The following is a 100,986-nucleotide window of genomic DNA, read 5'->3' on the forward strand; positions in this document are numbered from 1 at the left end:
AAATCCCAGGGTTGATCTCCTTCAGAATGGACTGGTTGGATCTCCTTGCAGTCCAAGGGACTCTCAAGAGTCTTCTCCAATACCACAGTTCAAAAGCATCAAAATACAGTGGACTCTTGAATAGCACAGATCTGAACTGTGAGGGTCCACTTATTCACAGATATTTTTTCAGTAGTGAATACTACAATACCACTCGGCCCAGAGTTGGTTGAATCCACAGATGCAGAGGAACCTCGGGTATGGCGAGGGGTGGGGGGCGGGGTCCAACAATAAATTATACATAAATTAACCCCTGAGTTGCTCTAGGGTCAAGTGCAGCTGAAGTCAGAGGATACCTCTAGTAGGGGTAAGGGAGGGGGAAGAAAAGGCTTTCATGGGCTTTGGGGAAAAGGAAAAGAGTTTCTAGGAGCGCAATCAAGAGATCAAGTCTGCGATAGTATTTGTCTATACAAGTGTGAGCCTGGAGGTCCATGGGGTCAAAAAAGTTGGACACGACTGAGCACCACCACAGCCCAAGTGTGAGTAAACTTTCCATCTCCTCCAAGGCCACAAAGCCCCCCTAAGGGAGGGATTTGGTGTGGGTTTTACTCGAGTTCTCCCTTCCGCGGGGTAAATCTGCCCTTTAGAAGGAACTTATAGCAGCCTTATTTCCCAGAATTTTTTGCTTCTAATCAGATGAGGAAAGCAGCCCCAGAGGGTTTCTTTCTCCATCTTTTGATTCTTCATTGCCTTCCGCTCAAAATAATCTTTATGCCGAAGTGGATATTTTTGGAGGGCGGTGCGTTCTGATCTCCTCATGACTGAGAGGGGGCAGTCGTCAGTGACCACCCCAGGATGAAGCCACCGAGCGGAGCTGTCCCTCTGGGCTTGCACCAGGGGCACCTTCTCCCTCATCCCCAGAGCACCCTCCACCTGCCTGTCATCCCCTCCCTCGCCCGCGGCTCCCAGCTCCCTTCCCCTGGGTGTTGGGGGCGAGTGGGGAAAAAACAAGAAATAATGACCACGATGAAAGGAACCACAGTTTCTGCCTTTACTGCTGCTGTGTTCCCACGGAGCCTGGGAGGAGTGGGGTAGCTGTCAGCTATGAAGGAATATTAAGCAAATTTAATCAGGGCTTTGAAATGCAAACCTCACACACTGAGCAGAGAGGTTAATAGTTTGAAATAGGGGGAGGAGGTGGATTATTTTTAGATCTCTCAAAAAGCTAAGAACTTGCTGAAAAATACCCACAGAACCAGCGTCAAATGTGAGGGGTGGTGTGGGGGGAGTTAAGGAAGAGAGTCCAGTTAAGAGTAAGTGAAAGGTCCAGTTAAGGGTCGGGGCCAGGGGAGGGCCTCCCTGTGCTGAGGCAGATGTGAGGACAGAAGTAGGGGAGCTGGCTGAGTCAGAGCCGTGCTCTGGGCAGCGTGTGTGAAATTGAACGGCCGAGGAAGGAAAGCAGGACTTGGGCTGTGAGGTTTGGGACTAGGCTACAAAGGTGAGGTGAGGTGAGGTGAAGTCGCTCAGTCGTGTCCGACTCTTTGCAACACCATGGACTGTAGCCTACTAGGCTCCTCCGTCCATGGGATTCTCCAGGCAAGAATACTGGAGTGGGTTGCCATTTCCTTCTCCAGGGGATCTTCCCGACCCAGGGATCGAACCCAGGTCTCCCGCATTGGAGGCAGACGCTTTAACCTCTGAGCTACCAGGAGGAAAGCCCGGGTTTAAACCTGGTGAGGCCAGTAGACAGAGGGCAGAGAATGGATTCACCTCCCGTGAAGTGGACTGCAGGGAAGCAGAAATGTCAAGAAGGCTGAGGGCACATGTATGTATGGTAGCGAGAAGACCTTGGGGCCAGGAGAGAGGAGTCCTGGGTTCCTCACCTGCCCAACTTGGGGTGTGAACCCTGTCCTGTGTTCACCACACATGTGATGAGTCCAGAAGTGCATCCTCTTACATAGTCCTGCACACACGCATCGTGGGAAAGATGACTACTTCATAAGACAGAGCTAAGGTAGACACACACCTGGGTGGACGGCTCTAGGGCCACAAGAGGTTTGCTCTGCGCAAGTCTCCGTGGCAAGAGCCCCAGGCAGGAGGGGACAGGGTTAAACACAGCAGATGAAGCACCCCTGCGGTGCTCAGAGCTGAGCTGCAGGATGCACAAAACTCCCACCCTGAAGGACCTCTGGGCCAGGCACAGGAAGCTGGAAACTGACCCGCCATGGCTGCTCCTAGGCTTCGAGCAGCTCCAGCGGACTCTGGTGCCTTCCATCTGCCACTCCTGGGAGGCTGTGCTCCCCAAATTGGATCAAACGCCTGGTGATGGAATTACTCGGAAGGGCAAGGAGGACAGGGGGTGCTGGCGGGGTGGGGGGAGGGGGAGGGAGAAGCATGGGCAGCAGGCAGGGAGCGGAAAATCGCTGCAAAAAAGCAGCCAGCAGCTGCTGCGAAGGCCTGGAGGAGAGGCAAATGAGGTCTGACCGGACCGAGCCAAGGCAAAGGAACAGACAGAACCGGGCTCCTGTCCGGGGTCTGCTGACCACCTGCTCCAGGCAGAAGGGGCGGTGGGCAGCCCTACAGAGAGTTAGCCAGAAGGAAGCATCCCTTCCTTTCCCACCTCCCCAAATGCTTCTACTCAGCTGAAGCGTGAATTTGCCAGCCTCGTGGGCAGGGTCTATAGGACTATAGCATGGCAAGGACTCCAAAATAAACCCAAACACAGAAAGCAACCCCCATTCCTAGGGGAGGGAAGGAAGTTCCACTATCAGAGACCCCTTCTCCTCTGGGGAGGAGGCTCCGAGATGTTTGTCATCTGTCAAAAGGCCAATTTAGCACCCTCGGAAGTCGGAAATCAACAGATTTCATACTATCAGTCGCTGGTACCTCCCTGTTACGGAGTTTATCTGAAAGGAAAGGAAATATTCCACATGGGTCTTGTCAGAAGGGCCCTGAAGAAGGCGATAAGATGCCCCCAAGAGTGGTGAAGAGAGAGCAAGGACAGGAATTTACCCCGAGATTAAAAGAGTGGGAGAAGAAAGGAGGCAACAAGAGGCGACGGAAAGAGACGCAGAGGAGAGGGAGGGCATGGGGCGCCAAGGAGAGAGAAAGACTTCTGCCGGAAGAATGACGTCATGTTTTCCACTTATCTCATCTGGCATCAGCCACCCAGGGGCTTGTTTTCATATGAATGAGAATGTTACTCAGCTTGGTCTTTGTGTATTTCCCCCCAAAAGCTATTTGTTCTAATCAGCATCTCTAACAGCCCTCTTTCCACAAGCCCCCTTGGTTCACAACCAGCCCTTCTGGAGGCTGAGAACAGACATCTATCTGGATACATGCGGAACACCTGCACCAAGCAGGGAAACTAGAAGACACGAGAAAGAGGCGGGACGGAGTCTCTGCTGCCCTCGGAGGGTCACCCCGGCAAGAGGCATCCACAGCAATCTCCTCTCATGCCCAGGAGGTGGGTCTCTGCTTTTCTCTGCACGATTTGCCCAGGAATGTCCTCTCTGCCTCCAAAAGCCTGACTCGCAGACCTGGCATGCATGTGCGTGTGGGTTAAGTTGCTCCAGTCATGTCTGACTCTGTGCGACCCCATGGACCATAAACTGCCAGGCTCCTCTGTCCATGGGATTCTCCAGGCAAGAATACTGGAGTGGGTTGCCATGCCCTCCTCCAGAGGATCTTCCCAACCCAGGGATCGAACCCAGGTCTCACGGTTCCTGCACTGACAGGCAGATTCTTTACCACTAGCGCCACCTGGGAAGCCCGGCAGACCTGGCACCTGGAGCCAACATCCATCAGAATCAGGGAAGAAATGAAGTGAGAAGGAACTGGCTGAGTTGAGGAGAAAGAGATGCTGAGTTTAGGAAGCCTCAGTGCTCTTGCAGCTGAGGTTTGAATATGATCCTCGAGCCTCATTGTTCCAACCAACCCAGGCAATAAATGTGAAAGTAAAAGTCGCTCAGTCGTTCCGACTCCTTGCAACCCCATGGACTATACAGTCCATGGAATTCTCCAGGCCAGAATACCTGAGTGGGTAGCCTTTCCCTCCTCCAGGGGATCTTCCCAACCCAGGGAGCGAACCCAGGACTCCCACATTGCAGGCGGATTCTTTACCAGCTGAGCCACAAGGGAAGCCCAGGAATACTGGAGTGGGTAGCCTATCCCTTCTGCAGCAGATTTTCCTGACCCAGGAGTCAAACTGGGGTCTCCTGCATTGCACGTGGATGCTTTACCAACTGAGCTAGGAGGGAAGCCAGACAATAAAAGCAGCAGACATCTGGAGGTGGAGATAACAGGTGATAAGCAAGTGTCCATCTGGAGCATCACCTGTCCCTCAGCTCAGGTCAGACCTCTCCTCCTTCAGTGTCTGTTTCCTGGCCTGCAAAACCAGGACAATGTTAAATCACTTCACTTATTCCCTCAATTAATGAGCATAGAGTCAGGATCTACTGTATCCCAGAGATTGGGGCCAAGAGCTGGGAAAATGAAATACTACAGCCCCTCAACTAAAAGCACCTATGCCTCCCTATTGAGCCATCTTTTGAGCTTGCAGAGGACCTTCACGTCTGACCCCACACAGCCCGGGAGGGAGGAAACCTCCAGATGAAAATTCCAAGGATGAGGGGCTTCAGTGCTCTGTCCACAGCTCCATAACTGCTCATGGCTGGACTGGGCTATGAAATTGGGTCTCCAAGGTTGGAGGCCCACCCACGTGGCCCAAAGGTTTGAGGGTAGCCTGTAATGGGGGGAGGTCTTGGGGGGGAAGGTGGGTGCTATAGGCTGGAGGTTTGTGCCCCCCCCTCAAAATTCATTTTGAAATTTTAACCCCCAAGGTGATGGTATTAGGAGGTGGGGCCTTTGGGAGGTGATACTTTCATGAGAGTGGAGCCATGAGTGGTTTCAGTGCTCCTATTAGAGGGGTTTAAGAAAGCCCCCTTGCCCCTCCAGCTGTGTAGTTACAGTGACAAGATGGCCATCTGTGAGGAAGTGGGTTCTCACCAGACACCCAACCTGCGGCACCTTGATCTTGGACTTCCATCCTGCTCATTGGAACCTGTGTCCTTAGAGAACTGAGCTTCCATGCGTGAAATCCCACTCTCCTAAGATGATATCCCCGAGAAACCACGTGGCGAGCTCTGGATGGCAGTGCCAACCACGCCCATGCTTCAGAGAGACACCTGGTAGGTGAGCCAAGAAGACTTCTGGCCTCCAGAGCCCAGCCATGGACGTCTCCCCAGGCACCGCAGAGCCGAGGAGGGCCTGTCCCCTGTGCCCGTCTGCATCGCTGGCCTGTTTCCGTGACATCACATGGTCATTGCTTTACATCCTACAGTGTCAACAGAGTTGTTCTGCAGCAGTGAATCAATCCTGGCAAAGTCGGGCCTGCGCTAAGGACACTGGCCACACTGGTCTGGCCCCAGGTGCTGAGGATGACTCTCCAGGGCAAGGTGGGAGAAAGTGGCTTGAGCACCAGTCATCCCAGCAGCAGGAGAGAGCTGCAGGGAACTTGGGAGGCTCGAGGCTACGGGGGAGAAGGGACAGCTCAGAGGACCCTCCGAGTCCTGGCAGTGGCAAAATTAGTGCTCCCTTGGCAGGCAAGGCTTCTGATGGTGATCTACAGCCCACTCCTCTGGCCTGTCCACTGATCTTGGAAGCACGCTGCCCCCAGCATGAAATCCTTTTTTTTTTCTGTAGATGAAAGCCAGAGCAGTGTCTGATACCTGCAACTGAATCTGCCTGGGACAGAGTCCACTCACCCTGCTTAGATTACCAATCAAACCTGATGCTGATCCATTTCAGAGACCGCATCCCAGCTTTTTCACTGATTCTCTGCACTCCCCAGAACTCTTCCAGTAAATCCCCTTTGCTTTGCCAAAATTGCTTTCTGTTGCTTGCAACCAGAAAACCCCAACAGAAAACAAAAGTTAAGTTGCAAATTACACGGATATGTTCTATTTGATCCCATGTTTGAAGAACTCACTTTTCAGATGAACAACAGTGTAGAAAAGAATGATGATTTCCATAGGGTGGAAAAATGTAATCATGATTTTTTTTTAGTCTTTAGGAGTGGCTCTTTTGTACAGAAAAGAACATTCAGGAGCTACTTCGGTATTTAAAGTTAATACTCAAATCATTCAAAGCCTTGGTTTTCTTTAAGTTTTTAAATTCAATTTAGAAATAAGTTCTATTTTTAAATCTTTCAAATTTTCACAAATGATTTTAAGACTTTCATAATTTAATTGAATTCCTTTAAATATTTTTAGCTGTACTGATAAAGCCAGCACACTCAATTTTCTTTTTAAAGTTAAGTCAGTGGCTGGCAAACCGAACAACTTTTCCAAGTACCTAAGAAATTCTTACAAATCTAATAAAATGTATCAAGATGATGATTAAACTCTTCTACATATTCTATGCTGTTTAAAGACTAAAGCTCTCTTGGACATTTCAGCTTAAAATCTAGATGAATGCACATTCCTCTAATAAGCCGAATTCTCCAGGTCCTTTGCACTAGTCACTGCTGGGGCCCAGCTTTGCACAGACAAGGCCTGAAAGCATCTCCACCTGCAGTCCCTTTTCCCCCTTGTCTTGCTTCTCAGTTCCAAGGCCAAGGACCCCCTGTGAGCCGCTATTCCTGAACACACGCACAGACCCGGAAGCATAAGGGAGTTGAGGTCATACAGGAGAATCCAGAAGCACTGGTTTCTTCCTGTGGTCTCCCCTACTGTCCCTTGAGCAGACCATTCTCTGGTGTATTCCACACGGTTCCTCAGAGGTGCTGGAAGGATGGGGCCTCAGTGACCCACTGCAATGACCAACTCAGTTGAGAGCGAGTGAATGGAAGTCGCTGTCATGTCTGACTCTTTGTGACCCCAAGGACTGCAGCCCGTCAGGCACCCCTGTCCCTGGGATTCTCCAGGCAAGAATACTGCACTGGGTTGCCATGCCCTCCTCCAGGGGATCTGCCCTGACCCAGGGATCAAACCCGAATCTCCCGTGTTGCAGGCAGATTCTTTACCATCTGATGCACCCTGTTCTATTGTGTTACTCCTATTCCCTGGCTTTCCTTATGAAAACAAATTACCTGCCCAAATCCCATCACAGCAACTCTGCTTCCTGGGGTGAGGTGGTGGGTGGGATGGGGCTGTGTGGGCTAAGACAAATACTGGTACGTACAAATTATTACCAGATTTCACATAATAGTGACACCATGGATCTGGTTTGCCTCATAATCTCTGTTGTCAATTCTAAGTCACTCCCAGGTTAAAGGTTCCACTAACTGGGTGGTTTAAAACCACTGAAATTTATTCTCTCATAGTTCTGGAGGCTGGAAGTCTGAGATTAAGGTGATTTCAGGACTGTCCTCCCTGTGAGCCTCTGGGTAGAATGCGTCCTTACCTGTCCCAGCTTCCGACGGCGGGGGGCAATCCTTAGAGTCCTTCAGCTTACAGCTTCGTCGGTCAGGTCCACTCTGCCTCCGTTTTCATATGGCGTTCTCTCCATATTTCTTCACATTGTCTTCCCTCTGTGTGTGTCTGAGTCCAATTTTCCCCCTTCTATAAGGATACCACTCACAGAATTAGGGCCCACTCTAATGACCTTATCTTAACTTGGATAAAGCTGCAAAGACCCTTTTCCCAAATAAGATCACATTCTTTTTTTTTTTTTTTTTTTTTTTGGACTATGCTGGGTCTTAGTTGCAGCGCTCAGAATCTTTGCTGTGACAATGAGGGCTCTTAGCGGCATTGCGGATCTTTTTCCCCGACCAAGGATCGAACCCAGGGCCCCCCTGTATTGAGCTCAAAGTCTTAACCACAGGACCAGCAGGGAAATTCAAGATTACATTCTGAGATACTGGAAATTAGAGCTTCAATTTATCTTTCAATTCAATTTATAACACCCACGGAGGGAACAATTAAGTAATTCTAATCATCTAGAGGGTTTCCAAGAAAACTTTGAGGTTCCCCTTCAGCTGACCATTTTGCAAACTGACCAGAGATTCTGGCAGGAAGTAAGAACAGAAACTGTAGGTCTCCAGGATGTGAAGAAACTGAGTCATCTTCCATAGTCATTGTGCCAGTGTGAGTCTAAGAGCCCACGCCTTATAAATGGGATTATGGAAACAGAGATCACAACCTACATATCCTTTCATTCAGCTTCAGCTAGAAAATGGGAGAGGAAGCAGATCCCCAAGAATCAGCCGTTGTTAAAGAATCCTGAGAAAATGGGAGATTGTTGATACAGGTGCTCTCTAGACATAAGTCCTGGGGTAGCCGTTAAATCTTATTAGGTAGAACAGGAAATAGTAGTGAATATTTACACACCTGTGAACAAATAACATAAGCTTATTCTGTTCACATTCTGTATCTTGTCATCAGAGTTGAAATTCTGTCTAGTTTGTTAGAAAGTGCAAAGATATTTGCTATCATATTAAAAGTTATATTCTTGTACTTCCAAGGATTTTGACTTATAATCTTAAGAGTAATATGTTTGTTTTTTGTAACTACATTTGAGAGGATGTTTACTGTAGAAAATGGTGTTTGTTCACTTGGAGGTGTAAGCTACACTTGTCAGAGGAGGTTGCTCTTTCCCAGCAATCCTGGTGACAAATTAATTCACTATGACAGCGCTTGTCTGGCTCAGATGAACTCACCTCATAGGAAAGGCCTGAACTATTTTTCTTATTATTGGACACCTAGCTGAAGGGACATGTCTATGTGTAACGCGCATTTATTAGTAGAGTGATGCTAATGATTGCCTTCACCACAGTCTAACAGGACGATCCTACTGGCTAAGTTGCTTGAATTCATCACACCTTTCCTCATTCTTGAGTTTGAACAATCATGTTCCTAAGTTACTGGCAGCCGCTTGATGGGCTGTTACTATTTACTTTTTTGTCTCATGAATTCTTGCCATAGTCTCCCTACAATCCACAAATCCATTTGAATGCAACAAAATGCCATTTGATTGAATTCTTCAGATCTCTCTGACTTTATCTAGCTTAACAGTCATGACCTCCAAGGTCATACAAATGACAGGAGGTCAGCTTCTCAAAGAACAATCATCCAACGGGCACCCACTTTCCCAGTTGCATAAGGAATTTCCAGATGAAAAGTAAGTAAAAACTGAGAAGTCTGATCCTTACAATGAATAGTTAAAACCCCTTATAGAAAATGAGTGGATCTTTGGCAAACACTATTCATTCATTTGTTCAGTTGCTAAGTCCTGTCCTACGCTTTTGTGAATCCATGGACTGTAGCCCACCAGGCTCCTCTGTCCATGGGTTTTCCCAGGCAAGAATACTGGAGCGGCTTACCATTTTCTTATCCAGGGGATCTTCCTGAGCCAGCGATCAAACCCATGTCTCCTGCACTGGCAGGTGGATTCTTCATTGCTGAGCCACCAGGGAAGCCTTTAGTGTGTATATATATACATATATACATACACACACACGTATACAATGGACTATTACTCAGCCATAAAAATAATGAAATTCTGACATTTGCAACAACATGCATGGATCTAGAGGATATTATGCTTGGGAGAAAAGCCAGACAGAGAAAGGTAAATACCATATATTATCATTTATATGTAGACTCTGAAAAATGAAACAGATAAGTGAACACCACAAAACAGAAACAGACTCACAGATATTGAGAACAAACTAGTGGCTACCAGTGGGGAAGGGCAAGATAAAGGCAGAGTATTCACAAGTACAAACTACATCTATAAAATAAATAAGCTCCAAGAACATATTGTACAACACAGGGAATTCAGCCAATATTTTAGAATGACTTTAAATCTCGTATAATCTCTAAAAACATTGAATCACTATGTTCTACACTTGACACCAATATAATATTGCAAATTAACTACACTTCAATTAAAATAAAGTTGAAAACAAGAAGAAATTCAGGAAAGATGACACGCAATAGTAAAACCCTTCCACGGCAAAACAAAACAATAAGTGCTCCACCCACAAAGCATGTGTCCCAAAGGTGGGAGGCATGTGCCCACAAAGCCACATGCCCCAGGTCCTGCCTCTCTATGTCTGTGTCTTGACCTGCCCACATGGCCCCTTGAGGCATGCCATGCACTTCCGCCAGGACCTGTGAGTATGCACGCCTCTATTTCAGTTTCTCGAGTGGTTTGTTGAACTGGGGGATTCACGACCAGCATCCTGAGCTCCACTTAACAACCGTTCATTTCACAGTATCATAACAACACTAAACTTGGATGAACCTTAAAACACTAAACAAAAGAAGACAGATTCAAAAGATCATATATTGTACAACTGCATTTATAAGAAATACCTAGAAAGTAGAGTGCAAGGATTTGGGGTGGGGGCGGGGAGGCGGGGTGAGAAGTAGAAGTGTTTAAAGGGTACAGGGTTTTCCTTTGGGGTGATAAGAAAGCTCTGGAACTGTAGAGTGGTGATGAATGCGAGACAGTGAATACACTTCATATTCAATATGCCATTGAATAGTATACTTAAAATTATTTAAATAGTGAGATTTCTGTTATAGAAGTATCATCACCAAAAAAATTTAAAAAGTGAAACAAATCAAAAAACATATGGAGAAGGAGCTGGCATGGAGTGAGGGGAATTAGCCAGTCCCAGGAAACAGGGGGAGGTGCTTCTGTCGGGGCAGCCCCCAGCCAAGGCGAGCCGCAGGGCAGGATCATCTCCAAAGCCCAGACGTGCACCTGCAGTCTTCAGGTAACAAGGTAGGCTAATCCTTACTCAGTTGCCAACCAAGCACAAAAGGCTTCAACAAACTCTATCGAAGAGCTGGAAACGAAACTTTCTGCCTTTGTGGTGAAGCATGGTAGGTACCTTCCCCTCCCACCTGCCCCTGCAGCAGCAGAAGAAAAGCCTTTCCAGCCCTGAGAGCTCCCGGTATGCCCTGGAAATCCTGCACCACCCTTTTCCCTGGAGAATGACTCTGAGCGGAAGAAAGGCAGGGCGTTGGCGCCCTCCTCTGGTCACGGAGCGGCTTTGCTTTTCTCCCCCTGATTAAGGTGAGTCTCACCGGCTGGCTGAAAGGGACCGCAGTTTGCACTCGCTCCATTCCTCGAGGTGTTGGGGAAGCTGAGAAACCAGGGTCGTGAAGGCAGCAAGACCTTTATCTATATAATTAAACTTACCATTTAAGCCATTTTACATGAAAGCTTCAGTAGTGTGCTGTGCTTAGTCGCTCAGTCGTGTCTGACTCTTTGTGACCACACGAACTATAGCCCACCAGGCTCCTCTCTCCATGGGATTCTCCCCAGGCAAGAATACTGGAGTGGGTTGCCATGCCCTCTTCCAGGGGATCGTTCCAGCCCAGGAACTGAACTCGGATCTCCTGCATTGTAGGTGTATTCCTAAGTTTATTCACATTGTTGAGAAATACCACCACCATCCATCATCAGGATATTTTCATTTTCCCAAACAGAAACTCCATATGCATTAAACACTAACTCTCCATTTCCCTCTTCCCCAGAGCCTGGCAACCCCTAGGAATGTGACTATTCTAGGTACCTCAATTTCAAATGAAATGGTTTATTAGGTTTATATCTGGTAATATATATATAATATATAACATGATATATTGGTATAAAAGTAATTGCAGTTTTGCATTGTTGAACACTGCCATTTAATATTGGAATTCATTCTTAAACAAATGTGGTTATGTTACACATCATTTTAATCAGCATTTCTCACTATGTTTTTTTGCTAATGACTTATTACTGTTTTTTGTATTTATTTTAGACTACAGAAATTATATTGACAAAAAGCAAATTCGAGCTACTTTTTTTATTCCAATTCAAAATGGGTCGTACAGCAGTGGGGACAACTCCCAACACAACAACCTGAGGAACTGCCAGTGAACATACAGTGTAGTAGTGGTTGAATAAGTTTTCAAAGGAGATGAGAGCTTGGAAGATGAGGAATGCAGGCCAGCCATCAGAAGTGGACAACAACCAATTCAGAGCAATCATCGACGCTGACCCTCTTACAACTGCACGAGAAGTTGCTGTAGAACTCAACATCAACCATTCTACAGTCATTCAGCATTTGAAGCAAATTGGAAAGATGAAAATAAGCGGGTGCCTCATGAACTGACTGAAAATCAAAAAGATCATCCTTTTGAAGTGTCATCTTCTCTTATTCTATGCAACAACAATAAACCATTTCTCATTTAGAGTGTGACATGTGACAAAAAGTGGATTTTCTACGACAGCTGGTGATGACCAGCTCAGTTGGTGGACCAAGAAGAAGTTCCAAAGCACTTGCCAAAGCCACACTTACACCAAAAAAAAAAAGGTCAGGTCACTGTCTGGTGGTCTGCTGCCCGTCTGACCCACTACAGCTTTCTGAATACTGGCGAAACCGCTACATCTGAGAAGTACGCTCAACAAATTGATGAGCTCCACCGAAAACTGCAATGCCTGCAGCCGGCATAAGTCAACAGAGAAGGCCCAATTCTTCTCCATGACAAAGCCCGACAGCATGTCGCACAACCAATACTTCAAAAGTTGAACAAATGGGCCTATGAGGTTTCGCCTCATCCGTCACATTTACGTGACTTCTCACCAACTGACTACCACTTCTTCAAGCATCTATCTAGACAAACTTTTGCAGGGAAGATGCTTCCACAAACAGCAGGAGGCAGAAAATGCTTTCCAAGAGTTCTCAAAGCATGGATTTTTACATTACAGGAATAAACACACTTATTTCTCATTGGCAAAAATGTGTTGATTGTAATGGTTCCTATTTTGATTAATAAAGATGTGTTTGAGTCTAGTTAAAAAATGATTTGAAATTCACAATCTGAAACCACAGTTACTTTTGTACCAACCCAATAGTATTTGTCCTTTGGCTTCTTACACTTTGCATAAGGTCTTTATCAATATTTTTTTCTTTCTTCCTTTCTTTTTTCCCGTCTCTCCTTCCTTTCCTCTTTCTTTCTTTTCTGCCACCAAGCATGTGGGAGTCTTACTTCCCCAACCAGGGACTGAACCTACAACCCCTGCATTGAAAGCGTTGAGTCTTAACTAACCACTGGACCACCAGGGAAGTGCCTTCATCAATATTCTACCTTTGAAAGCAGCAGAGGACTTTTTAAAAAATTACTGATACCTGGGTCATAGCCCTAGAAAGTCTGATGTCATAGGTCTGTGGTACAACTAGGCACCTAGGTTTTTAAGACCCTTCAGGTGATTTCAATGTTCAGCCAGGTGGAGCGCTATCCCCAAACCAGGCTGCACATCAGATTCACCCAAGGTGCTCCCAGCCTCGCATGTCCCACCTCTGACCAACTCGTTCAGAATGTTCAGGAACAGACCATCTTAAGCAACACCCTGAGTGACTGCTCAACACCCAGGAAACCCTTTGACAGAGCCCACCCTGGCGGTGACGCTGGGAACCCATCATGCAGACTGCCCCCAGCTGCAGCGTTGACCTGAAGAGGGCGCTGTCCCCACCAGTTGCTGGAAACAAGATAGGAAATACTGCTATTAATATTTAAGAAGAGAAAGCTGAGTTTCAGAAAAAAAAATAATAGTGATAATGACCATTTCCACACTTAGCTATGATAGTCTAGATTCTAGCATAATCCTACTTAGGGAGGGAGGTTACAGGGCAGACATGCAGTTTCTTGTACTGTCCTCATACAGAATGAGGGGTGAGGCTGTGGGAACCTCTGACAGATTCATGCAGCCCTGATGAGGACCTTAGCCCTGCCTGGGCCCCAAACAGCCCTGACAGCTATGAGCGGCACGTGGATAAATGCACAGGAATAGGGCCCTTATGAAATAGAATATGGAATTATTGATTATCAATTGCGGCAGAAAAAAAAAGTCAGGGCCAGGCCAAGAAGGGATGTTCACCTGGGGCTCCTGCCACCTGCATCTGAGCAGAAGTTCCCCCCAGAGAACTTCCCCCCAGAAGTTCTCTGCCTGGACCCGTGGTCTAAGATAGCAGGCTTTGGGGCTATTACACCCAGAGCTCAGGGCCCCTGGTGATGACTTTCAGAAGAGGAGGTGAGAAGGGGTCTCGCGAGGCTACAGAGAGAAATGAGGAGGGCCTCATACCCGCCTCCACTCCATCCAGCTAGGCTGCCTCTGCCTGACATCACTGTTAGCTGTTACCCACTCAGAGCGCCTCTCTTCCCAGGAATATTCCATGCAGCCCAGACGAAGACCTTAGCTCATTCCAGGCCAGCCACGTGGGCAGAATCCTGCAGGCAGCACTTCCCAATGGGGTCCCAGGGAAAGATCAGCAGTTCTTAATATAGAAGGCTTCTCCAAGAAGTGCCAAGGTCCTGGTTGGTCTCCAAGAGCCCTGAACTTTTAAGAATGTAATGATGGATGGGAGAAGGGATTTACCCTTAGAGCCCGAAAGCTGGCTGTCGAATCCTAAGGGCCTCAGGGGAAAAAAAAAAAAAAGAAAGAAGAGAAAAATGCGAGCCTGGTGAGATTGGGCTATTTACTACAGTGGATGGAGGTGGTTTTAAAGCAACTCCACTGAGTTTTCCAGCACTCTTTGAAATACAGGTTCTTCCATAAGTAGTGTATATTTGGGAAAGTTTCTCTCCCTGCAGTTACCCAAACATATATCTTGTACACACACACACACACACACACACACACACACACACACACACACAATGCCCTACTGAGTTCTGGAAGTTATACCATTAAAGGAATAGGCTTAAATTTGGTGAGAAATAGCAGGCTAATGATAGGAGGCGAGTGGACAGCAGTCCTAATGGACCACGCTTGCCTTCCCTGTAGATTCTGTGTGGTTAGTTCAGCTTGTGCTGTTAAATAGTCCTAGAGAGGGCAGGGCAGAGTGGGGTACTTGGAGATCTCCAGGGCAGACTGGGGCACTGGGGTATCTCCAGGCAACCTTCAAACCTGCAGTAACAGTGAATAAACCAGCAGAAGAGTAGGAAGCCCAAACTGAGTATCAAGTGGTCACTCAGGGAGCTGACCCAGAAGTAAAAGGGCTGTGCTCAAAAAAACAAGGAAAAGGGCCTGCTGGGCCCTTGGGGGGTGGCTCTGTTCGCCACAGGGCAGGCAGAGCTGGTGAGTGGGCGGGGGTGGTTTGTTTCTTTTCTTCTTTGTTCATACAGCAACCTGGATCTCAGTTCCCCAGCCAGGAATCACAGGGATCAAACCCAAACCCCAACCCCAACCCCAACCCCACCCCACCCCCGTGGCAGGGGAAGTCCCAGGAATTGAGTTTTGAGGCCAGAAATTATTTCCACCCCCTCACCCCGCACACCCAGCAGGCAAATCCCATCCCAGCCGGAAACTTCCAGTGAGCACCTTGTATTTTGTCCAGCACCTCTTCATGCAAAACATTGCGTGCGCAGCACAGAAAATGCATTTATTCAGCCCAGGGGAGCCAGGGGAGGGTCAGAGAGAGAAGGGAGGAGCGAGCGGGGAAAAAGACAAGGCGGCTGCCAGTTGGGTTTCTATTTTGAGTGGCTGTTTCATGCCCGCTCGTGGAGGAAAACTCATTGGTGCCTTCACTGCCTGAGAGATCACCATTCACTGCTCTTACTAAGTGAAAGTGAAAGTGTTAGTTGCCAAGTTGTGTCCAGCTCTTCGCAACCCCATGGACTGTAACCCTCCAGGCTCGTCTGTCCATGGCATTCTCCAGGCAAGAACACTGGAGTGGGTTACCATTCCCTTCTCCAGGGGATCTTCCCAGCCCAGGGATCAAATGTGAGTCGCCTTCATTGCAGGCAGATTCTTTACCATCTGAGCTACCAGGAAAGCTCTTACTAAAAAACACTGTAAGTGAAAAAACCCTGAGGTTCAGTCCACTCCCATGGACTTAGGCCGCCTGCCACACCACAGGCTCCAACTCTAGGAATACTTAGAAGCACACAGGGTTAGATCTGGACGCTTCCTTAGAAGAGGTATAAACCCACATTCCCCCTCCATCACCTCCCCACGCTACAGTCTGAGACATGCCTTCCTGGGAGGCAGTTGGGAACAGCTTTGCATCAATACAAGGGAAGCCAGAAGTTACAGGCTTTGATCCCTCAGGCAGACTTCATTTATTAACATATAAGTTTAAATCATATTTAATAAAAAGCCTTGTGACGTCCAAAATGCTAGGCCAGCCATCACTTTTCCTGGGAAAAGTAGCGCAAGGAGGTTCATCCATAGTTAAGTCTAGAAATCAACACAGATCCAAGTAAGCAAATGTTGTATTGCAGGTCTAAACCACTGCAATAAAGCACATACTGTAATAAAGTAAGTCACATGATTTTTTTTTGTTTCCCAGTTTGTATGGAAGTTATGTTTCCATTATACTGTAGTTTATTAAGCGTGCAATAGCACTTGTCAAAAAGCAACGTACAACGTACATCACTTAATTTTAAAATACTTTATTCCTAAAAAATGCTAACCATCATCTGAGCCTTCAGTGGGTCATAATTTTTTGCTGGTGGAATTCTTGTCTTGATATCGATGACTGCTGACTGATCGAGGTGGTGGTTCCTTGGGGCGGCTACGGCAATTTCTTAAAATAAGACAATAGAGTTTGCCACTAATTGCCTCTTCCATTCATGAGTTATTTCTCTGTAGCATACGATCTGCTTGAAAGCATTTTACCCACAGTAGAACTTCTTTAAAAGCAGAGTCAATTCTCTCAAACTTTGCCACTGCTGTATCAACTAAGATTAGGGAATACTCTAAATCCTTGGCTTCCCTGATGCCTCAGTTGGTAAAGAATACGCCTGCAATGAGGAGTTCGATTCCTGGGTCAGGAAGATCCCCTGGAGAAGGGAACGGCTACCCATTCCAGTATTCTAGCCTGGAGAATTCCATGGACTCATTAGTCCATGGGGTCACAAAGAGTTGGACACGACGGAGCGACTTTCCCTTTACTTTTACTAAATCTTTTGCTGCCATTTCAGCAGTCTTCACAGTGTCTTCACCAGGAGTCGCTTCCATCTCGAGAAACCTCTTTATTTACCCATCTGTAAGACGCCACCTCTCCTCCGTTAAAGTTTTATCATGAGGTTGCAGCAATTCAGTCACATCTTCAGGCTCCACTTCTAGTCCTAGCTCTCCTGTTATTTCCACCGCCTCTGCAGTTACTTCCTCCCATTAACTATCTCACCTGCATTTTCTGGATAATTTGCTGTGGCTTCTACATCAGCACTTGTTGCTTCACCTTGTACTTTGACATAATGGAAATGGCTTCTTTCCTTAAACCTCATTGACCAAGCTCTCCTGGCTCCAAGCTTTTCTTTTGCGGCTTTCTCTCCTCTCTCAGACTTCTTAGAATTGAGAGATAAGGGCCTTGCTCTGGATTTGGCCTTGGATTAAAGGAATGCTGGGACTGGTTTGATCTCTCATCCAGACCACTAAAACTTTCTCTGTGTCAGCAGCAGGCTCTTTCACTCTCCTGTGATTCGTTTGTTCACTAACTGCTTGGCACAAGAGGTCTAGCTTTTGGCCTGTCTGCACTTTTGACATGCATGCGTGCTAAGTCACTTCAGTCGTGGCTGACTCTTTGCAATCCATGGACTGTAACTTGCCAGGCTCCTCTGTCCATGGGGATTCTCCAGGCAAGAATACTGGAGGGGGTTGCCATGCCCTCCTGCAGGGGATCTTCCCAACCCAGGGATCGAAACTTCATCTCTTAAGTCTTCTGCACTGGTGGGCAGGTTCTTTGCCACTAGTGCCATTTGAGATGCCCTGCTTTTGACATGCCTTCCTCACTAAAACAAAAGTTAGAAATGACTAGGCTTAAAATGAGAGATGGGCTTCTCTTCCTTTCACTTGAACACTGAGCAGCCACTGTAGGGTTATTAACTGAACTAATTTCAATGTTGTTGCATCTCAGGGCACAGAGAGGCCCGACTAGAGGGAAAGATGAGGGGACAGCTGGATGATGGAGCGGTCAGCACACACACAACATTTATGGATTAGGTCTGCTTTCTTACATGGGCATGTTTGTGGCCCCCAAAACAATTACAAAAGTAACATCAAAGATCACCGATCACAGATCACCTTAACAAACAGAATCATGCCAAAGTCTGAAATATTGCAAGAATTAGCAACATGTGACACAGGGACAATACGTGAGCAGACGCTGATGGAAAAACGGCACCCTTAGCGTGCTCAACGCAGGCTTGCCACAAACCTTCGATTTGTAAAACACGCAGTATGTGGGAAAGGCAATACAGTGAAGCTCAATAAACCGAAGACTGACTGTAAACAGACTTACTGTGTATATTCCATTGTCAAGATAATATCCTTTCTTTGTTTACCGAGCATTAATAAGAAACAACACTTACAAATAAAACCAGTTAACCATCTAAACAAGTACACTGTGTTTAATACAGGAAATTGGATTTGTTCCCTTAAGTCATAAAATTCTGTTTAGGGAATTGAATTTGTTTGCTATGGTTGTAAAATGAGCTCACTAGTGAATTAATTTAATCCAGCATTCTGCACATGGTGTTGATTTTCCTGCTGGTCAGAAAATCTCCAATTCCTTGGATTGTTCTTCTCAAGCTTATAAGGGTCTAGAAAAATAAACTGCCACTCTAACAGCTCTAAATCCAAACAGATTGCAACTTTTATTTTTCCCTAACAGAGTCATAACTGTTTTGAGTTAAACTTGATCCCAATATTCGAGGGATCTAAAAGAAAAGTGCCATGATTTCTGAACACAGCTCCTCCCATCATAGAGAAAAGGTTTGGGTGTAACTAAGTTGTACAAAATAGATCCACGTTGAACTTGTAAACGGAATCCTATTTCACAGAGTAACAGGGGGATGTGTTATCTGGCAAAGCATCTTGATGTAAAACCATGTACCATAGCTAATTTTACTGTTTTTAAGATTTGTGTATATTGACTCCTTTTAAATAGAAGCCTGTGTTAATACTGTAGTTCATTCTGTCCATCACTTTCCCTTGGATAAATAGGCTACAATACTGCGTGATTACTATGTAAATAACACCTCATCTTGGAATAACAACTTGCAATTCACCTAGACTGCTTCATCTGATCATCAGAATATCTTGTGTGGGGAGTTTCCCATTTCACAGGTGAAGGAACTGAGGCTCTGAGAGGTTATATGACTTGCTGAAGGTAGCCAGCCAGTAGGTGACAGGGTGTGGGTCTTCAGATGCTGAGTCCTGTGTCCTTCCAGCGCACACAATGTCACACTCGGGAGTCAAGCTTCTCCCCTTCTCCAGGGAGGCTGTATCTGCCGACGTAGTCGGTGCGAGTGAGCGCGTGGAAAGCTTTAGACTTCTGTCCACATATTTTGCTATGGCAGAGCCCTGTGTCTCTACTAGCAAGGCTTAACAAACAATTTTAACTCTCTGATCTACACTTCTGAAAAACATTTCTTCTTGAAGGGAGACATTCGGGCCATTTCCTGGTTAACATTTGCAAAGCGCTGCAGGAAACTCATTAGCTTGGAAGGAACACGATCACGGCAGTCGCATTTGGAAACAGAAGGTGAGGCGTTAATTATTAACATGATATCACCCCAAAGATTCACGCAGAATGATTAACGGTGCTGTTGGGAATGTTAGGATGGAATGAACAGAGCCCTTGAAGCCATTCCCGGAGCAAGAAAAGGCCTGGCTCCTGCTCTGAGTGTTCACAGCAAGGACCCAGCGGGAAAGAACAACTTGTTATTCTTATTCAGTTATGGTTCTTCCTTATTAAAATGCATTAAGCCATTTCAACGCCTACAAGGTGACAGATTCAGGCTTTGTTGAGGCACCAGCATTTGCAATTCTATAAACTCAGCCATCTTTGTTAGGCCAAGGCTCAAAGTTAGTCTTGGGTGCCTGCTGAGGGGCATGGTGCACAGCTGGTCCAGGGATTCCAGTCATTCACTGGGGAGGATCAGGATCAGACTCACATCCCAATGCTGCAGGCCGGAATGGACCTCGCTGAACACCTGGGTGCCTCCAGGAAGAGAAGGAACAATATCTGGAGAGTGGGTTGCGGGTAAGGAGCAAAATTAACTGGTGTTTGCAGGGCACCATCTATGAGCCAAGCACGGGGTGAAGTGCTTCCTGTTATCTAACTGAATCCTTGTTCAGAGAACAGCAACTCTACGCTATCGTTTCCATTTTAGAGATCTACACACTGAGGCGTGGTGCACTGACTTACAGGGTCACGCAGGTGAGTGGCCGAGCCAGATTCACACTTGTGGGGCCTAATTCCAGGCCCCATTCTCCCAACTGCTCTGCCCTCCCTCGGAAGAAGAAGGGCAGCTGGAATTGACCCAGAGAATGGTAGGTGGAAGCAAGGACATGCAGGATGAAGCATTCAGGAGGTAGGAATTTAAGAAGTGCCAAGGGAAATTAGAGGTTGGTGTCTGTGAAGAATCTTATGCGTCAGGCTTAGAGGTCTGTGCTTAACTTGGTAAATAATAGGAGCCTTTGAATACCGAACCATCTCTCCTCAGTAAATTGGGATGTATTGGCTTTATCTAGGACCCAAGTTTTTTCTAAGAATATTTAACACATACATAAATACAGAAAACACTTACTATACTAAGGTCAGACTGGAAGAATGTAAATTCTGTAATATAAATACACCGATAGTCAACCATAAGCAGTTTCACTTATCAACAGGTTATGTCATCGACAAGTTAAAACAAAAATGCCACCAAAGAACAAAGGCAAACACATATTTACTGAGAGTGAACAATGGCCATCCCAGGCTTTTCAAAGCATATCACTTTCTACACTGATAGGCATTTAATTTTTACCTTAAAAGACTATTTTGGTATGTGTTTTATGATTATAAAAGTAATATAGGCTTACTGCAGAAAACTTGGAAAACGCAGAAAAGCACCAATACATGTCTGCCTGGTTTATAGCACTACCTGCTGGCTCTCCTATCGGCTGCCATTTCTTTTAACAGAACACACTCTAGTGTGTGAAGCATTCTCTCAATTACTCCCCAGGATTCGGTTCACACCGATGACCAGTACTGACCACACTTATTAGGTCCTCAACTTCCTTCTGTGTCTTTTTCTCTCCCTTCTCCTCTCCCTTTAAGAAAGCCCCGTCTCATGAGTGACCTAAAGCAGGGGCCAAGCTTCATGCCCATCCTCACCCCGACGGCTTAGCCTGGCAGCGCTTGAACTTTCCTTTCGCTCTCATTCATTCGACAGTCCTATGTCTAGGGTTTAAAAGTAAGAAATGTCAAATCATGGCCGTAGGCTAGCATTCAGATTAACAAGCACTGCCTGGGGAAACAAAAAGTTTAAATACATAAGCATAAAAGTAACCTGTAGATGGGTTATAAGGAGAGAAAGGATCACTTTCATTTGTCCAAGCAGGCTCCTCCCGAGGAGTGATAACTTCAGATGACTTTCAGACTCTTCCTCCCCTCAGTCCACATTAATTTTCTAATTATTTATTGAGCACCTATGAGGTCATACAAGAGATAAAAGGGTTTCCCCAATGGCTCAGTGGTAAACAGTCTGCCTGTAATACGGGAGACACAGAAGTTGCGGGTTCAGTCCCTGGGTCAGGGAAGATCCCCTGGAGAAGGGCATGGCACCCCACTCTAGTGTTCTTGCCTGGAGAATCCCATGGGCAGAGGAGCCTGGTGGGCTACAGTCCATGGGGTCTCAAAGAGTCAGGCACGACTGAAGCACCTGAGCACAGTACCGCGCTGGAGACATAGAAATATGCAAGGTAGGGTGTGGCCTTTAGCAGTTTCAGGCCTATAGGTTAAAAAAGTTTTCAATGAAGTAAAACATGTTAAGTGGCCTAAGGTGGCTGGAATGCCCTGGGCATTCAGAGAGGGGAATTCTCCCCCTGAGAGAGGGGATCAGACATCTGACTCAGGTCTTGGAGTACAGACAAGAGACACACGTGAGACGTGCATGGGTGTGCATGTGAGTGTGCCCGGGTGAGTGGGGGAGGGGATCCGAAGCAGGAAGAACAGACAGGGCAAAGGCAGGGAGCCCTAGAGACCAGGCAGCCTGCAGGGAAGAGAGGAGCCAAACTGAGCGGAAGCAGAGAGAGGAACAGAAGAGGCTGGAAAGAAAGTGCGCAAGCCCCTGGCTGCGAGCCCAGGATGGCAGAGTTTGGACTCCATTCCCACTAGCCTGGAACTACTCCGTCATTCACCAAATGTTTCCTTATCATGATGTGAAGTGAAGTGAAAGTCGCTCATTCGTGTCTGACTCTTTGCGACCCCATGGACTCATCCATGGAATTCTCCAGGCCAGAATACTGGAGTGGGCAGCCTTTCCCTTCTCCAGGGGATCTTCCCAGCCCAGGGATCGAAGCCAGGTCTTCTGCATTGCAGGTGGATGGATTCTTTACCAGCTGAACCACAAGGGAAGCCTGTTTCCTTATCATAGACACCATCAGATAGAGACAGAGAAATAACTCATGGGTTCTCACTCTCACCACGGAATTCCATGATGATTTAACTTTCTAGAAGGATAGTTTAAACTCAAAGACAACTTATCTAGAGCAGAACAAAACCAGCCAAAATGCAACACTAGTGACAAGAATTTTTCTTTTTTTTGCTGAGTGACAAGCTGTCCCAAAAGTTAGTTACTAAGAACAACACTCACTTGATTGCATACTAAAGTGATTCAGTCATATCCGACTCTTTGCGACCCCATGGACTGTAGCCTGCCAGGCTCCTCTGCCCATGGGATTCTCCAGGCAAGAATACTGGAGTGGGTTGCCATGCCCTCCTCCAGGAGATCTTCCTGACCCAGGGATCAAACTCATCTCACTTACATCTCCTGCCTTGGTAGATGGGTTTTTTGTTTTGTTTTTTACCACTACAACCACCTGGGAACCCTACTCTCTTGATTTCTTACTCATAATTCTGCAGTTTGGGATGGTCTTGATGGACACAGCTTATCTCTTCCACGTGGTGCTAGCTGGGGTAGCTTGATCAACAGGGTCTGGCTAGAACAGCCAACTTGTGTCATACATCTGGGTCTCAGAACTCACCATGGGCTGGTGTGGCCTGCACCCTGAAAGCCTGTGAGCTTTGCAGTTGCCCAGCTTTGAGGCCAGAGACAGCAAAGAAAGACCCGAGAGATGGCAATGGGACATTGATGGTTTCTTAGACAAGGGATCTTACACAAAGGCTCCTGGAGCAACAACTCACCGTGTGCAGCAGAGGGCAGGTGGGACATGCCAGCAGCCTCCTCCTCCACTCCAGGAAGGAGGCTGCTACCATTTATAGGGGGTAATTGGTGTCAGGTGGCCTTATCAGTTACCAGGGAATAATTAAGCCTTATAATTAAGAGGATTATAGTCATGTGAGTGAAGCGGGGACTGGCCAAGCAGGACATATCCGGAGAGCAAGAGAACAATCTTCTTGAGAGGGGGAGCCCCATAATAGGGGTCCTCAGTTCTCCTCCACGTGGCATCTCCGTGTAGTTACCTTGGTCTTCCTTCCAAAACGGAGACTTCAGCCATTCTCCTTCCTTCCTGGTAGTCTGGCAGTTGATGCGGCAGCTGGCTCCACCCAGACTGCAAACCAGGAAGCTGCTGGGGCTCTTAAAGCAAGGCTAGAACCTGCACGTGGCCCTGCCAGCGCGTGCTAGCGGTTACAGCAGGTCCCAAAGCCAGCCCCGATCTGAGCGTGGAGAGTCTCCCAAGGACAGGAGGCCCGATCCACTGGAGGACACCAAAGTAACGATATACCACAAGTCTTAAGGCATTCCACAGCATCTTCCACAACTTTAATCAACCGAGGGGCCTTAAGTGCACAGATGTTTGTGCTTCCGGGTGGGTGACCTGCCTGTCCCCCTCCACCCCCACCTGTTTGAATGCAGTCATTTCTCACGCACTGATCACTGACTAGAACCGCAGCAGATTCTGAACCAACCTTGCAGCTAAGTTTCGAACAGGCCACCATCTGAGAAGGAAGAGGGCTCAGCTCAGAATCATCTCACCAGCTCAGTCCCGAGTCTGGATGACTGCCTAGAGCTCCTGTTGTCAAGTATCCCAGCGTCAAGACAGGAAGAAAGAAAGCCCACTGGTGCCTGGCTCCAGCCGCCCCTTCTGCCCCCTCCCACAGCCTGTCTCTCCCAGGACACATCGCACGCCCTTGACTGTGTTATGTGGTCCTGTCTTTGGAGAGCTAGGACAGAAAACTGAGCCCCTGCTGCTCAGACTGGCGTTGCGATCCCTCTGCAGCATCTGTGGCCTTCTGTGTTTTCCCGTTTCAAGGCTGGACATAGTCGGTCCAGGTATGGCCCAAACGCCAAGATCAGCAGTAGGTACCAGGATTTCCAGAAGACTGAGAAGTCATCTGGCTGGAGGCAAGGTGGGAGGGACTGTGAGATTAAACTCATTATAAGATTAATGTGACCCCACTTATAACTAGGATTGATCACCAAAAAACTGACATAGTAGCCAAAAGATTATTAATAAAAATGTATACTTAGTACACATAAAAGCAAAAGTTAACTGAGTCAAACAGAAGAGCAGAAGTGGCAGTTTTTTAAAATTAGTTTTATTTTTTTACATTTCTAACCATCCATCAGTTATTCCATAACAAGGCAGTGTGCTGACTGAATGTCAGCTCTCGTAGTCAGGGTTTGAATTCCACTTCGATTAATTACTGGGTAATCTGGGGCAAGTTAATTTCTCTGTGCCTTAGTTTTCTTGGGCTTCCCTGGTGGCTCAGATGGTAGAAATCCACCTGCAATGTGGGAGACCTGGGTTGGGTCCCCAGATTGGGAAGATCTCCTAGAGAAGGAAACGGCTACCCACTCCAGTATTCTGGCATGGAAAATTCCATGAACAGAGGAGCCTGGCAGGCTATAGTCCATGCGGTTGCAAAGAGAGTGACTTTCAGTTTAGTTTTCTTACCTATAAAATGAGGGTACTAATGGTATCTTTCTCACAGCTTGTTGTGAATATTAAATAATACTTGCAAAGTGCTTAGTACCCAGTGAACTATAAACATGCGCAATACACATTATCCATTATTAATATTCCACACATTACCATTAGCTCAAGGTTTTTCAACACATGCTTCATCGATTTTTTTTCTCTTTATTAACTCTTGTTTGGAATATCTTGGAGACACTGGCTGTTGACAATGATGAGCAGCTAGACACTGCCCTCCACACTAACTTCTTGGTACCTTGGCCAACTCTAAATAGGTCTCACCAGAAAAAGGTATTAATAGCAAATGACAAAGGCTCAATAGCAGATTTTTTTAGAAAAACAAAAAACTTCAGGTAATATTCTCCTAAACCTTAAAAATTAAAAAGAAAGGTTAGTGACAGAGATATCCTTAAGAAGAAAAATGCTGAGAAAGAAGCACCGAATCCACATATACTTTAAATGTTCTAAAGAAAGGACGAACCTTATCGTCAAACTTGTGTGGAAGAAAATGAGACATTCGCTATTTAGAATTTACTTTCGATGCAACTATACAATTCCACAGTCTTAAGTTTGCCATCAATTGCTCTCCCAACATCCCATTTTCTATCGCAATCACCAGAGGCAACAGAGCATCCGAAGGATTAAAAGAGGGGGACTACCAGCCCCCAGCCATGCGCTCACTGGACCCACCTCCCTGCCGCTCTGTGTCTACAGGATTTTATTTGCATAGAAGAACTGCAGGAGCTCGGGATGGTAGTGGCTCTGAAAGAAATTGGCAAAGGGACACATGAGGGAAGGATCCAGTAAACCTCCTCGACTCTAGAACGAGTAGACGGTCATCAAAGGCTGAGCTTGAGGATAAACAACTTTCAGGTTCTCAGAGGAGGAGGCATCATCACTGGCATTCACCCAGAGTTCTAAGACAGGTGGTGCCAGTGGTAAAGAACCCGCCTGCCACTGCAGGGGATGCAACGCGGGCTCCATCCCTGGCTCAGGACGGCCCCCTGGAGGCGGGCACGGCAGCCCACTCCAGTGTTCTCGCCTGGAGAATCCCATGGATAGAGGAGCCTGGCAGGCTACAGTCCACAGGGTCACAAGGAGTTGGACACAACTTAAGCAGCCTGATAAACACACACACACAGATCTAAACAGGAACTGCCAATGCATTTTGTGCACAGTCCTCTGGGCATTTTGCCATTTACATTGCGTTGTGGGTCAATTACAGTTGTCTTATGGGGGCAACTCCCTGGTGTGCCGACCACCTTCAGCCTTAACACCGGCATCGACTGCGCAGGGACTGGAAGAACGTCTCCTGCCCTCGCTCACTCACCAGCTGCCGGCAGAGTTTAGAGTTCCTTTGATCCTCCTCATTCTGGAAGCTGTAGTCCTTGCTTTGTCTCAGATACGGAGAACAAGCTCGAAAAGTTGTTTTGCAGGCCTGAGAGAAATAATATTACTACCTTATGGTCACAAACGTGAGAGTTTTATAATCCCAAGCAAGGAGGAGGAATGCACCGATCTGTGATCTGGGGACCACTGAGAGTGTGAACATCACTTCCAGAAAGTTTGAAAATTTGAATCTTAAAGGATTTCTGCTTATGTTTTTTTATTTTTTCAAACTTTAAGGTTTTTATTTTGTATTGGGGGGTAACTGATGAACAATGTTGTGATAGTTTCAAATGAACGGAGAAGGGACTCAGCCATGCGTATACATGTATGCATTCTCCCCCAGATTCCTCTCATCCAGGATGGCACATAGCTTTGAGAAGATTTATGCTTATGCAATGACCATGTCTATAACTTGGGCCTGCAGGGGAGGGCAAAGCTTGAGTTTACCACAACCCTTCCTGTCTCATCAAAAGTAGTGCTGGGTTGCTACATTTAAATGGGTAACCAACAAGGACCTACTGCAGAGCCCAGGGAACTCTGCTCCATGTTATGCGGCAGCCTGGATGGGAGGGGAGTTTGGAGGAGAAGGGATACACGTATGTGTATGGCTGAGTCCCTTCGCTGTTCACCTGAAACCATCACAACATTGTTTGTTAATCGGCGATACCCTAACACAAAATAAAAAGTTAAAAAAAAAAAACTTTTAAAAAGTCGTGCTAGATTCCTAAATTCAATCTCAATCTCTCTCTCCCCCTCTCCCTCCCTCATGCACCGCCTTAAAGAAGATCTGTGAACCCTTTGCTGGGCTTCCCTGATAGCTCAGTTGGTAAAGAATCCACCCGCAATGCGGGAGACCTGGGCTCGAGCCCTGGGTTGGGAAGATCCCCTGGAGAAGGGATAGGCTACCCACTCCAGTATTCTGGCCTGGAGAATTCCATGGACTGTGTAGTCTATGGGGTCCGACAAAAAGTCAGACACAATTGAGCGACTTTCACTTTCACTTGCTCCTGATGGTTTTGAAACTCTCACTTGCTCTAAATCAGCCCTGAGGTCCAGCCAATCCCATTAGGACACATTTTCTCCAACAATGAAACAAAAGTTTCGTGGCTCAGACAGTAAAGAATCAGCCTGCAATGCAGGAGACTCGGGTTCAATCCCTGGGTCGGGAAGATTCCCTGGAGAATGGAAAGGCTACCCACTCCAATATTCTTGCCTGGAGAATCTCTTGGACAGAGGAGCCTGGCAGGCTACAGTGCAGGGGGTCACAAAGAGTCCCACACAACTGAGCGATTAACACCCTTCTCACTTTTCATAGGAAGCTAAGAAGCCAAATCTGAACCAGGTGGGAAATCTGAACCAAGTGCGGTGACAAAATCTAGCTGGGCATGAACGAATCTCCTCTGAGAAGAGCTGCTGCCCCAGAGAGTCAGCCAGCCCCTCCCTGCCCGCTCTCTATTAACCTGATTGTATCTGGTATTGACAGGGGCCGGAACCAGGCAGGCAGGGCAGGAGCAGATGGAAAAGAACACTCCTGCTCAGAGAGGAATCAGGTAGCCATCAGACAGGCACTTTCTCCAGGACTCACATGGATGCTCCTCTGAGCTTCCTAGATGGAACTGGCCGCAGTGGAGGGCGTGGCATCCCGACTCAGCAGGGCTGCCTCCCTGCTCCCTCCACAGACAGTACCGCAGTTCCAGGCGGTTGCCCAGAGAGGCTCAAACTTACCTTGGCCACCTGGGGATTCCTGTCCTGTAAGTGGGTCAGGAGGGAGTCCTGAGTCTGCTTCACCTGACGGGTGAAGAATCTCCTCCACTTCCGTCCAGCAAGGGCAGCCAATTGCCCAAACAAGACAAAGGCCGAGTATCTCAGGCTGTCATTCTCCTGTGGGTCCCCCGTGAACAGAACAACAAACCCCAGTCAGTACCACAAAGAGCTGCATCACGGGACAGCGCGGCCCTGTTCCCTGCACGTTCCAGGTGGGCCCTGACCTCCCGTCTCAGCACTCGCTGGCTGGGCTGGGGGATGGACAGGAGACCCCCTGAGTCTGCACTGAGGCTCTCCTCCAGCAGACACGGGCATCACTGTGGCTACTCCCAGCTCCCCAGATTTTTTCTTCATTATTTAATGTTTTGAAGATTGACGATGCTTACAAGGTTCAAAATAACCAAGTATTATGGGCTTCCCTGGTGGCTCAGATGGTAAAGAATCTGCCTGCAATGCAGAAGACCCAGGTTTGATCAATTCAAAATAAACCAAAAGGGTTTATTTAAAAAAAAAAAAAAAAGTAAGTCTCCTTCCTACACTTCTCCACCTGCCACCAAAGTGCCCTCTCCACAAAGTCATATATTTTGTATGTAGCCCTTCAGAAAATTAAGAAGGAAAAAATAAAATATATATATTATTATATAGCCCTTTCCCACATTTTTACACAAATGGACATGGACCATTCCACGGTTAGGCACCTTGATTTTTCGTCAGTCTCTCTGGGAGCTCTTTCCCATGTCAATCCAAACAGAGGTTTTGGGCGGGGCGAGGGGTGGGGTGATGGTGCTGTGTCATAATTCATTTGACCCACTCCTTGTTACCACTCCCAGCATTTTTGCCAGGCCATCTCTCTCTACTTTGGTCTGAATTCTCCCATATGCAGCAGAAATCATTGTTTCTTTCCTGACATTCTGCCAGCTCTCCAGCTCTGATATGATTGCCTGGTGTGTCCCTGACTGCAGGTCAGCAGCTTCAGGCCTTTCTCTGTCTCCCCAGGGAGCTGTCTAGTCCAAGCATTTCCCTGCCCAGGTTGGGAGACAGCAGGGATTTGCCCAGAATCACAGGATGAGGGAACAGAGAACCAGAGTGGTAACCCAGTCTCCTGACTCATGGTGAAGGAATTTTTATATCAGTGTTTCCTGATCCTCACCAGCTCCAGGTGAACCAGAGGGAACCAGACTGGGACGGGCCTCCTCACCTAGAACTGGGGTGAGGGGGGGGCACAGACATTCAGCAAGACTGGACACCACTGACCTCTTGTGAAACAATGTTTAGCAAGTGTGACACACACACAAATTGCCTTAGTGTTGCACTTTCTCCACTGTTCTCCCAGTGTGTGTGTGTTTAATTCAAGTCAGCTAGATCCCAGGGATGGGGAAGCCTGGTGGGCTGCCATCTATGGGGTCGAACTGAGTCAGACATGACTGAAGTGACTTAGCAGTAGCAGCAGTACTCACTGAGTCCTGACTCTATCTGAAGCACTACCCTAATGCTATGAGATGCACAGAGGTGGGTAAGGGGCTGTCTGTCCCCCGGGGAGTCTGACAGTCATCTGAAGGGGACATAGCACAGGCAGGCAGGGAAGAATGCTCAGACAGAGTTACAAACTGTCAGAAAGAGCTCTGCACAAGTATCCCCAAGTTTCACCTTGACAAGGGCTCTCTGATCAAAAATCACAGTCTACCTGGCTTTAAAAAATGATTGCATGAGAAAATGGGTTACCTCTTTACTCATTAAAGCCAGACCTGGGGCAAGTTCCTTGACCCCTGCGGCTCGGTCTCCTTGGTCACAATATGGACCTGATAAAAAGAGCTCATAGTCCATTAACCAAGAAACATGGGGCCAGAAACTTCTTGGAATTCCATTTTTCACCTCTCAGATTCGGTGTCCTTAAGCGTTTGTTTTATGTATTACACAACATCCCCACGGAAGGGTCTGCAGCAGTACCCTCGAAGCAAATGCGCTTGGAAAGGGGACTCAGGAGTTTCCCCTGAGGCCCTCAAAGCCCTCGTCCTCCCCAGTTCCTCCTGGTTGAAGTCCTCGTCCTCCCGAGCTACTCCCCCTTGAAGTCCTCGACCTCCTCGGCTCCTCCTCCTCGAAGTCCTCGTGCTCCCCAGTTACTCCTCGAAGTCCTCATCCTCCCTGGCTACTCCTCCTCGAAGTCTACGTCCTTCCTAGCTCCTCCTCCTCCTGCGCCGCCCCCCACCCCCCCGGCCACCCCCAACCCGGCACACAGGACCTTAACGCATAACTGCTCCTATCCTCTGGAGGAAATCCAGTTTGCTGGAACCATGGTTGCTGATGTGCACAAAGAATCCTCCCTCTTTCAAGACCCATCTTTGACCACCATGTACACACACATAGGATTCCATCACCTGCCCGCCCCCCACCCGCCCCACCCAGGAGGATTCACTGTAATGGAGCCATGAGTATATACACACTGATGACATTGATGCCCACATGTGTTCAATGACATTCCCAAGACCTGATAAATTAGGATTGATGCCCCAAAGCCTGGTCCTATTTAAAAAATCCCTCCCTTCTTCCCTAAGAGTTCTTTCAGGGACTCTCATGCCTGGAATTCTAGAACAGAGGCCCTCCTGCCCCCACCCCTCAAGATAGCTTGGCAAACAAGCCCTGGCGATTAAGATGGCACCTCCAGAGAGACGTAGAGACACCTCCCTGGAGATACCTGCGTAATACTCCAGGGAGGTGGAGTGGAGACCTCCCTCCCCACCCCAGAGAGCCCTGGTTCACATCGAGCACAGGCCTCTCCGTCTCCCAGAGCAGGAGGGGAGGGAAATGTCCCAGCAGCTACTCATAAGCTTCAAGCTCCATACTTTGCGGGTTTCTCTTCCTCCTGTGGGGTGCAGGCACCCGGCTCCCACGGGTTACTCCTGAGGAATCAGGTGTGCGGATCATGCAAGATGCTCTCTGAGTAAATGCAAGGTCTGCTCCCTGCTCTACAGGTCTTGCAAGTGTGTGTGTGTGTGTGTGTGTGTGTGTGTGTGAGAGAGAGAGAACTGCTAACTGATCAGCTGTGTGTGTATGTGAACTATGGTAAACTAACTGATCAGCTGTGTGTGTGTCTGTGAGTGTGTGTATGTGTAACTATGGTAAGCTAACTGATCAGCTGTGTGTGTGTCTGTGTGTGTGTGTGTATATGTGTAACTATGGTAAGCTAACTGATCAGCTGTGTGTGTGTGTAACCACAGTAAGCTAACTGATCAGCCGTGTGTGTGAGAGTGTGTGTGTGTGTGTAACTACAATAAGCTAACTGATCAGCTGTGTGTGTGTGTGTGTATGTGTGTAACTACGGTAAGCTAACTGATCAGCTGTGTGTGTGCGCATGTGTGTGTAACTGCAGTAAGCTAACTGATCAGCTCTGTGTGTGTGTGTGTGTGTGTAACTACAGTAAGCTAACTGATCAGCTATGTGTGTCTGTGTGTGAACTACGGTAAGCTAACTGATCAGCTATGTGTGTGTGTGCATGTGTGTGTAACTACAGTAAGCTAACTGATCAGCTCTGTGTGTGTGTGTGTGTGTGTGTGTGTGTGTGTTTAACTACGGTAAGCTAACTGATCAGCTCTGTGTGTGTGTGTGTGTGTGTGTGTGTGTGTAACTACAGTAAGCTAACTGATCACCTCCTGAGCCCTCACATTCTGTGTCCATGTACTTTTTGTTCAGCCTGCCTTGTCACCCAGCAGTTAAGAGGGCAGGCTCTGATTGTAAAGCAAGTATCTGCCAATTAAAAATCAATTTTAAAAATTAAAATAATAAAATAGATAAGCAACAAGGATATATTGTACCAAGAATTACAACCATTATCTTGTAGCAACTTTTAATGGAGTATGAACTATAAAAATACTGAATCACTATGCTGTGTACCTGAAACTAGTATTGTAAATAACTATACCTCAATAAAAACAGAATTCAACTAAAAAAAATTGTTTTTTAAACAGAAAAAAAAAAGTGCAGGCCCTGGGCAGAGGGCCTAGTTTCATACCCACTGACTCACTCCATGATCCCTGGGCAAGCTACCTAACCTTTTGAGGCCTTGGTTTCCTCCTCTATAAAGTGGAGATAACAGTGCCTGCCTCACTGGGTTATCGTGAAGGTGAGACAATCCATGTAAACTGCCTGGAGACATGCCTGCACACAGTAAGAGCTCACTAAACATTGACTACGCTGATCATCACATTTGTAAGAAACCATTGAACACACGTGGGCATCATCATCATTAAGTGTGTATATATGCAACGGGTCTATTACGATGAACACTCCTTGAGGGGTGGTGATGAAATCCTGCGCATCTTTATATAGCTTCTGTAACCCCCAGCACAGTACCAGTCTCTCAACAAGAAAGTTGAAAGTGAAATGTCTGACTCTTTGCAATCCCACGGACTATACAGTCCATGGAATTCTCCAGGCTGGAATACTGGAGTGAGTAGCCTTTCCCTTCTCCAGGGGATCTTCCCAGCCCAGGGTTGAACCCAGGTCTCCAGCATGGCAGGCAGATTCTTTACCAGCTGAGCCACAATTTCTTAATAACTAGCGAATAACAACAGCTTTGTTTCCTGAGCAACGCGTCACCCAGGGCTCACATTTGACTTTAAGAACCTGGAATTTTCCCGTGTCGTGTCACTTACGTCATCAAGCAGAGTCCGGGTCTGAAGGGTGATGTCTATGAAGAAGGAGCCCAGGGCTTTCCCCCGAATCTTGTCCAGGATGATGGTCAGGGTTTTCATGCTTTCATGGATGACTTCCGAACTCACCGGGTCATACAGACCGTTCACCAGCAGGTCTAGGATAATCTTCTTATACTTTCTCACCTGTTAGCAAGGTTTGGAAAGCATTAGCAGCACAGCAGTCGCTCCGCATGGGTTGGAAAGCAACTCCACTTCTAATCATCCGATAACCTGGGGCTTGGACTAAGAGGTCATGGCTTTCTTCAGCAGAAGATGCAATAACTCTCGGCAAAATAACAAACGCTTTCGCTAACCTGACCCAAGAACCCAGCTCGGTCTTGGAAGAATGGAGAGAACAGTCTGCAACCTGGCCTGTGGGTGGGTGAGGCTGGGGAGGACACGTTAAGGAGAGTGGTGGGTTGGGTGACCTAGGGACCTGTGGCCTACTGGGGACTTTGACAGGGGATGAGACGAAATGGTCGCTGAAGTGGACAGATGCTGAAGGAAGAAGTGGGGAAAACATCTTTTCCTAAACAAACATAAATTCTTAGAAAAATTAAATTATTATACTAAACATAAATTCATAGAAAAACTAAATTCACCGGAGGGTGATGTCCAGCCGTGTGTTAACCTTGCCTGCGGTTCTGTATCCCAAGGCTGATGATACTGAGTAATGATGACCCTGAGCTGACCCCAACGGAGTCACATGAGCCTCTGTAAGTCTCCTGCCCTCGAGGGTGGAAGGAGCCAGTGACTTTGAGAGCTTCTGACCTCTCAAACGTCACGGTGGTGATGGATATCGATCCCACGGTTCCCTTAGATCCCGTGGCAGACAGGAGCGGGAGACGCTCTCCTGCTGACCGTGAAGAACTGAAGCTGCCGTGCTGTGTGAGGGCGGCCTCCAGGAGCCGGGGATGGCCAGTCGGCAAGGAAAGAGGGACGTTAGTGCTACCACCGGAAAGAACAGAATTCTTCCAACAGCTCCCAAAGCTTGGAAGATGACCCTGAGCTTCAGAAAGGAATGCAGTCTGGCCCACACCTTGCTGGCAGCCTTGCGGGCCCCTGGGCAGAGGACCCAGCTGAACTGTACCTGGACTCCTGCCCCAAGGAAACGGCGAGATATGAAGGCCAGGCCATGGAAATCCATTACACAGCAGTGGACCCCCAGGCCTGGGCACTCCAGGCCACGAGGGCTGGCCGAGCGCCCCCTGCCCTACCTACCTTGTCCGGGGTCTCACAGGCCATGGTTCCCAGGCCGCTCATCACCATATGACGCTTTTTAACACTGGGGTCCCGGGCTGTCTCTGCCAAGATGAAAAACACATTCTTCAGAGGTTCCTGCTTCTGGAGCCTCAGATTCCAAGAGACCTAGGTGGTGGGTCAAAAATACATTGATTTGGGAGTGTTCAGTGTGACACCCTACCCATCACCAACCCTAATCCCTTCCTGTAAGAAAAACCTGTTTTGCTGCTCGATTTGACTCCTTCTTTCTCCACCTAAAGACACCTGGCTTTTGCTAGGAATATATTGTTTAATCTACATATTGGAAAAAAGAATGGAGGAAGGGAAAAAGGGGTGGAGAAAAAATGATGCAGAGCTTATGTTGAGGTAGGTTAGGGGGGATTACAGAGAGGGGTGCCTGGGCAGCTGTGGCTGTGACAAAACTGAGACAACAGGGCTTTAGGAGCGTTCATGCGATCTGAGAAACCCAGTCTCTTTTACAGGACAGGGGACCTGTGTTCCCCAAGTCCCAAAGAAGGGTTTCCTTGACCTTCTTCCTTCTATAGCCTTCCCTGTTTTTCTGCTCGACCTTGTAGCTAAACCTTGAAAAACATGTCTATACTCACTTTCTCTAGCTGCTGCATTCTCTCTTGAACCTTCTCCCATCAGGCTGATGGCACCCATACCCCCTCCCCAACTCTCTGTACCCAGTATGACTAAATCCCAGGGTCAATTCTCAGTGTTCATTTCACTCAACCTCTCAAGAGCCTTTGACACAATTAGCAAAGCACATTGACAAGCATTTCAGGGCACCTGAAAGGTGTCCTACCCCAGAATGTGAGCATCTGAGCAATGAAGATTAGGAAAAGAAATGTATAAATAATGTATATTGGGAAGTACTATGTGGCTGATGCAGAAATGTGGACTTCAAGGTCTAAACTGTAACTGTGGGGCAAGAGACAGGATATTAGAGCTTTGAGCCCTGACACCAAGAAGGGCGTGTTGTCCTGGGCATCACAGAATGTGGCAACATGTTGGAGTCAGAACCAAGACAATGCAAGATGCAGGCAAGATCCAGACAAGATCCAGACAAGATCCTAATTATCCTTAGTAGAGGGTGTGGGATGGGGCTGGAGACGAGACCCACAGCCCTATTTGGTGTTTGTGTGATTACCAAGACTCATCAGTATTTCTGAATATTCACTGCAGTTCATTCTATATTATTATCATTCAGTTCACAGCAAGCTAAATTCTTCCCAACTCATCTTCTTGTTATCCTATAAACATTTCATTCGTGTTAAGAGCTGCCATCAAACTTTTTTTCAGAAGAGGCACCTCAGTAGAAGGAATGGAAGGAACCCACAAGCACAAAGTGGCTGCTGAGACAGGCCATTTGCTCATAATAATTTGTCTCAGACCTTGGAAAAGAAAGACATCACTGATGTGCTTTTCTTCTTGGGCTGGGTGGTGGGGCTGGAAGGGGGCTGGCCCAGCATTCTTCTCGGTGTTTGGTCCATGGAACTGAAAAAAGAACAAATCATCATATGAGCACAGACACTCAAAGCCCTGCGCCAGGGTAGGGCTATAACGAAGCAGCATCCTTGAGGTTTGTCCTGGGGAAGCTGTCACCAAGGAGATGGACCAGTCACATCCAAAGATAAAGAGCAACATCGGCATCACAAATCCTCAGGGAAATACAGATCAAAACCACGATGAGATACCACCTCTGGGAGTGCACCCTCAGTCAGAGCCTGCAGTGGGTTAGGGCTTATTCCTTGAAGAACCTGGTGGTAAGCCAAGCTCTTTGTTCTTCTTTGTTTATATACAGCTTGCAATTTTATCACATGTATATATTATTAAAATATATCGAGTTGGCCAAAAACCCGAACTTTTTGGCCAACCCAATACATTGTAAATAAATACAGCTTGCCAAGTGATTCTGATCTGCAACATGGTTTGAGGCCCACTGGTGTAAACCAGTGCTTCTCAGACGTGAGTTATCAGAGGAACTTGTTATAATGCAGATTCGGACTCAGTGGGTCTGCCGTGGGGTTTCCTGCCTTTCTTATAAGCTCCCAGGTAATATCAAGGCTGCCAATCCCGAGTACTGCGCTTTGAGGGCAAGGATGCAAAGTTGGAAGCTATAGGAGATAAGACTGTGCTTTGGAAGTGCTGATAGAGACGCCCCACTGCGCGTGAGAGGGCTTTAAAGGAGAGGTTGGAGCACGCTGCGCACGCTGCGCACGTCGAGACTCCAGTGCGATTCCATGTCCTAAGTTACATGGGAGAGGCGATAATAACAATTAAAACAGGGAAGTGGTAGAAGATATGGCAACAGGAAGTAGTTAAAGGCCAGCCATGAAGGACTGACTAGAGAGTTTAGTTTTAATTGTAATATTAAATTAAATTTGATTAGCTTAATTATGTAATTGAATTTAATTTAGTTTTAATTTGTATATGAGTGAACCATTGATTTTTTTTTAGATGAAATCCATGTACCAGACAATTAACTATTTTAATAACATTGTACAACCACCACCTTTATCTGGTCCTAACCTAAAATGCATTCATCAAAGAAAATCCCATACCCATTGAGAAATTACCATTCTGCCCTCCCTGACCAGTCCCTGGCAGCCATTAATTGGATTACTGACTCTACAAATTTACCTATTCCGGATATTTAATATAAACAGAATCAAACAATACTGGGGCCTTTTGGGTCTGGCTTCTTTCTCTTGGCATGATGTTTTTGAGGTTTCTCCACGTTGTTGCACATACTCGTCCTTCATTCCTGTTCATATCTAGGTAATATTTCATGGTATGGATAGGCCACATTTGCTTAGCCATTCATCTTTTGATGGACAGTGGGTTGTCTTCACCTTCTGGGTACTTCGAATAGCGCTTCTATGAGCAATGGTGTGCAAGTGTTTGAATGTTTGCTTTCAATTCTTTGGGTATATACCTAGGGGTGGAATTGCTGAGTCATTATGGGCTTCCCTCATAGCTCAATTGATAAAGAATCTACCAGCAATGTGGGAGACCCGGGTTTGACTCCTGGGTCGGGGAGATCCCCCGGAGAAGGAAATGGCAACCTACTCCAGTATTCTTGCCTGGAGAACCCCATCAACAGTAGAGTCTGGCGTGCTGCAGTCCATGGGGGTCACGAGAGTTAGACATGACTTAGCAACTAAACCATCACCACAGCGATTGATTCTATGTTTAACTTTTTGAGGAACTGCCAAACTGTTTTCCACAATGGCTGTAATATGCAAAAGTTTCAATCTTCCCACATCACCAAAAGCTTAGTTTCCAGTTTTTTAAAATTATTATTACATTCGTCCTAGTGGGTGTGAAGTGGTTTGCCCTTCTGGGCAAATCAAATCCCTTCTGGGTTTGATTAGCACTTTTTAAATGACTACTGGTATCTTTCAGTATGTTTATTTGTGGTTTGTATACCTTTTTCAGGGCCATGTCTATTAAATCCTTCGCCTGTTTTTTTAATTGAATTGGTCTTTCTTTTTGTTTTTCAGTTGTAGAGTTCTTCACACATTCTGGATGTGTGTGTGTGTGCTTAGTGGCTCAGTCGTGTCTGACTCTTTGTGACCCCATGGACTGTAACCTGCCAGGCGCCTCTGTCCATGGGGATTCTCCAGGCAAGCATACTGGAGTGGATTGCCATGTCCTCCTCCAGGGGATCTTTGCAACCCAGGGATCGAACCCAGGTCTCCCACATTGCAGGCGGATTCTTTGCCATCTGAGCCACCAGCGGGGCGGGGGGCCCATACTCTGGATACTAGACCCTTATCAAGGGCTTGGTCATGTATGGATGTAAGAGTTGGACTGTGAAGAAGGCTGAGCGCCGAAGAATTGATGCGTTTGAACTGTGGTGTTGGAGAAGACTCTTGAGAGTCCCTTGGACTGCAAGGAGATCCAACCAGTCCATTCTGAAGGAGATCAACCCTGGGATTTCTTTGGAAGGAATGATGCTAAAGCTGAAGCTCCAGTCCTTTGGACACCTCATGAGAAGAGTTGACTCACTGGAAAAGACTCTGATGCTGGGAGGGATTGGGGGCAGGAGGAGAAGGGGACGACCCAGGATGAGATGGCTGGATGGCATCACGGACTTGATGGACGTGAGTCTGAGTGCACTCTGGGAGTTAGTGATGGACAGGGAGGCCTGGTGTGCTGTGATTCATGGGGTCGCAAAGAGTCCACGACTGAGCGACTGAACTGAACTGATCAAGGGCTTTCCAGATGGTGCTAGTGGTAAAGAACCTGCCCGCCAAAGTAGGAGACCTAAGAAATGTGGGTTTGGTCCCTGGGTTGGGAAGATCCTCTAGTGAAGGGCATGGGAACCCCCTCCAGTATTCTTGCCTGGAGAATCCCATGGACAGAGAAGCCTGGTGGGGCTACAGTCCCTGGGGTCATAGTGTCACACACGACTGAAGCGACTTGGCACAGCACAGACCCTTATTGGACATTTGATTCACAAATACTTTTTCCCACTCGGTACGCTGTCTTTTTATTTCCTTGACAATGTTTTTTATGCACAATACTTTTTAGTTTTAACAAAGTCTATCCATTTTTATTGTTCTCATTGTCTTTCAGGCTTTCAGTGTTATATCTAAGAATTCACTATCAAATCCAGTCACAAATATTTACCCCTATGTTTTCTAAGATTTTTATGGTTTTAACTCTTAGGTTGTTCATCCATTTTGAGTCAATTTTTGGGTATAGTGTGCAGTAGGGGTTCAGCTTCGCCAAAACCATTAACCTTTCTTTTGGTTTTTTAAAAAATTTTTAGTAGAAGAAATGACAGGTATGTAGCTACAGTGGTTCTCAACCCTACTTGTGTTGGAATCACCTAAGGAACTTTGAAACATTTAACTCCCTGTCTACACCCCAGACCAAGTCTACCATCACCTCTGGAGGCGGGCCTGGGAACCAGTATTTTTTTAAAACTCACCAAGTAATTCCAATATGCAGTTACTGAATAGACTAGTGACCAAACATCTTGTTTTGCCCTGGTGATATTGTGATTAATAAGAAGAAACATATATTTGGTCTTGTCCCCATTCCTGGCACAGAGGTCCTAAAACCCTTGGAATTCCCTAAGTGATTGGAACCATAAAAGCAACTTCTCTTATGCTAATGAGGTGGCCCTAAGTCATCTGAAGGTGGGGGCTGGTTGTCAGGGGAACCAATCCAGTGATCAGAGGGCTGGAATTTTCAGTTTCACCTCTTCTTCTCTTGTGAGGAGAGAAGGGCTAGAGATTGAGTTCAGTAACCAAGGGTGAATGATTTGATCAACTGTGTGTAGGTAAAGAGGCCTCCACAAAACCCCCCAAAGGATGGAGAGCTTCCAGATCAGTGACCACAAGGAGCTTTAGGGCGGGTTCTGTACTTGGAGAAGCAGGGAAGCTCCTTGCCCTTTCTCCACGTCTTGCCCTGTGCATCTCTTCCATCTGGCTCTTTCTTAGTTATATCCTTTTATAATAAACCCGTGATTTAGGAAGTAAAATGTTCCTCTGAGTTTTATGAGCTGCTCTAGCAAATTAATCGAACCCAAGGAGTGGGCTGTGGGAACCTTCAGTCTACAGCTGGCTGGCCACATGTGCTGGTGACAACCTGAACTTGGGATTGGCCTCTGAAGTATGGGGCCTGAGCCCTTAACCTGCGGGATCTGTTGCTATCTCCACGTTGATAGTGTCTGAGTTGAACTGAACTGAACTGAACTAAATGGAAGTGAATTGTGGGGCGCCCAGTCAGTGCCCACCGAGGAGCTGGAGAATAGATTGGTGGTGTGCAAAAGTAATCACACTGGGGCTTGCCCCTGATGGGTCTCCTGGGACATGGGACTTTCAGAGCTAAGAGCCAAAAAGTCCTGGGCAAGCCAGGACAAGTTGGCCCTGCTGATTTTGCTGGAGTTTTGAATTTGAATTTATTTAATGCAGGTGACTGCTAGAACCCAGTCCTGTTAAACAGCCATGCTTCAGAAAATTTGACTCTATGACCTGGAGGTACATGAGGATTTGGCTTCTTCATCATCTTTGCCCAACCCAAGCTGGTTTCAGAAATGCTCTCTTAGTCAGAAGACACTCAGGAGACCCATGAAAACACCTCTTCACCCTGTAACCCTGTCTCTGTTGCTTCTTCATCCCTGGACAGCACACCTCCCCTCACCACAGCAATGAGGGACCCCCAAACTCCCCAGAACACTGCACTCCCACCAACTAGCAAGATTTTTTTTTTTTTTTACTGCAATGTGGCATGTGGGATCTTAGTTCCCCGACCAGGGATCAAACCCACACCCCTTGCATTGGAAGAGTGGAGTCTTAACCACTGGACCAGCAGGGAAGTCCCCTAGCAAGATGGTTTTTGTTGCTTGAATAAAGGTGTTCCCATACACTTCACACTGAGCCAGTGGTTCTCACACCCAAGTGCACATTCGAATCACCTGGAGAATCTGTTAAAACACAGATTTCCAGAGCCCATCCCCAGGGTTCCGATGCTGTACGCCTGAAACAGGACCCATCAGTCTGCATTTGTAATGAGCTCTCAAGCGATGCTGGAATGTTCCCAGTCCAGGCACCACCACACTTTGAGATCCAGGGCCTTTTAAAAAAAGAAACCACAGTATTACTATGTCATCCCCTTCCAGAATGAAGGGATTTAAAACTTTACACTGAGGCAAAAAAAAAACCAACCCAAACACACTTGATTGTTCCTTTCTGGGGAATTCCTGGACACAACCCTTTGTATCAAAGGAACCTGCCACTCCTCAGGCTGAATGCTCTGGATCAGAGCTGGCGGGCGCTGAGCCGTGGGTATGCAGAGCTTAGAAGAAGAAAGTTCCCTCGATGGTCACTCCCCAAGGGGGGCACAGGCCTCAGTAATAAACAGCTGGTGTCCCTGATCTGCGGCATAAGAAAATCATGCCTGAAGCTTCTCCCCATCATGCCTGAAGGAAGGAAAGCCAACCCGCTTCCCAGGTCTCCATTCTGGCCTCTCTTGCAGGATTAGCACAGCACAGCCGAGGGCTTTAACCACTCAGGCCGCTTCCCCAGGCCTCAGAAGGGAAAGGCCTCACCTCTTTTTAAAAATTTTATTTATTTATTTCTGGCTACACTGGGTCTTTGTTGTTGCAGGCAGGTTTTCTCCAGTTGCAGCAAGCAGAGCCTACTCTCCAGTTGTGGCTCGAGGGCCCTAGGGTGCATGGGCTTCAGTAGTTTTGATTCCCAGGCTTTAGAGCGCAGCGCACAAGCTCAATAGTTGTGGCACACAGGCTTAGTTGCCCCATGGTACGTGGGATTCTCCCGGATGAGGGATCGAACACATTTCCCCTGCACTGGAAGGCAGACTCTTAGCCACTGGACCACCAGGGAAGTCCCAGCCTTGTCATTTCTTAAGAGTCACATCTAATAGAATTTAAGGCCATGGAAGGCTCTCAAGCAGAGCAAAGTACATGAGGTTGAGCACCCTGCTTGGAGGATTCAGTTGTGTTTAGAAAAACACAGGGCCCCGCAGTAGCTCACCAATGCCCACCTCCCCAGCACAAGAGTAAAACTGTGATCTCGTTTAGTCTCGAGGGTCAGTTCAGTTCAGTTCATTTCAGTCGCTCAGTCGTGTCCGACTCTTTGTGACTTCATGAATCGCAGCACGCCAGGCCTCCCTGTTCATCACCAACTCCTGGAGTTCACTCAGACTCACGTCCATCGAGTCAGTGATGCCATCCAGCCATCTCATCCTCGGTCGTCCCTTTCTCCTCCTGCCCCCAATCCCTCCCAGCATCAGAGTCTTTTCCAATGAGTCAACTCTTCGCATGAGGTGGCCAAAGTACTGGAGCTTCAGCTTTAGCATCATTCCTTCCAAAGAAATCCCAGGGTTGATCTCCTTCAAATGGACTGGTTGGATCTCCTAGCAGTCCAAGGGACTCTCAAGAGTCTTCTCCAACACCACAGTTCAAACGCATCAATTCTTCGGCGCTCAGCCTTCTTCACAGTCCAACTCTCACATCCATACATGACCACAGGAAAAACCATAGCCTTGACTAGACGGACCTTAGTCGGCAAAGTAATGTCTCTGCTTTTGAATATACTGTCTAGGTTGGTCATAACTTTTCTTCCAAGGAGTAAGCATCTTTTAATTTCATGCCTGCAATCACCATCTGTAGTGATTTTGGAGCCCAAAAAAATAAAGTCTGACACTGTTTCCACTGTTTCCCCATCTATTTCCCATGAAGTGATGGGACTGGATACCATGATTTTCGTTTTCTGAATGTTGAGCTTTAAGCCAACTGTTTCGCTCTCCTCTTTCACTTTCATCAAGAGGCTTTTAGCTCCTCTTCACTTTCTGCCATAAGGGTGGTGTCATCTGCATATCTGAGGTTATTGATATTTCTCCCGGCAATCTTGATTCCAGCTTGTGTTTCTTCCAGTCCAGCGTTTCTCATGATGTACTCTGCATATAAGTTAAATAAGCAAGGTGACAATATACAGCCTTGACGTACTCCTTTTCCTATTTGGAACCAGTCTGTTGTTCCATGTCCAGTTCTAACTGTTGCTTCCTGACCTGCACACAGTCTCAAGGTATCAGGGCTCATCTTCATCTTTGGGGCTGGGAAAGCAAAGCATTTCTCACCGTGTTGGCTGGGCCTCCTATGTCGGAATGCCCCAGAGTGCTTGTTAGAAGTGCCAGGCCCGCTCCATAATTACAGGATCCGAGTCCCAGGGAGCGGAGGGCCTGATGGCATTTACAGGATGCCTGGTGACGGGACCACACAGCTGGCATAGAACCTCCAGAATATTCAGGAGGAAATTAACCACCTCCAGAAGTGGCAAACTCCATTCACCTAAGGCTGTACACTGAATTTCTCTTTCAAAATAAAATTAAAATCAGGCCAAGCTGTACAGGCTATGATTTGGGCACACTCTTCGATACTATTCTTAAATTAAAGGTTTGCTTTAAAATATACAACAAATCTAAAAATTACTTTGAGGCTGCTGGGTCCTTCACCTGAGTTTTGTCTCCCAAGCTTGTGGCCTCTCAAAGGCTTGCCTCCACCCACCTGCCTCGCTGCCTGCCTCCCTCCCTCCTCCCCCCCGAAAATTAAGTCCTTCCAACCCAAACTAATCAAACAAAAGGATTAACTCCACCTGCTGCAAGACAGGATCTCCAAGAGGAATGTTATAAACAAACTGTGAAGCAACAGTGTGTGGATTTGAAGACTTAGGTGTCCATAAACCCACCCATAAGCTCACTGGCCCCCAAACAGCCATTCTTCACTATGAGTTGGGCTCTTCTGCTGGGTGACTTGACGCCTGGTCTAGCATGACTGAGTCCGCTCAGCCTGGAGGACACCTGGACGCCTTAAGCCTAAGGCCAGGCTCTGCTTGCAGTTTTGATCACCCCTGTGCATGTTCTTCAACGAATTCTTCCCCCTCTGGAAAGTCCTTCCCTCTGTGCTGATGACCTGCCCCCGATGGGGACAGTTTCACCATCACAGCGACCCTGAAGCTTGTCTTCATGGCCCCGTTGTGTTCTTACCTGGTTTTCCTGAACAGACATGGATTTGGGGTGACTTAGATGAATTTTGCCCTTTAGGCTGACTCCCAAATGCCTTTGGAAGTTTAATTCCTTCTGACTGAAAATGTTAGGTTTATAATCGATAATCTTTTAACTCACTAAAACTAACAGCTATATTATGAAGACCAAAATTCTTATCTGTTAAATGAGGGAAAGAAACTGTTAGGTTTGCAACAATCCTTCCAACAGTGAAGTTATTAATGATAACAATAATAGTAGTAGCTACCACTACTGGACACTTATTATGCTAGGCACTGTAGTTAGCACTTTGTATACACTGCAGGTGAGGCTGTTTAGCTGACCTCTACTGAACCAGCCTGCCAGGCTAACCACATTCTGCAGGCCCTCTGCGAATGGCACCTACCAGTGCTTGCGGCTCATCGTGCTCACTGTTAATTTCTGCTGCGTTAGTCCTCATATGCTTACCAAGAATCAGTTTATAACAGCTGTACTTGTTACTGTAACTGTGAATTTTAACTATGATAGAAACTGATGAAATATGAGAAAGGGAGTTGTTTCTGCGAAAGCAAAATGGAATATTTTGGGAGGTTTCAACAATGGGGAAGCGGCTAAAAAAAAAAGCTGTCCAATTAAGATTTATGTGGGTGGACAGAAGTTTGAAAACAGTGTTAATAATCTGGAGTGATTTACTGGAATTGGGATGTTAGTACAGAAAGTGGTTTTACCTGAGTCTTCCCAGATGTCTTCAAGTTCTCACTACACTGAAAGAAACCCAACCTAGACCTCACAGATGCAGTGTTACGCATGTGGCTTATGCAAAAAAGCTCAAAAAACACCCCCTGGAGGATTCTATGTTCAAAGAAAAGGCCATGGCCCCACATTAAAAACTGGGAAATTCTACCTTTTAAGGTAAAATATTTGATGTCATGTTTTATATCAATAATTCACTCCTTCAACCATAAGCTCTCTAAAATCCTTTCCCAATCTCTCAAATAAGAAGCCTTTGTTTTATTTCATTTAACCTTTACAATAATCTTGACAGGTTTACTTACACCCACTTTAGAGGCGAAACTGAGGTTTAGAGTAATATGAACAACCTATGTCTATGTGTTCTGGCTTAGTCACTTCAGTCATGTCGGACTCTGCAACCCTATGGACTATAGCCCGCCAGGCTCCTCTGTTAATGGGATTCTCCAGGAAAGGATACTGGAATGGGTTGCTATTTCCTCCTCCAGAGGATCTTCCCCACCCAGGGATCGAACCCACGTCTCCTGCACCTCCTGCATGGCGGGTGGATTCTTGACCACTAAGCCACCGGGGAAGACCATAAACAATTCAAAGTAAAATAGCTCCCAGCAGAGAGGAGTTTAAGACGCCAAAACTACACTTCCCATGACTGTGTTCTAAGCCTGCATCCCACTCCTAGACGAGGTTCTGAGTGCTGGTCAGGAAAGGACACACCACAGGGACACTTGAGTTTGAAGCATCAATATCTTTTCAGCCCCACCCCCATCTAAAGCTCTTAATACAATGATCTTAATATAATCATCTATAGTCTATTGGTCATAGATAGATTGGCATAGTTTGTGAAAAGAAAAGAAAAAAGTCTTCATCAAATCGCCTACTACCGTTTTAGGGAATATCAACTCTCTGATACGGTGACCCAAGTGACATTCCAGAAAGGTCTGGGGATGCAAGCACACGGTGGCCTCTTCCAGCCGCCGCCCAGGTGGTCCCAGCCCGCAGCCGGCCCTTACCTGCGGTCACGTGGCGATGCGGCAGGTGCGGCCGGAGCCCGGGTCACCGCGCAGAGCTGCCGTTCCGGGGTAGCCGCCAGATAGGATGACTCGGCTCAATTTTCCCAGCCCTGAATTCCTAACATAGAAGAAAGGAAACGAGAAGCAGGGTCTGTTCAGGATAACTGGTCAGTGCAGAGTGCTGGAAAGTGAGACTCGTACGAGGAAAACCAAAACAAATCGAAGTTTAGATGGGATTGAAGTGGGGGAGGGGACCGACCTCTGATAACCACAACGTTGTCCTAGGTGGACACAAGCCCCCTTGTACCCTTTCCTTCCCCAGACTGGGATGAGGTGTTTTCCCACCTCTCTGTGCTGTGTTCGCCCCTTATTCGCTCCTCACTCCGAGTCCCACCCCCCGTTTCTAAAGAGAGGACTGCAATTCTGAGGCTCCTTCGCCTGCGCGGAGAGGGCCCTGCCCAGCCGCGATCCCGAGGGCGGTCACTAGATGGCGGCATCGCTCAGTGGACCGGTTCCAGGGAGCCCTTGCTCACGGCCGCCGCCGCGGCTCTTCCCTCCCTAACCCAGTTGGAGCAGTTTTGAATCTCAGGACGGGACACTGTGTTCCCGGCCAAGCGGCTTCATTGTGACTGATTGCTGAACCACCAGCCGGAGCGTTGACCGTTGATGCCCCTTCCTGCCCAGCAAACAGGTCCTGAAAGGACTGATTTGAACTTTCAATAATGTAAATGATTTATTGGGAAAACCAAGCCAAACAAAAAAGCCTGTGTATAAAAAGTACTCGAGTAATTAAAGAGCCTCCCTTCCATCATTCTTTTTTCCCTGGACTCTCCACCCAAGTGCGTAAATCTATTTGTTGATAGTTATTGACTGTCTGGGTGTGTGTTGGGGTAACTTGGGCAATGTGTGAAAAAAGGAAAGAGTTCTATTTTTTTTTTAAGGTCTAGGAGCTTATGGTTATGCTAATAGGTAATATTTATTGAATATTTCTGAGTGCCAAACATTGGGGTAGATAGTGCGTAGGCTATCTTGTTTGATTCTTAGGTTAGTACTCTTAATTATGATCCTCATTTTCATAATGGGGAAATTGAGGCACAGAGATGACCTTGCTCAAGGTCACATGGTTAATTAGTGGCAGACTTATAATTCAACCACAGGTGGGCTCATGTCAGAGCTTAGACGGTTAGCCACGATAACTGGGCAGTGGGCAAGTTTGGGAGATCTAACTGGGAGACAGGTGGACAAATATAAACTGAAGTATATCAGAGTGGAAGTTTGGAAGACGAAGCAGAGGGAGAGAAAACGGATGCCTTGAGAAAATAAGAATGAGGCTAAAATAAAACCCTCTTTGGGCATACACGGGCACCCAGGTGACCTCTGAAAATGCAATTTCAACAGGGGAAAGAAGCTAGACTACAGAGCTGGGGAACTATGTGGAGAGAGAGAATGAAGGCATCTTACTGCAAAAGGAAGGCAATAAAGAGACTAGAGGAGACAGCAAGGTCAAGAAAGGCACTCCGGTGTTGCTGTGTGATTTTAAAATAGAATACAGCTTGGAAGTGTTTCAAAACAGTTGCAAAGGAGACTTAAGAGGTAGGTGGTGCCAGCAGTGAATAGTAAGTAGGGGCTGCTGAAGGAAGGGATCAAGGGAACAGGCGAGAGAGTTAGCTTGGGGGGGAGGGAGAGAGGACCCCTCTGAGCCCCACTCCTCATTTTTTTATCTGAAACTGGGAGACAACCGCAGAGATGGAGATACATCAACGTCAAAATGAGAAGAATGAGCAAGTTAAATTCATCCAAATCAGCCTCTCTCTTCTCAGGAAGACCAGAGTTGGATTATCTGCCAAGAGTGGGAATAAGATTGGGGAGGTCATATCCTTGCACTTAACTAATCTATGCAGTGCTTAGGATGACCAAAAAGCAGATAAAATTAAACCGGGCCACAGAAGCAGCTGAAGAAATAAAATCTATGCGGCAAGTGTCAGGAGTCTCTGCCAAGTCTCATGGGTGACTCAGGACTGAAATATACCTGCCCCCCCCAACCCCCATGGACAGAAATACAACAGATAGACTATTAATAACCCCTCAGGTCTAAAGTTTCTTTGTATTCAGGTGTTGAGACATTTGGCAGAGAACTAACGTGTTCCTCATTTGCCAAAGGGGAAAACAAAAGGGCAGACAAGTGTCCCTGTTTGGCTTCAAGTCACAGAGAAAATCTGGGCACAACCAGAATTGGTACTCAGGAGCCTTGCTGATCCAAATTCTGCTCCGTTCAATACTTCCCGCAAAGAGCATGGACACAGCTAATGACCCCAGAGAGTGCCAGACACAGCACACAGCTGGGAAGCATCCAGACCGGGACATAAGGCCCAAGGAACAAAGGTTCACCTAACATGGCCTGGGGACACAGCGCAGCTCTTCTGGGAATGAGAAGCCTCTTTGATAATTCGATTGCAACAGAGTTAATGTACTTATGACACAGCATCCTTCACATACTGTAATTATTTCATTTTATTGTTTAACAACTCTATGTTCACTCTCTCAATTAATATTTCCTTATTGTCGGAAGTTCAGGGGCTGATGCCTCTGGAAAAATCAAAGAGGGTAATTACTGAGTCTGCTGTTAACTGATGAAAACAACAACAGGCAAAACTAAATTGGTCAGCAATTCACTGCCGACTTAGACTTGGCACATGAGGACAAATGCCTGGCAGCGATCAACACGGTTTCCTCTTTAGGGTCAGGATGTTCAGAAGACCCTCCTTCTGTACTTGTGTGTGGTCTCAGCAGGAAACTTGCCTAAAAGGGATGGCAAGTTTTGAGTTTCTTCCCTCTCATCTTCTTACAAGAAATACCTCCAGGTGAGGCCAAACTCTCCCTTGATTTTCACTTCGAAAAAGAAATCTAATCAGCTGCCTGCTCAGCCACAAATTAGGAATGCCAGTTCCTCATTCATTCTTTCCTTGCTCTTCAGTTGCTTATGGAGCTCCTAGTTTCAACAAGGCAGAGTGCTCCCAGGGGGCACTGTGCCCTCTGGAGAGCGTAGAGGGCAGAGGGAAGACAGGGTCTTCTGTGTCTGTACAGAACAAAGAGCAGTTCCCTCAGGCTAGCCTTCATAAAGAAATGCACCTCAGCACCTGGGCTTACAGGAAGCAGTTTAGCAGGGAAAGGCACAGAAGAAAGGCTAAGGTGCTCCAGGGTGCGGGGTCCCAGCTGGAGGACCCTGGATGAGTCAGGGAACCTTGTGCTCCCCAGACTCTTCCACAAGACCCCCCCACCCCCACCCCGCACCCGTGGAAGCCCAGAGCTGCCACAACAAGCAGTAATCCCTTGGGGAAACTCTTCTCAACCATCACCCTCCACCATGTGCCTCCCATTGGCTTCCCTTGTGGCTCAGCTGGTAAAGAATCTGCCCACAATGTGGGCGACCTGGGTTTGATCCCTGGGTTGGGAAGATCCCCTGGAGAAGGGAAAGGCTACCCACTCTAGTATACTGGCCTGGAGAATTCCACGGACTGTGGAGTCCATGAGGTCACAAAGTGTTGGACACAACTGAGCGATTTTCACTTTTCACTTTCTCCTACATATCTGGTTTATTTTAATATAAAAGCAACAGTCTTTTCGTTTCAAATCTTTGAATACAATAGACAGCACAAGGAGAAGCACAGGGTATATCCCTCTTCAAATACCCTCAGGCACAGGGAGGCAGGAGCCTACCTACAAAGTCTCTCCAGTTCTATGAGCAAGAAGCTGCTCTCAGCTGTTTCCTTGTGCAGCCCGCCATCTGGCTGCCCTGAGGTCTGTTTTCCTGACTATATCACTTGACAGTCATTGTCAATACTGAAAGCAAGAATATGTTCCAACTTTTCTGTTAAGGAGCCTGAGATGATCTCAGGAAACAGTTTGCTACCCAACCCAGAAAAGCCACAAAGTCATGCAAATCGAGAGGTTCAAATCTTCATGTTCACTGCCCAGACCATTGAAGTGTGTGTATCTGAAAAGCTGGCAAGTCTCTGAAAGATGTCACTTTGCAGAAGCAATGTGTGCTTCTGCACACATTGTCCCCTCCGTTGTCCCAGTGGCTGAACGCCCAGGCCGAGAGGGCTGGCAAAGCGTTGGTGGACCCTAAAGAGTGCTGCGTGTTTGTCACAAGTGCTTTAACGTGCAGAGAGCGCTCCTGAACTAATCTGATGTCACTTCTCACTGGGCATTGAGCTCATCCAGGTGAGCAAAGCCCCAGGGTGTGCCTCTGGGTTTACAGAACTCATGGTTGGATTAACCCCCACGAACTGCTGCCACTGTTCAGTGAGCCTTACTGAAAAAGGGCAGATGGCTGCACAGAGGAAAACGATGCCCCAGAAGAAACTGAAGAAGCAAAACCTTATGACGCAGGAATAAATTCAGCATAAAGTAAGTGCAAATAAAAGTAAAAAAAGAAGAAGTTCAAGTTTTTGTTTGTTTGTTTATGACCCCATGGACAGACTCCTGTGTCTATGCATGGGATTTTCCAGGCAAGAATACTGGAACGGGTTGCCATTTCCTTCTTTAGGGGATCTTCCAGACCCAGCGATTGAACCTGAGTCTTCTGCATTAGCAGGCTGATTCTTCTTTTTTTCTTTTTTAAGAAGTTCAAGTTTAAACATCTTTCCTATGTGAGACATTAATTACCTACACCATCACCAGTACCCCCACAGCATCATGACAACCCCTACTGCTTGCAAAAATAATCATAAAAACATGTAAACATTTCCCAGCCCAACTGGTTCAATCTATAGCAACCAGTGAACTGTGTTGAGCAACAGTGTTGAATAGAATCGGTTGAATCCAGAAAATATTCCGTGCTGTCTTACCTGAGCTGGGTGATGAGGCCTCCTCCTCGGAACTCATCCTGGTGAAAGACGAAGTGATTACTCCCAGGAACATCGCACTCCTTTAAACAAGTTGGGGCTGGCCGTCAGTTGCATTTTTGTCCTTGAAGATGAAACATAGGGCAGATTGGCATTTTATCACGGGTGGGAAATGCATAATAAGGCCTTTTTAGGCTATCTGTCCCTGATAGTTGCTAGAGATTCATTACAGGCCATGCTATTTTGCAAACTTTGAACTTTTTGTGTTTGTTTCCTGTTTCTGCAAGGGCCCAGGGAGAGAGCCCCAGGAGCCTCACTGCGGCAGAGAATTGAAACAATAGAGAGCGCTAGATCAGATCAAGCCCGCCAGCAGGACCACAGGTCACACTCTCCCTGCTCTTTGCATCCTCAGGCGTTCTCATGCTCTTTGCCGTGTAGTCTCCCTCAGTCCTAGGAAGGGGCTCATTCTCAGGCCTCTTCAACAGCAGGGAGGCTGAGGGGCTGGCAAGACCCCAAGCTGGTTGGTGGGACCGGGCTTCCTCTCCTGCTTGAGCAGCCGCAGCTGTTGGAGGGTTTGGCCACTCACCTCTACAGGCCATTCCCACTCTCTGAGGTCTTCCTCCTCTCACCCTTGACCTTCCCCACCTTGGTCTCTCCTCCCCTCCCCACCTCTCTTGTCCTTGTCTTCAGTTTGCTGTGGGCATTGCTTCACAGGCTCCTTGGAAGCTTCAATGACTTGGTTTTTGGATTGTGTTTACTTTCCCCTCAATGTTGCATTTACAGTAGAATCTGGTAGATTTCCCAACTGACAAATGTGTAGGCATTTGATGACAATAAGAAAGACCTCAGTCACAGTTTGACCATCAGAACAATACATCCACATTCAGAAAGAAAGTGAAGTCGCTCAGTCGTGTCCGACTCTTTGCGACCCCATGGCCTGTAGCCTACCAGGCTCCTCTGTGTGATTTTCCAGGCAATAGTCCTGGAGTGGATTGCCGCTCCCTTCTTCAGGGGATCTTCCCAACCCAGGGCTCGAACCCAGGTCTCCCACATTGTAGACAGACGCTTTACAGTCTGAGCCACCAGGGAAGAAGTGCTCTGCAATGTGGGCTGGATTAGAAACCCAGGCTGTGGGACTTTCCCGGCAGCCCAGGGGTTAAGACTCTGCCTGCCGCTGCAAGTTCAATACTGGTGATACTGGTCAGGGGAATGAAGAGCCCACGTGTCATGGGATGGAGTAAAAAATTAAAAAAAAAAAAAAAAAAGGCAGAAAGAAAGCGATCCAGGCTATGACCGGGATGGTTGACCCTTCCTTGAGAGACTGGAGAAAATTACAGCAGTAGAGCGCTGTTTGTAATAGGCCGCAACAGATGCATTTCAACAACTCCATCTTTGATCCCACAACACCGACCTCCCACCATAGCTCCATCACAGTATTCCTGCACCTTTCCTGATATTGTTCATTTAATCCCTCCAGAAAAGAACAAAAGAAGTCAATTTGATCAACGCACATCTGTTTAGGAATCAAGTCTGTAGGCTTTAGGTTCTAGAGCAGCTGCTTCTCTTTCCTACTGGTCTCTGTTCCTTTGAGAAACGATACATTAGATGGTCCCCTGGAAGGAAGGGAAAAGGAGGTAACGAGCAAATCACCCAGTTTCACCCATTAGGATTTTTTTTTTTTTTGGTAGCTCTTAAGTTTGGGAGGGAAAGTTGACAATATCAACTAAAAGTCCATGTGCCCAGCTTTTTTTTTTTGGCTGTGCTGGGTCTTCACTGCTGCACTCGGGCCTTCTCTAGTTGTGGGGAGCAGGGGCTACTCCCTAGTTAGCGGTCCATGGGCTTCTCATTGCTGTGGCTTCTCTTGTTGCGGAGCACGGGCCCTAGGGCACGCGGGCTTCAGTAGTCGCAGCTCACGGCCTCTAGAGTGCAGGCTCAGCTGTTACGGCCCACAGTCTTAGTTGCTCCGAGGCATGGGAGATTCTTCCCTGTACTGGCAGGCAGATTCTTTACCACTGAGCCACCAGGGAAGCCCCCATGTGCCCTTTGATTTAGCAATTCTGTTGATCGTTGTTCACCCAGGGAAGAGATGATTTTTTGTAAATTAGAAAAAAAGAATTTCTTCCTCAAGTCGTTTTATGTTTATCTGCCAGAAAATTATAATAATAAGTATTTACAGTTGTGACATCCACCTGAAACTAACACAACCTTGTAAATCAACTATATGCCAATAAAAATTTTTAAATAAAATGAAAAATTAAAAAACTAAAGTTATGATGTCTACAAAGTGATTGGTGCCCATACAAAGGAATCACTTTGTGTAGAGTACAAGCTATACAGCTGTATACGGTAGCCCTTCCTGCGCGCATGCTCGGTGGCTTCAGTCATGTCCGACTCTTTGTGATTCCATGGACTGTAGCCTGTCAGGTTCCTCTGTCCATGGGGATTCTCCAAGCAAGAATACTGGAGTGGGTTGCTATGCCCTCCTCCAGGGGATCTTCCTGATCCTTGGATCAAACCAGGAAGGTTCTTTACCACTAGCGCCACCTGGAAGCTCACATTAACCCTGCTTATCTTATACATACATGCAAAGAACAACATCAGGATATATGTTAAAAAATGTTGATAGAAATTGTTTTTGTAATAACAAAAGGATTGTTGCGATGTCTATCAGTAGGGAACAGTTTAAATAAAAATTTGGGGCACATTTATATAATGGAATTCTAGGGAACCTTACAGAGGAAAAAAAGAGATTTATCAGTTCAGTTCAGTCGATCAGTCGTGTCTGACCCTTTGCAACCCCATGGACTGCAGCACACCAGGCCTCCCTGTCTATCACCAACTCTCGGAGTTTACTAAAACTCATGTCCATTGAGTCGGCGATGCCATCCAACCATCTCATCCTCTGTCGTCCCCTTCTCCTCCCACCTTCAGTCTTCCCCAGCATCAGGGTCTTTTCCAATGAGTCAGTTCTATGTGTGAGGTGGCCAAAGTATTGGAGTTTCAGCTTCAGCATCATTCCCTCCAAAGAAATCCCATGGCTGATCTCCTTCAGAATGGACTGATTGGATCTCCTTGCAGTCCAAGGAACTCTCAAGAGTCTTCTCCAACACCACAGTTCAAACGCATTAATTCTTCGGCGCTCAGCCTTCTTCACAGTCCAACTCTCACATCCATACATGACCACTGGAAAAGACATAGCTTTGACTAGACGGATCTTTGTTGGCAAAGTAATGTCTTTGCTTTTCAATGTCTCTGCCCTTCAAGATATATTACTAAGTAAAAAAAAAAGCAAGGTTCAGAGGAGAATATATTATATCTCAATGTTATAAAATTTTTAAAAGAAATCTGATATAGCCCTTTTTTTCTTCCAAGACACTCAAGAAATCATTAACCAGAGTCTCTTTGGATGAGAGTAACTGGGGGAAGAAGGAAGCTTTTAGTTCAAATGTATACCTTTATGTGTAGTTTGAATTTTTCTTACCAAATGTATTTATTGCTTTCAATTTTAAAAAAATCAACAGGGGTAATCAGAACAGAAAGTTATAGGTCCTTTAAATTTTTTATTTATTTTTTAAAAAGTTTGTTTATTTATTTGGCTACACTGGGTCTTAGTTGCATACATGGGATCCTCAGCTGCAGCTCCGTGAGTCCTCACTCCCTGACCAGGGATGTGACCGGAGCCCCCAGCACTGGGCGCTGGAGTCTTCGTCACTGGAACACCAGGGAAGTCCTTACAGATCTTTTTTAATTCTTGCGCTTTTGAGCATAAAAATATCTAAGAAACTTTTTTTAATTGCTGTGCACATCCTCCCATAGAATACATGTAAAAAATAAACTATGGGTTTTTTTAGTTTGTAAATATTGTTGTTAAATTTTTTTTTAGTAAAAGAAGTTCAATTTATAAATATTTAAGGTAACTTGAGAAATACATAGTAAAAAAGAGCACAAAGCCCAGTACAAAGATTTAGCTAATATGCAAACTCCATCTAAATTTGGCATATTCAATCTACTTAACTGATTTGCTTCACGTGGTAAATGTTTTTTGATAAAATTCAGCATTCCACCCCGGTTATCTTTGTCAAGGGCATAGATGTACCCCTCTGCCTCCAGTGATTTGTGTTGTCTCTTGTAGCAGTGGGGCTGAGGAGCAGGCGTGGGTAGGAAGCTGGTGGAGGAAAGGGAAGACAGAACCCTCTGCACCTCTTGCAGGGCATTTTCACCTCTCGCTTCGTGCCTCTGAAAACACAGACTAAACTCATGTATCTGTTAGACCACAAATACCTTTAATCATAGAACAAGAGCATCATTAATCTCGCTTTATTAATTCAGTTCTTGTTGGGTGTAAATTCAGCACTTCCTGAGTTGCCTGTCATTTAAAACCAAGGGACCTGGTAGAAAGCCGATAATTGTATGTCATTTCACTTTATAGTACAAAGTGGGCCTAGAAGAATCAGACGAGCTGTCTTTCTCCCTTTGATCTCTGGAAAAAAGAGAATTCTAATTGTTCCTCTCTATTTGTCCTTGAATTTAAAACTTTCTTAGAAGGGGAAAAAAAAAACAAACCTGAATTCATTATTACAAATTTTGTGCTAAGAGTTCACTCTTCCCAAATGAATATTTATTTAGGCTTCAGATACATAATTCCAAAAAGAAAAAGAGAAGGAAAAGAATGATTGTTCTTGGGTGAGCAGAAGTGACATTGAATATCATTAAGTAACATAGCAACCCCAACTCTAACAATGAAGTGACATTTCTTTTTTTTTTTTTTTAAGAAAGAACGATTTGTATTTCTTTTAAAAGTCTCTCCAGGGTGTAGGAGGAGAGCACACTGAATGCAATAATTTTTACAGAACATTTTTCTACTTTGGAGTTTTGTATCGTGAATCACCCATTTGTTCCAGCGTTAAGGGTATCAGACCTCAATTTTGATTACAAGTTACACACATTCTACGCATTGGAAAGTAAGTTTTGAATACTGAACTCCAGGGCAAGGTCTTCCCTCAACCCATTAATGTAACAAATACTCTTTCTACTTTGCTGAATTTCTGTTTGGAGACATTATTTAGAGCCCACTATTTATTTGCTGACCACGTTTGCCCTGTGTGTCCCCCGACTGTGTCATTAAACAAATATTTGTTCACTCAATAAACATTTATTGAGAGTCTCCTCTGTGCCAGACTGTCTGCTTAACACGAGGGTATAGGGAAGATGAAGATAAATATATAAATAAAAAGACATGATCCCCACCCGCTAAGAGGTCACAGGCTGGCAGGCTACGGGCTCTTCCATCCAACGCCCGTGTGGATGTTTTTTCCTGTGCATTTCGGGCCAGGACTGAAGTAAGGCCAACTTACACAGTAGGACAAAATTCTAGGAGCCGCTCACTCCCAGGGGTGAGCGAAGGCAGAGGGCACCCCCTGGCTGCCTGAGCTCCCTACGTGGCCTTTCCTCCTGTCCGCTGCCCTTCTCTCAGTTCACTGACACACCCATGCTTATCTCAGTCACTCCCCCCAAGCGTCTACACTCGGTGTCTGTTTGTCACGCCCAGGTTACCCTCCCAGTAACCATCCTTTGTTGAACCACTTCTTCCAGGCCTTGTTCAATCCCCACCTTGAACGTCCTTCCCAGGCCTAAGAGCCTGGTCAGTTTCTCCCCACTCATTTGCATTCCTGCAATGGCCTTTATCACCAGCCAACTTTTAAAAAAATAATTTTAATTGTTTTGGAGACACTGCCTTGGGAGAGACCCCTGGTCTTCTCCTTACTTATTGTTGTTCAGTTGCTCAGTCGTGTCTGACTCTCTGTGCCCCCGTGGACTGCAGCACCGCACGCTTGCCTGTCCTTCACCATCTCCTGGAGTTTGTTCACATTCATGTCCATTGGGTCGATGATGCTATCTAACCATCTCATGTTCTGCCACCCCCTTCTCTTTTTGCCTTCAATCTTTCCCAGCTTCAGTCTTGTTGTAAGTAATAAGTCTTTCATTTTCCCTGACAAAAAAAATTATTTTTAATTGAAGTATAGGGTTTTGTTTGTTTGGGGTTCTTTTTTATTTTGGCCATGCCACAGCTTGCGAGATCTGAGTTCTATACTGTATATATGGGCTTTCCAGGGGGTGCTAGTGGTAAAGAAACCAAACTGCCAATGCAGAAGACAGAAGACGGGAGACAGGTTCAGTCCCTGGGTTGGGAAGATCCCCTGGAGGAGGGCATGGCAACCCACTCCAGTATTCTTGCCTGGAGAATCCCATGGACGGAGAAGCCTGGTGGGCTACTGTCCACAGAGTCGCAGAGAGTTGGACACGACAATATATATAGTATATGTATAGTATATATATAAAGAGAGAATCTGAAAAAGAATATTCTTTTTCAGATTTTTTTTCATTATAGGTTATTGCAAGACTAACAGCAGCCTATTTGTATCCAAATTATTACCTAGGAAACTCTCTCCGCAACCTGGGGTCAGGTGCCCATGGAAAGCAAGGCTTGTGTTCCAGTCTTTGCAGACCTCACTCCAAACCTTCGGGACCCAGTGCACTGCTTTCCACAGGTGTGTGTCTTAGTCCACTCAGGCTGCTATAACAGATACCACTGACCAGGTGGCTTAATGACAGACACTTGTACTTCTCACGGTTCTCACAGTTCACAGGAGGCAGTGAAGCCCAAGGTGCCAGCAGCAGCAGCGGCTGGTGAGGGCTGGCCTCCTGGTTGGCAGACGGCTGGCTGTCTTCTTGCTGTGTTTTCACACAGAAGCAAGTTCTCTCTGAGCTCTCCTTCTTAAGCACACCAACCCCTTTCCTGAGGGCTCTGCTCTCTTGACCCAGTCACCTCGCAAAGGCCACACCTCCAAATACCATCACACTGGGAACTAAGTTTCAACATAAGGATTTAGCTGCTGCTAAGTCACTTCAGTCGGATCTGACTCTGTGCAACCCCATAGACGGCAGCCCACCAGGCTCCCCCGTCCCTGGGATTCTCCAGGCAAGAACACTGGAGTGGGTTGCCATTTCCTTCTCCAATGCATGAAAGTGAAAAGTGAAAGTGAAGTCGTTCAGTCATGTCAGACCCTCAGCGACCCCATGGACTGCAGCCTTCCAGGCTCCTCTCTCCATGGGATTTTCCAGGCAAGAGTACTGGAATGGGGTACCATTGCCTTCCCCTAAGGATTTACGGAGAAGCCCAAATAGTCAGTCCTATAAACCAGAGTTTTAGCAAATGACTCCTTTATTTATCTGATTCTTTACAATCTTCAGCACATTTTTAGGGTTTCTTTTTGCTTTAACGAAAGCAAACATTGATCTAAGGCATTCCCAGCACTTGAATTTAATTCTACAGAAGCAAGAAAGGAATTTTAAGAAGTTAGCTTGCTAGAAAAGAAAAAAATGTGTTTTTTTTTTTTTCCCTAGCAGCTAAATAAATGCAACAACAGATTAAGTAAATGAACATTTTGTTCAGCACTAATTTCCTCTGTGTGGCAGGGAGGGAGTAAATTGGTTAGGACAAAATAGGCTTTCTATTTATGGTGTAAGAGATGGCTACTGGGTGAAGGTCTAGGGGCTACTATTGAATGGCTTCTAATAAAGAATCACCCTGGTGACCCTCTTCAAATTGGGCAACAATCACAAGATCTTCTCTTTCCTGGTGATGATAATGTGTTGTGGAAGAGAACTGGATGCAGCCAATTTTGTAAGCAGCGTTTTCTATGTATTGCTAAGGCACACCACTCCCTTATTGTAGGAAACACCACACACATGCACAGATGGTCATCTAAGCACATGAGCTAAAGTGCTTCTCAAGATGGTGCCCTTCATGTGCTATGTTTAAAGTGGATAGCGACCGTAGACCTACTATATAGCAGAGGGAACTCTGCTGAATGTTATATGGCAGCCTGAATGGGAGGGGAGTTTGGGGAATAAAGGACACATGCATATGTAGGGCTGAGTCCCTTTGCTGTCCACCTGAAACTGTCACATTATTAATCAGCTGTACTCCAATATAAAATAAAAAGTTTAAAAAAAGAGATGATGTCCTGGGAGGAGTTAGTGGGCTGGGGCCCTTGGCATAGTTTTTACTAATGGCATTCGCTCTATCCAGGGGCATTTGATCTATCACAGTCCCACCTGAGCTTTTGTGAAATCCATCCTGAATCTGCCCAATCACTGGCCTCAAGAGTAGTCCTTCCCTCTTCTTGCTGTTGCCGTACACCAAGGGCCTGCCGGAGGAGATGTTTGTCTTCATGCGGTGACCATATAATGCAGTTTAATTTTGCTAATATAGTTCAGGCCGGCAAATTCAGAATACTGAATGGGAACGCCTATCTTTCTTGGAAGATCTTAGCTAACGCTTTCTATGGTCTGTGTTTCCTCCTTCCTCCCTCCCCATCCAGGCATCAATCCTCTTCCACCTTAGAGACGCAAAACTCAAAAGCAGCACCACTTGCTGAATGTAGAACAGAGCAGGGTGTCTCTAATCCACAATGACTTTACAACTGCCATCAGTATAGGTTTTGTCAACCAGGAGCGGTTCCAAATGCGGAAGCCCCAGGGCACATGCAGGAGACGTGCTCTGAAACGTGGGAACTTTGTAGCCGGAGGGTAAATAAAGGGAGACTCACACTCCTCCGTATATGTGTTTCTGAAATCAAGGAGATTTTTAAATTAGTTAATTGGAAATTTTAAAGGAAATAGGAATGAAGAATTGTCTATTTTTATCTACTTGAAAATTTTGACTTTAGGGCTTCCAAAAAGTATGGAGGGTCCTCAAAAAATTAAAACTATAACTACCAAACATATCTGTGAAACGGAAGCAGACTCACAGATAAAGAGAACAAATTTGTGATTGCCAAGGGGGACGTGGGATGGGAAGGGAAGGATTAGGAGTTTGGGATTAGTAGATGCAAACTATTATATACAGGATGGATAAACAACAAGGTCCTACTATAGAGCACAGGGAACTATATTCAATACTGTGTGATAAACCGTAATGGAAAAGAATAGAAAAAGGAGATCTATATATATAAATAATTGAACCATTTTGCTCTATAGCAAAAATTAACACAACATTGGAAATCAGCTATACTTGATAAGTTGTTTTAAATAAATAAAATCATTTTCATAAAGTTTACTTTTTCTTTTTTGTGGCTTTTATTTTTCCTGGATAAGTTAACTGTCTGTACTTTTCCTATTAATACCGTTCAAACCAGTTTGAACCAGTATCATTTAATCTTTCTAGAAACATATTGACAAAGCTCTTATTTTGTGTCTCATTCTGGGAATATAAAAATGGAGAAGAAACCATGTTTTTGGTCTACAAGCAGTTTATAATGTAGAAGAGACAGATTTATAAGCCAATAAGAAATTGGGTATCATACGTCTACCAGAGAATTATAAGGGTGGAGGACAGAAAGGCCAGAGTCATCAGTTCCTGATGAAATAGAGTCAGAATTTAAGAATCTGAGTCATTAACCTCAGAGACCTTTTCCAGAACTAGCATTTTCTGAATGGATTGTATCTTCAAGGACTCCTCAGATGCGCCTTCCCTTAATTAACAATGGCATATGTCAAAAGTCCTTTTTTTTTGTTTTGGTTGTATCGTGTCTTAGTTGAAGCACACAGGATTTTTTAGTTGAAGCATGAGAGATCTTGTTCCCTAACCAGGGATCAAACCTGGGCCTCCTGTACTGATCCAGCCCTCTTAACCACAGGATCATCAGGGAAATCCCTGTCATAAGCTCTTTAATAAAGTCTTATTAGTTGGGGAAACTCTTTGTGTTTTCAGTGATGACAGATTCATTTTTCATTGCCTATCTTGACGATCTCTGGTTTATAGAAAGATAGCCAAAGGGAAAATTTGAATTTCCAGTTTCCTTCAAGGTCAATGGGAAATCACTCACTTTTTTCCCTCCAGTCACTTGGCTCTCCTGACATACAACAGTACACAGCACTAGCAAGTGAGCCGGGATCTACTTGTGATCTCCAGCTTCTGAATTCGTTCCCTCAGCTTTTAGCTAAATATGGATGAAATTTAAAATTCACTGACTTCTTATATCAACCAGTGTTTTTAACCTGCAGATTGTGACTCATTAACAGGTCATGAAATCAGTTCAGTGGGTCTTAATCAGCTTTTATAGAAAGAAGCAGGATAGAAGAAAGCAAGATAGAAAACAGCAGGATGCATTTCATCATCAAGTAAGATAAAAATTGGTGAAACTTTTTATTCCCACTTGTGTGTGTGTGTGGCCACAACATAAAATGTATTTCTTACTGTCACAGGGAGAAAATTAAGCCACTAGACTCTAATCGAGACTCTAATCCTCATAAAGGCACTTACAACCATCTAGCAGATATCTGTTGAATCGACCTGATTTCTACGTGTGTTTGCAGATTTACTCAACAAACACTAAGTCTGTATGTGTATACGACATTGACCATCGAAACCCCTCATTTAAATTTTGTGAAAATGAAGGATGAGAGCAGGCTTTCAAAGATTAATCAGCTTCAGTAAATGCTCTTTTTTTTAAAGAATAAATCATTCTGTTTGCCAGGACTACTTGATAACCTTTAATCTGGCTGATATAAAATAGACCCTAAGGTCTCTAAACCATATATCCAGAACAGATCCTACAAAGCAGGAGCCCCTGAGAAAGAAAGAAAATAAAGTCGTTCAGTTGTGTCCAACTCTTTGAGACCCCAAGGACTGTAGCCTACCAGGTTCCTCCGTCCATGGAACTTTCCAGGCAAGAGTACTGGAGTGGGTTGCCATTTCCTTCTCCAGGGGATATTCCTGACCCTGGGATCGAACCTGGGTCTCCCTCATTGCAGGCAGACACTTTACCATCTGAGCCACCAGGGAAGCCCCTGGGTCATAAGCAAACAGAGCTTTCAGATCCTAATCTGTTCTGTGCTGGCCCAAACTGCTGCCTAACAGCCAATCCGAGCTGCTCAGCACACATTCCCCCAGCGTAGATGCTGTCTCAGGTACCGGTCCCTGGTGTTCTCTTTCACACCGTGATGCTGAGCACTGATTTTTTCTGGCTATGATGACCGCCCACCCCCATCGGCACTGCCACCATAGGCATCGCTCTTCCCGGGAGCCATAACCTCCTTGTCCCTTGGTGGGTGGAGCCACCACTATCCAGAATTCCCAGTGCCCACAACGGTCACAGGCTATACCCAGCTTGCAGATCTGGGCCAAGCCTGCAGGGGCCTGCACCATCCTATCTGCCCTTTTGTGCTTCCATCTCCCTGCTATGTGGGCTAGATCATCCTACAAATTCTTCAGTTCTCTGCCTGCTGGTCCAGGGGAGTGGGATAGGGTGCTGGGAGGAGACTGGGGGGAGGGGAGTTGTGGCAGGGGTATCTGGTGATGAATGCAGTCAGTAAGACTCAGCCTCTGACCTGCTTGCAGCCCAGTGGAGGGCATCGGACTGTGATGGTCCACAGATAATCTGAGCAACTTGGGGAGGTAGCAGGGGAGGATCGCAGAGGCCCCCTTGCCATCTCTACAGCAAAACAGAGTGCCCTTCAGCAGGACCTGTGCCCTTCAGCAAGACCAGAGCTCTGAGATTTCACAGCTGCTGCCACAGCCCATGTTCCAGCGCTTCCTGGAGCAGTGGCTTATCACGCCCCCTGTTCCCACCCCTGAAGGTCAGGCATGTTTCTCCCATCTAAGCGCCAAAGTTTCTTTTGTGGGGAGCATAGACGTGGCTCCACTGAGATAGAACACCAGAGCCTACTACCCAAACAGAATCTGCAAAAGGGTCCATTTTTGTGCCCTCTGTTTTCCCTGGTGGCTCGGTGGTAAAGAATCTGCCTGCAATGCAGGAGACTCGGGTTCGATCCCTAGGCAGGGAAGATCTCCCGGAGAAGAGGATGGCTACCCACTCCAGTATTCGTGCCAGGAGAATTCCATGGACAGAAGAGCCTGGCAGGCTACCGCCTACGGGTCGCAAAGAGTTGGACACGCTGAGCAACTATTTTTCCCAAATTCAAACATCACAGCAGCCTTGTCTGTGCCTTAGAGCAACGCAGAGTCCCAGCTTTCCAACGTAGACAGCTAATGAATGAAGCAACATAAAAATGAATGCTGAAACTCCCTTAAGGGGCTCCTCCTCACAAACTGAAGAGAAATTCTTGATCACTCCTGTGTGATCTGGAAGATCAATTGCATTCCAGAATCTTCTAGTTTAAAAAAGCAAGCCACCAGCAAGGAGTTTTTAATCTGCCATTTGTCTGGGTTTTGGCACTGCAGCAAAATGGCTAAATCTAGATCTGGGGTCAAATCCCAGCTTTGCCATTTAACATCACTTAACCCTCTAAGCCTCAGTTTCTCTCTCTATAAGATAGGGATAATTCCACAACCTACCATATTAGGTTGTTATGAGGATAGACTAAAAGAACCTATCTTAAGTACCAAGTATAGTATCTGGCACAAAGATAAACAGAGCAGGACCCCATGGTCCTTGGCCCCCATGTCCTCTGCCTGCCCTTCACAGTCTGTGAAAAACTTTAGCCAGTAAATAAGTTTAATCAAGGAAGTGAGAACATGCAGAAACAAAGGAAAAGAGTCAAAGGAGACCAAATAATAATAGTTCCGTCATTAAGCATAGTCAAGGACCTTGAGTTCCTTCTCAAGAGCTATAGATAATATCCTGAGCCATATCCTGTGAGCTGTCTCCTACCGAAACCAGCACCGGGAGAAGTGAGCTATGCGACGGCCGATTGCAGATGACATAAGCTGCCACAGTTCTGAGAACTGGCCTCAAGAAATGGAAGCAAACTGACCCTGAACTGAAGATTAACTGTATGTAAAACAATCGAGATGACGCTGGTCAGACAGCTGATGACCAATTTCAAGATGACTGTCAGAGCTGACTGAGCTATTTCTGCTTGTAGACCTCTCTGTCTGTCTACAAACGCCCTAGCCCACTGATCGTCAGTTGTGGGGAGTCAGCCTTTGGACAGGATGGCTTTCCCTGTTTGCCAGCATCCAAAATAAAGCAAACTTTCCTCTCCACTAAACTTGTCCCACTATTGGCTTTTGAACAGCTGCGTGGCCAGACCACACTTTCAATTACAATAGGAAACAATAAATGTTCATTGTTGTTGTTACAATTATTAGCAATTATGAGAACTGGTGACAGAGTAGGATAAGGTAATTCAGACTAAGACAGATGATAGAGAGTTTATAGACATGTGTCCTTATTTCAAAGCAGAAATTAAATTTACTGTATTTCAGTGTATCCTACTTGTTTGCTTGTACACATGCCAAAACCAAAGAGACACAGCACATCATACAGTGGAAAGAACATGGACTTCAGAGTCAGACTGTGCTCACATCCCTGTCTTTTACTTCCTGAGACATTTGGGCAAATTATCTAACCTCTCTGAGCCTCAGTGTGCATGCGTGCATAGTCGCTCAGTCACGTCCAACTCTTCGCGACGCCATGGACGATATAGCCTTCCAGGCTCCTCTTTCCATCAGATTTTTTCAGGCAAGAACACTGGAGCAGGTTGTCATTTCCTCCTCCAGGGAACTTCCTGACCCAGGGATTGAACCCATGTTTCCTGCCTCTCCTGCATTGCAGGCGGATTGTTTTGCTCCTGAGTCTTCAGGGAAGCCCCGAGTGTCACTGCATTCATCTACAAAATGGAGTCATAATAAACTTGTAGGATTGTACTGAGGATTTTAAAAAAACCCTTTCTTCTCCGTCTCTCGCAGGCTGACACTCTCTCCCATGTGCACAAACAATTCTTACCCTACAGGAGTCCTTATCACGTTGTACCATATTATCTCCCCTACCATAGTGTAAACATCTTGATTGGAGTGAGCCTGTTTTGTTTGCCTTTAATCTCTGGTATTTAGTGAGGTTCTTGGACATAGCTGGTGCCCGGCAAAAGTTTGCTAGCTGATTGAATGAATCACTGAAAATGGCAGAAAAATACAGTTGATAGGAAAACTAAATTCGTTTACTCCCCATATTCTGGAACAAGCTTAGTAGCTCTTTCATAAGTGATTTGTGTTGTATGCTGAGATTTTTCTCACTGTAGTAGATGTAATCTGATTCGTGCTTCATCTAAATCTTCACGGCATCCCACTATATTCCCATGTCCTCTGGGTTCTGTGTTATCTGACCTTGCTTCTAAACTTTCTGCTGAATGGAAATCTTTTCTTAAATTATCATTATACAAATAACACACAGTCACGAAAAATCATAAGTTTGGAAAAGTTAAACTAAAAATAAAACTAAAACACTCCAAATTCTACCAACAAATTATTATTAATATTTTAGGTATAATCTTCTAAGATTTTTTTACACAACCTTATTGAACTACAACTCATTGCATTCTTGTATTAGCATTAGTTTGTATTACTAATTGTATTATTGTATTAGTTTGCTAGGACAAGATATCAGTTAGGGTTCTCCAGTGAAACAGCAAAGGGTGTGTGTGCGCGTGTGTGTGTGAGAGAGAGACAGAAAGAGAGAGATTTGTTGATTAATTTTAAGGAATCATCTCACACGATTGTGGAGGTGCAAGTCCAAAACTGACAAGGCAGGCCGACAGGCTGGAGATCTGGGGAAGAACTCCAGCCCAAACATGGCCTTCTGGCAGAACTCCTTGCTCAGGAAGGTCAGTCTTTTGTTCTATTAATGCTTTGATTGACTGGATGAGACTCACCCACATTAGGGAGGGTAAACAGCTTCACTCAAAGTCCACCATTCAAATATTCATCTCATTCAAAAACGCTTTGACAGAAAAGTCCAAATAATGTTTGACCAAATATATGGGTACTGGCCGTCCTGCCAAGCTGACACTTAAAAGTAACCTTTGCAGGAAGCCATGACAAAATATCACAACCTGGGTGGCTTAAAGAATAGGAATTACTTTCTCACAAATCTGGAGGGTATAAGTCTAAGATTAAGGTGTTAGCAGGGTTTTTTTCTGAGGCCACTCTCCTTGGCTTACAGATGACCGTCTTCTCCCTGGATCTCCATATGGTCTTTCCTCTGTGTGTCTGTGTCTTAATTTCCTCTTCTTAAATAGACACCAGTCATATTGGACAAGGCTTCATCCTAGTGACCTCTTTTTAAATGAGCTGCTTCTTTAAAGACCCTCTCTCCAAATATAGTCACATTATGAAGGGCTGAGGGTTAAGATCTCAACAAATGGACTTTGAGGGGGACATAATTCAGCCTGTAATGGTACCATTTTGAAACTGAGCAGGACCTTGTGGGGCCCTCCTGGTACAGAAAGACTTTCTGGGTCCCCTGTTTCTCATTGGCAAAGAAAAGGCTTCAGCCTCCTAGACCTTCCCTGAGTACCAAAAGGCAGATTCAAGGCATGTGAAAGGCATGTGAAAAATTCACATGCCCTGCAGCCTTCCCTTAATATTTCGCCTATAAAAGTCTTCCTGGAAAACCATCAGGGTGTTTGAACTTTTTGAGCATGAGCTACCCATTCTCCATGGTTAGCCCTGCGATAAACATTTCTCTTCTCCAGACTCCAACAATTTTGGTTTGCCTGGCCTCATGGTGCATCTGACACATGAATTTGCATTCAGCAACAATTCAGTTCACTCACTGAAACTGTATAATTCAATGTTTTGGGTTTTTTTTTTAACATATTCACAGAGTTGTACAACTGAACTCTGGTCCACTCACTTGTTGCACAGCAAAGTCAATGAGCTGATACTGGATTGTAGTGAAGGAGAGTACAGCATTTATTTGTAGGGCACCAAAAAGCCCAGACACCCTGAGATAAATTTCAGGGAGGGTGTTTTTGAATTAATTAATTTATTTATTTGGCTGCACCAGGTCTTAGTTGCAGCTTGTGGAATCTAGTTCCCTGACGAGGGATTGAACCTAGGCCCCCTGCACTGGGAGCTCAGTCTTAATCACTGGACTGCCAGGGAGAAGGGGAGGACAGAGGGTGAGATGGTTGGGGGTTTTTAAAGGCAGCATTTGGAGTGAAGTTTGCAGCTCATGGACTTCCTTCTGATGGGTTGGTAGTGAAGTAATGGGGTGATATTTGGGGAATGATAACCATCATCCCTCATTCTTCATGAAAAAGAAGATAACCTTTTTCTTCTAGTTGGTCTGGGGTCTACATGCTTCTGGTCAGTAAATAGTCACCATCCTCCACTTGGGGGGGGGGGTCTTAGTTTCTGCAGAACAGCTCAAGGATATGTATCATATTGTTATGTATACCCCTCAAGGTGGAACTAGGACTCTATTTCATTGCCGAATGATTGTCATTTCTCTTCTTTTGTTCAACTGCTTTTCTTTGGTTCTGTGTTCCTTCACTTTCCTAATTAGTAACAGACGTGCCTGCTCTTTGGAACTCAGGGAAGTACTGGGAAACTAAAACCTTTTCCCTACAAACGAGAAACAGAGGGACTTTTCTATCTGGGAAGGCTCCACAGGGTCCTGTTTGGTTTCACAACCATCACCGTAATCAAATATAGAACAGTTTTTATCACCCCTGAAAGAATTCCCATACCCATTAATAATTACTCCCCATTCACCATCCCCAGTAGAGGAAGGATCTAAAGCTCTATTCATAATTAAGGAAACGGAGGCCTGGAGATTAGTCCAGGGCTAGAATCTAGCTGAGAAAAACCACAGGGCTTCCTCCCAGGGAGGAATTTGAGATACTGATAGACAGCCACCTGTTCCGTAATACTCATTTTTCTAAGTGCCAATATTCCCAAGAATATTAGTTCCTAAGAACTAATATTCCCAAGAATTTTTCCATCTGTCAGTAAATCCCACGGCTATCCCAGCTGTATGATTGTGGAGCTAGATATCTGCTTCTTGTACTCATGTTCATCAGGGTGTTACAGTCTTTTCTTTAAGCATCTGGTTTATCCCCTCTTAGAAGCAGGTACAAAGTGCCCTTCTCAGAGAGTAAAGAGCCATCCAAGTCTGAAGCACAAGCTACCCACATACCTAGGGTTTAGTTCATAACATGGATGTTAGCAAAAAAAAAAAAAACCACCATGATATTAATTGTTCAGAAGCGTTGCCACAATATCCCCACTTGGAAAAGGCAGCCAATTAGTTCTCTTTACATTCTTTAGAAAGGTAAATGGGAAATGCCACAATAAATTATGTCATGGGTTACACAGTTTTTTGGTTGAAAAACAAAATACAAGAAAGGGGAATTTCCCCTATAATTATGTGCATCCCTAAAATGCTAGTTTCTTTAGACTTTTTGTCAGTTTTCCTTACTAACGTGACTTCAAGCACTGCACTTAGCAGCCCCCTCAAACTTCTAGCCCCATAGGCTTTAACCATTATCTTCAAAGACTTGCAGTCTAAAGATTCCCACCTAGTACACTACTGTTTTATAAAACAAATAAAGACAAATGAGTAAAATTATTCTGGGGTGATGGGGTCTCTATAAAAGAAAGCATGGTAGGAGACAAGTTTATATACTCTGTCCACAGTACTCTGTCCACAGTGGGGTGGGGTAGGTACTAGATTGCAAAATAGCATAATAAACCCAGAATCAGCTCTGGTTTGATGGCCAAACTAGGCTAGGGCCAGATTCCTATCAGTGAGCTAGGCTTATATACACTTGCTTGGACTTTGCTTTGCAGTGTAAAGATATTTCAGTCCTAAAATCTGATCTCTGGCCCAATAACACTTTTTTTTTAATGACCATGTGGCAAGCAAGACTTTAGTTCCCCTACCAGGGATTGAACCCCTCCACATTGGAAGCTTGGGGTCCCAACCACTGGACTACCAGGGAAGTCCCATCAATTTTGAATCAAAAGTCAGAGCATGGTCAAAGTTGCAGATATACTCCTGTTTCCATTCAGGCCCCTTCTAGCATGACAAGCCAGTCCATACCTAAATCTCCAGCTCTTCAGGTCCAAGAATAGAACTGGAAACGTGCACCGCCCTTGATGTAGAAAAAGACCGGGATTCTACAAAGGTATACAAACTCTGCCCAGTCATATACCTCTCTCTCAGCCAAAACAAAGACAGAGCTTGTCAATTTTTGAGATGTAATCAAAAAGGATAATCCAGAATTTACATGCAGATTACGTGTTTGCTTCTCTATAATGTAATTATCTAATAGTAATAAAATAAGCTACCATTAGCAGCATTAATTGACTTTCATATGAACTCACTGAAATATAGGACCCTGAATGTACAGACAGATCCAAGTCAACAAGGAGAAGTACTAGGTCCCAGAGTTTCTTCCCCTCAACTTAGGGAAAAAGGTTTCTTTCCCAACACCCCTAGCTTTGTTGTAATTCCATTACCCATTTCTTAGTCACTTAAAATTCCAAAAGAAGTACCTTTGACCCACTTTTCTTTCTTTTGTGGTCCAAATCCCTTTAGTCATCAATTTCCAAGCATTATTTCCTTGAAAAGTCTGACATCCTCCCTTTTTCGGTCCTCAGCCAGGGCAGGTCCTCAGTAACTACATGCTGCTCATGTCTTGCCCTAACTCCTCCCCATCTCATCTGCTTGATACATCCATACCAGAACCCCTGTAATGCCATCTTCATTGAGTCATTCCTCAGCACAAACACATACAGTGGTGGCCCCCTGGCACCTCCAACTTCAGCCTATAATCCCCTACCAGGTTTTTGAAGTCCCTCACAAACAAGATTCCTCCGCTAGACTTGCTACTCCTGGATGGCAAGGCTGGTCTTAATGATCCCCCATTGTAACACAGAGTATGCAGGGAGTAAATTCCAGCCAAATGAACCACCAACAAACCTTGAGTAGGTCATATCACCCATTTGACTATAATTACTGGGACAGAGAGTTAATGAGTAGTGTGGATGTTTTGCGTTTATACAGGTGAGAAAGCACAGGAAGGGCATTTTGACAGGTCAGTACTTTGCCTGGTCTTGTAAGTGCTTGCAATCCTTCTCTTGAGTGCAGAACAATAAAACACAATTATTTCATGAGTACTTTTAAATGGTAGTATAGGCTCAGAAGAATTGATGTCAAATATTTCTTAAAGTTGACTGCAATGTGGTGATTTATAGGAATAATATATGTTTGGTCTTCATCCACAGCTCCCCAAACCCTTGGAATTTCCTGATAATTAAGAGCAATGGGATATTTGGTCTCTTGTCTTCTGCTCCTGAAAATACTTCAGGGAAGTTGACATTTAGGGACTGGTTAGCATGGGACTGGTTGCCAGGAAAACTGACCATGAGTTTAGAGGGTTGGAACTTTCAGTACCACCCCCATCTCCACTCCACGTTTCTCATTTCTGTGGAACATGGAGGGGTCAGAGGTTGAATCAGTTGCCTTTAGTCAATGATTTAGTCAAGCATGGTAATGTAATGAAGTCTCCATAAAACCCCAAAAAGGACAGCTTCTTGATTGATTTTGGGGGAGCTTTCATGTTGGGGAACCAAAAAACTTCTGTGTCCCCTGAGCCAGACCCTAAACACATCCATCACAGAAGCTCCTTTGTTCAGGACTTCTCCTTACGTATTTTTTTATCTGGCTGTTGATTCATGCCCTTTAATATCCTTTTATAATAAACTGGCACTTTAGCAAGTGAAATGTTTCTCTGAGTTTTGTGAACCATTCTGGCAAATTAATGGAACCCCAGGAGGGGGTTGCAGGAAACTCTGATGTATGGCCGATCGGTTAGAAGCGCAGGTAACAACCTGGATTTGCTCCTGCCCCTGAAGCAGGGGGCAAGCTTGTGGGAATGAGCCCTTAACCTGGTTGAATCTTATTTTATCTCCAGGTAAGACAGTGTCAGAACTGAGTTGAATTGCAGGACACCCTGCTGCCATCCACGACTTGCTTGTTGGTGTGGGGAAGCCTCCAAGGACTCTGCGCGGAACTGGGTCCAGAAACCCTCTTCATTTACTGTACAGAACTTGAGGCTGTGGTGAAAACCCTGTCTGACCACAGAACATTGTTTTATTTGATCACGTACCCTTTCACACAAATCAGATATACTATAAATAGCACCATTTGAAAATATAAAAATAAAAGAACACATCACTGGGGAGGTCGCTTAACATTTCTAGACCTCAGATTCCTTATCTGTAAAATGAGTTTGTACAAACCAGATGATCTCTGTGTTCCCTTCAGTTTTGATGTTATTTTATTTCATATGCTAGACAACCATCTTCTGCTCCATAAATTAGTAAGTTAATTAGTTTGAGCATTTAGTTTTAAGAGCACACAGACCAGTAAATTCCTGTATCTGCACTGTATTTCTATGGAATATTCAGAGGGTTGGAAACTTTATTTTGATAAGGAAGGAGGTGTTTTTTTTTTTTTAATTTTGAGCACCACCATGCTGCCAATCATTACCATCATATCATTTTAAGAAGACATTTTAAAGCCAAAAATTTAGTCTCTGGATAAAAGATAAACTTTATGTTTAAAACATTTACATTATTTTTAAAAACTCATTGCAACCTCTATTTGCTCATTTCACCACAGACTAAGGAAAACTTAGTCACAGACGGATATCTGTTATCATCCTGACATCATTTCTTTTCCTCTGTGTGACCTAGCATGTATTAAATCCAGCTTCCCCATCTGCACATAAGGGTACAAATAAATCCACCATTTCATCATCCATAAATATAAAATATAAAATTTTGGCATTGGAAGATGTATTAAATAGAAGAACCAAAAGACATATTCCACCCCAATGTTTATAGCTGCACTATTTACAATAGCCAAGGTATGAAAGCAACCCAAACGCCTATCAACAGATGAATGGATAAAGATGTGGTATTACGCTGGTGTAAAGGTAATTATGGTTTTGAACCTGAATTTAAAATCATTATAACTAGGCTCAAACACACTTTATTAATCAAAATAGGAACCATTACAATCAACACATTTTTGCCAACAAGAAAGAAGTTTGTTTATTCCTGTAGCAAAAAATCCATGCTTCAGGATTCAATGAACTCTTGGAAAGTATTTTCTGTGTGGAAAATGTGGAAGCATTTTCCCTGAAAAAAGTTGTTGAGATGCTTGAAGAAGTGGTGGTCAGTTGGCAAGAGGTCAGGTAAACATGGCAGATGAGGCAAGCCTTGTAGCCCAATTTGTTCAATTTTTGAAACACTGATTTGCGATGTGCAGTTGAGAATTGTCATGGAGAAGAATTGGGCCCTTTCTGTTGACCAATGCTGGCTGCAGACCTGCAGTTTTTGGTGAAGCTCATCCATTTGCTGAGTATACTTCTCAGATGTAATGGTCTCGCTGGGATTCAGAAAGCTGTAGTGGATCAGGCCAACAGCAGACCATCAAACAGTGCCCATGACTGTTTTTGGCATAAGCTTGGCTTTGGGAAGTGCTTTGGTGTTTCTTGGTCCAACCACTGAGCTGGTGGCCACCAGTTGTCATATAAAATCTGCTTTTTGTTGCACGTAACAATCCAGTCCAGAAATGGTCTGTTGCTGTTGCATAGAATAAGAGAGGATGAGACCTCAAAACGACAATTTTTTTGATTTGTGGCCAGCTCATGCAGCACCTGCTTATGGAGCTTTTTCACCTTTCCAATTCACTTCAAATGCTAAACGACCTTAGGACGGTCGATGTTGAGTTCTTCAGCAACTTCTCGTGTAGTTGTTCGAGGACCACCTTCACTGACTGTTTCCAGTTGGTCATTGTCAACTTCCAATGGCTGGCCACCACACTTCTCATTTTCAAGGCTTTCATCTCCTTTGCCAAACTGCTTGAACCACTACTGCACTGTATACTTCTTAGCAGTTCCTGGGTCAAATGCATAGTTGATGTTGTGATTTGTCTCCCCTGCTTTATGACCCATTTTGAACTTGAATTTAAAAAATTGCTCGAATTTTCTTTTTGTCTAATATCATTTCCATAGTCTAATATATATATATATAAAAGAAATAGCAAGTAATAATTCATTAGCAAAAAAATAAAGCAAAAAAGTGCATTAAAATCATGTATGACATAACCACATTTATTTAAGAATGTATTCCAATATCAAATGGCAAATTTCAACAATGCAAAACTGAAATTATTTTTGCACCAACTTAACATGTATACAATGGAATATCACTCAGCCATAAAAAATGAAACAATGCCTTTGCAGCAACATGGATAAATCTGAGACTATTAAGCTTAGTGAAATAAACTACTGCATGATATCACTTACATGTGGAATCTAAAAAAATAATACAAACAATTATATATGCAAAATAGGCTCACAGATGTAGGAAAAAATTAGTGGTAACCAAAGGGAAGAGAGGGACAGGCAAATTAGGAGTATGGGATTAAGTGATATAAACTACTGTATATAAATAGATAAGCAACAAGAATACAGAACAAAGAATTACAGCCACTATCTTGTGATACACTTTTTTTTTTTAGCTATAATGAGTAGATTACTGCCTCACAAAGTCTATCATCGAGGTCCTGTTACAGCAGCCTCTGGAAACTCATTTCTTTCTAACCTGCAGCTGATACAGAAAAAAAGGAGGATGTATTCTGTCCATCAGCATAATCGGAGACAGTGGAGACCGTGTTCCAGCCGCAGTGGCTGCCGACAGACTGGACACCTGCATGTGATGAAGGGACGGGGTTCCAGGAGGAGCTGAGAGGTGCATTACGTGTTCAGATTTGAAAGGCATCAAACCACCCCTCCAGCTATAAAAGCACGTTTGAAAACCATGACATTATCTTTTAGAGTAAAAAATAAATTATTCAGTCACTCAGTCATGTCCGTCTCTTCATGACCCCATGGACTGTAGACGGCCAGGCTCCTCTGTCCATGGGATTTCCCAGGCAAGAATACTGGGGTGGGTTGCCATTTCCTTCTCCATTGTGATAGGTTCAAAGAGAGTAAACCTTTCTTACAGAGTTAACTCTGTAAAAATACTGAATCACTGTGCTCACACCTAAAACTAATATGATGTTATAAGTCAACAATGTTTCAATTAAAAAAAAAACAAGAAGTAAGGTTAATTGGGCCCACCCACCCATTAGAGGGTGTTCGAATTCTTTCTGGTGCACCACTAACAGCTATCTAAACAGACAGTTGGCAACTGGGCTGTTCTTGGATTCCCAAAGTGAGAATGGAACCATAACTATGGACAACACTGAAAAACGCTCATTTACCATCAGCTTCCCTTTTACAAATCCCACATCTGCTTTCCGCACTCTGAAAAGAGACTGAGGAACATAAACACGGTTAAGTGTATGCATTCGATATAACACAGATAGAAGGCCCCATCTGTACATGTTTCAGTTCAGTTCAGTCCAGTCACCCAGTCGTGTCCAGCTCTTTGCGACCCCATGAACTGCAGCACGCCAGGCCTCCCTGTCCATCACCAACTCCTGGAGCTTGCTCAAACTTATGTCCTTCAAGTCGGTGATACCTTCCAGCCATCTCATCCTCTGTCGTCCCCTTCTCCTCCTGCCCTCAATCTTCCCCAGCATCAGGGTCTTTTCAAATGAGTCAGCTCTTCGCATCAGGTGGCCAAAGTACTGGAGTTTCAGCTTCAGCATCAGTCCTTCCAATGAATATTCAGGACTGATTTCCTTTAGGATGGACTTGTTGGATCTCCTTGCAGTCCAAGGGACTCAAGAGTCTTCTCCAACACCACAGTTCAAATGCATCAATTCTTCGGCGCTCAGCTTTCTTTATAGCACACCTCTCACAACCATACATGACTATTGGAAAAACCATAGCTTTGATTAGACAGACCTTTGTCGGTAAAGTAATGTCTCTGCTTTTTAATATGCTGTTTAGGTTGGTCACAGCTTTTCTTCCAAGGAGCAAGTGTGATCTGCAGTGATTTTGGAGCCCAAAAAATAAAGTCTCTCACTGTTTGCCCATCTATTTGCCGTGAAGTGACAGGACCGGATGCCATGATCTTCTTTTTTTTGAATATTGAGTTTTAAGCCAGCTTTTTCACTCTCCTCTTTCACTTTCATCAAGAGGCTCTTTAGTTCCTCTTCACTTTCTGCCATAAGGATGGTGTCATCTGTGTATCTGAGGTTATTGATATTTCTCCCAGCAATCTTGATTCCAGCTTGCACTTCATCCCGCCTGGCATTTTGCATGATGTACTCTGCATATACGTTAAATAAGCAGGGTGACAATATACAGCCTTGACCTACTCCTTTCTCGATTTGGAACCAGTCTGTTGTTTCATGACCAGTTCTAACTGTTGCTTTTTGACTGGCACACAGAATTCTCAGGAGGCAGGTAAGTGGTCTGGGATCCCATCTCCTGAAGAATTTTCCACGGTTTGTTGTGATCCACACAGTCCATGTTTCACTTGTCTCTAATTTTCAAGGCTTAATTCAAATGTCCTCCCCCTCCAGGAAGTCTTCCCCACTCCTTCCAGCCAGAAGCAATCTGCCCTTTTTTGAACTTCCTCAGTCTTGTCTCATACTATTTTACCTCACTTTTCAGTTTCTTCCAACTTTGTATTTAGTATTATAGTGCTGTGCTATGCAAGTTGCTCAGTTGTGTCCAATTCTGTGCGACCCCCTGGACTGTAGCCCACCAGGCTCCTCTGTCCATGGGATTTTCCAGGCAAGAGTACTGGAGTGGGTTGCCATGCCCTCCTCCAGGGGACCTTCCCCATCCAGGGATCGAAACTGCATCTCTTAAGTCTCCTGCATTAGCAGGCAGGGTTGTTTTTTTTTTACCACTAGCACTACCTGAATATTATAATAAAAGATGTAGAAAAAATCTTACTTGCTCTAGTCAGTTGTAAAGTCCTTGGTATTGAGAATAAAGTCTTTGGACTTCGTGTGTGCTGCTGCTGCTGCTAAGTCGCTTCAGTCATGTCCAACTCTGCGTGACCCCATAGATGGCAGCCCACCAGGCTCCCTCGTCCCTGGGATTCTCCAGGCAAGAACACTGGAGTGGATTGCCATTTCCTTCTCCAATGCAGAAAAGTGAAGTCGCTCAGTTGTGTCCAACTCTTAGTAGTTGGGCACAGTTAGCTGAAGATCCTACAGGATGGATTCTCAGTAAACTCAGGGAAAAATGAAGCAAGGGAAGAAGAAGGAAAAAACAAAAACAACGAACAAACAAACCTTTAAGTCTTTAAGTTAAAGGCGAGGACTTTCTACCTGGAGAAGTCCTCTAAGGGAGTATTCAAGAGAAAGTGAAGAAGCAGAAAAGGAAAGAGAGCTGGGTTAAAAAGCCAACAGATAAGTGAAAGGGATTATGTCTAAACAAACAAGGGGCAGAGGAAGTCGGGGAGAGGGATGCAGCTGGGAACATTTTCTTTATGGAAGATACTTTGTTTCATGATCTTCTCTTCTCTCTCCTCCTGCCTTTGGAGTCCACTTGCTCAATGTGTTGACCTGCTACCAGAAAGAAGTTAGAGTTAGGCATGTATACGGGATAACTGCAGACAGGCTTGCACTCTGAGAAGCCAAGTTAATTCCTTCCCTAGAATGTAAGGACTACTCCTCTGAGAGCAATCAACTGACTGACTCAGGAATTTTTCTCCACTGCCTATGAGCAGATTCGTTCCTACAAGGAAATCACTGGAACATCTTGTTCAGCCAAATCATTTCTTCTTCAACAAAGTCCAAGCCAGTTCTCACAATGCCAGGCTGTCCCTTGCTCACCCGGGACATTGTCTGGATAAATCATCTTAGTCTGAATCAGCGGGGAGTGGGGCAGAACCTTCTGTCTTAGATAGAGGCTAATCACCCACATACCTCTGTGTGATCATCCTTGCCAACTCAGACCTATATTCATTTAACACTAGCTTCGTTTCGACCATTGAGCCCATCAGTTCAGATTTGGTCTTAGAGCCAGCACCTCAGACTCAAATGTCCAGAACAGAACACTTTGCCTTTTCACACATCCTTTGCTTTTCTTCCTGATTCCTCAAGCCTTGATTTAACATCACTCTCCTAGGTCAGGAAGCCTTCAGATCTATCTACTAACCAGCCCTAAAGGCTCTTTCTCTCTTGGGCCTAATCAGATGCCAGGATCTCCACCCATCTCTGCTGTAAACTCCAGGGATAAAGCCAGAGTTCCCCTCCTTATGCAAAAGTTGCCACTGAAGCCAAAATTAAGTTTAAAAAAAAAAGGAAAAAGAAAAAAAAAATCACACCTACCATATAGCACTGGGAACTATACTCAGTATCATACAATCTACAGTGGAAAAGAATCTGAGAAGAAGTATATATATATATATATATATATACACACATATTTACCTGTCTATATATCTGAATCACTTTACTGTATACCTGAAACTAACACATTATAAATCAACTCAGTTCAGTCGTTCAGTCATGTCCAACTCTTTGCAAACCCATGAACTGCAGCACGCCAGGCTTCCCTGTCCATCACTAACTCCCCGAGCTTGCTCAGACTCATGTCCATTGAGTCAGTGATGTCTCCAACCGTCTCATCCTCTGTTGTCCCCTTCTCCTCCCGCCTTCAATCTTTCCCAGCATCAGTTCTTCATATCAGGTGGCCAAAGTATTGCAGCTTCAGCTTCAGCATCAATTCTACCTCAGTTAAAAAAAAAAAAGATGATGACTATTTACACCATACAAAACTTAAACATACAAAACAAAGCTTAATCAGTTTTCCTAGGAAGAGTTTTATAGCCACTCCCTGCACAGGAACACTAGCTATCTATAAATAAACTGCATAGTTTACAGTGTTCAAAAGTCACAGCCTTAGGGAGCTCCCAGGCTCTGTTTCTAGAGGCAAAGCTCACCACCCAGGCCCTTCCTCTGGCTGGATCCTCACCCCAGGAGTGGACAGGACTCACAGAATAGTTGAGCTGTCCTCTATCAAGAAGCGGTTTGCATTTCTAAGACTCTCCTGTTCCATGTCTCTGATCAAAGAGTGATCACTTTCCATTTTCTTAGGTCTATTTTCTTAGCTAACTAGTTTTAAAATTTGGAATAATTCCTCCATCTCCCACAAAACTGCAAGCTCTATCCTCTATCCCTTCCTTTCCATTCCATCCCCATTGTCCTGGTTTAGGTTCTCTTAACATTAATAGGTTCACTAGTTTAGCTCATCCCTCTGCCCTCCTAACTGATTACTTGATCTCTGATATCATCCCAGCATGATATTTCTGAAGCACATTTTCATTATGTGACTACTTTCACTCCATCCAGGTATGACCTCTTCTAAAAGTTTCAGCAACTCCATTGCTTGCAGAACAAGGACAAGATTACTGAGCAAGGCTTCCACATTTGAGCCCCAATCCGGAGAAGGCAATGGCGACCCACTCCAGTACTCTTGCCTGGAAAATCCCATGGACAGAGGAGCCTGGTGGGCTGCAGTCCATGGGGTCTCGAAGAGTCGGACATGACTGAGCGACTTCACTTTCACTTTTCACTTTTCACTTTCATGCATTGGAGAAGGAAATGGCAACCCACTCCAGTGTTCTTGCCTGGAGAATCCCAGGGACAGGGAAGCCTGGTGGGCTGCCGTCTATGGGGTCGCACAGAGTCAGACACGACTGAAGTGACTTAGCAGCAGAGCTGCCACTCTTACATTCTCATAGTCTACATTCTGGCTATTGGAACAAGATCTAAGATTTCAAATCTATCTCTCTGTCTGGAATACATTTTTACTTATCAAAGTCCTAGCAATCATTTACACAAAACCCTGCACATGGGTGTTCTATAGAAACTTTATTCATAACCAGGGAATCTGGTTATGAACCAGGGCTCTGACTACGGGGTCCTTTCTCTCCTACCAGTGGGGTCATGAAATATTACTGGCTTTTAATCTGTTTTCCAGATATAAGGAAACCTCTTCCTTCAAACTCATTATGACTCACAGCAACTTGGTAAATTGTAACTTTGTAGGTAAAATCGTGAGATCATTGAAATTTCACAAGATAGTCCTGTAAACAGAGATTTCCATGTTAAAGAAGAGGAAAGCAACGTTTTACAGTCTACAGTAGAAAGCCTGACAGCAGGGAGAGAGAAGAAATGAGATCACCAGAGCTGTCTTCAGTAGACATGGGTTTTAAAGACAACGAAATTCGTATCCTCCATGTGGAATCTATCAGTACTGGGGGTGTAGAAAATGGAAAGTTTTCACAGCCTTGTACCTCTTCAAAAGCAAGCATGTATGTCCCAGAAACACAGCGTTCACTGATCAATTCTACAGTTGAGAGCAGAGTGGCAGAAGTTCCTGGGAATCAAGATCAAGGCTTAATTTGTGAGAACACTGAAGGAAGTCATGGTCCAGTGAACGAGATTCAGGATCTAGAGGACGCTTTTTCCCTGAGGCACCAGTGCCCCCAGTGCCCTCGAGGGTTTCTTCACGTTGAGAACTATCTGTGCCACCTTAAGAAGCATAAACTGTTCTTGTGCTTACAGTGCGGGAAAACATTCACACAAAAGAAAAGTCTCAACAGGCACATTCGAGGGCACACGGGCATACGGCCCTTTCAGTGTTCTGTGTGCCTGAAGACATTTACTGCGAAAAGCACACTTCAGGACCACTTGAATATACACAGTGGGGATCGGCCATACAAATGCCACTGTTGTGACATGGATTTCAAGCACAAATCTGCCCTCAAAAAGCATTTAACCTCTCTCCATAGCAGAAGCAGTGGTGAAAAACTAGCCAGGCATGATCTGGAAAGGCAAAACCTACTGTAACTAGAACCACACCTTGTTATGTAAGCTGTATATCATTCTGTTGGGCAAGTCTTTCTATAGAAATGCAGCATTTGACATATTGCATTTCCACCCCCATCTTTAGATCTTATGTTTGGTCTGCCTACATGTGGTATGATTTCCCTTTCACTTCTCACTTTCATGCATTGGAGAAGGAAATGGCAACCCACTCCAGTGTTCTTGCCTGGGGAATCCCAGGGACAGGGGAGCCTGGTGGGCTGCCGTCTATGGGGTCACACAGAGTTGGACACGACTGAAGCAACACAGCAGCAGCAGCAGGTAAAATTGAGACATTTATCTTTTCTGTGTACCGGATCCCTCCAGAAATTGGAAACTTAGGTTCCCAGCAGCTTTAAGGTGAATAAGAAAGATCACCGCCTGACAGCTGCAGGAATCTCAAGAGATTTGGGGGAACCTGAAAAGAGATGAAGTCACCCAAATCTATAGAACCTGGAGGCAAAGCCCTTGGCATGGCTTTTGAGAGGCCTTTTAAAAGTTCAGTCTGAGCAAACAAATTAATCTTAATTTGGCTATATTTGACAAAAAATGAAGGTAATTTTAGAGAGAAAAAGATTATGTTTCAAAGGATATTAAATTCTAGTTTTCTTAGTTGGGGTCCATATCTAAGACTCACCTCCCAGCTAATTCTTTGTTATGTTACACAATTGTAAAGTTTAATTGAATTATTAAAAGATAATTTGTTTCTAAATTTGTTTCTGAAGCTTATCACAATGATCTATCTTTGGATAAAAATCAGATGCCCCACAACCTGCAACCAGGAGATTACGCATACTGGAAAGGGCATAATTTGAAGAAATGTCTCCGTCCTAGCTAAAAGGACCCTTACTGGGAGAAGGAAATGTCAACCACTCCACTGTTTTTGCCTGGAGAAACCTGTGGACAGAGAAGCCTGGCAGGCTATAGTCTATGGTGTTGCAAAAGAGTCGGTCATGACTTAGCTACTCAACAACAACTGGGTACTCTTCACTAGCTTATTATGAATTCCCAGTTAGAAAGGGCCACTGCCCTGGACTGGTCTATAGAAAGGACTGCTGACCTGAAATGACACCCATATAGTGGAAGAAGATAGCGGTAGGGAGTTGAGCCCAAAACACATACCAGGCCTGTAAGACCCATCCTCCCAACTCAATTGAACTGTTTCTCAAATGTTTGTCTCCCTGTAACATTAAGTGGTATTGCTGCTAAGTCACTTCAGTCGTGTCCAACCCTCAGCGACCCCATGGACTGCAGCCTTCCAGGCTCCTCCGTCCATGGGAGTTTCCAGGCAAGAGTGCTGGAGTGGGGCGCCATTGTCTTCTCTGTGCCTGGCGTACTTTCCTTCACCACAGCGTGGTGTCAGTCAGTTGGCTTTGCTGCACCATGGGGGTAAGTGGACGCAAGTTCAATTCAGCAACAAAACTAACTCTGCATAACATCATAATCCTGGATATATGTTATCCATTTGCACAAACCCAGAGAATGTACAACCACCAAGAGTGGACCTTAACGTGAACTATGGACTATAAGTGATAATGATGTACTGACTTTGGTTCATCAGTTGCAACAAATGGACCACTCGGGGGGTGGGGGGGATGTTGATCTTGAGTGTGCTGTGCAAGTATGGGGTCAGAGCATATGGAAACATTGTACCCTCCTCTCTGCTTCAGCTGTGAACTTGAAACTACTCTAAAATAAACAAAGTCTATTGAAAAAACAAACCTGAGCAATCCTTCAAGGCTCAGAAACAATGACGCTACTTCCCAAGCCTTCCTTGACGTTCACTACCTGAAAAGCTTCCTCCCTGCTCTGTGCTCACAGCACTTGCACACACCTTCTCGAGCACTCACCTGTTATTTGTGTTACAGTAACATGTTTGTTAATGGAGGTCTGCATCTAGTAAGACTCATCTCTTAGATAGTTCTTTGCTGTTATGTGATATTAATGTAAAATTTAATTGAATTCTTAAAGAACACCCTAAGTTGTTTCTGAAGCTCATCTCTGTGATCTCTCTTTAGATGAAGATCAGGTGCCTCATGACCTTCAACCAGGACTGGAAAAAGACATAATTTAAGGGACTGTCTCCAACCTGGATGGAAGGACTTTTTTATCAGGAGAAACTACACTACACCAGGATGAGAAGACGGCGACATCAGAGGGAGACAGCTTCCCCAAGATGCTGGACCTGATTCGTATGATCATTTATGTTTTCTTGACTTCTTAGACCTTTGCATATAAATCAAATGCTTTTCTATCATAGGACTGATTCTATGCTAGTTTTAGAAATCAATTCAATTTCTAAATTTTGTGGTTTGTGGCCAATTACCTGTGTCTAGTTCTGGGTTACCTTGGTAAATTTCTCTACTACAAGACTCTTACTGGTTGGCCCTGAGAAAATTTACTTAAAAAAAAATTATAGTCATATCACTAAATGGGATCCCCACACCGGGCCAATTAATAATGCTTGCTCTGACTCTGGCCATAAATTTGAGCTTTTTTCTATTACTCAAGCTCAATCAGAGCAACGGAAAAAGTTTCAGCAAAGGAGGAAAAAATCTCCCACAATTATGGGATGGATTTATGTAGATAACACCAGGCTATGGTAATTTAGGTTTAAAGTCTCCTCTGTGTTGGAAACAATTAAATCATACTAAGGGTAATCAGTCTAGTAACACTAGAAGACTGGGCTACGTGCCTCATAGACGGTGGTGCCAATATATAATTTCCCTGGAAGATAAAGATTCTACAGAGTAAGAATGACTAGGTCAGATGACCTGAGATATACTGGGCTACATCCACATCTACATCTACATCTAATGGACTTCCCTGGTAGCTCAGGGGTTAAAGTGTCTGCCTGGAACGTGGGAGACCCGGGTTTGATCCCTGGGTCAGGAAGATCCCCTGGAGAAGGAAATGGCAACCCACTCCAGTACTCTTGCCTGGAGAATCTCATGGAGGGAGGAGCCTGGTAGGCTACAGTCCATGGGGTTGCAAAGAGTCAGACATGACTGAGCGACTTCACTTTCACTTTCAACATGTTCTCCAAGCCAGGCTTCAGCAATATGTGAATGATGAACTTCCAGATGTTCAAGCTGGTTTTAGAAAAGGCAGAGGAACCAGAGATCAAATTGCCAACATCCTCTGGATCATGGAAAAAGCAAGAGAGTTCCAGAAAAACATCTATTTCTGCTTTATTGACTATGCCAAAGCCTTGGACTGTGTGGATCACAATAAACTGTGGAAAATTCTGAAAGAGATGGGAATACCAGACCGCCTGACCTGACTCTTGAGAAACCTATATGCAGGTCAGGAAGCAACAGTTAGAACTGGACAAGGAACAACAGACTGGTTCCAAATAGGAAAAGGAGTACATCAACGCTGTATATTGTCACCCTGCTTATTTAATTTATATGCAGAGTACATCATGAGAAACGCTGGACTGGAAGAAGCACAAGCTGGAATCAAGATTGCCAGGAGAAATATCAATAACCTCAGATATGCAGATGACATCACCCTTATGGCACAAAGTGAAGAGGAGCTAAAAGCCTCTTGATGAAAGTAAAAGAGGAGAGTGAAAAAGTTGGCTTAAAGTTCAACATTCAGAAAACGAAGATCATGGCATCTGGTCCCGTCACTTCATGGGAAATAGATGAGGAAACAGTGGAAACAGTGTCAGACTATTTTGGGGGGCTCCAAAATCACTGCAGATGGTAACTGCAGCCATGAAATTAAAAGATGCTTACTCCTTGGAAGGAAAGTTATGACCAACCCAGATAGGATATTAAAAAGCAGAGACATTACTTTGCCAACAAAGGTCCATCTAGTCAAGGCTATGGTTTTTCCTGTGGTCATGTATGGATGTGAGAGTTGGACTGTGAAGAAAGCTGAGTGCTGAAGAATTGAATGTTTTGAGCTGTGGTGCTGGAGAAGACTCATGAGAGTCCCTTGGACTGCTAGGAGATCCAACCAGTCCATTCTAAAGGAGATCAGCCCCGGGTGTTCTTTGGAAGGAATGATGCTAAAGCTGAAATTCCAGTCCTTTGGCCACCTCATGCAAAGAGTTGACTCATTGGAAAAGACTTTAATGCTGGAAGGGATTGGGAGCAGGAGGAGAAGGGGACGACAGAGGATGAGATGGCTGGATGGCATCACCAACTCGATGGATATGAGTCTGAGTGAACTCTGGGAGTTGGTGGCGGACAGGGAGGCCTGGTATGCTGCGATTCATGGGGTCACAAAGAGTCGGACACGACTGAGAGGCTGAACTGAACTGAACATGTTCACATCCTATTTCCTCTTCCAAACCACAAACTCCAAAGGCCCAAGAAAGTACTATTGATTTTTTAAACATTTATTTGACTGCTCCAGGTCCCAGTTTCAGCAGGTGGGATCCTCGTTGCCTTATGCAAGATCCTTAGTTGAGGATCAGGATCCAGGTTCCAGACCAGGGATCTAGCTGGGACCCCTGCATTGGGAGCACCGAGTCCCAACTACTGGGCCACCAGGGAAGGCCCTGATTTTTATGTCTTTCAATGTCTAACACATTTCCTTACATAAATTTCCTTAAACACTACTTGTTAAGTCCTTTAATACACCAATGTTGAGTTTAGTCAACAACTTTGTGTGTCAATAAATAGCTCTCAGTTCAACCTACAAACACTGGGACTTTTGCCAGGAATTATGTTAATCATTTCTCATATAACTGTACTCTCAGTCCAAAGGTTGATCTATACAAAGATAAACTTAAATAATAATAAATCCAAGTACATTCCTGATAATGGTATGCTTATCTGGCATTTTACATAAGAACTGGTTCTTTTGTATTCCCCGAGTCAGAGGAGGAAAGGAAACCAGACAGATAAGGAACAAATTCAAGGTCCCAGCAAATGAGGGATGAGATTAGATTTAGAATTTTGCAAGGTTGAAGGAAATGTTCTTGCTGAGCTCCCTGGTGTGCCAGCTGACGAAGGTGCTAATTGATAAACAAGGTGATTTGACCAGCATCTTGCACATAACACTAAAGAAAGGTATCTAGCAGGCAGACGACTGTCCCAGCAGTGCTGGACGTTCTGGGTGAGTTCTGGCCCGGCATTCAGAGGAGCTGGGTGTTAGCTGGTCCTCACCCACTGAAAGGGCTTCAGGGGACACATTTAGTCACCTGTCTGAGTCTCACTGCATCTTCAGAGAATGATGATAGCAGACTCAACATCAGATCGCTCTAATGCTGCGATCTGGAGCAATCCCTTCGCTTGATCAGATATTCTGAGTGACTTTGTTGCATCTGTGAGAAGTATGAAGGGAGACTAAAACTAACACAGTTGAAAAAAATTAACAAAGTGGGGAACAGAATAGGGAAGAAACAAAATGAGCTCCACTCATGGAGAGTCTGGAGAGCTGGGCTATAAAATCTGACCTTGATACAGGAAAGGGAAGAGGGCAGAAAATACTGGATTTCAGACTTTTATAAAACCTCCCTTATCTCATCTGATCTTCATACTAAGTACCCTAAGAGTTGTGTGAGACAAAGGGACAGTGAGCAGGTTCATCTACAGGTGAATAAAATATTTCAGGACCCCACCCCAACAATAAAGTCCATGAACAAATCTTGACAAGCCCCCTTCTGCACCTTTAGGCTCCTGTAATTTGTACTGGCTTGTTGCTGGTGCCGGCTTTACTCTGTGACTGCCTGGATTCCAGAAAGATGAAGAATCTAAAAATAACAAATTAAATATTTGCTAGACTTATGACTTGAAGTTGATTGCTTCTTCCCACTACCCTGACATGGGGACATAATGTGACAAAAGTGTTATTTTTGGAAGATAAATCAGACAACCATTAGTGAGATGGAAGAGTTCTGGAAGAGAAGGGAGACAGAACTGTGACCAGGCAGGAGTTGTGGCAATTCCTGAAGGCTAGAGAAGGCAATATAGAGAGAAGGAATTGGGTCTTGGTGATAACTGGATTATAGGAGATGAAGGAAAAATATTCAGATTCCACTGTTATCTATTGAGCATTGATTATATTTCTTATTTTACAGTTGGGTAGGTACTTTCACATGCCCATTTAATTTGCTCTTCAGAATGACCCTGCAGAAATAAGTTTTATAAGAGATATTGAGGAAATCACCAAGGTCCATGGCTAGGAAATGATAGAATTTGAATCTAGATGTCTTAACTCCAAGTTCCATGTTCTTTTCAACACATTATGGATCTATGGGACTTCCCTGGTTGTCCAGTGGTCAGGCATCTGCCTGCCAGTGCAGAGGACATGGGTTCTATCCCTGATCCCAGAAGATCCCACATGCCTCATGGCAACTAGGTCCATGTGCCACAACTACTGAGCAATCTGGAGGCCACGTGCCACAACTGCTGAGCCTGTGTGCTGTGACCACTGAAACCCACGCAGCCTAGAGCCCATTCTCAGTAACATAAGAAGCCCATGCATCGCAACTAGAGACAGCCCTCACATGCACAGAAGCAAAGATCCAGTGCAGCCAAAAATAAAATAAAATAAAATAAAATAAAATTTTATAAAAAGACATTATGGATCTAGAGAAGCAGGATTTACAGAAACAGAATAGCTGGAGGAACAGCTCACAAAAGGGACACATGCTGGGTTTGATTCTGGATCCATGAATGTGAGCCCTGGTGGGACATCCTGGAGATGTTCCGTGCTGACCTGGCTCACAGTCTTGCTTTCCATCCCCACTCACTTAAATGCAGCCCTTCCCCAGAGCCCAGGCCCCCACTGCAGCTCTTCGCCAGGTCATCCTGGATTCAGCCATTTCAAGCAACTGCTCCACCCAGTTACCCTAGCTGCTGCCCATGACTGCTGAGCCTCCCAGGTTTGCAGTTTTCTCATTCCCATTCACTTCAGTTCAGTTGCTCAGTCATGTCGAACTCTTTGAAACCCCATGGACTGCAGCATGCCAGGCTTCCCTGTCCATAACCAAAACTGAGAGCTTACTCAAACTCATGCCCATTGATTCGGCGATGCCATCCAACCATCTCATCCCCTGTCATCCCCTTCTCTTCCTGCCCTCAGTCTTTCCCAGCATTAGGATCTTTTTCCAAGGAGTCAGTTCTTTGCATCAGGTGGCCGAAGTATTGGAGTTTCAGCTTCAGCATCAGTCCTTCCAATGAATATTCAGGACTGATCTCCTTTAGGATGGACTGGTTGGATCTCCTTGCAGTCCAAGGGACTCTCAAGAGTCTTCTCCAACACCACAGTTCAAAAGCATCAATTCTTTGGCGCTCAGCTTTCTTTATAGTCCAACTCTCACATCCATACATGACCACTGGAAAAACCATAGCTTTGACTAGATGGACCTTTGTCAGCAAAGTAATGTCCTGTTACATATGCTTTGACTTTCTGGAAATGTTGGTCCCTTGATCTTTCTAATTTATTTTTCTTTTACTTTTTCTTGGTGCCTCCATCTCTTCAAATGGCCCCAGACTCCTTGGCTGATCATTTAGATCCTGCCCTTACCAGCACCTTTTATTCCCTTGCACCCTCTTCCTCTGTAGCATCTCAAACAACACTTCAAGCCTGGCTCAGTGTTACAATCTGCTTTCCTGCTTTCTTAATTACTAGAGAAAAATGTCTCAATCTTGCAGAGAACAATTACAAATCCTCCAGCTTCAGCTGGACCCTCAGCAACTACCTCAATCCTTTCCCTGCCTGGTTTCCCTGTCAACTGTTGTTGTTATTTAGTCAGTAAGTTGTTTCAAACTCTTTTGTGACCCATTGGACTGTAGCCCGCCAGGCTCCTCTGTCCATGGGATTTCCCAGGCAAGAATAACTGGAGTGGGTTGTGATTTCCTTCTCCAGGGGATCTTCCTGGCCCAGAGATCAAACCCAATTCTCCTGCATTGGCAGGTGGATTTTTCACCACTGAGTCACCGAGGAAGCCTCTCCTTCTCTCTTGCCTCCTGTGTTACAGAGAAAACCTTAAGAGCACCGTGCACGCTCTCCCTGTCACCCTCCCACCTAGAAATATATCAACACCCACTCCCTTCCTTACTGTGTTTCCTCCCATGACAGAGAATGGACTGTCCCTTCTGCCCAAGGCCAGGCCCCAGCCTCCTCTGCTCCCTCACAAGCTACACGCCATCTCTCTTCCCCTGCCGGCTCCTTTCTTTCAGCTTCTAAACATGCTCCAGTGTCTCCTCCTAGACCTCCCCTGCCCTCACCGTCCCCTTAGCTGTTGCCCAACTTCTCCGCTGCTCACCTAGACTTCTCGAGAGTCAGTCTCCACCGCCTCACCTCACACTTGCCTCTCAACCTGCTACAGCCTGACTTTCACCTCCAACCAGCTTATAAAACAACGTTCTAAATCAAGAGTTTTTATCTTCCTGGACCTCTCTGCTCTATTCTGTGTGTGTGTGTGTGTGTGTGTGTGTGTGTGGCAAAACACTCATAAAATGTACTGTCTTACCATCTTTGCGTGTGTAGTTCAGTAGTGTTAAGTATTTGCACAATATTGTGCAAGTATTGTGCAACCATCTTGTAAAACGGAAACTCTGTAACCGTGAAACAACTCCCCATTCCCCGCAGCTTCTGGCAACCACTATTCCACTTTATTTCTTTAAATCTGACAACTCTAGAGAACATATATAAGTGTCTGTGTGTGTGTGTGTGTGTGTGACTTATTTCACTTAGCATAATGTTCTCAGAGTTCATCCATGCTATAGGATGTATTAGAATTTCCTTTCTATTTAAGGCTGAATACCATTTCATTGTGGGTTTCCCTGGTAGCTCAGACGGTAAAGAATCTGCCTGCAATCACAGGAGACCTGGCTTAAACCCCAGGGATGGGAAGATCCCCTGGAGGAGGGCATGGCAACCCACTCCAGCATTCTTGCCTGGAGAACCCCATGGACAGAGGCGCCTGGTGGGCTACAGTCCATGGGGTCGCAAAGACTTGGACATGACTGAGCAACTAAGCACAGCACAGCCCACGATTTCATTGTATGGAGAGACCACGTTTTCTTGATCCATTCATCTGTTGATGGACATTTCGGTTGCTTCCACCCTAGACTACTGTTTGCTGCAAATACAGGTATAAAAATCTCTCTCTCAGACTGCTTCCATTCTTTCCACGCCCAGAGAAGCGGGGTTGCCAGATCAGACGATCTGCTCCGTGTTTAAAGCCTGTCCTTTCCTCCTTCCTGAAGCTCTCTGCTACACTCTTTCTGTGAGACTTAGTCCTTGTTCTCACATCCAGTTCTTTGTACTCTTCTTTCTCCATTTCCTTTCTGGCTCTCCCTCTGCCTGCCCTCGGGGTCTGCACCCATGGGGTCCATTCAGAAGAGCAGAAACTGCCTTTCAAAGAGAGGGTCTTTGATGCAGAAAGTCGGTTATAGAGTCAATGGAAAGTTGAGAGGATGTGAAGGGGGATGTCAAGATAGCCCAGCTCAAAAGCCACAGGAAGCCACTCCCAATCCCAGAACTGGGGAACAAAGGAGATGAGGTGAACCCTCATCGTTGTTGGGGCTCAGGGTGGGCCTCCCCAAAATTTGCCACAGTGGCATATTATTTTGAATTAAAATTACTTAAGAAACAGGCTATGGGGACGTCCCTGGCGCTCCAGTGGTTCAGATCCATGCTTCCACCACTTGCGCGTTCTATCCCTGTTCGGGGGTACTACAATCCTGCCTGCTCCAAGGTGAGGCCCAAACAAGAAAGGAACAACCTATGAGAAAAAGACACCCAGGTGCTCCTCCCTAGAATCAGGAAATGAATCTCCCCTGAGAAAGGTGCCCTCCTTGCACCTGGAAGAAGGAGACCCTCATTGCCAGAGCTGGGAATTCAGGCAGACAGGTCTGTATACACAAACCCTGTTCCTTCTTTAATGTACTACCCCGAGCCCAAACTCTGTTTCGGGTCTTCACTAATTACATACCCAAAGCCTAGGTTTCTTTGTCCTGTCAATTCTTCACAAATTCATCATTTATCTAAAAAGTTTTAAAGTGCTTTGACCATGTCTATAAGACCTCCATGTATAAATTGAACCTGTTTTTTTCCCCCCTCCTGTTAAACTGTGTTATATCCATTTTAATTATTGGGCCAGCCAAAAGTGCACAAGAAGGGTAAGGGGGAAATGTCCCCTCCCCCACATCCCCAAGGGGCAACTAGAAGTTCTCAGAAGGCCCCTTCCATGCAGTGCAGCTCGTACCTGGACCCTCACCCGGGGTGCTCAGTGCTGAGACTTGAGTGATAATAGTAACAATTAGAAGCAGGAAGAAACTCCATTCTGCCCGCTTCATGCCTCCCTGTCTCCCTGTAGTGGTCTCACTGGCAGAAGCCTGCAGGAATCCAGCTGGTAAGGGAGGCGGGGGCCGGGGCGGGGGCGGGGGCGGGAACCGGAACTCCCAGCTGCAGCCTCAGCGAGCAGAGTCTAGGCGGATGTGGAGCTGGAGACGTTGCGCAAATGCTGAGCCTGGGCTTCTAGCCTGGGCCCACCGTTCTCACTAAACACGCTTGAGGGGAAGCTTTTCAATTTTCCAGGAGTCAACTCTCACGTGCTGCCATGCCAAGCTAAGTTGCTACAGTCGTATCTGACTCTTTGCAACCCTATGAACCTGTAGCCGGCCAGGCTCCTCTGTCCATGGGACTCTCCAGGCAAGAATACTGGAGTGGGTTGCCATGCCCTCCTCCAGGGGCTCTTCCTGACCCAGGGATCGAACACGCATGTCTTAAGTCTCCTGCATTGACAGGGGGGTTCTTTAGCACTAGCGCTACCTGGGAAGCCACAGTAAACTCTTATGGTGACACCCAAACTTGTATCTTTCTACTGAACTCCAAACATGTTTTTTTCTTCTGTTGCCTGCTAGGAATCTCCAGTGCGGTGGCTCACAAATTGAACAGGCTACAAGCTGGACTCGTCATCTTTCCCCCTCAGCCTGCTTCTAACCCAGTGTCTTTGTCTCTACCAGGCCCTACCTGAGCCCCTTAGCTCATCCAGAAGCCTGCAGGCTCCTCCTCTCAACAGCTTCTTTGCCTCTCAGATATCTCTTCAGATCCTCCCTCCCTTCTGCTCCGTCTCTGCTCCGTGGTCCCAGTTTAGGCGCCCATTCGGTTCCCCCGGAGGATTCCATAACCTCCTCAGTGTTCTGTTTCTTCTTGCCCCACATAAACTCACACAGCTGCCTAAGTGGTCCATTCAAAACCCGTGTCTCTCCCTTCCTTTAATAAACTCTTCGGTGGCTCCCACTGTCCTTCCCTCCTCTGACTCTGCCTCCTCCCCAGCATCATCTCTTGACCCCCACCCCCACCCCATCCTGTCCCCTGCTCCGGCAATTCTGAATTGCCCCAGCTATGCTGTTTCTTGGGCTTCCCAGGTGGTGCTAGTGGCAAAGAACTGCATGCATCCCATTTCTCATCTTTCGTTTCCTCTGCCTGGAAAACCTTTCCTCCTCCATGGCCCCTTGGAGCTAATGCTGCTGCTGCTGCTAAGTCGCTTCACTTATGTCCAACTCTGTGTGACTCCGTAGACGGCAGCCCACCAGGCTCCTCCGTCCCTGGGATTCTCCAGGCAAGTATACTGGAATGGGTTGCCATTTCCTTCTCCAATGCATGCATGCATGCTAAGTTGCTTCAGTCATGTCCAACTCTGGGCAACCCCATGGACAGCAGCCCACCAGGCTCCCCCAATCCACAGGACTCTCCAGGCAAGAATACTGGAGTGGGTTGCCCTTTCCTTCTCCAGGAGCTAATGCTACTCATTTAAAACTCAGGGCAAACAAACAAACTCAGGGCAGATGCCTCCCCCCGAAACCTTTCCCCAGCACTCAGAAGATGCTGGAGTTGTGAGGCATGACAAGTGGCGAGGCAGGCGGAGAGGTATCTCCACCCTCCAGTCACTAGTCCCCAGGCTGCTCCACCCTCACTGTCAGAGCCAGAGCCACCGCTGGACTCCCTGGGGGCCCAGTCCTGCTGAAGCAGGAGATGGACAGGCCTGAGGCTGAGTAGCTGCTGATGCTTCAAGATGGGACACCAGCAGGAGCCCTGGTCCTGACTGGGTGTATTCTTGTGGATTTCCCCACCTGACACATGTGCAGAGACGCCCTCATTCTAGGGGAAGTTCCTAAAGGTGGGGGAAGATGCCAACTGGAAGCCATCTTGGCTGACAGAGGCACGCTCACACCAGGGCCAAACCTGGAGATGACTGGCTAGAAAAAAACCAGAAAACTGCCCCTTTATAAGTGACCTAAGCCACCCTTATTGTGGGTAACTCACTCCAGGCTCACTTCTGTGCTCTTCCACATGTAGTTTGGTTATTTTCCACATGTACTTCGCTTCTTCCACACGTACTTTGCTTCTAATAAATGCTTTTATCACTTTCATAATTTTAGTCTCTTTGCTGAATTCTTTCTTCAAAGAGGACAAGAGCTTGGGCTCCTGTCCACATCCCACTCTGCCTGCCCCCTAGCATCCCAGCTCTTCCAGGTCTTGTTCCTCTACCTTCTTGTCAAAGCAGATTCTCCTGTGAGATTTTCTACGTACACCTCTCCCTTACCAACAACATTCAACCTCCAGACTCTAGAGTTTCTCCCTCCGACACATGTCTCAAATCTGAACCGTTCTCTAAGAACAATCTAGAAGACTGTTAATAGCCTCTCTCCTCACTGGTTCCTGCCTCCCTCAATCTCTTACTGTCTCTGTAGTCAAAATGACCTTTTCGGAGTGGAAATCTGATCTTGTCAACCCGCTGTTTAAAAGTGGTTGGTTGGTGGATCTTTGTTTTTAAATAGCAATTTGTCTTTAAAAATTTAAAGGCTAAATTATTGAACTTCAAAGTCCTGCAAATTATCTTGGGCTTGTCCTTCTCATCTCATCATCTTGGTATCAACCAAACAGTCCTCCTTCAAAGTCTCCTTCTGCTGGGTCATCAGACACCCTGAATACTCTTTCTTCACTTTGCCCGTTTTCTACTCCACTTCAGGCCTCAGCATAAATGTTTATTTCCCCAGGAAAGCCTTCACTGATTCTCTTTCATTTTGCGGGGCAGGGGGCAAGGGGGGAAAACACTGTGTGGCATGAGGGAGCTTAGTTTCCCAACCAGGGCCAGAACCTGTGCCCCCTGCATTGGGAGCACGGAGTCAACCGCTGGACCATTAGGGAAGTCCCTTCATGGATTTCTAAGCCAGTTTATCTCCCCATCGTAAACACTCTCTGGGACTTTGTGCTTCTCTCTTTGGAGAAAATGTCTCAATTATAAAATTGTCTGACTTGTTTAATGTCTGTTTCTCCCACTTAGTAGCTGGCAAGCTCCACAGAGGCAAGGACTAGGCTTGTCTTGCAGTCTTCGTGCCTGACTTGATAACCAGCACATAGTAGGTCCTTGCTATGGTTTGTTTCTTGCTATAGTTTGTTGAATGAATGTCAGTTAATGTTTGAATTAAAATTAGTGTTTTCCTTTAACTTAATCTCTATATGAGAGGATGGATGCTCATTAAACTTATTGTGCTAATCATTTCATGATGTATGTAAGTCCAGTCCTTAGGCTGAACACCTTGAACTTACGCTATGCTGTGTGTCAACTATATCTCAGTAACACTGGAATAAAAAATAATATGACACAATTAGATGAAATTAAGGTTTCCTCACGCTCATCTCAAATGGGTTAGGTGTGTCCTCTCTGTGTCCCTATTATACATGGTTCTTGTTCAGTTGCTCAGTCATCTCCAACTCTTTGTGACCTCATGGACTGCAGCACACCAGGCTTCCTTATCCTTCCCTGTCTCCCTTAGCTTGCTCAAACTCATGTCCATTGAATCGGTGATGCCATCCAACCATCTCATCCTCTGTTGTCCCCTTTTCCTCCTGCCCTCAATCTTTCCCAGCATCAAGACTTTTTTCTAGTCTGTGGGATCACAGAGAATCAGATGTGACTTAGTGACTGAACACGCACGCAGGCACTCAAGAAAAATGTTTACTGAATGAATGGAGCCTCTTGAGGGGAAAAGAACAGGTTCAAAAGTGGGAATTCATTGTAGGACCCAGATTTGTGCATCATCTCAATGGGTTACATTTAAGATTGAACTTTGGGGGTCAACCTTCAGAGGGGCAGGAGGGAGAGGAGATAGCAAAGGCAAGGCCAAAGATCCAGAGGATTACTGTGCCAGGGACGTTAAAAAAAAAAAAAAAAAAAAAAGAATTTCAAGAAGGAAGGACAAGTCCACTGAGTCGTATTCTGCTGAAAGAATGAGGAAGTTGAGAACTAAAAAAAAAGGGGGGGGGGTTGAATTCCTCTAAAAAGAGGAAGTTCTGCACAGTTTTTAAAAACATTGTGGAAATGGAAGCCAGATTTATGAAAAAGAAGAAGGGAATGGTTTCCCAGGAGAGAGCAGAGACGTGGGCTGTTTCTTGAAAGGGCTTGGCATCGTGGAGGCGAGTCCAGCTCCCCTATTTGGATAAAGTAGAAGGAGCTCCAGAATACTCCTTCTCACATTTTCTCCTCGCTTCTCCTTTCTGTCTTTAGAAATACAGAATGGGTTGAATTCATGACAGAGAGTTCAATTTCCCATTTCTCGCTGTTAGCATATTGTTTATTGAATGCTATTTTCCCTGCTGGCATAAAATAACATGCTCTTCCTTCCCCAAACTTGCATAAGGACTCTGGTGACTGTTCATGTCTATTCAGAAATTGTGAATGAAATCTAAAAACATAAAGTCTTTTTTTTTTTTCCACAAAAGGTGCTAACATACATTTTTCTACCAAGAAAAAAAATTGAAAATGCTTTTTAAAAATATCTTCATGGACTCTCTAAAAAATGTATTCTAGAGCAATTTTACTCCAAGAGTAAGAATGTGGAGAATAAATTACCTTCTTAACATGTCTAACAGTATGTGCCTCTGGCAACAGGGAGAGACGTGAACAAATGCCTCTTAAGAAGGATCAGAAGATGACTAACAGGAGTTTTCTAAATTACACACCTAGGAGGCTGGGAAATCTAGCCAGGTTTCAACCTGAAAGCAACCTCTGCAACGCTAGCCTGGTAAATCTGCCTTTGAGTCATAAGGCTGAATCACCAGAGTGAGGGAAATCCCAGGCAACACTGTCCCAAGCAACGCTCAACAGGTGAAAATGGAAGGAAATTTACTGAAAGTCACGAAAGACCTTTTGACAGAGAATGTCCCAACATAACTCTGAAATTGGAGCTCTGTGAAAGAAATTGCTACAGGAGACTATTTTCCAGTAATGAGAGTTGAACTCAAATTGCCAACAGGTGGAACAAGGTTCTTAGCTGAACTCAGACAAAAACAGCCTTACTGGGAGTATGTGAACTCGGACTGAGAAAAGTTTATTCATTTTCAGTAAACTCTACCTGGAATTTAGCATTCTCTTCAATTATGGATGTAGGTAACAAACTACTAGGATTATAGAAACCATGAATTTTTGTACCACCTTCCAGCTATTGCAGGTACTATGTAACATGATTTACATTCATCATTACTAGTTATTCAGCCTATCACTATATTTTTATTTAATGCATTATAAAGTAGCATATGTATCATTATGCCAGAAATTTGAGGTTTAAAAATATTTTGTAGTTTTATTTTATTATAATTAGATCTTCAGTGACTCCATGTATTTCATTTTATGCATTAAAAAAAAAAATTCAGAGGAGTCTGTAAACTTCACCAGACTCTCAGTGCTGACCATTACACACAAAGATTAAGTACCCTGGTCTAGTACTTTATGAATAAAGCTTATGGTTCATCATTTCTAGTTTCAGGCACAATGATATGAACAAGAACCATTTGGTGCCTTAATAAGTTAGAATCAAGATATAATTTTTGCAAGTTTGTGTTGTTTAGGACTAATCATTTACTCCATGTTGCTCTGTGCAACTTAATTTTGGTTCAAGCGTAATAAAGGAAAGATGTTCTACCTCCCTTTGGATGCCTGCTAAAGTAGAATGCTCCCAATTAATTGCTGGAGCTGGTATAGACCCTGATGTGAACCATCAGAATGGAATCAAATCTCCAGAGAGGTCCCGGGGTCCCCCAGACATTCCTAAGGCAATGAATGGCTATGTTAAGAACACCTAGACTTCCCAGGCCAGGAGTGCAGCTTGGTGCTGGTTGTGATTCATTCTGGGAAGCATTTCAGAATGCCAGTCAGTCTAAGGTCAAAGAGCACTGGAGGAGAGGCAACTAGGTTTTCTTTGTGGTTAGACCACATCTTGTTGATGTAAAAAAACGGTGAAATATCCAGCTTAACAATGTCAGAGCTGTTTTAGGTTTCTGATATTCCATGTACCAAGCACTCACCATTTATTGCTCAGTAGGAAAACATATTGGATAATCAAACTCTCTTTATGAATTCAGGTTCTGTAGTTACCCTCTTGGCCAGAGAAATCTTCAACACTTTATAGAAATATGTCCCTGTACTGCCCCCAAGAGATAGAACCGCAGAGCTAGCTTTTTATCCCATGTAGTCAGAGAAACACGAAGCCTGCCTGGTCTATTAAGGACCTGTATACAGAATTATACTCAAGATACCAGGAACACTATTTGGATAATCAAGGCAAACATTCCTAAGATTTTGTTCCTAGACATCACTCAGAGACTTTGCATGTGTTCTATTCCGTGCAAACATTTCACCTGGTGCCTAGCTCATAATTACACATCTGGAGAATTAACAAAAAAATTGCACTGCTCATGATTTAAGCATTACAAATCCTCACTATGAGAAGGAAAGACTAATTGTGTTTTCCCTGGCTCAGGAAATATTTGAAGGTATGCAAAGTAACACTGGCTTATTATTCTATACTTAGAAATAATAGAAAAGCTATGATAAACCTAGGCTTCCCAGGTGGCGCTAGAGTAAAGAACTCACCTGCCAATGAAGATGTACGAGTTGCTCATTTGATCCCAGGTGGGGTAGATCCCCTGGAGGAGGGCATGCCAACCCACTCCAGTATACTTTGCCTAGAGAATTTCATGTTCAGAGGAGTCTGGCAGGCTACAGTCTATAGGGTGGCAAAGAGTTGACGTGTCTGAAGCAACTTAGCTCACATACATTCATGACAAACCTAGACAGTGTATTGAGAAGCAGAGACGTCTCTTTGCCAACAAAGATCCATATAGTCAAAGATATGGTTTTTCCAGTAGTCATGTGTGGATGTGAGAGGTGGACCGTAAAGAAAACTGAGCACCAGTTCTTTTTGAACTGTCATACTGGAGAAAAATCTTGAGAGTCCCTTGTATTGCAAGGAGATCAGATCAGTCAATCCTAAAGGAAATCAACCCTGAATATTCATTTGGAAGGTCTGATGCTGGAGCTGAAGCTCCAATGCTTTGGTCACCTGATGCCAAGAGCCAACTCATCAGAAAAGACCCTGATGATGGGAAAGATTGAAAGCAAAAGAAGAATGGGCTGGCAGAGGATGAGACGGTTAGATAGCATCACTGACTCAATGCACGTGAATTTGAGCAAACTCCAGGAGATAGTGAAGGGCAGAGGAGCTTAGCAAGCTACAGTCCATGAGATTACTAAGACCCCCCATTCACAGCAACATGAGTTCACAGAATCTAGGACTTCAGGAGTCTTCTGTGCTTCTCAAATGCCAATGTGTGTGGAGCCACCCGAACCTGTTCTAACAAGCTCCCAGGTGATACCAAAGTTGCTATTCCTGGAGTCCTCCCTTAAGGGTTTATAGACAATGATGGTGCCAGAATGAGGATTTAGAATAAGTAACACCAAGCAGCCAGTTTAGGAAGATCTTAGGGGCAGCCTTAGCAAGACCGAATCACTTTGGATCACTCAGAGGGTATTTTCACAATGACAAGGACAGTAGTAAATTTTTGCCTTTCTCTTTCCAGGTTTCTTGAAAGTCCTAGAGAAAAATCAATTGTGATGCAATATCATCCATAAGCATCAAAATGCTACTTTTCCTTGGGGGTAAGGGTTCTTCTATTATTAATAAGCCTATGATATTAACCTCTCTGTTCTTCACAAAGATTTCCAGAACTTTCCTTAAAATATTTTGGTAATGAAGACACTGCTTATTATGGTATTAGTTGACTCTTTCAGACAGTCTGCAAAGTTAGATTTATTTTAATTATATAAGGAGTTGTTAGCACTTTTTTGGAGGTAATTATCATCATTAGCATGGCACTGTATTTTGGGAATAACAAAAACATTATTGTTTCTTAATGATAGTATTTACCTTCACCAAACGTTTTTATGTCTCACTCCCAGACTAGGCTAACAGATTTGTTGCTACAGTGTCTAACACAAATATCTCTTGTGTTATACTGTTTACTTTCTCTTGTATTTTTAAACAGTTTGCATTTTTAATAACCCTGATTTATTGAAGGATAACTCCCAGTGCCACAGTCAGTATTCATTATTAATACTTCCTAGTCTAAGGCAGATAGAGTTGTGAAATCTAAATAGAGTGATTAGGACAGTCTGTTTTTGCTATAGATAATGTGCCAACCTAAAACCAATGATACTGCTCACATATATTCTCATTACAAAGAGACTGACCTTCCATAATTCTCTGGAACCTCAATAATATGGATTTCCCTTATGGAAACATGGGCTTCCCTGGTGGCTCAGACAGTAAAGAATCTGCCTGCAGACCCAAGCTAGATCCCTGGGTTGGGAAGGTCCTCTGGAGAAGGAAATGGCAACCCACTCCAGTATTCTTGCCTGGAGAATTCCATGGACAGAGGAGCCTGATGGGCTACAGTCCATGGGGTCGCAAAGAGTCAGACACGACTGAGCGACTAACACTAACGCTATGGAAACACACTGTGGTGCTGGGATGCAATCAAGCTGCTCCAGAGAATGCCCTGGCAGTCCAGGGTTAGGACTCGGTGCTGTCGGTGAGGGGCCTGGGTTCATCCCTCCCTGGTTGGGGAATAAGCCGCTTGGCGTGGCCTAAAAATAAGTAAGTAAATCAAGCTGCTCTATTTCCATGGCATGTTTTTCCAAGCATTTTTCATGGATTTGGAGAAAGTGGGCAAATGTGTATTCATCTCGAGATAACTGGCTACACAACTCCTTAAACTCTGCCTAAGGAAGAGTTTTACAGGAAAGTCATGTAGCTAGGTGTGCACTAGCAACCTGCCCCTTTATAGCTCCTCCCGCTTCACAGGTGAACCAGCCAAACCAAAGGCAAACCCAGAGATCCCAGCCTCTATTCCCAACAGCGCAGGACTCACACAAACCAATCCCCACCCACGTCCTTCTCTATTTGTTCAGTGACGTAGCCCAATAACCTATTTCCTCCTCCTTGTTTGCTGTTGATTTGCGCCTTGGCACCATGTTTTACCTGATCATCTGCTTTGTATTTTATCCTTCCATGAAAAGCTTGTGCCTTCTTTTCAGGCTCAGCATCTCTATTTTCTGCATGACTACTGTTTTTTGGCTGCTTTGCAAATCTTGTGAGATCTCATTTCCCCTACCAGGGACTGAACCCAGGCCAAGGAAGTAAAAGCATGGAATCTTAACTGCTAGGGCCCCAGGGAACTTCCCCTCATGGCTATTTTGACAACCCTACAAGGCCTGGTGAGCCACATTCTGGGCACCCAAGAATGGTCCCTTCCTTTTTCTTAGCCCATCCAGTGGAGGACAAGGAAGAAGCCCAGAAGAAAAGTATTAGATCCACAATAGTTTCCATGGGGAATATCTGCTCCAAAAGAAACAGTGATGCATAATGCAAATAGTTTACTTTATGATCCCCTGGAGAAGGGAATGGCTACCCACTCCAGTATTCTTGCCTGGAAAATTCCACAGACAGATGGATACAGTCTATAGGGTCACAAAGAGTCAGACAGAACTGAACGACTAACACTTTCACTTTCATTTTTTTCGAACATGTATTGTTGGAGTGGATATAAAATTCGTGCAGTAAGGTGTATAAGTTATGTCATTCAAATCTGACAAATGTTTAAACATGTATACACTTGTGTAGCTCCTGTCCAGACTGTGATAAAGAATGTTCCCTTGTGTCTCTTTTCAGCCAACCCCCCCTTAAACCTGTTTTACTGACTTCTATCACCAAAAATTTCTCCTTAAGGAATTCCCTGGAAGTCCAGTGGTTAGGACTTCACACTGTTCCCGCTGTAGGCCTGTGTCTGATCCCCAGTTGGGGAACTAAGATCCCATAAGCTGCATGGTGTGGCCAAAAAGATTTAAAAAAAAAATTCTCCTTAAAAGCTAATTTCTTATAACTCATTCACTCAGTCATTTCTGTGCTCATTGCACAAAGTAAAGTGTCATGATTACGATTATCTCTCACCCACATTAAGTCTAGCTTTTTAAGTATCATAATAAGCAGTATTAAAGTAAAAAAATTATTTGCTTAACCCCAGCAAAATCAAAATTAAGAACTACACACAGCCTTTCCCTAACTTCTTGTTCCATAAGGATTGCACTTTGGAATGATACGAATGGGTGAAGTGCTTGGAGCCAGCTGTGTTTCAGAATCTAGAAACCTTGGGATTTGGGAAAACATTCCAAGGAGCATACACTGTATGTTTTATAATATCCTCAGTGGGAGCTGAGGTAGTGCCATAAAAATATTCATATTACTGAATAGAAATATATGAATACTTACAACATGTTGGGAAAACAAAGACTATAGACAGATGTGACAATTTATTTGTCACCAAATAAATTCTGACACCACCAAAGTGACAGAATCCCCTCAGATGGGAAAAAACATTTTGGGTTCTACAATTATGGATAAGAGTTAGTGAACTTATATGTAATATATTAAAAAACTTCTCTGCTTAAATCAAGATTCGCTTTTATGTTGCATCCTCCACCAAGCCTTCTAGATAACATACGTTGAAGAAATAATTACTTCTGGGAGTATCGCTCTGTTTGCCAGATGAGATGCTACTGGATTCATGAATAAAGCCGATTAGATCTTCTAATTTACTCAGTTAAATGTTGTGGGTTTTTTTTTTTTTAGCAGATTGGAGACAGTGATGGGCTCCAAAGTGAATTTCCAAAGACCTTTGGAGACAAGCAAGGAGAAACATAAGAACAGCACCAAGAACTCCGAGTTCACTGTCATTTTCACCGTGCATGAGAGTTGTTGAATGAAACGTGTTTCCTAGTATAGAGGAAGCCGGTCAGTAGTAGGGGGCAAGAGGCTTTGTGCAGGGCGCAATGGTTACCCTCAGAAGCTTCTCACACTAGCAGCCTCTCTCTCCCATCAAACTAAGTCAGCCCTGCACGCATGACCTCTGCCTGATGACATGGACACATGCAGGAGATCTCACGCTTGAAGCTGCCTGCTCCAGAGCTATATTGGGCTTCCTTAGTAGCTCAGACAGTAGAGCATCTGCCTGCAATGCAGGAGACCCAGGTTCAATCCTTGGTTCGGGAAGATCCCCTGGAGAAGGAAATGGCAACCCATTCCCATCTTCTTGCCTGGAGAATTCCATGAACAGAGGAGCCTGGCAGGCTACAGTCCATGGTGTCGCAAAAAGTTGGACACAACTAAGCGACTAACAAACAAGCACGCATGGGTGCGTGCACACACACAGCTATATTACACAATTCCATCTAATCTGATTTAGGTGATACAATCGTTATGTTGATGAAAATAATCAATAAACAATCTATGAGAAGAACGAAAAAGAACTTCATCTGAGCCAAACTGAAGACTATAGCCCAGAGACAGATTTGAGAGGCACTTGAGTTGTGTTCTGCCAGACTACAAAATGAGGGAGGCTTATAAAAGGCAAAGCCCACAAAACTGATAAGTTGTTTGTCAACAATTAGGATTGGAGCTGGCAAAAATTTAGTTTGCTTATTCAGCGAGGATTGGTTGGGGTTCAAAATGGTGACATAGTTATGGGGGAGGCGTTGAGACCATAAAGTTGCAGCTGCTAGCAGCCATTGTTTTGAGAAAGGCTGGTGGTGTCCTTGAGTCTGATTACAGTTCTGAAAACTCAGGTTCTCAGTAACGAAGGAACGTGTCTGAAACCACATCCACAATGGCCATCAGACTTTGTTCTGAATGCCTGAACCACATTTTGAGTTTTCAAATGCATTGTTTTCTTTCATGGTTATAGCATATGCGCAATGCACGTTTAATAGGCCACAAAATAGGCTGTTCTAGGTAGCATAAGGTTTAAATTAAATCAAGTTTAAGACAAAATGACTTTCTCATACCTCAGTGTGAACATTTCTTCCATCAGTAACAAAAAGGAAATAGTTTTTAGAAGCTTTTCATTGTGTTTAGATCGATGTGGAAGCACGTCTGTTTAAATTTATTATAAAAGTCTTCAGAAAGGGAGTCAAATTATAATTGCCATTGCAGAAACA

The 100,986-nt window shown here is 45.1% G+C and overlaps 1 protein-coding gene, 1 long non-coding RNA gene and 1 pseudogene across 7 annotated transcripts; 2 read left to right on the forward strand and 1 right to left on the reverse strand.

Moving 5' to 3' along the window:
- Positions 1–24,456: 24,456 nt before the first annotated feature.
- Positions 24,457–50,161, reverse strand: MRO (maestro). 5 transcript variants are annotated; one of them, XM_042239221.2, is made up of 8 exons: positions 50,074–50,161; positions 45,224–45,341; positions 35,339–35,441; positions 33,921–34,067; positions 32,661–32,843; positions 27,973–28,128; positions 26,189–26,296; positions 24,457–25,620 (listed from the first exon to the last, which is right to left on the reverse strand). In XM_042239221.2, exons 3-8 carry the CDS (start codon positions 35,435–35,437, stop codon positions 25,567–25,569), a joined length of 747 nt encoding a protein of 248 aa, XP_042095155.1. In that variant the 5' UTR covers positions 35,438–35,441; positions 45,224–45,341; positions 50,074–50,161; the 3' UTR covers positions 24,457–25,566. The 5 variants fall into 5 exon arrangements, with proteins under 5 accessions (XP_042095155.1, XP_027816615.2, XP_042095154.1 ...); XM_027960814.2 differs by lacking the exon at positions 50,074–50,161 and adding an exon at positions 45,483–45,683; XM_042239220.2 differs by having other exon boundaries at positions 24,457–26,296.
- Positions 50,162–62,887: 12,726 nt separating this feature from the next.
- On the forward strand, positions 62,888–78,670 carry LOC101113189 (zinc finger and BTB domain-containing protein 6-like; annotated as a pseudogene).
- A 103-nt stretch (positions 78,671–78,773) lies between these two features.
- LOC132658479 (uncharacterized) lies at positions 78,774–83,458 on the forward strand. Of its 2 annotated transcripts, XR_009598163.1 has the most exons (3): positions 78,774–78,962; positions 79,917–80,069; positions 80,699–83,458. It is a non-coding gene; the product is annotated as an uncharacterized LOC132658479 (long non-coding RNA). The 2 variants fall into 2 exon arrangements; XR_009598164.1 differs by lacking the exon at positions 78,774–78,962 and having other exon boundaries at positions 78,975–80,069.
- Positions 83,459–100,986: the final 17,528 nt, after the last annotated feature.

This window comes from Ovis aries, chromosome 23 (genome assembly GCF_016772045.2).
Source record: "Ovis aries strain OAR_USU_Benz2616 breed Rambouillet chromosome 23, ARS-UI_Ramb_v3.0, whole genome shotgun sequence".
Taxonomy (NCBI): domain Eukaryota; kingdom Metazoa; phylum Chordata; class Mammalia; order Artiodactyla; family Bovidae; genus Ovis; species Ovis aries.

Bases quoted from the DNA above. Each gene is read 5' to 3' on its own strand.
- MRO (XM_042239220.2), bottom strand. From the start codon at position 35,437: ATGGACCAAACACCGAGAAGAATGCTGGGCCAGCCCCCTTCCAGCCCC. The intron at 34,068-35,338 runs GTCTGAGACAAA...CCCACCACCTAG, and splicing joins TGATGTCTTTCTTTTCCAAG to GTCTCTTGGAATCTGAGGCT. The intron at 28,129-32,660 runs GTAAGTGACACG...GGGGACCCACAG, and splicing joins CCCGGACTCTGCTTGATGAC to GAGAATGACAGCCTGAGATA.